This window comes from Microcebus murinus, chromosome 19 (genome assembly GCF_040939455.1).
Source record: "Microcebus murinus isolate Inina chromosome 19, M.murinus_Inina_mat1.0, whole genome shotgun sequence".
Classification (NCBI taxonomy): Eukaryota; Metazoa; Chordata; class Mammalia; order Primates; family Cheirogaleidae; genus Microcebus; species Microcebus murinus.
The window spans coordinates 15,526,272-15,670,450 of NC_134122.1; the positions used below are offsets into that span (position 1 = coordinate 15,526,272).

Sequence of the window (144,179 nt, forward strand, 5' to 3'; positions counted from 1 at the left end):
GGGAGGAGATGGTCACTTGCACCTTCCTAGACTTCTGCCACCAGCACACTGAAGGTGACCACAAGGCGGAGCTGTTACCATGGTGAGGCAAGTAGGTGACTGAGGTACACACCTACACACAAAATTTATGGAACCTATTCAGTGCCCAATGCAATATTTAAAAATAATTAAAATTAACGCAAAAAATCTTCAATAGACAGAGTCTAAAAAATTTAAATAGTCAGGATTACAGATTTTTTCCTTTTGCTTTAGACTCCAACATAGCTCCTCATGTGCTTTTATGTTTAAGTTTTACTTTAAAAACTGAAAAAAAAAAATATTGTATTAAAGTGTTTATCTTCACTGCTCAGTTGGCTTCCCCGTAAATGCTGCCGCGGTCAAGGCGAGCGTCTCCCTGTCCTTACTCCCAGTCTCTGTCATTCTGGAGGTGGGGGACTGTGCGGTGCGCCTGGGGTGGGGAGCAAGCGGTGAAATATTTGGGAAGCCCGAGAAGGGTGGGCTGGGGGTGGAGGGCGAGGGTGAGGTCCGGGGGTGTAGGGGACGGGGGCGGTGCTCGCGGGCCCCCCTCACTCCCCTCCACCCCGCCGGGCCGAAGTTCCCCACTTCCCACGCCACCCCCGCGGGGTGCGCGTGCGCGCGAGGCCGGAGCCTCAACCCGCCGCGGGCGGCTGCGCGGAGGGAGGTTGGGGCGTTGGGAGGCGGCGGCGCCCCCGAGCGGCGGAGGCGGTGGCGGTTGCCAGCACTGAGCCGTGAGTGTCCCGGCCCAGCGCCCTTCCAAACAAAGACACAGAACCCCACCCGGTAGAGACTGAGGGCTGAATTTTAACTTTTTTTTTTTTTTTGTAGTTTAGTGCTTAGATGGGAGAGTTTGGGAGGTGTAGTCAATTTTGGTTCTAATCTGGTTTGAGGCACGTGACTTGATTCTCGTCAGTGGCGTGGCAATCACATCCATCTTGTAGAGTTTTCCTTTTGTGAAAAACGGGGGGAAAATTCAAATCACATAAAGTTTCACCATTTTTGCCCCGTCGAAGTGTACAGTTCAGTGGCTTTTACTAAATTCACAGTGTCGTGCAGCCCCCACCATTACCTAATCCCAGAACTTTTTCATCACCCCCCTGTGCTCACTCTCCGTTGCTGTCTCCTCTCTGCCCTTGGCGACCGCTTTCTGCGTCCCGTATTTGTGAGTTCTGGACATTTCATGTAAATAGAAGCATATAATGTGTGTCCTTTTGTGTCCGGCTTTTTTACTTAGCATGATGTTTTCAAGGTGCCTGCTTATTGTAGCATGTACCAGTACCTCATTCCTTTATAAAGCCAAATAATATTCACCTGTATGGGTATATCAGATTTTGTTTATCTATTCATCAGTTGTTGAACTTTTGAGTTTCTACGTTTTAGCTGTTGTGAATAATGCTACAATGAACATTTGTAGTACATGTTTTTGTATGGAGATATGTTTCCTGTTTTCTTGGGTACATAACTAGGAGTAGAACTGGAGGGTCATATAGTAATTCTATCTTTAACTTTCTGAGGAACTGCCAAAATGTTTTCCATGTGGGCTGCACCATTTTACATTCACACTATCAGTGTGTGAGAGTTCTGGTTTACCACAATCTTGCTAATCGCTATTTTCAAACAACAAAAAATATTTTGTTTTGTTTTATTACAGCCATCGTAGTGGGATGCGAAATAGTATCACATTGGGTTTTTAATTTGCATTTCCCTGATAACTAGTGATGTTGAGCATCTTTTCATGTGCTTATTGGCCATTTGTATAATTTCTTTGGAGAAATATCTATTTCGATTCTTTTGCCCATTATTTAATTGTGTTGCCATTTTGTTGTTGAGTTGTAAGAGTGCTTTATCTATTCAGGATATAAAATGCTTATCAGATATATGATTTGCGAAAACTTTATTCCATTCTATGGGTTATATTTTCATTGCCTTGATAGTGTACTTGTTTTTTATTATGAATCCCATGTTATCTAAATTTTCTTTTGGTTTTATATCTAAGAATGCATTACTAAATTCAGATCCTGAAGATTTACACATATGTTTTCTTCCAAGAGTTTGTTTTAGCTGTTACATTTGGATCATTGATTCATTTTGAGTTAATTTTTGTATATGGTGTGAAGTAGGAGTTCAACTTCATTTTTTTGCATATGGCTATTTAGTTGTTTAAAACACTTTTCTTATTGAATGAGCATGGCAAAAGTCAACTGGTCATAGCTGTATGAGTTTATTTCTGGACTCTCGATTCTATTCTATTGATTTATATGTCTGTGCTTATATCAGTACCATATTGTTTTGATTACTGTCACTTTGTAGAAGGTGTTGAGATTGGGAAGTGTGAGACCTCCAACTTTCTCTTCTTTTTCAAGATTGTTTGGTTATTCAATGTTCCTTATAATTCCACATGAATTTTAGGATCAATATATCCATTTCTGCAAAAAAAAAAAAGAAAAGGATTGCTCGACTCCATAGATCAATTTGGAGAATATTGCTGTCTTAACAATATTAGGTCTTTCAGTCTGTGAACATGGGATGCCTTTACATTTATTTAGGTCTTTGTTACTTTCTTTTAAATAGTGTTTCATATTTTTTAGTGCAGAAGTATTGTAGCTCCTTAAATTTATCCCTAAGGTCTTATACTCTTTTTGATGCTACTGTAAGTGGAATTGTTTTCCTAATTTTCTTTAAAGTTTGTTCATTGCTAGTGATTAGAAATATAACTAATTTTTATTTCTTGACCTTATTTCCTGAAACTTTGCTGAATTTATTAGCTCTTGTAGCTCCTTTGTGGGTTCTTTAGGATTTTGTATATATAAGATTTTGTCATCTGCAATAGAGATAGTTTTGCTTCTTGCGTTACAATTTGGGTGACTTTATTATTTTTTTTTCTAATTGTTCTGACTGGGACTTCTAGTACAATATTGAATAGAAGTGAGACTAGACACCCTTGTTTCTGATTTTAGGAGGATATCTTTCAGTCTTTCACTATTGAGTACAATGTTATTTGTGAGTTTTTCATAGATGCCCTTTATCATGTTGAGAAAGTACCCTTCTATTCCTAGTTTGTTTAGTGTTTTTATCATGAAAAGTTATTGGATTTTGTCAAATGCTTTTTCTGCATCAATTGAGATCATCATGTTGGTTTTTTTTTCCACAATAGAAAACTCTTTTGTAAAGCAAGCTGCCCACATGTATTTAAAAGAGCTGGGAGTTAGAGAAACTGTATTAAGTACCTAAATGTCTAGGAGCACATCTATAAAAGTCAATTACAACATCCCACATGTCCAGGAGGGACGAACCACTTTCACAAAATCAAACAATTCAGCAACTGAATCTCTCAGGGTTGGAGAAGCATGGATTCCAAGCTGTGATTCAAGAGTATAATTCTGACATTTTAAAATTTTCTGATTTTTTTTCATATTAATTCAACTGATTGTCTACTTTGCTAGGCATCATGTTGGTTTTTTTCCCTTAATTAATATGTATGTTAAACTGTATTGATTTCCTTTTTTCCTTCCTTCCTTCCTTCCTTCCTTCCTTCCTTCCTTCCTTCCTTCCTTCCTTCCTTCCTTCCTTCCTTCCTTCCTTCCTTCCTTTCTTCCTTCCATTTAGGGTCTCACTCTGTCTCCCAGGCTGGAGCAAATTGTCACTGTCATAGCTCACTGTAATCTTGAATCCTCCCACCTCAGCTTCCATAGTAGGTAGGACTACAGGCAAATACTACCAGGCCTGGCTAATTTTTTTTTTTTTTTTTTTTTTGTAGACACAGGGAGGTCTCACCATGTTGCCCAGCCTGGTCTTGAACTCCTGGCCTCAAGCAATACTTTTGCTTTGGTCCCCCAAAATGCTGGTATTTCAATGTGTGAACATAGGATGAGATTATAGGCATGAGCCACTTGCACCTGGCCATGATTGATTTTCATGTCTTGAATCAGTCTTGCATTCCTGAAAGAAATTCCACTTGGTCATGCGGTATAATCCTGCTGACCTAAAAGGAAGAAGCTGTGGCAAAATTAATGTCAGTAGAGTTTATTGCAACTAGGGAGGATTGCAAGTTGGGAGCGTAAATTCAAGTTGTCAGTTGTCCTGAATTCACATTCTGATTAGCAGCAGTTACAAGTGGATTTTTAAAGAAAAAAGGACAGGCTGTGGCCTGATACAAAGTTGTTTGCCAGTAATTCTCCTTTGTTTAAGAAATAACATTGATTAGTGATTGGCTATCCATTTTTAAGCTCTAGGGTGTAGGTTATAGTGTGGTGCAGCACTATTAAGTTAATTTGTAGCTACTTGTGGCAATAGCAAGCAGTTTCAAGACATTACTATATAGCTAAAGGGAGAAGTAGGATGTGATTGCTGTCTCATTTTAATATCTCTTTGGGCCTAGAATCTGACTCACACTTTTTGAATAAAAGTTCTTTTCTTTTCTCAATACTTTTAATATTCTGGTGGATTTAGTTAGCTATTATTTTATTGAGGTTTTGCATTTATATTCATAAAGGATATTGGTCTGTAGTTCTTTTCCTGTGATGACTTTCTTTGGCTTTGATGTAAAGGTGGTTCAGGTCTAGATTAAGTTAGGAAGCGTTCCCTCCTTTTTTTTTTTTTTTTTTTTTTTTTTGAGACAGAGTCTCACTTTGTTACCCAGGCTAGAGTGAGTGCGGTGCCATCAGCCTAGCTCACAGCAACCTCAATCTCCTGGGCTCAAGCGATCCTTCTGCCTCAGCCTTCCGAGTAGCTGGTACTACAGGCATGTGCCACCATACCCGGCTAATTTTTTGTATATATATTTTTAGTTGGTCCATTAATTTCTTTCTATTTTTAGTAGAGACGGGGTCTCACTCAGGCTAGTTTCAAACTCACGACCTCGAGCAATCCACCCACCTCAGCCTCCCAGAGTGCTAGGATTACAGGCATGAGCCACCACACCCAGCCGTTCCCTCCTTTTATATTTTTTGATAGACTTTGAGATGGTATGATATAATAAAAATATATATGTTTGGGTTTTTTTGTCCATTGTTCCTGAAACAGAGCTCCCCAAACCCTTAGGATTTCTGGAATGGGGGGAGTGTCTTTTGTTATTCAAAACTAGCCTATTTTGACCACACCTGAATTTATACTAATGAGGTGACTCTTGGTGACTCTTGGCAGACCCTAGACAGCTTCCAGATGGGAGCTGATTGCCAGAGGAATCAACCAGGTGATAAGGGTTGAAACTTACAGCCCTGAGACCACCCCTGATCTCCAGGAAGGGAAAAGACTGGAGATTGAGTTGCCACCAATGGTTACTGATTTAACCAATCATGGTTACATAATAAAGGCTCGATAAAAACTCTTGGACAGTGTGATTTGGAGAGCTTCTGGGTAGATGAACACAACAATGTGCTGCAAGGGTGGCACACCAGAGAAGGCATGGAAGCTCTGTGTCCTGTATATCTCTTCCCTTGGTTGTTCATTTGTGATAAACTGTAATTGCAAGTATTGCACTTTCCTCAGTTCTGTGAGTTGTTTTATTGCATTCTCAAAGCAGAGGAGGGTTCGTGGTAACCCTGTAATTTGTAGTTAGCAAGGCAGAAGTGCAGGTTCCCTGTGGACCACATTTGTAGCTATATTTGTTTTTTTTTTTTTATTTTTTTTATACAAATAAGCAATGACTGAGGGATGTAGCTATATTTGAAGTAGGGTCAATCTTGTGGGACACTAGGCCTTTAACCTGTGGGATCTGTGCTAACGCCAGATAATTAGTGCCAGAATGAATTCAGCTGGAGTCAGAGAATTGGAGAATTGGTTGTTGTTTGGAAAATCAAACACAAGGACTGGTGTAAATTATTCTTTCGATGTTTGGTAGAATTTACCATTGAAGCCATTTGATCCCAGCTATTTTTGGCTAGGAGGTTTTTGATTACTGATTCAATCTCTTATTATAGGTCTCTATTTAGATATTCTACTTGTTCTTGAGTTAGTTTGGTAGTATGTATACTTCCAGGAATTTGTCCATTTCATCTAGGTTATCAAATCTGTTGGCCTACAATTTTTCATAGTATTCGCTTATAATCCTTTTTCTTTCTGTAAGGTTGGTAGTAGTGTCTCCTTTTTGTTTCCTGATTTTAATAATTTATGTCTTTGCTCTTCTTATCTTGGTCAATCAAGATAAAAGTCTGTAACTTTTGTTGATCTTTTAAAGGGATCATATGCTTTCCTTGGTCTATTGTTTTTATATTGTTTATTTCTTTTGTCTGTTTTAATCTTTGTAATTCCCTGCCTTCTGCTTACTAGCTCTGGGTGTAGTTTGCTCTTCTTTTTCTAGTTCTTTAAGGTAGAAGGCTATATTATTGATTTGAAATAGTTTTTATAATAAGAGTTTACAGCTGACCTGCTGTTACTGTATCCCATAAGTTTTGGTATGTTGTATTTTTGCTTTCCTTTATCTCAAAGTATTTCTAATTTCCTTTATGATTTCTTCTTTGACTCATTTCTTGCTTAAACTTGTATTGTTTAATTTATACATACTTGTGAATTTTCCAGATTTCCTTCTGCTGCTTATTTCTAACTTTGTTCCATTATAGTCATATAAGAGTCTTTGTATTATTTCTGTCTTTTTAAATTTATTGAGATTCGTTCTGTGCCCTAACATATGCCACATGGGCACTTGAGAAAAAAAATGCATGTTCTGTTATTTTGGGTAGAGTATTTTATATATATCTGTCAGGTCTGGTGGCTTATTGTATTGTTTGTAATCTTATATTTTCATTGTTGATCTTCTCTTTAGTTGTTCATCTATTATTGAAAGTAGGGTATTGACATCTCCAACTATTATTGTTGAAATGTTGATTTCTCCCTTTATTCTGTCAGTTTTTGCTTCATATATTTTGGGACTGTATTGGTGGGGAATAAATAATTGTTATATCTTCTTGATGATTTGACCCATTTATCAGTATATAATATCTTTCGTTGTTTCTTGTAATAGATTTTATCTTAAATTATTTTGTCTGACTAATGTCCAGCTCTTTTTTGGTTACTGTTTGCATTGAATATATATATGTGTGTGTATTTTAATTTATTTGTGCCTTTAGATTTAAATTGAGTCTCTTGTAGATAGCAAATGGTTGGATCATACTTTTTAAAATCCATTCTGCCAATTTCTCTTTAATTGGGGCAGTAATTTATTTATATTTAAATAATTATTGATAAGGAAAGACTTCTATCATTTTGCTATTTGTTTTCTTTATGTCTTATATTGTTTTTGTTACTCAATTTCTCTATTATAGTTTTCCTTTTTTGTAAGATAGGTATTTTCTAGGCTACAATTTTTATTCCCTTCTTGTTTCTTTTTTTTTTTTTTTTTTTTAAACTGATGCAATTGAAATATCCCTTCTTGTTTCTTAGGCAATATATTTTTACTAATTTTCTTAGTGATTGCCTTGTGAATTATAATTAATACTTTATAATAATCTTGTTTGAATTAACCCCAAATTAATTTCTATAATATACAAAAACTTGGCTTCTGTCTACCTCTCTTCCTCCTCTATGTTGTTATTCTCACAAATTACATCTTTATATATTGTTTGCCAAATCTGCATGGATTTATAATTTTTATATAGTCTTTTAAATAATATAGGAAAAGTGAGCTACAGACCATTACTACTTTTTTATTTACATATATAACCTTTGCCAATATTCTTTATTTCTCTATCTTTATTTGATTTACTATCTAGTATCTTTTCTATTGTAATTTATCCATTATGATTTTGTGTAATTTTTTAGTTGCTGCACTAGGGATTACAAAATACAATTTTCACTTGCTTCAGTCTATTTAGAATCAATATTTTATCACTTCAATTGGAATATAGAAATTTTATCAACATATAGGTGCTTTTAGACTGTAGTTGTCTCATATATTATATCTTCATTTGTTGAAAACTTCATCAGACCGTGTTATACTCTTTGCTTTCAACCATCAAAATATTGTAAAGAACTCAGGAAGATAAGAGCAGTCTGTTATGCTTGACTGCTTACCTAGATGTTTACTTCTGTTGTTCTTTCCTCATTCCTGATGTTCCAAGTTTTCTTCCAGTATCATTTCTCTTCTCTCTGAAGAACTTCTTATAATTCATAGACCTGCTGTCTATGAAGTCTCTTAGTTTTCCTTAGTCTGTGAATGTTATTTCAAATCTTCATTTCTGAAGGATTTCTTTGCTGAATATTCAATTCTGGGTTAATAATTCTTTTCTTTCAACACTTTAGAAAATGTCACTTCCTTCTGGCCTCCCTGGTTTCTGATGACAACTCTGCTGTTTTTCAAATCTTGTTTTCCTTATAGATAATGTGTTGTTTTACTCTGGCTTTTTTTCAAGAGTTTTGTTTGTAGTTTTTATTGGTTTGATTATGGTGTGTCTAGACATAAATTTCTTTGGGGTTATTTTTGTTTGGAGTTTGCTCAACTTCTTGTATCTGTGTCTCTTACAGCATTTGGGAAGGTTTCAGTTATTATTTCTTAAAATATTTTTTCAGCATTACACTCTTACTCCTCTTTTCTTGGATTCTAATGACCTGAATGCTAGAATTTTTGTTATCTTACATATTCCTGAGGCTCTGTTCATTTTTCACCATCTTCCCCCTATCACCCATTTTGTTTATATTTGGTAATTTATATTGATCTGCCTTCCCATTCACTGACTCTTTCCTCTGTTATCTGAATTCTGCTAGTGAGTCCATCTTGTGAGTTGGTTTCTTTTTTTGGTTATTCTAGAATTTTCATTAGATTTTTATTTCTATTTCTTTGCTGATACTTTCTATTTTAAATTTTGTTTCAAAACTATTTGTGATTGTTCTTTTGAGCATTTTCGTAGTAGCTGCTTTAAAATCTTTTACAGATAATTCCAACATCTGTGTCATAACATCATTAGTATCTATTGATTGTCTTTTCCTATGCAAGCTGAGATTTTGTGATTTCTTATATGCCAAATAATATTGGATGGTATTCTGGACATTGTGTGCATTAAGTTATGAGATTCTGGGTCTTGTTTAAAATCCTATGGAGAATGTTGATACTTTTGTTTTTAGCAGGAAATTGACCTGATTACAGGGTTGCCAGATTTAGAAAATAAAATACAAAATACCTAGTTAAATTTGAATTTCATATAATGAATTATATTTCAGTATAAATATGTCACAAACAAAAGTATTCATTTTTTATTGGAAATTTAACTGGCCCTCTGATGTATTATCTGGCAACACTACTTTATGAGTTTAAAGCCACAAGTTCTAACTCACCTTTGTGGTGTCAGTTCGGTTTTTAAAGACTTTGCTTTCTATCTAGATCCTTCTGGGATCTGGGCAGAAGTTTACTTGCTCAGTAATTAAAGTGTTTGCCTTGTTAATTAGGATGAGATCGATTTATGCTCAAGTCAAGGCTGAGCTCCTCCTGCTCCTCTGTCTCTCCAGTACTTTTAGGTTCTCCAAGGTGCTTCTCTTTTTGGTCTCATGGTCAGAAATCACTCACTTCCTTGATTGCTTGCTCCTTCAAGTTCAGAAGGACTTCAATTCTGGTGTTCTCTCTTGTTGCATTACCTGTTTACTCTTTCCGGTTCGCTCAAAGGATGCAGCACATTTTAGTCCTAGTGCAATACATAGCATCTTCTCTCTCACCTTGATATATTTTGAACTTCCATCTTGATTTTGACAGCTCTATGAGCTTGTTAAAATGGTGTATGGAAAGGAAATGCTGACACATGCTATGACGTGGATGAACCTTGAAGACATTTTATACTAAGTGAAATAAGCCAGTCACAAAAGGGCAAATGCTGTATGATTCCACCTATATATGAGGTGCCTGGAGTAGCCACATTCAGAGACAGAAAGTAAGATGGCGGTTGCCAGAAGGCACGGTGGGAGGAGGAACGGGTGGATATTGTTAAATTGGTACAGAGTTTTAGTTTGGGAAGATGAAAAAAATTGTGGGTGATGGTGCTGGTTGCACAACAATATGAATGTGATTGATGCCACTGACCTGTACACTTAAAAATAGTTAAAATGGCAAATTTTATGTATATTTTATCACACTTATAAAAACTGATTGATGCAAAGCCTTTCAGCCACTCCCTCCATAGCAGCACATGATCCCTGGGGGAAAAAACCTATAAGGTAAGTGCTATAAACTTTACCAATTTTACAGAAAATAAACAGCCATAGTTTAATTATTTCTCTAAAAATTATACAGCTTGTTAAAGAGTTAGGATTTGAATTTAGACAGCCTGTGTTCATATCCTGGGTTTTTAATTACTGTTTCATACTATCCACAGCAATGAGGAAAGGATCATGACTGTTTTGAATTGACCTAATGTTTAGCACAGAATATGGCATTAAGTAAGTTAGTAAATATTCAGCATTGTAATTTGTGACAGAGTTTCTGTCAGAGCCCATCCAAATAATTGATATTCTTCAATTATACTTTAGATCTTTCTTTGTGAAAGTGGAGCAACAATGTATTGCTCTTTGCATCTCTACTGCCTAATGTTTTTATACATAGTAGAAGCCCATTGGATGTGAATTTAATGAATTAATATAAAAAATATATATGAGCAGATAAATCCTTATTTCAAGTTTTTTTTTTTTTTGTAATTATCTTTTAAGTTTGATGGAAGAAAAGAGTAGAACAATGAAGTAATCCTTTTACTTATCCAAATTTAATATTTTGGCAGGTGACCTAAATTATTTTTCATCTTTACTTCCTTTTGAAGAGTTAAACTTCCATTCTTTGTGATAAAATGGATTCGTTGTGGTTCAGGCAATTTGTAGTCCTCATCTGGAAAAATCTTCTTTTAAAGGTAGGTTGAGGTATCTGTCAGAAATGATTATAAAGGCTAATGAAGCCAATAGGGAATTATTAAAAAGCTCCTTCATTTTACTTTATGGTATTTTTTTTCAAGGCTGAGGGTAGCACTAAATCTGAAGAATATTGATAGGGTGAATTAATAGAATGAGTAATGAAATGTAGAAAAGGGTGAGAAAGACAAGCTAGGGGACCACTCTTATAAAATGAAGCAGAGTAATGTCAGTTTATATTGTGTGTGTTTGTGCACACAGGAGTATAAGTACACATGTACATATACACACACTCTCTTAGGTAAATTAACACAATCCTTTTTTTTCTCTTGCAGAGGCGGAATACAGCGGGTTTACTTGTGGATATTGGCCTGGTATTTGTAGTTTCGGCATTGCTTTTGATAGGACGTAGAGTAATTAAAAAGGAATTTCGTCATGCTTCCACTTTTGATCCTCTTCCTTTGACACTACCTGCTTTCCTCATTAATACGTCAGTTGTATATGAGTTGGTTTATGTGCCTTCTGAAAGTGATGTGGCAAAAAATATTACTGAGATGGTAAAAAGGGATTTAAATGCCAATTTTAAAGGTTAGAAAACAAACCTTTAATATCTAAAATCTTTCTGTAGACTCTATTATTAACTTTTTTTAGAAGAGCCATACTTCAGTGACTTTCATAATTTAGGCATTAATCTCCTAAATATACATTATGGATTTTGTCAAGTAATTTAAAATATATTTGTGGTATAATCCTTATTGAAATATAATATTTAAAATTCAGTGATTGAGTTACTATCCAATTTTCTAATTCTCAATCTTCTTTGTCTTGGATTATGCAACTTCAACTAGAGTAAAGTACCTAATAGTGTGCCAAGGGGATACCAAGTGTCTGGATGAATCAGGTATTTTTTTCCTGGGTGCATAAATTGGACTTGAGGTCATTAATTTTCAGCATTTTATAAAGATATTAAGTGTGATATATATGAATACATTTGAAAAGAAGATTAAAAAATGTAGAAGTATTCCAAAAAAATGCTTTATCTCCTTACCCCTCTCCTTACTCTACCCCCAATTTCTCCTCTTTCTCTCTTGCAGCTAAAAACACTGTCAGGAATTTGGAGGGAGGGATCAAAATGGCTAACTAGATATAGGTAGTGTGTGCCTCCTCCACAGAGAGGAACCAGAATAGTAAGTAGACACATTTTGAACAGATCATCTGAGAGAGAACACTAAGAGTCACCAGAAAAGTGACAGGAAGTATCAAAAGTAAGTAAGGTGAGGGTTCAAGGCAGCTTGCCTGGCTGGTGCCTGGCTGAAAGGCAGGAGAACTCCTAGATGCAAGGAAACAGTAAGACAAAACCCCATGGGGCCCCACAATCTGAAGTGAGTTTTTATGGTCTCTGGCTCTGGGAGAGCGCCTCAACCCGTGCGGCACTTGAGCCTGTAACAGGGAGCTTGTGAGAGATCGTGCATGGACATTGCTCCAGAAAGGGGACCCACGTGGAATCCTAGGACATGTGAGCCTAGAGCAGCTTCAGCTGGTTGTGGTTCTGAGCGCCTAGATACTGGGGATCTACAGATGCGGCTGCTGCCACTGTGCTGCTCCAAGGAGGTAGAGGGGAGGTCAGGTGCTGCCATGCCCCCGGGAAGGTCCCCACCGCCCTGTCTTAGGCTGCTATTGAGACTGAGACATGAGTGGACCACATTTCCCACAGCTTCTGGCCCTCAGTGCTTGTCGGGGAGGCTCCTCATCCTCTCTGCTCACAGGCCCAAGGCACGATTTTGAGAGTTTAATGCTGGGCTGCACCCTGCCCCCAAGCCAAATTTAGGCTGCTGTGGCTACAGTTGTCCTCTAGCTGAGGAGGGACAGGGAAATCAGGCTCTATTATGGATACCTAGGACAATACCCACCACCATGCAACAGGCTGCTGTGAGACTAGGACGTGAGCATATGGCGTTCCCCACAGCTTCTTGGCCATGCTGCTTGTCTGGAAGGTGCCCCACCCACTCTGGGTGCAGGCTCATGGCCCAATTTTGAGAGTTTAGAAGTGGGCTTCACCCAACCCCTGGGCTCAGTTTTGGCTGATGTGGCTGCAGGACCTGGCTGAGGAGGGACATGGAAACCAAACTTCCCTGTGCACACCTAGATTAATACCCACTGCCCTGCTAAGGGCTGCTGTGAGACCAAGCTGTCAGCAGACCACACTCCCAACAGCTTCTTGCCCATGCTGCTTGCCTGGGAGGGACCCTGTCCTCTCTGGTTGTGGGCCCACAGCTGGCACCTTTTTGAGAGCTTAACACTGGGCTGCACCCTGCCCTTGGGCCAGGCATGGGCTGATGTTGCTGCAACTGCCTCCATGCTAAGGAGGGAGAGGGAAGACTGGGCACTCCCCCAAACCCCTAGGACGATATCCACAGCCCTGTTGTGGGCAGCTGTGGGTCTTGGGGGGTAGCTCAATAGCCCATCACAAAGCTACCAACACCACCCAAATGGACTGTTTGGTTGCCAGTGGGTTGCTCCAGCACTGCTACTGCTAGACCAAGCAGAAGAAAGAACCTCAGAACTTGGTGACAGGTCTTTTGAAATAATCCAGCCACATATACACACATCACACAAGATTTAACATCATTTCACATTAGAAAAACCTGAAAACTAATGTGGAGAAATCAGAAAATCAATTCAGGATATGAATGAGAAATTTACCAAGGAGATAAGATATCTTAATTAAAATACCAACAGAAATTCTGTAACTGAAAAATTCATTGGAAGAAATACAAAATACATTCAAAACCTTTAATAATAGACTAGACCAAACAGAACAAAAAATCTTAGAACTTGATAACAAGCCTTTTGAAATAATCCATTCACACACACATACACAAGAATAAAAAAGAATCAACAAAGCCTTCTAGACATCTGAGACTACATAAAGTGACCAGACCTATGAATTATCAGTATTACCAAGGGGAAGGAGATACAAAAAGTTTAGAAAACCTATTTAAGGAAATAATCAATGAAAACTTCCCATCTAGCAAGAGAGTTAGACATCTAGATACAGGAGGCTAGGCAATCCCCAGGAAAATACATTGCAAAAAATAATTCACCATGGCATTTTATAATCAGAATGACTAAAGTCAAAATGAAAGAGAGAATTTTAAAATTAGCAAGAGAAAAGTGCCTAGTTACCTACAAAGGAAACTCAAATCACACAAACAGCAGACTTCTCTGCAGAAACCTTACAGGCCAGAAGAGAATGAGATGGCATTATCAAAGTACTGAAATAATAATAATAAATGAAAACCTCTCAGCCAAGAATTTTACATTCTTCCAGAATTAATTTCATAAATGAAGGAGACATACGTAGTCTTTCTCAGACAATCAAACACTGAGGGAATTTGTCACCACCATGATGGGTCTACAGTAAACACTCAAAGAAGTCTTTAGCATGGAAACAAAAGGTTCATATTCATTATTATGAAAACAGATGGAAATATAAAACTCATAAGTCTTATAAAACAATCGCATGAAGGAGGAAGATAAAGGAATTAAATGGCAACATGACAGAATTTCATTGAACACAGATAAAAAGACAAAAAGGAAGAAACTAAGAATTTATAAATCAGCTAGAAAGCAATAATGTGACAGGAACAAAGCCTCAGATATTAATATTAACCTTGCATGTAAGTGAATTAAATGTTCCACTGAAAAGATACAGGTATTGGCAGAATGAATATAAAGACATAATCCAACTGTAAGCTACTTAAATGAAACTCACCTTGCTGTAAAGGCTGTAAAGACACATATAGACTGGAAGTAAAGGTGTGGAAAAAGTATTCCATGCTAACGGAAAACAAAAATGAACAGGAGTAGCTATACTTTTATGATAAAACAGACTTTAAATCAAAAGCAGTAAGAAAAGAAAAAGGTCAATTGTCTCTCTCAGGAAGTGGGGGAGGGGAAGGGGAGGATAAGCGTCTAGGTGGAGGAAAGTCCAAGCTCTTGTCATCTCTGATCCTACCTCTGAGAATGACCCGGCTATGGAGCCATGCAGGTTGCCAGGGACCCGCTAGACCCTGTGATTCCTGCAGTCTGGGCCGGAGATGGGAAATGACGGTGTGGGGATGAGTAAGATGGAACCTGAGGGGTTCAGGCCCCCTGAGGATGACAAAGGCAACCAGTTGGGAGAGAAGCAATATAGTGCCCACTGGTTGGCTGTGGTCTGTTGGGTGGGAGGTGCTCCAGGGGGCCTGGGAGCCTAGTGTCCTGTCCACACGAAGCTCACTGGTGGCAGCAGTCTCTTGGCTTATGTCCGCAGAAGGTTTCTCCAGCAGCTCAGGTGCCCACCCCAATGGTCCAACATGTATGGGAGAGGGATTTTAACTGCACCATCTACCTTTCTTGCTGGTCTCCAAGCCTCTCGGGGTTTAATCCCTGCTGATGCCTTTCTCCTTCCAGTTCTGCGCTGCAATCTCTTCCTGTGGAATGTTCTGCAGGTTTAGGCACCCTTCCTTCAGACCCACATCTGATCTTTGTCTGTCTGTCTGTTTTTTCTATTTTATTTAAAATGACTCTTTCTCACAGAGACCTCTGGCTGGTGGTGTCTCTGGTCCAGCATCTTGCTCTGACCACCTTGGCTTTGTTTTTATTATTATGTATTGTATTAAATTGTATCCAGCATTTTTATTAGTTTGAAGCAGATGGAGTTTGTTTTAGCTCAGGTCCTTTGTGTTTGGAACTGGAAGAAAACTCCTGCCTTTATAACATCAGTTATAAACATGGTCGAACCAGTTCACTAGATTCTATTAAGAGGCAGAGAGAGAGAAAACAGCATTAATCATTTAAAATATTGGTGAAAGGTCATATGTTTCTACAGAAAAAGGAAAATTCTAACTAATATTTTTAATTTAGTGAATGAAATATATAACTTTTTAAAATTTTAGCCATTTTGAGAAGTGTGCAGTGGAATCATAGTTTTAATTTGCTTTTCCCTGATTACTAATCTCATTGTACAGTTTCATATTATTATTGGCCATTTAGATATTTTTTCTTGTTGTTCTGTGACAAGCCTATTCAAATATTTTGTTCATTTTTCTATTGAGTTGGCAATTTTTTTCTTGTTGATTTGTATGTAGCAATTATTTTTATATTTAGTTGTTGATTACAGGTATTGCATATCAGCTCTCTCAGTTTGTGTCGTTTGTGTCTTGCCTTGGTGGTATATTTTGGAGTAGAGTTGTTCTTAATTTAAATAAAGCCTAATTTATCAATCTCTTCTTTTTTTTTTTTGAGACAGAGTCTCACTTTGTTGCCTAGGCTAGAGTGAGTGCCGTGGCATCAGCCTAGCTCACAGTAACCTCAAACTCCTGGGCTCAAGCAATCCTCCTGCCTCAGCCTCCCAAGTAGCTGGGACTACAGGCATGCACCACCATGCCTGGCTAATTTTTTCTATATATATATTAATTGGCCAATTAATTTCTATTTATAGTAGAGACGGGGTCTCGCTCTTGCTCAGGCTGGTCTCAAACTCCTGACCTCAAGCAATCTGCCTGCCTCAGCCTCCCAGAGAGCTAGGATTACAGGCGTGAACCACCGCACCCGGCCCAATCTCTTCTATTATGTTCATTGTGCTTTGTGTTCTTTTTAAATAACTTTCCCAATTCCAGAATCATTCTCCATTATGTTGAAGGGGGATTTTTTTGTATTATGTTGTACATACATATCTACAATTCACCAGGAATTGATTTTCTTAAATAGTGTGAGGTTTCATTTATTTTCACATTGATATGCATTTGACCTATTACTGTTTATGGAAACTATCACTTCCTACTACTATGAATTATCATTTTATCATATAAATCTATAGCTGAGAAGAAATTGATTTTCCTAATGTTGTGAGGTTTCATTTATTCCCATATGGATATTTATTTGACTTATTACTGTTTATGGAAAAGACCATTATTCTGTCTTACCATTTTATCACAAATCAATGGTTCATATATTCATAAGTATTTATGGGCTGTCTATTATGATAAATTGGTCCATTTGTATATCGTTCTGTTGTTCTGATGCTGTCTTAACTACTATAGTTTTATCATATTCTGGTAAGCCTATAAAGGAAGTTTAGTTGTCATGGTTGTTCTTCACCTATTTTTTTCTGTATAAATTTTAGAATCAGCTTGTAAATTCACATAAAAATTCTGTTTAGATTTTTATTAGGATTGTATTATCAATGCAACCTTATATGTCACTTTTTACAGCAAAGATGCCTTTACAGGATGGATTTCTTTAAACCCTTGAATATGGTACCTCATTTCATTTTTAAAAATTATATTTATTTCTCTCAATAATTATTTATGTTACTTTATATAGTGGCTGTCAAAGACTTTAATATCCTACTTATGTTATAAATATTTTAATTCCTAAGGAAAAATTTTAGTTATATATCTGTATGTGTGTGTGAGAATGTTTTTGTGAGTGTTTATTTCTAAATTTCATAGAGATTAATTCGTGAATGAGAAAAGTAGATATGAATGTACAATATTTTTTATTGTATAACTTCAGTTTATTTTCTAAACTCATATTTTCCATAGAGATCAATTTGTCACTTGTCAATTATCTTAAAATACTCTTTTCAAAAAATCACTAGATTTCAAAACACAGTTGAAATTTCCCCTGTTCTATTTACCTCAATATACAATTATGGTAATAATTAGATATTCATAATGTGATGTAGCTTTTATTGTACACTTCAGAATTTTTATGTACCCCAAATATCTATTACATGGTTTGTGATGTCAATTTTTAAGTAATAATGTTTTGAAATTTATAATATCTCAAGATTATGGTATTCATAATACAGATATCAATGATTATTAGACATTTCACATTTATGCAGATAATTTACCTAAATTATTTCTCTACAGTTCGAGGCTTTTCATCAGAAGAAGCTTTTGAGAAGTACATTAAGTACAAATATAAGAATGTTCATGTGCTGGCTGCTATTGTTTTTGATCATAACTTCAAAAACAGCAATGATAGATTGCCGCTGAAGGTAAGAAAGTTTTATCTAAAGACCTGATAATTTTATTTTTAGATTTCAGAGATTTAATGAGATATTGGTAACATCCCCATTTTATAAATGGGAAAAATTGTAACTTGCCCAAGCTTATAACTGGTAGTTTATAACAGCAAGAATTTAAATCCATCCCCAACTAATTTTGATACCTGTGCTTTTAACCATTACCTTACATAGATGAGAAGAAAACTCATCTTATCACACAGTGCCGGCTGAGTCCCTATCTCAACAGGAACTTTAACTAGTAAGGCTATTAACTTTGCCAATCTACCTGACCAGGAAGATGCTTCGATCCCTGCATATGGTGCTTAAGTAAATAAGAATATAGCCACATACAAAAGACTTGGGGTAAAAGCAGATACACATGCACTAGCAGAGATTCCTATATGAAAAGCTTCTTTCTTTCGAGTGAATTACTTAATTTCTCCCCTAAATCTCTGGGAACACCTATTTGGCTCAGCCGTGTTGCATCAGAATTAGAACATCTACAGACACTTAAAAAGATTGTGGAGGATAGAAAAGAACAGTGCTTTGAATTTGGTAAGTTGGTGTGTCTCTTTACCAGATCTTATAGATGTACTGCCCACTGTTGAGGGAAATGATCAAATTATAATATCTATACATAGAGCCAAATCCTGCCTTTAGGATACAAATGTTTGACAATGAAATTGGAGAGAAATGAAAATAACTAGCAAGGCAATAAGTGTTCTTTCTATCCCATTTCCTCCTCACTCTTTCCGCATGTGCCTCCTTTATTCAATAACTGGTGCTGGGAAAATTGGATAGCCACATGTAGAAGACAAAAACAGGATCTGTGCCTCTCACCTCTCACAAAAATCAAGTGTAGATTTATTCTTTCTAGATCTGCACAAAATTATTTTGGTACTTTAATGGGGATCACATTGAATCTGTAAATCAGTTTGGGTAGTATAGACAATGTTGACTCTGCTGATCCATGAGCATATGAGCATGATATGTTTTTCCATTTGTTTACATCCTCTGTGATTTCTTTCCTCAGTGTTTTGTAATGAACTCCTCTTTTTGAATTGAATTTGGCTGGAGTCCTGCACACTTCCTATACCTGAATGTTGGCTGCTTTCTCCAAACTAGGGAAGTTTTCATCCATTATATATTTCTGGCCCTTTTTCTCTTTTATAAATTCCTATTACGTATAAGTGATTTCTCTCGATAGTTTCCCATAATTCCTACAGAATTTCTTCATTCTTTTTTATTCTTTTTACTTTTTGCTCTTCTGGATAAGTTCAAATGTTCTGTCTTTGAGTTCGTTTACTCTTTTTTCTGCTTGATTGAAACTGCTATTAAAGCTTTCTATTGTAGTTTTCAGGTTAGTCATTGTATTCTTCATATCTAGGATTTCTATTTTATTATTGTTTTTATTTCTTTGTCAAACCTCTCATTTTGTTAATGTATCATTTTATATTGTGTTATAAATTTAATTTGTATCCATATATTCATGTAGTTCCCTGAACTTCTTTAAGAGGCTTATTCTGAATAGTTTTTCTGTTATTTCGTAGATCTCCCTTTCTGTAGGGTGCTTTGTTCGATTTCTACTAGTTTCTTGTAGAAGTGTCATGATTTCCTGAGTCTTTGTAATCTTTGTGACCTTGCATTGATGTCTGCACACTTGAGGAAACAGCCACCTTTTCTAGCTTTTACAGGTGTTCTTTAGCAGGGATAGGACTTTACTATTTATTCTAGCATGTAATTCTGGATAGGCAGTTTGTAAAGTCCCTGCACAGGCAGGGCTTGCTTTCTTGTTTTCCAAATGGCTGGGGCTGCTGCCTTTGCTCTGAATTCAGGTTGGCCACCTTGCTGGGCTCTGCTGTCCAGGAAGACCACTGCATGAGCTCTGCAATCAGGCTGAGCTGCTGGGTAGGCACGACAATTGCCTATTATTTGGCTTGGCTATAGGGTGTGTTCCCTGGCCAGAGAGTACTGCTATTTGAGTTCAGCATTCAGACCCTGTTGCAGGAGGGGCCTCAAGGTTAGGTAGAGACACTGATTGGAATGAACAGGAGTAGCTGCTATGCTCAATTGAAATATGTGGTTGGCATTTGCCTCCCGACCTCAGTGGGGCCTTAAGATGGGCTTTGAGGCTGGGTTGAACACTAATTAAACTCCTGTGTGTGGCAAGTATAGCAACTACTCTTTACTAAAATTTGCTGTGCAGTCCTTTCCCTCCATGGATGGAGTCTAGGGGTAGGCTCTGAGATGAAACCAAGCACTGATTAAATTCCTTAGGCATGGCAGATCTGTCTGTCTTTGGATAGGACCCATGGCAGAGTCTGAGGCTGGTCTTGGAGGCTGACTGTCTTGACATTCAAGCCAGGTAGAACTTTCCACCATTTCTGGGAGCAACCAGCTCAGCTTTGTGAATGGGCTGTGTTGTTAACTGGTGCCTCTGATCAAGCGCTACTGCTGGCAGGTATACAGAGTTACCACCAAATCTGCGTGCTGGTCACTATGGCCTCTATATCCTTGCTTTGTTTCTTTTTGACCCCAAGTGGTCTAGCTATGCCATTTTTCCTTATGTGATCTGTGAGGTGAGACTTGAGTGTGCTTCCTAGAAGCATCTTGGATGCTAGGAAAGCTGGATGTCTGCCTTTGGTTCTCTTTCCTTACTGTAGAAATTGTGAGCCCTGGTTGGGGGGGAGGTCCTCCCTGTGTGGAGCTGTGCTGACTTGCAGGAGGGGAGGGCAATGCAATAAAAGTAAGACTGTTTCTCTTACCCTTTTAATGTACTTTTTATTCAGTTCTGTGGACCCATGCAGGTGACTAAGACTTATTCCCAAGTTTGGGGGTTTTCATTCAGGTATGCTTATCTGTGGATCATAGCTAATTGAGCTTGCTCTGGGAGGTAGTGAAGTCTAGGGTCTCTTACTCTGCCATCTTGCTGATCTCACCTTAATAGACTTTTTGATGTTTCTTTCCCTCAGTAGGCAGGGCAATTATGGGTCTAGAAAAATATACTCAAATTATACTGTTGTGTCTTTGAAATTCAGAAGCAAAATGCCATAAGATGAAAGAAGACAGATATAAGTTCAGCCACTTTCAAATTTTGACTGTGATTATATCACATGGAGGTTTACTACTTGTCCCTTGTGACAGTTACATCATAGTTTCTCAGCATTTAGAACCCTGAGTTGCTCACTCTGTCCTCAATACACAATTTTAAAATTTGTATTTCATTTTATTTTCACTGCTAATATTTGCTTTTCAATGTTCATTAGTTTAAAATATTTGTTTTCTATTGTTCATTCTAGGTAAAATATCGCCTGCGTTTTAGTAATTTTAGTGATCCCTCTAATCATCCATATAAATTATTCCAAAGAAAGACAGAGTGGCATACATCTATTCTCTTTCCAAGAGTACCTACTCTAGGACCCAGAAACCCAGATGAAGCAGATGGGGGACATCCTGGTGAGCAGATCCTTAAGCATACTTATATTGTTATTTTTGTTGCATGCTAGCTGTCATTACATGTATACCTCAGTTTTTTTTCAACATATAAGACAGTTGTTCATTCACTGTGGCAGCAAATTTTTTAATTTAATTTTTATTGTAAAAACAATCATGTAGAAAACCTTATATATTGGAAAAGCATCTTTATACTATTTTAAATAATATGCTGTACTTTATATAGCCATGCATTTATATAATCTTAGTTGGTAAATTTTGGCTTCTCTGGCTTACATTTTCCTATATTAACATGGCCTGTATACTTATGGTTCCATATTATTCTTTTGAGTTGATTAATGACTTTTAATTATGCAATGGTAATTAAAATATATATATGTGTGTGTGTGTGTGTTTATACCACATTTTGTTTATCCATTTATTCTTTGATGGACATTTAGGTTACTTCCACCTCTTTACTGTGAATAATGGTACAGTGAACATGGATATGAAATATCTCTTTGAGATCCTTTTAAATTATTCTAGATATATATCAGGAAGTGGAATAGCTGGATTCTATGTAATTCTATTTTTAATATTTTGAGGAACCTCTATCATTTTTTCCATAATAGCCACACAATTGTACATTCCTATCAGTAGTGCACAAGGGATCAGTTTCTCCACATCCTTACCAACATTTGTTATTTAATGGGTGTGAGGTAACATCTCATTTTAGTTTTGATTTTCATTTACCTGATGATTAATGATATTGAGCACCATGCTTGTCGGCCACTTGTATATTTTCTTTGGAGAAATGTCTGTTCAAGTCCTGTGTCTGTTTTTTAATGAGTATTTGTGTTTTGATTGTTGAGTTGTAGGAGTTCTTTATATATTCTGGATATTAACCCATTATCAGATATATGATATGGAAATATTTTCTTTCAAATCCATAAGCTGCCCTTTTACTCTGTTGATTGTTTCCTTTGCTGCACAGAAGTTTTTAAGTTTGATGTAGTCCATTTGTCGATTTTTAATTTTGTTGCCTGTGTTTTTGCTGTCATATGCAAGAAATCATTGCCAAATCCTATGTCATAAAGCTTTTCTTCTATATTTTCTTCTAAGAGTTTTTTTTTTTTTTCATTTTTTGGTCTTATGTTTAGGGCTTTAATTCCTTTTGATTTAATTTTTGTATATGGTATGAGGTAAGGATCCAATTTCATTTTTTTGCATGTGGATATCCAGTTTTCCCAATACCACTTATAGAAGAGACTATCCTTTCTCCATTGTGTAGTTTTGGCACCTTTCTTGATCATATGGCCTTATATGTGAGGGTTTATTTTGGGCTCTCTATTCTGTTCCATTGATCTATATGCCTTACTTTATGCCAGTACCATACTCTTTTTGGTTAAAGTATCTCTGTAATATGTTTTGAAATCAGAAAGTATGAAGCCTCCAGCTTTGTTCTTTCTCAAGATTGTTTTGGCTACTTAGGGTTCTTTGAGCTTCCACATGTATTTTAGGATGTTATTTTCTATTTTTGCAAAAAAAAAATGCCATTGGAATTTTCTTAGGGATTTCACTGAATCTGTCAGTCTCTTTGGGCAGTATGGACTTAATAATTAAGTCTTTCAATCCCCAAATATAGGATGTGTTTCTATTTATTTGTATCTTTTAAAATTTCTTTTAGCAGTGTTTTTTTATCTTGTATAACATTTCAGTCATGTCCATTTTGTTGAGCATTGTACCATAATGAATTTGTTTGTATCAGGCTTTCTGAGTTACTTATATGTATAAGATTTCTTTCCCATGGGAGTATTAACATAACTTTTGAAATGGTTAAAACTGAAAACTTTCCTGTATTGTGCAAACTAGAGTTTCAATCCAGTGTGCATTCTTTTGTTTATAAGGTCCATCTCCAATGTATGTTACCCTGTATTTTTGGCTGTATGTGAGAGAAACAGTGTTCTAACAGTCTGTACATTTATAGAGCTTTTCTCAGAAATGAGTTCTTTCATGACTTCAGTTGGAACTGGAACAGCTGAAGGCCTTACCACATGTTATACTTTTCTCTACTGTGAGATCTTCCATGTTTTCAAAAATAAGTGGAAGAACTGAAGGCTTTATCACATGTCTTACACCCTATAGTCAAAGGGTATTTCTCCATTGTCAATCATTTTATGTCCTTAAAAGCACTAGGAAATTTTAATCCTTTACTACCTTTCTCACATTAAAAGGGTTTCTCTCAGAAAAGTATGAGTTCTTTTATGTTTCCATATATTACTGCACATGCCTTCTGGGAACAGCCAGTACTGAGTGAAGTGTGATTGGCAAAGATGATTCAGGCAATTCTCGTTTTCAGCGACCATGTGAATAGCCATGGCTGGTCCACTTCCACCAGCATTTCCCAGAAGATATTCAACAGCAGATCATTCTAGAGACTTTCCATCTAGTTTTCAAGTGGAATGACAACATTTGTAACTTCTTTGAGGGTGGAAGCTTGATTGGTGGCTCTAACTACAAACTGATTTACCAACACTAGGCTACCCTCTACTTTGTGTTTTTTGTGGATTCATCAGAGAGTGAAGCTGGGATCATGGACATCATCCGGGTTTTTGTGGAGACTCTGGATAAGTGTTTCAAAAGTGTGCGTGAATAGGATTTGATCTTCCATGTGGATAAGGTGCACTACATCTTCTAGGAAGTGGTGATGGGTGGGATGGTGTTGGAAACCAACATGCATGAAATCATGGCTCAGAGTGAAGCTTAAAACAGGTCAGAGAAATCCAAGGATGGCCTTTCAGCAGCCCCTGCGTGGGTTGTATCTGCTATGAAACAACAACAATCTGCCTGAGATTCCTTGGAACATCAGTATTGGTGATCTCAACATTAAAGTCCCCAGCCTGCAAACATGAAAAAAAAAATGCTCAACATCTCTAGTGATCAGGGCAATGCAAATCAAAACCACAATGAGATATCACCTAACTCCGGTGAGAATGGCTTTTATGAAAAAGTCCCAAAACAATAAATGTTGGCATGGATGTGGAGAAATAGGAACACTCATGCACTGCTGGTGGGACTGCAAACTAGTTCAACCTCTAGGAAAGTAGTATAGAGATTCCTCAAAGAACTAAAAGTAGAGTTATCATTTGATCCAGAAGTTCCATTACTGGGTATTTACTTAAAGGAAAAAAAGACATTCTGTAAAAGAGACACCTGCCCTTGAATGCATATAGCAGCACAATTCACAATTGCAAAGATGTGGAAACAACCCAAGTGTCCATCAATATATGTGTGGATTAATAAAATGCATACCCTGGAGTACTACTTGGCCATAAAAAATGGTAAACTAATACCTCTTATATTAACCTGGGTGGAGCTGGAGACTATTCTTCCAAGTGAAGTATCATAAGAATGGAAAAACAAACACCACATGTACTCCATTAAATTGAAACTAATTGGTCAACACCTATGTGCATATATGGAAATAACATTCATTGGGTGTCAAGCAGGTGGAAATGGGGAGGAGGGAATGGGTAAAATCACACCTAATGGGTACAATGCACACTATCTGGGGTATGGGCATGGTACCAAAGCAATTTATGTAACCAAATAATTTGTACGCCTGTATTCTGAAATTAAAGAAAAAGAAAAAGAAGAATAATAAAGTCCCCAACCTGTGCCAGTTTTTTGGAGGGTTGAGGATTGGGCTGAACTCAAGTCCTTAAAACAAGCAAAGCCAATCAAATCTTATAACAGAACCCATTTTGAGCTTTAGAAGAGACAAGCCTCAGGACCCTGAATCTTTCTGTCTGAGGAAGACTGTTTGGCATGGAATGGGGAAGGGATTCATATGGACATTGCTTGGGTGTATTCAGTTCTCACATGTGCAGCCATGCCACTCTCTGATGCACATGGCCACTGCAGATATGAGAGGACCTGTCTTTCTCAGGGGAAGTCAACATGCCTAAGCCACTCGCACCTTTACCTCTCACACATAGCCACTTCCCAGGGATTGGGGACTGTATTGAGCAGGCCCACATGTGTCCCAGAACCCCACCGTGGGGACTGAGCACATTCTCTGACTAGAGTCTTTATCCTTAGCATCACAGGCTTCTGAGGTCCTGTAGCATTTACTTGCTGGTGAGGTACCCTAGGTAGCAAAGGGCTGGCTCTTCTGATTTGGAGATGTGGCGAGTGGCAAGTAAGGGCAGGATTTTATGGAAGCTGAGTCACCTGAAGGCTCTGCTAAGATTGTTATACCCAGAATCCTTTTGTAGAGCCAAGGCTTTTGGTTACCTCCTCCTGGAGAATATGTTTCCCACCGTTATAGTCCCTGTTCTGTTCTCACAGGTGTTTGTGTGCAGGGCACAATCCTGCATGTATTCCTGGTGCATGCCCACCACATTTCAGCTGATTGGGAGAGCAACCCTCCCCCACCCCACACCCGCCGCGCACACACCAGTGAGGTCCCTCCTCACAGAGAAGGCCCTGTGTCTGTAGAAGGTTAAAGCCGACAAGATGTGGAATATCCCAGAATTATCACTCTTCCCAATTTCAAAATACATTCTCCTCCTGGGAGCAGAAGGTTCAGTTGCCATGTTATGAATGCTGAGTTGCCGCCATAGGAAACCCACTGCCACCTGTACCAGCTCCTGGAGCATGAGAAGCTGAGCTGCAGTCACCCATTTGTGGGCTGGATACATATAGGCCTTTCATCTCCTTGGTTAAGTTTATCCCTAAGTATTTTATTCTTTTTTGGTGCTATTGTTTTTAGTGCAATCACAATGTGATTGTTTTTAGTGCTTTTTAGTGCTATTGTAAATGTGCTTGTTTTAGAATTCATTTTTATTCCATATGTCCAATGTGTAGAGGTGTTTGAGTCCATTCTGGGCTGCTATAACAACATACCACAGACTGGGTAATTTAAAAGTGATAGGAATTTATTTCTCATAGTTTGGAGGCTGGTAAGTCCAAGATCAAGATGCTGGCAGATTCAGTGTCTGGTAAGGGCTTTCTCTCTGCTTGTAAGATGGCATCCATTGCTTTGTCCTCTGGAGGTGACTAACGCTGTGTCCTCTCATGGCAAAAGGGGAAAAAAGAAAAGAGACTTGGACACTCCCTTCAACTCTTATAAGAATATTAATCCTATTCGTGAGGGTTTGGTGGTCATGACTTAATCACTTCCCAAAAGGCCCCACCTCTTAACACTATGACACTGGGTATTAGTTTCCAACATATAAATTCTTGAGAGACAGATACATTCAAGCTATAGCAATTGGTCAGTTTAATATTTTCTTGAATTCTCATTTAATTTGGCTGATAAAGTTATATAAAGCAAATGGTATCACTTTCATGTCATATTTTAGTTTGTATATTTATTATATGTTTTATCACAAATCACAGTCAGTGTTGGTGAAATTGTTTTGTTCTCTGAGATAAAAGCTTTAAATTACCTGGATTGTCTCCTTTGTTTGCCTGGCTGTTTCTCAGTAAAATAATCTTTACAATCTCTTTTCCCATTTAGGTTACATCAAAGAAGGGTTCCTGGTTATACAGCATTCCTTAGATAAGGCCATCATGATATATCACAATGGCAGAGATGCAGAAAGGATGTTTAATAATGCCAGCATTTTGGCTCAGAGATTTCCATACCCTGCTTATTATCATGATAATCATATGTGGTTAATTTTGAATATCCTATCCATGATGGTTTTACTTGCATTTTCTCAAAATGAACTTACCCTCATCAGGATCATCACATTAGAAAAAGAAAGGGGATTAAAGGTAACTTATTTCCTTTTTAACATTATGGGCCTATGGGACAGATTTGTGTGGAAGGTTGGATTATTCCCACACTTTTGGCACTGGTGAATAGTTATGTTGCAGTAGCAATATACAAACATGGACTGGCTAGAGTGTACACTACATCATCTTCTGATTTTTTTTTTTTTTTTTTTTTTTTGAGACAGAGTCTCACTTTGTTGCCCAGGCTAGAGTGAGTGCCGTGGTGTCAGCCTGGCTCACAGCAACCTCAATCTCCGGGGCTCAGCGATCCTACTGCCTCAGCCTCCCGAGTAGCTGGGACTACAGGCATGCGCCACCATGCCCGGCTAATTTTTTTTTGTATATATATTTTTAGTTGGTCAATTAATTTATTTCTATTTTTGGTAGAGATGGGGGGTCTCGCTCAGGCTGGTTTCGAACTCCTGACCTTGAGCAATCCGCCCGCCTCGGCCTCCCAAAGTGCTAGGATTACAGGCGTGAGCCACCACGCCCGGCCCAATCTTCTGATTTTTTTGTTTATTTGTTTTGTTTTGTTTTTTTAGACAGAGTCTCGCTTTGTTGCCCAGGCTAGAGTGCTGTGGCATCAGTTTAGCTCACTGCAACCTCAAACTCCTGGGCTTAAACAATCCTCCTGCCTTAGCCTCCCGAGTAGTTGGGACTACAGCCATGTGCCACCATGCCCAGCTAATTTTTTCTGTATATTTTTAGTTGGCCAATTAATATGTTTCTATTTTTAGTAGAGAAGGGATCTCACTCCTGCTCAGGTTGGTTTCGAACTCCTGACCTCGAGCAATCCTCCTGCCTTGGCCTCCCAGAGGGCTAGGATTACAGTTGTGAGCCACCTCATCTGGCCTGATGTTTTGTTTGTATCTCAATTTTTGATTTGGCTTGTAGGTTTTATTTTTTCTTTTTTACACAGTTGATTGGACTGAATGGCTTATAGTTTTATTGACTAAATGACTATTTGACAAAAACACTGTGGAAAGAGGTCAAATATTAAATGCCCTGAGTGTTCTTAGGAATAAAATTAGCAACAAAGACATAATCACATGAGATCTTAAATTAGATGGATTTAAGCTATAGTTCAATTCCAACATTCTATGATTCTGTGAATCTTTGCCAAGTTTTATTCCTTCAAATCTCATTTGAGATGACTTTCAATATTAAGTCAAATCAGTACTACATTATAAAGAATAGTGGCTGTAAAGTCAGAGAGAAAGCCATTGATTCCTCTGGGTCACCATTAATTTGTGCAACATTTATTTATTAATTACCTAGTTTGTTCCAGGGATTCTGATAGTTCTTAGGTTCAAATCCTGGCTTCACAAATGTTTAACTCTTTGATCATAGCCTGTTTCCTCAGATAAAAGTTGAAGATAATAATGCCTACTTTTTAGGGTTATATGGAGGAATTAAATGAGATATTATTTTTAAAAGTATGTAGATCCATCTCTAACCTGTTGTAAGCATTCAACAAATGGTAGAGAAGACAGAATTCCTACTCACAGATTGTTAAAGGTTTAATTGAGATAATAGTCAAATGAGTTAATTTATAATAGATAAGTACCCTAAGGGGTGCAAAAGTTGTTCTTGACATACAGAGGAGGGCTGATGCTTGTTCTAAGCAATGAAGGATAAATAGGAGTTCACCGGGCAGATAGCACTGGGGGTGGGGAGTAGGCTAGGCCTCCTTCCTGTCAGTGTTGCCTTCAGAAAAATGGCTCTGAAAAGGGATATGGAGGATGGCTTAGATCAAGGATTGACAGGCTTCTTTTGGAAAGCACAAGATAGTATTTTAAGTCTTGTGAGCCACATACTTCTCTGTTCAATATTTTTTCTGTTGGTTTTTTTTTTTTTTAACTATTTAAAAATGTAAAAACCATTCTTAGCTTGCAGAACACACAAAGATAGTCTGTGGGCTGGATTTGGCCCTCAGGCCATAGTTTGTTGACAAAGTTTGACAATGAAGGCAAGACTAAAGGTGAGGAACCAATCATGGGCAATAATCACAGACCAGAAGAAAAGCAGAGAGGGCTTGAGCTAAGGTGGTTTAGTATATGGGAATAGAGAGGGAAAAGTTTCAGAAATACCTGGGAGGTAAAGATCAGTGGAAATGGATACATGCATTATTAACTTCAAATTTTGGAATTTTGCACACACTTTTCAATGATTTTCTTTGTTGTTAAGGTGTTCGGGGAGCTATTTATCATATTAGATGCCCTGTACAATGTTAAATAGAGGTGAAATGAACAGACATCCTTGCTTGTTCCTGATATTAGGTGGAAAGCATTCAGTCTTTTATCATTAAGTATAACATTTTCTGTAAATTTTTGGTAGATGTCCTTTATTGGGTTCTGCTTAAGAGCAGAATAAACTAAGGTTTATTTAGCATTTTTATCAGGAATACATATTGGGTGTTGTGAAGTGCTTTTGATGCATTTATTGGAATGATCACATGGTTATGCTTTTTTTTTATCCTTCAGTTTTCTGGAAGAGTCTTTATAGAAATTGTGCTATTATATTTGTCTTCAATGATAAATTTAGAATTTATCAATGAAGCCACGTAGACCACAAGTTTTCTTTGTGGGAAGATTTTTAAAATACAAAGTTAATTTCTCAAATACATATGGGGCTATTTAGGTTTCATTCTAGTTTTTCTTTTTAAAAATTTTTTTTATTTTGAAATAAGTTTAATCTCACATTGAAATTGCTAAAATAATGCAGAGAATTCCCACATACCATTCACTTAACCTTCCCCAATGTTAATATCTTACATAACCCCATAACTATCAGAACTGGCAAATTGTCACTAGTATAACATTCTACTTAGCACATTACAGCCCTTTTTAGAATTTCATCAGTTTTTACATGCACTCAACTTTTTGGGGTTGGTGGGGAGAGAGAGTGGCACACAGTTCTGTAAATTTGTCACAATTATAGACTTATGTAGTCACCTTCATAATTAGTACAGTATAGCTTTATCACTCCCCCAAATCATTTGTTTTACCTCTTTTTAGTTACATCTGTTCCCTGGCAGCCTCTGATCAATCTTTTATTAGTGTAATTTTGTCATTTCTAGAATGTTGTTTAAATGGAATCATACAGTATGTAACATTTTGTCATTTGCTTATGTCACTTGTCATAATGCAGCTGAGATCCATTCAAATGGTTTGTATCTTTTAAAAACTGCTGAGCAGTATTCTGCTGTATGGATATTTTATAATTTGTTTATCTATGCCCCCACTGTAGAACATTTTGGTTGTTTCCAGTTTTGGGTTAATACAAATAAGCCTGTTAAGAACATATATGTAAGTTTTTTTGTGTATGCTCATATTCCCAGGATGAATAAACAAGGGTGAGATTGTTGGATCACATGTTAAGTGTACTTTATAAGAACCTACCAAACTGTGTTTTAGAATGGTCTTACCATTTTTATTTCCTGCCAGCAATGTCAGAGATCCAGTTGCTCAGCGTCCTTGTCAACACCTGGTATTATTTTATTTTAGCCATTCTAAAAGCATGTAGTGGTATCTCATCAAGCTTTAATTTGCATTTTTCTGGTTGCTAATTATGTTGAATATCATTTTACGTTCTTATTGGCAGTTAATATCTCTTCTTTGGTGAAAGGTCTGTTCAAGTCTTTTGTCCCTTATTAGATTGTTTTCTTATTACTGAGTTTAGAGAATTCTTTATATATTCTGAGTTCAAGTGCTTTGTCAGATACATGATTTGAAATTTTTAAAATCCAATGTATACCTTGTCTTTTCATTCTCTTAACAGTATCTTTTACAGGGCAAATGTTTATAATTTCGATTAATTCCAATTTATCAAGTTTTTTCTTTAATGGACCACGCATTTCATGTTGTTTCTAAAAAATCTCTTTACATAATCCTAGATCACAAATATTTTCTCAAAAAATTTATGGTTACATGTTTTTTTTTCTTTTAGATTCATGATCCACTTTGAGTTGATTTTTATAAGGTCTGAAGTTTAAGTTGAAGCTCAATTTTTCAGTCTGTGGATGTCCAATTTTAATGGACATCATGCGTTCTACAAAGTCTATGAGGGAACAACATCAAGAAGTTTGAGGAAAAAAGATTCCTGTTGTTATTGATTTCTAGTTTTATTCCATTGTGATCAGAAAAAATACTTGATTTGGTTTCAACTTTTTTGCATTTGTTGAGACTTGTTTTGGGGCTAAAATATGGTCTGTTCTGGAGAATGTTCCATGTGCTTATGAAAAGGCTATCTGCAGCAGTTGGCTGAAATGTTCTTTAATATCATATTATTTAGTCTAGTATGTAGTTTAACTCTAATGTTTCTTTGTTGATTTTCTGTTTCCATTATCTCTCTATTACTCAGAGTGGGGTGTTGAAATTCCCTACTATTAATGTATTGCGGTCTCTCTCTCCCTTTAGATTTATTAACTTTTGTTAAACCTAAGCCTAAGGAGTCTGTCTCCAGACTGTGCAGGTAACCATGGAAAAGTGGCCTCAGAAATATGCAGAGGCAGCATGATAGAGCAGGAAGAACAGGCAACAGGAAGTTCTGCTGCTGTGCAACTTTGTAGAAGTGATTCACACTCTCTGGATCTGTAAAATTATAAGGATTTGGTTTAGATCAACCATAGGATGAAAGCAGCCATAGACAATATGGAAACAAATGAGCATGGCTGGTTGCCAATAAAGCTTTATTTACAAAAGAAAGCTTTATTTACAAAAGTATGAGGTAGGCTGGATTGGCTCATGGGCTATAGTTTTCTTATCCCTGTTCTAACCTATATTTAATGAAAGCTTATTTACCTTCCTAGCTTATTACTTCCTGGAGGTAGAACATAATATAAAGAAAGGTGATGTTGCTTTTTGAATTTTAAATTTTTATTTAAATCTTTCTTGTGTCAAAACTGTAACTGGTGGATTATTGGAGAAAAGAATTCTGGATTCAAAATTTTGAGATGGAATCACAGTACTGCCACCGACCAGGTGGATGACTTTGATGAGGTTACTTGACTATTCTGAGCCTTGATTTCTTCCTATGTAAAATGGGGATAATAATATTAAACTTACATAGACTGTTGTGGGAATTACATCAGATAATACTTGTGGATGCATTTCAAAAATAACAATTTTTTTCCCCATGATATTTGATTTGTGTTAACTCTCCCACAGGAGTACCAACTTGTGGCAGGACTCAAGAATTGGATGCTCTGGGCTACATATTTTGTTACAGCCTTATTACTGTGTATATGTATCACCTCTGTACTGCACATGGCTTTATTTCTCAAGGCGAGTATCTACCTGAATGCAACATACTGCAGCTAAACTTTGAGAGGGATAAAGTAAATGTCGTGGGGGCTTAGTGAATTTTATATTGCAAAAGAGTAAATGTGTTTCATGTTGATTCTACTGTGGAAATTCAGAAGTCACTTCATCTATCAGCAAACAAAAGAATAGCCTTAGATTGGTGGCTCTCTGGGAGAAAGGAGTTATTTAGTTCACTTTGCATCTCACTGAGCAGTGTGATCTGTTTTACTTGAGACACTCAAATATTTGATGTTTTCCATCACCTCCGTTGTTTTTCTGTGGCACCACTTCGAACGAGACTAAACTAGTTCCTGATTGTTTTGCTAGATTACACAGGAGAGAGTCATCCAACACAGCGACCCAACAGTCACTGCCATCTTTTTCCTGTGTTTTATCATCGCCTCAATACTCTTCGCCTTTATGATTAGCACATTCTTCAATAGAGGTCAGTCTAAGTAACCCCTTCTCTGTGGAAGATTCTCAGTGTTTTAATTGACTAAAGGAGGATTTCATTTGGTAACTCCTTCTACAGTTTAGTTGACACTTCCTATGAGACTGCTTACATTCTAACTAAAAAGAAATATAGCACACACATGTGAAATGATTCAAGGGACAGTACAGAGATCTGTTAAAATTATGATAGCATAGAATGCATTTGCAAGAGGATAAAAACCAATATAGGGTCATATGTGACTTAAGGATATAGACTGAAAGAGGGTCGTATGGAATATTTATTTATTCATTTAATCAAGTCATGGGATTTACCACACTTGCCTGGAATAGTGTCAAATATACAAAAAATAAATGAGAATTGTTTTTCCTGCCCTTGATGTCTCACGTGCAAGGAGGGTATGCGACTGGGTAAATTCAGACTGGACAAGTTATAGAATTTGTAGAAATACTTCTCCAGTAGTCATTTCCTGTTATCAGTTAGTGAAAAACACAAGTAAATTTTTCTTTTCAGACCACACACTTTCACTATTTTTTCACTTTTATCTTCCTTGTATGCAGAACAATTAGAATATTTCCTTATCTCGGTCTTTCATAGGTATCCTTATTGTCTTCAACAATAACACTGTTAATTGATTGGTTCTTAGAAATTTGAGAGTCATGCCTGCCACCTCCTGTACAACACAGTAAAACAATGGGTTGAGAGAATTGTTATGCCAAAGTAATGTGCTGGTGATATGCTGAAAAGCGTTGTAAAGTAGGTGAATATCAATGACTCAGCTGGCTAAAACAACTATGACACTGATTAAATACTTTTTAAAATTCCTTCTGTTTATAAAAATTACTAAGGGAGCACAAGTCAAACACCTAAGTGGGAAATAATTGAAAGCCAATGCTAGTTTTTGCCTTGGGATTTTTCTGCTGAACACCAGACATTTTGGGGTTTTCATCTGATAGAATTCAGGGATCTAAGATAAGCCTAGAGCCTGCCAAAGGTGGGATATTTAAGAAGACACCACATATAAAGGTTGGACCTCAGGAGCTACTTCTATTTTAACAGTGAATGAGAAATAAAGATGCTACATAGAAGGAATAGCAAGTTCTTACCTTACTTTAAATTCACCTAAATATTAAGAGGGTGGTGTGTGTGAGGAGGACATGAGTGAATACAACCAACAGATATAAATTTCAAGTTTTTCTTAAATAAGATTTTTAAATTTTTTAAATTATACATATGATAATTATATATATTTATGGGATACAATTTGATGTTTAATACATGTATATGCTGAGTAATGACCAAATCAGGGTAATAAGAATATCCATCACCTCAAACATTTATCCTTTCTTTGTAGTTAGAACATTCAAAATCCTCTTGCTATTTTAAAATATGTAATATATTATTGTTAACTATAGTCACCCAACTATGCAATAGGATACCAGAACTTATTCCTCCTATTTAATTGTAACTTTATACATGTTTATCAATCTCTTCCTATTTCCCCTGCAACCCTCCCAAGTCAGATCTTTATAGCACATTCCACCCAATAGCTGCAGAATATACATTCTTCTCAATAGCACATGGAACATTCTAGAGGATAAATCATATCTTAGGCCACAAAACAAGCCTTAACAAATTTAAGAAGATCAAAATCATTTCAAGAATGTTTTCTGAACAAAATAGTATAAAACTAGAAATAAATAACAAAAAGAACTGTCAATGGAAAAGAAGGCAAACTCTGTAAAATAATTTAAAGAGGTTTCTTTTGAGCCAAATTTGAGAACCATAACCCAGAGCCATGCCCAAGAAGGCTTCAGCAAGTGGACTCACTGTGCTTGGGTTACAGTTTGGGTTTTATACATTTCAAGGTGATAGGGGTTATAGGTAAAGTCATAAAGCAATAAATGGAAGGCATACATTGGTATGGCCTGAAAAGGTGGGATACTTCAAAGTGGGGGCTTACAGGTTATAGGTGGGTTTAAAGATTTTTTGATTGGTGAAAGACATCAAGCTTTGTCTAATGGCTTGGGATGTTTTAAGATAATGAGGTCTATTAATCAGAGAAAAGTCACCCAGACATACATTTGTTGTGTAAATCGAGGACCTGCAGGTTTGTCTTGCATACCCTTAGGCCTGTTAATGAGTTACAAAGGATGTCTCCAAGAAGGGAGAGGGACATGATGAGGCATGCCTGACCTCGCTCTGTTGGCCTACTGCTCAGTTTTGGGGTATCCTGTTGGCCAGGAGGGCGTCTATTCAGTCAGCTGGGTAGAGGGGGCAAGACTTAAGATTTTATTTTATCTCACAGAACTTGGAAACTACACAAAGACATGAAATTAAACAACATACTCCTGTAAATCAACAGGTCAATGAGGAAATCAAAAGAGAATTTAAAAAATATCTTGAGACAAATGAAAATGAAAATATAACTTACCAAAACTTATGGAATGTAGCAAAAGCTGTCCTGCAAGGGAAGTTTATAGCAACAAGTGGCTATGTTAAAAAAGAGGAAGGATCTCAAATAAACAACCTAAGTAGGCACTAGAAAAACAAGAACAAAATAAATCCAAAATTAGTAGAAGGAAAGAAATAGTAATTATCAGAGCAGGAATAAATGAAATAGAGACTAAAAAAACAAAAAAAAATCAATAAAATGAAGAATTTGTCTTTTGAAAAGGTAAATAAAATTGACAAAACTTTAGCAAGACTAACCAAGAAAAAAAAGAAGACTCAAAAAAGGAGACTTTACAAGTGATATCACAGAAATAAGATGGATAATAAGACAGTATTGTGAATAATTATATCTCAACAAATTGGATAACCTGGAAGAAATGGATAAATCCCCTGGATGCATACAACCTTGCAAGGTAGAATACTGAGGAAATAGGAGGTCTGAACAGAATAGAGAGGAAATTTGAATTGGTATTGAAAGTCTCCTATCAAAGAAAAGCCTAGAACCTAATGGTCACTGCTAAATTCTACCAAATATTTAAAGAATATTAATTCTCCTCAAGCTATTCAGGAAAATTGAAGAGGAGGGAATACTTCCAAATTCATCCTACGAGGCCAGAATTACCCTGATATCAAACCTGAACAAAGACATAAGAATGAAAAAAAAGAAAGAAAGAAAGAAAAGAAAACAGAAAACCACAGGCCAATATCCCTGATGAACATAGATGCAAAAATCCTCAACAAAATTCTCTCAAAGTGAATTCAACAGCACGTTAAAAAGATTATCCACGATGATTAAGACAAATTCCAAGTTTAATAGCAGAATACTGACAAATTAATGTAAAATTTTATATTTGATAAGTAATTATATATATATGTGTTTCTTTATCCTTCTAGCCATCTAGTTACATATCTAAAGTGTTTTGTTTTGTGTGTATGTGATTCTTGTTTTAATTGCTGTTATTTACTGATACATAGTAGTTGTACATATTTTGGGGGCACACATGTTATTGTGATACATGTATACAATATGTAACGGTTAAATCAGGGTAATTGGGAGATCCAGCTCCTCAAACATTTCTCTTTCTATTGTGTTCAGAACATTCCAATTCTTTTCTTCTAGCAATGTTTAGATACACAATAAATTATTGTTAACTATGGTTTCCCTACTGTCCTATAAATACTAGAACTTACTCCTTCTATGTAACTGTCTTTTTGTACCTCTTTACCCAACTTCTTTTTATCCTCTTCTCCCCTTTCCCTTCCCAGGCTCTGGTATCGACAATCCTACTCATTTATTTATTTATTTATTTATTTTTGAGGCAGAGCCTGCACTCTGTTGCGCAGGCTAGAGTGCCTTGGTGTCAGCCTAGCTCACAACAACCTCAAACTCCTGGGCTCAAACAATCCTTCTGCCTCATCCTCCCGTGTAGCTGGGACTACAGGCATGCGCCACCATGCCCGGCTAATTTTTTCTATATATTTTTAGTTGGCCAATTAATTTCTTTCTATTTTTAGTAGAGACGGGGTCTCGCTCTTGCTCAGGCTGGTTTCGAACTCCTGACCTTGAGCTATCCGCTGGCCTCAGCCTCCCAGAGTGCTAGGATTATAGGCATGAGCCACTGTGCCTGGCCCTACAATCTTCCTCTTTACCTCCATAAGATCTACTGTTTTAGCTCCCAAATGTGAGTGAGAATATGTGATTTTGTCTTTCTCCATGGCAGAAATGTTAACTCTCCCCAGGGGATGATAAAATTAACTATGATCTTTTCAATTTTTCCTTTATAATGTCCATCAAAGTAAAATTACAAGGAATGCACATATAGAAAGGACTTACTAACTTAATACCAGGGAAAATATGTGCCATAGAAATCCACAAATAATTCAGATATTGGATTTGTTAGACAAGAACTTTGTAAGAAACATGATTTATAAATTTGGAAAAAATATCAAAGAGGAAGAATTTCATCTGATGTCTGGAATATATGAATAAAAATCTCAAATGGACATATTAGACCTAAAAAAGAAACAATTGAAATTGAGACATTGATAGGAATAATAGCAGACAGACACATTTGAATGGAGTCCGAATTAATTGGAAGGCTTGTGAGTAGAAAATATACAGATTTAAACATTATCAGGTTTTTCATATTTTGTCAACCACAATTCCAAAATAAATGGAAACAGTGTACCTATATTCATTGCTTTTTTTAAATGAGTAGATAGACACAATAATTGCATAAAAGGGAGAAGAATAAATTCCAAGAAATTTCTTCCTCATATCATTCATTCATTCATCTAAGCACAAATGCTTACTGAGCACCTACTCTGTATTAGACACTGTGCTACTAGCTAGTGATAAAGTGGGGAAGAAAATAATTTCCCCTCTTTTTTAGTTTACACTCTATAAATTGTACTACTAATACGTAATAAAATGAGGGTATTTTTATTTGAAGCATTTGCAGCTTTTGTAAACTGACTCTGTATTTTCCTTCTTACTTTTCAGCTGCTTTTGCTGTTGCTTTTGGCGGTTTCCTCTATTTTCTCAACTTGCCATATGTGATCATCAGTGGAGAATACATACATGCGATGAGCCTCAGGAAGAAGCTCTTTCCTTGTCTCTTTTTAAATACTGCTTTACGTATGGGGATTGATTTACTAATCAAGATGGAAATGAAGGGTGAGTCTTTCCTTTGTAAAAATGCCTTTGATGATTTTATTCCCAATAAGAAAAGACAGGTGAAGTGGTGTTGGGGTAGGGTAGTTAGTGAGGGGTGATTTTAGTGTTTCTTAGATATAGTACTAGGACTATACTATTTATCACAGAAGTTATATATGTATACTAAATATAAATATACACACATTTATGCATGCAAATATATATATAAATATGGAAATGTAAGTAAATAAATGTTTATATTATATATAAAATTATATATTTGTAGGCATATGTATGTTCAAATTTTATCTATAATAGTGGTCTCATCTGGGGGTCAATTTTGCCACCCAGAGTACAATAGCCATGTCTGGAGATATTTTTGGTCTTTGATTGTCATGACTAAAGAGTGCTACCTATTGTGGGTAGAGGCCACAAATGCTATTAAATATTCTACAAAGTACAGGAGAGTCCCCACAACATAGAATTATCCAGCTCCAAATGTTAATAGGGCTGAGGTTGACAGACCCTGGTCAATGTCCATATATTAAAATCTGTGAGGCCGGGTGTGGTGGCTCATACCTGTAATCCTAGCACTCTGGGAGGCCAAGGTGGGTGGATTGCTCGAGGTCAGGAGTTCGAAACCAGCCTGAGCAAGAGCAAGACCCCGTCTCTACCAAAAATAGAAATTAATTGACCAACTAAAAAAAATATATATAGAAAAAATTAGCCGGGCATGGTGGCGCATGCCTGTAGTCCCAGCTACTCGGGAGGCTGAAGCAGAAGGATCGCTTGAGCCCAGGAGATTGAGGTTGCTGTGAGCTAGGCTGATGCCACGGCACTCACTCTAGCCTGGGCAACAAAGTGAGACTCTGTCTCAAAAAAAAAAAAAATCTGTGAGTTCATTCTGTTACACTTAATTCCAATCCAACAAAAAAGTTTCTTCCTAGCTCTCCCTCATTCCATATTTTCATCTCCTTTTCCAACCACGAGATACCTGGCTCCCCCCATTATCATTTATATTTCTTTATTCATTTGCTCAGTTTTATAATACTAAGAAAGTAGTTACAGAATTGCTAATCCATACCCCTGTGAACAAAAAATATACTGGGTATGATACTTGCTTGTAATTATTTTTTAAAATTAAATTTGTTATTGTTTTAAATTGAGAAATAAAATTTTATGTATTCACTGTGTACAACACAAATGTTTTAACCATGGTAGAATGGTTAAACCTAGTTAGTTAATATATGTATTACCTCACATAGTTATCATTTTTGTGGGAGCTTTCAAATCTGGTGTTTCATTATTGATTTTTCTGTCTGGATGAGCTAACCATTATTGAAAATTAGATATTGAAATCCCCTACTATTTTTGTGCTGGTGTCTATTCCTCCTTTCAGATCTGGTAATAATTTTATTATGTATTTAGGTGCTCCTAATGCATATTGGGTACATAGACATTTGTAATTGTCATGTTATCTTGATAAATTGGTTCTTTGGGGGTGTTCTTTCAGCTTCATGAATCTGAATATCCATTTCCCTCCCAAGATTTAAAAAATTTCAGCCATTATTTCTTTCAATAAAATTCTACCTGTTATTCTTTTCTCCTTTGTAATGCATATATTAGTTTACTTGATGATGTCTCGTAAATCCTGTAGTCTTTCTTCACTCATTTTCATTTTTTTCCTTTTTCTCCTCTGACTGAATAATTTCAAATGACATGTCTTTGAATTCACAGACTCTGCTGCTGAGTCAAGCCTGCTGTTGCATTTATTGCATTTTTAAATTTTATTCAGTGCCTATCTTAAAAATCATTTATTTTTTAAGTTGGCAAATAAGTATTATATATATTTAGGGCATACAACATGATGTATTGTAATATGTACAGTAGTATCCCCTCATCCATGTTTTTGCTTTTCATGGTTTCAGTTATCTCTGGTCAACTGTGGTCTGAAAATATTAAATGGAAAACTCCAGAAATAAATAATGTATGAGTTTTATGTTACATGCCACTCTGAGTACCATGATGAAATCTTACATTGTCCTGCTCCATCCCATCCCAGGACATGAATCATTTCTTTGTCCAGAGTATCCATGTTATATATGCTACCTGCCTATCTCATTTAGTAGCTGTCTCATCTGATGTATTGTCAGAAGGTTAATAGTAGCCTAATGCTACATCATAATGCCTATGTCATTCACCTCAATTCATCTCATCACATAAGCATTGTATCATCTCATATCATCATGAGAAGAATAAGGGTGAGTATAGTACAAAATAGCCTATTGTATATAGGATATTTTGAGAGAGAGAGAGACCACATACATATACTTTTTTACAGAATATTGTTATAATTATTTTATTATTAGTTATTATTGTTAATCTCTTACTGTACCTAATTTGTAAATTAAACTTTGTCATAGATATTTAGGAAAAAACATAGTACATAGGGTTCAGTACTACCCATGATTACAGGCATCCACTTGGAGTCCTGGAATATATCCCCTGTGGATAAGGGGGGCTGCTGTATACATTGTGGAATGGCTTAAGAAAGCAAACTAACATATGCATTAGCTCATATACTTACTCTTTGTGGTGAGAACACTCAAAATCTACTCTCAGAAATTTTCAAGTATATACAATATACTGTTATTAACTATAGTCACCATATTGTATAGTATACTTCTTGGAGTAGTATTCTAGACAGGATTCCTCCTGTCTAACTGAATTTTTTTTTCAGCATGTTACAGGGGTACAAATGTTTAGGTTGCATATATTGCCTTTGCCCCACTCAAGTCAGAGCTTCAAGCATGTTCATCCCCCTAGACTGTTTGCACTGCACCCATTAGGTGTTAATATACCTATCTCCTCCTCCCCCCTCCAACCTGCCTGACACACGATGAATGTTACTTCTGTATGTACACATAAGTGTTGATCCCAAAGGCAATCATAGCAACAACAAAAATAAATAAATGGGACCTGATCAAATTAAAAAGTTTCTGCACAGCCAAGGAAACTATCACAAGAGCAAACAACCTACAGAATGGGAGAAAATATTCGCATGCTATACATCTGATAAAGGGCTGATAACTAGAATCTATATAGAACTCAGGAAAATCATCAACAAAAATCAAACAACCTCATTAAAAAGTGGGCAAATGACATGAATAGAAACTAACAGAAATTTTGTATCCCCTGATGAACGTATCTTCAACTCTCCCCACCAGCCCCTGGTAACCACCATTATTCTCTGCTTCTTTGAGTTCAAATTTTTTAGATTCTGCATGTAAGTATGACAATGTAGCATTTTTCTTTTTGTGTTTGGCTTATCTCACTGAACATAATGTCCTCTAGGTTCATCCATGTTATCACAAATGACAGGATTTCCTTGTTTGTTTAAAGATTGAATAGTATTCATTGTGTATACATACCACATTTACTTTATCTATTCATCCACTTACACTTAATTGACTTTATATCTTTATATTATAGATCATGCTGCAATGACTATGAAAGTCCAGGTATCTCTTCAACATACGGTTTTCATTTACTTGGGACATGTATCTTGTAGTGAGATTGCTGGATAAGGTAGTTATATTTTTAATATTTTGAGGAATCTTCATACTGTTGGCTTTAATGCCTGTACTAAGTTACATTCCCACCAACAGTGTAGTGTGCAAGGGTTCCATCTTCTCCACATCCTTACCAACACTTTTTATCTTTTTGATATTAGCCATTCTAGCAGGTGTGAGGTGATATCTCATTGTGGTTTTAATTTGCATTTTCCTGATGGTAAACTTTCTTTTATATACATACTGGCCCTTTGTATGTCTTCTTTGAGAATTTTCTATTCAGGTCCTTTGCTCATTTCTAATTGGATTATTTATTGTTTTGCTATCAAGCTGTTTCACCTCTTAACATATTTTGCATATTAGCCCCTTACATACATGGCTTAAAAATATTTTCTCATATTCCACTTTCTTGATTTTTTACTTTGTTGTCCAAAACTTTTTAAAAAATGTGATCTCATTTGTCTTTTTTGCTTTATTACCTGTGATTTTAGTGCCAAATTAAAAACAAAATTGTCCTGACTAATATCATGGAGTTTTACCCCTATTCTTTTCTTCTAAATTTTATAGTTTCAGGTCTTACATTTAAATATTTAACCCATTTTGAATTGATTTGTGCATATGGTATGAGATTAGGGTCTAATTTCATCTGCATGTAGATATCCATATTCTCTGCACTATTTATTGAAGAATCTAGCCTTTTGCCATTGTGTGTCTGAAATCAATTGACCATAAATTTGTGGATTTATTTCTGGGTTTTCTATTCTATCCCATTGGACTTTAGCTCTAGAGTTTCTGTTTGGTTCTTTTTATAATTTTTATCTTTCTCTTGAACTTCTTATTTGTTCATGTTTTGTTTTCTTGATATCATCCATTTGTCTATCTGTGTTCTCTTATAGCTCTCTGAGCTTCTTTAAAACAATTTTTAAATTCTGTCAGGGATTTCATAGATCTCCATTTCTTTGGGTTTAGTGTCTAGAAAATTATTGTATTCCCTTTTTTGTGTCATGTTTTCTTGATTTTTTATGTCCCTTGTAATCCTGCATTGATGCCTGTCTGTGCCTTCAAAGAAGTAGTTGCCTCTTTTAGGCCTTACAAACTGGCTTCAGTGGGGAGGGACCTTCACTTATGGCTGTTCGTGAGGGCACCAACTGGGTGGGTACAGCAGTGGCTCTGACTTTAGGGGAGGGCAGGGGCTTGGACTCTAAGCAGCTCTATCATTAGAGGCAAGCATTGGGATAGACTTCATGGGTTCTGAATGGCTAAGGCTGCAGGTGTTTGTCATGCCATCAATAGCTACTGGGGTCCTTAGCAGCAAATGCTGCTATGTTCTTACTGTCCTCCTTTTCCCCTATGGAGGTATGCTGTGCTGAGATCTCTTTTGGCACCATAGTCCAGGTCACAGGTGTGTGCACAGTGGGTGGAAATGCCAGAATCTAGGGTGCAGGTAGACATGTATGCAGTAGGGGCAGTATTAGAGTCTAGGGACTGACACACATGTGGTGACACCAGAGTTTGGGGCATAGGTTCAAGTAGAGTGGTGCTGGGGTCAGGGGCAGGGGTGCACACGCAGCAGCTGTCACAGTTGAGTCTGGGGCATGAGCATGCTTGTGGCAGCACCAGGGTCTGGGGTATAGGCATGAGCTAAGGGCCAGTTGGTTCTGCATCACAAGTGTGCACAGTAGTCCTGGAGTGGTGAGGGGTACAGGGGGTTAAGCCCTGGGGATAGGGGATATTGGCTGCTCCAGCTGCACGGGGGTTCAGCAGCATGTGTAGCTCTGTCAGCTTCAGCCAGTATGAGTGAAGATTGTGGGAGCCCTGCCCTCAGAGGCAAAAGCTTCAGGTGTCTACTGTGGCAGTGAAAGCTATTGTGCTCCTTGGTGATGAAGACTGCTGGGTCTTCCTACTCTCCTTTTTGCCAGTGGAAGGAGGTTGTAGCTGAGGAATATCCCTTTGTCACCGGAGTGTTCTTGGTTGGGCTGATGCAGGCAAGATGCTTCCTGTGCTTTTCTATGCTTTCGTACTAAGTATGTGTGCTCTACTGGTTTACTGCAACCTCTTCATTATACACTCACGGTCTACACAAGCTGTTTTCTGGTGGGTGGTTGTTAAATTGTTGATTTTGTTGATGGATGCATGCTGGGACCTCTTAGTTTGCCATCTTGCTCTATTCTTAATTTTTAAAAATTCTTGGTCTGATGATTTCAATATTCCTGCCATATCTGATTCTTTTTGATAGTTGTTCAATGTCTTCAAACTGTGTTTTTTTGCCTTTTGGTATGCCCTGAATTTTTTTTGTTAAAGGATGGGCATGATACACTAGCTAGGAGGAACTGCAGTAAATATGTTTTTGGGTAATGCAGTAGCAAAGTCTAGAGGGAGGGAAAGCATCATATAGTCCTATGATTAGGTCTTAGACTTTTGGTGAGCCTACACCCATGGACTACGAACTTCATCAGTGCTTTTCAGTTTTTTTTCCCCTCTCTTATGTGTGATGGGCTGGCTAGAAGGGGCTGAAAGTATTTCCCTTCCTCCGGGTAGGTTAGACTCTGATAAAACCCCAGAATGTTAGGCTCTGAGAAAATAGTTTCTCTCAGGGAAAGACTACTTAAGAAGAATGGAATTCTCTGATATATATCAAAACAGTTTCTTTTTCCCTACCCCTTGCCAGAAGAATTTGTTTTCTCTGATATTCACATTTTAAGAAGTTGATAGGGCTCCTGGAGATAAAATTCATAAATTTTACGTGACTCGGTCCCCATAGCATTTTAAAGCCTCAATATTTGTTCACACTGAGCCTCTGGAAATGTGTCATACAGCTCAGATTCTCCTGCTCTAGTGCTAGTTCCCTCAAGGTCTCTACTCAGTGATTTCTGCTCCAGTAAATTGTGATTCTGTGTGTCGCCCATCTGCCTTTCCATTTCTGGGGCAGATGGTTTGTGGTGTAACCTTACTTCTCTAATGATTCTAAGAACTGTTGATTTTTCAGTTTGTTCAGCTTTTCTACTTGTTAGGATGGAGTGGTGACTACTAAGCTACTTCCATGCTGGCTTAGAAACCAGAAGTTAAACCTCGTTTTTGTTGTTGATGAATATATCTCAAAATTTATATCTTTCCCTGGCTATTTGAATGAAGATTATCATGAGAGAGAATGGAGGGGGAGGGTTGCCATCACAGCCTATATATCTGTTTACTGCTTTAAGATGTGGACTATGTGTGATTGTTTGTCACTACTGACTTTTAGTTGGGGTTGTCTATGGAAAGAGGCACCTTACATCATTATTAACTTCAATTTTATCTTAGACAACTTAAATTTAAAGGTATTAGCAGATAGCAGATTGACAGTACCTGTCTTCAGAGAATATCAGTGCATTTTTCTCATCCATTGTTTAATTATGAAGCAGCTGGGTAACTTTGTTCTAGTCACAGCTGGGCATCTGAAGTAACCTGTCTCCTATTACATTTCAGGGTATGGTGTTCGGTGGAATAATCTCTTTTCACCAGTGAGCCCAGATGATAACTTAACTTTTGCCCATATTATGGGAATGTTTTTAATTGATGCTTTCTTGTATGGCCTTGTCGCCTGGTATGTAGATTCTGTCTTTCCAGGAAAGTATGGTGTACCCAAGCCATGGTATTTCTTCTTGCAGGTGAGTTCTAATGCTTCCATCATTGGGGCAAACCCCAGCCCTTATGTACTTAGTTTGTAGAAAAGAGAACACCCTTACCTTTAACACCTTCCCCATGGTGCCTTACCATTATTGTACTAACACAGGTTTTGTTTTTTTTCCTTCTCAACTAAAGCCATTATGAGTTAACTTTGTAACATGTATAATAGAATCAAATGGTTTTCTGCAAAAGAAGTCCCATTTGGATGAATATGTGGTGGGGTCCTTAGATCCTAGTGAGTAGAGATAAATTGTCCTATATCTGGCCTAAAACTATCAGCTTTCTTTCCACAATTAGTCTTGGTTGCTCAGAATTAAAATCATATCAAAGTGGGGAGTTGTCGGTATCTTAGCCTCCATTTTCAGTCCTCTTCCTTAGCATTCTGTGGTTCAAAGCAGTGGCCCCCAAACTTTTTGGTCTTGGAACTCCTTTGTAGTCTTATGAATTATTGAGCACCCAAAAGAGCCTTGGTTAATGTAAATTATATGTATCCATATTTGTCATATTAGTAATTAAAACTGATGAAATTTTAAATATTTATCAATTTATTTTAAAATATGACCAATAAACCCAATACATATTGAAGTATATAACATTTTTTGTGTGAAAATAACTATTATTTCAAAACAAAAAAGTGAGAATAGCATGTTTTACATTTTTGTAAATATTTTTCATACCTGTTTAATAGAAGATGACTGTATTCTCATATCTGATTCTACACTCAATATGTTGTGTTATTTTGTTCTGGTTAAAATGTATGAAGAAAATATGGCCTCACATGGATAATATAGTTGAAATAAGGAGGAGTATTTAGAAAGCCTTTTCAGTAAATGTGGATGTTCTTCTTTGAGACATCACCAAAACTCAACTAATATTAGTTTACTAACAGCTGAAGTTTAGAATCTGAAAACATATTAGTGAACATTTCTTACTCTGTTAGAATAATCTTCACGTATATCTTGGAAGCTGAATAGATTTTTAAGTATGCATAATTTTACAACATAACATGTTAGTCATTTGGAAAATATTGGTTTATTGAGTTATGTATACCTTACAAGTGATAACACATTTTATTATACAGTATCAAAACATCACACTTATTAATATCAATGTGATATCATTACAATGGTTTTTAAGAATTGGAACTCTGTCACACTCACAAAAGTGGATACAAATTTTTCAAAATTCTAATTTTCACTTGAAAGCTTGATATTATTGGCAATTGATACTGTCAGCTGAAATGACAGTATGAAACTTTATTAATTTTCAGGAAAATGTCTGCTAGATATCCAAGTCTGAGTAACCATAATTTTTATGTCTGTCATTCTTTTGGGCACACAACAGTATTCCATGAGAAAAGTGGCTATTTAACAATTTGGCTCAAGCAATGACAAAAGTAATTTTCCTCTTGGTTTCCATTATCTTTCCAAGTGCTGCAGAAGTGCTTTATGTGTGCTTCTCATTTCATCACATGGAATTTTTGTTTTAAAAAAAAACACTTGCATTCAAGGACTAAAACCTAATAAATTACTTTTACTTCTTCATCAAAGATATTATTAGGTGAAACAGGCTTTTTTCCCCCGTAAGTATCTTGTGGTAAGAAGACGATGACTGCTTTGTACAGTTTTATTCTACTCCTTTGATTTGTATCAAGGCACTAGCAGTTTTACATACCATTGCTTTTATACCATCAATGAAAATGTCAACACAGTAAAAAATGGCAAACAATATATTTTTAAAAATATTATTATGAAAATAATTTTGACCTCACAGACCCATTGAAAGGATCTTGGCATCTCCAGGGTGCTGCTGACCACACATCCACATAAAGAAACCTGAGTTACAGTACTACCATGCTTTTCACCATGCCATTTTGAGGCAATACTATTTTGCCTCTCTTCTTAGACCACGACATTTTAAATAGTGTGTTTGTTCTGTGGTTATTCTGTAGGAATTCATATTTTAGGCAACTTGCTTCCAAATTTAGATTCAGGTTATTTGCTGTCACTTATCTTTACAACCAGAGTGAAACAAGCTAAAGAGTTCTCAGGCTAAGAGTGTTTTGTTTTTCAGAGACATCATAATGATTATGTTTTTGTTCTTTTAGGAATCCTATTGGTGTGGGAAACCAAATAAAAAGGAAGAATCCTATCCATCTGATATGTTGGAAAATGATTGCTTTGAAGCTGAACCTCTTGGTTTGGTGGCTGGTATTAGAATCCAGCGTTTGAACAAGGTATTGTTTTACAGGTCTCTGTTCCTTGGTAAGACTAAAAGTTAATTTACAATATATATTAAATGTTTGTCACTGACCATAACCGTACCTTTATGTTAATTAAAGGTTGTAGTCAGCATGTTTACCTTGTTTGACAAGATAAAAATGAAATATATGCAAATAAAACACAAATCAATGTGTTTTCTCTCTCCTTTCTCCAGAACAGAATCTAGATTGGATAGATCTTAGTGTCTTATACAGTACTACCAGTATAAGAGGTATAGTTGGAACTGCGATGATTAGATATGTAATTATTAATTTCTAGTCATAGCTGTGGTTTTATTTGTTCTACAAGCTAGGCATTGTGCTGTTGGACTGAACTATCCTTTGTTCAAGTATTTGGTGAAAAGATAGGCTTAGATATTTCATTTTATCTGGATCAGTTGCATGAATGTATTATTCAGGTAACCCATATATCTGCTGGCATCCTCTTACCATACAAGAAGCTGTTTAAGCATACCTAGAATCTTTAATCTCACAACTCACGGAAATTAAAATACCTTTTTTTTTTTTTTTTTTTACATCTGTCAACCTGTAGGAGTAAAATACCTTTTTAAAATCACTACAAATTGTCTGTATGTGTCAAGGAAGAAAAGTCCCTTATGTTCTTGTGGTTTTCTCTATCTCCAACATACTGCATGTATATTCTGGTGTGATCACATCAACCAAGACGTAAAACTTAGCCTTTTCACTGGTTTTCCTCCGGAAATCCATTCACGTCAATAATTTTCTGAATATTTTTAAGGTTTAATACAGATTTGGGCTTGATGGGGTTATATTAAGGAACACATGAGCTATGGCCATTTCTCTTTCTTTCTTTTTTTTTTTTTTTTTTGAGACAGAGTCTCACTTTGTTGCCCAGGCTAGAGTGGGTGCCGTGGCATCAGCCTAGCTCACAGCAACCTCAATCTCCTGGGCTCAAGCAATCCTGCTGCCTCAGCCTCCCCAGTAGCTGGGACTACAGGCATGTGCCACCATGCCCAGCTAAGTTTTTCTATATATATTAGTTGGCCAATTAATTTCTTTCTATTTATAGTAGAAACGGGGTCTTGCTCTTGCTCAGGCTGGTTTCAAACTCCTGACCTCGAGCAATCCGCCCGCCCCAGCCTCCCAGAGTGCTAGGATTACAGGTGTGAGCCACTGCGCCCAGCCCATTTTCCTTTCTTTACTCACCTATGTCTCCTCTTATCTCTCTGATGTTTAGAATTTATTTCCAAGATCACCCTGAGATTTTCCTCTAATGTTTAGAGCATTTATCTCTCCCCAGATCTTTCCCCCAGACCTGCTTGTCAAGACTCATGAGTGCTCAGAAGAACCAAGGACCTTCCATGTACCAGTTTTTATTTATTAATTCAAGAAATTCAACAATTAGTTTCTGAAAAGCTATCGTTTTCCAGAAACTGATTCATGCTTGGTATATAGTTGTGGACAAAGCAGATAAAATTCTTATTTCAAAGGGTATGTGTCCAAACATAAGATAGGGTTACTTCTTCTAAATAGGATGGAGAAGATCATGGCAGCCCAGCACTAAAAATGAAAAACACTAGAAGATGATGGATGAATTATATTTATCAGACAGCTGTAGAAACAATGTTCTTTTCTCTTTTTTATTTCAAAATATTAAGGGGTACAAATGTTTTTGTTACATGGATGAATTGTATTATATAATGATGAAGTTGGGGCTTTTAGTGTACTTATCACTAAAGTAGGGTACATTGTACCCAATAGGTACATTTTTATCCCTTACTCCCTGACACCCTCCCCCTTCTTAGTTTTTCCAGTATTCTTTACACTGCTATATTCTTCCAGTATTCTTTACACTATATAATTCTTCCAGTATTCTTTACACTGCTATATGACCATGTATACCCATAATTTAGCTCCCACTTATTAGTGACAACATGTGGTGTTTTTTCAATTCCTGAGATACTACACTTAGGATAGTCATCTCCAGTTCCATCCAAGTTGCTGCAAAAGACAGTCTTTCATTCCTTTTTATGCCTGAGTAGTACTCCATGGTATATACATACCACATTTTGTTAATCCAGTCATGAATTGATGGGCGCTTAGATTGATGCCATATCTTCGCAATTGTGAATTGTGCTGTGATAAACATTTAGGTGCAGTTGTCTTTTTGATACAATCAGGGAGCCAGGGCTCTCCTCCTGCCTGGGACCTATTGAGGCAGTCACTGCCAGGCTTCTCCCATGGCACCTGTGGTGCCTGTTCTCCTTGCCTCCTCCCTGAGGGAGAGGGGTGCTTGGCTCCCAGTCACAGGCATGCAAGAACATTTTCTCTTCCTGCTCCCTCCCCAGCCTGGCTGGGGCAGTGCAGAGGTGGCTGCAGCAAAGCCAAGCCCTGTGCAGACCAGATACTCTGTACCTGAGAGCTCATAATGGTGTCAGCTGCAGTAGTCACTGGGTTCCTGCTGTGCCCACTCTCTGCTGCAATGTCACAAGCATCTCTCTGATAAGTTCAAAGGTCTGCATCAGTGTTGGGGTTCCCCTCATAGCTTGGGCCACAGTGTCTGTATGGGGATCATTTAGTCCTGAGTTTTTCTCCTCCTTTCCTTCCCCACATGTGGATGCTTCCCCAAGTACTTTCCAATCTTGCCAAGTGGATCACCCTGTCACCTTCTCCTTCACTCTGATTTTCCCCCATTACTTCTCCAATGTGTCACAGTGCTCTCTCCAAGAAGGCCCATCCATAGCTGGACCTATAACTTCTCCCTTGAGAGTAGCACACATGGGAAGCTACCATCTTGTCTCACTCTCCCAGACTGTGTTTTTATCAGTTCCATAAGCATGTTGCCTTTTGGTTAGTAGTTTAAAAAATAAATGACTTCAGAGTATCTTCTTTGGCTATCTTATATAAAGGAGCATTCTTGATTGATGTTTCATACAGTGTCTAATCATTTATATTATATGCTTTTGTTTTGTGTTGGTTTCTTCTACTAGCATTTTTCTTTCATGACAGTAGGAGCCATGTCTCTCTTGTTTGTAATGTATTCACTGTACCTTACACAGTGTGTGTATACCAAATAGTGGGCACTCAGCAATTATTTTTTGAATGAATGAATTGATTAGTTGTGCTCATTAGCTGATTATGAGATAGAGAGAGATATCTAAGGTAAGTCCCAAGTTTCTAGCTTGTACATCTAGGTAATGAATGGTGCAACTCATGGAGATAAAGAATATGCAAGAGCAATACATTTTTAGGTGTGATAATGAGTGAAATTTGAAGTGCCTGTAGGACAACCAAGTACAGTGGGTTTCCAGAAGATAATTCTGCAATGTAGAGAAAGATGTTGACTGGAGCATTCTTGTGGCATTATCACCTTCAAGACAGTAATTGGGACAAAGGGGGATTAGATAAGATTGTTCAGGGGGACTTTGTAGACCTACTTTGCAAGTTCACCCATATATTGCTTCTAAGTATTATTTATTTTTTACTTTATAGTTTGATTTCCCACCCTCTTAAGATTAATGATCTTTTTTCTTCTCTAGATAATTAATATGAGTGCTTGTCCTTTATAAGTAATAGAAATGAAGTTAGTATTTTTTCTTTTTACAGGAATTTATATCATATAATACTACCATAAGAGCAATAAAAGATTTATCTTTGAATTTATATGAGGGACAAATCACTGTTCTTTTGGGACCTAATGGAGCAGGAAAGACAACAGCCTTATCCATTCTCACAGGTATGTATTCAGGGTCACTGTGAATGGAGACACTGTTGACTAAGCTATAAGGCTTCTGTGTACACTCTTTTAAATTTTTTAAATTGACACATGTAATTATACATATTTATGGGGTACAATGTGATGTTTTGATACATGTATACATTATATAATTATCAAATCAGGGTAATTAACATATCCATCACCTACAACATTTATCATTTCTTTGTGGTGGGAACATACAAAATCCTCTCTTCAGCTATCTTGTCATACAATACCTTTTGTTGAATGTAGTCACCCTACTGCTATCTACTGATCTAAATAGCTGCTGATAATCTAATGGATATTTTCTTACATATAACTTGACACTTTTCTTTTCTGCTTTTAAAACTCTTTATTTCTGATTTTTTACAGTTTGATTATAATGTGTCTCAGAAAAGACCTTTTTAGATTGAATCTATTTGGGAGATCATGAGCCTCCTGAATCTGGATGTACATATTTCTCCCAAGACTTGGGAAGTTTTCAGCTATTATTTCATTAAATATGTTTTGTGTGCTTTCCCCATCTTTTTCTTTCACACACTTCTGGAATACAAAAATTTATTCACTAAATATTGTCCCATGAGGCCTGCAGGGCTTCTTCATTTCATTCTTTTTTAGTCTTATTTCTTTTTTATCCTCTGGCTGGGTTATTGGAAAATACTTACCTTAAAGTTTAGAAATTCTCTCTTCCAGTTGATCTAGTTTGTTGTTGAAGTTCTCAATTGTATTTTTTATTTCATTCATTGAATTTTTCAATTCTAAGATTTCTTTTTTGTTCTTTTTTATGATGTCTATCTCTTTATTGAATTTATCATTCAGATCATGAATTATTTTGATGATTTTGTTAAATAGTTTGTATTCTCCAGTATATCTTTGAGTTTCCTTATGATCATTATTTTGAATGATCTTAGGGCATTTTGTATTTTTTTCTTTTTGGGGGAGACATTTTATATATTTTCTTTTCTTTGGGGTCTATTACTGGGAAATTATTGTCTTCCTTTGCAGGTGTTATGTTTCCATACTTTTTCACATTTCTTTTGTCCTTACATTGATATATGTGCATCTTATGGAACAGTCACTTTTTTCAATTTTATGGAGTAGTTTTTGTAGGAAAAGACTTTTTTTCTTGTAGATGAGTCTTATTGTGTCAATTGGGTATAGTGCATTGTCTTTGGTTCTGGGTGGATGCTGTAGTGTTGTCTCTGTGCAGTTTCTTCAGCTATAATCTATGTCAGTGGTGTCTGCAAGTGCATCAGTAGGAGTTTGTGGTAGCACTAGCTTGATTTTGCTGGAGGTGAGACTATCTGGCTGGTTGTCAGGTGGGCACACAGAGGCGCTACAGATCAGCTGACTTTGCAGTGGACTTGGAAGGGTGTAGGGCCACTGCTAGGCTGATTGTTGGGGCAGGCTAGGCACACATGAGCACAGAAGTTTATCTGGCTCTGGAGTGTGCTTGCTATGAAGGACTGCTTGTTCCATGGGGAGTAGGGCTCAGTGTGGGCTAGGACACTGTGATCATGGCCATTCCACTGGGCATAATCTCTGAGTAGCCAGCGTTGTGATGCTGTAGCCACCTGTGGAATGAAAGTGTTGCCTTGGGAATGGAGAGAAATCATGGCTATTGACCCACAGTAAAGGACACACTCTAGTAGTGGATACAGTTTCAAGGTGGTGTTGTGCTGTAGCAGCCTGGATCATAGAAGGTGAGGTGCGCACAACATGGGCTTCTACTGTAGAGCAATGCATCTGCATGAACTCTAGGCAGCTCTACAAACTGAGTTTAGGGCCTGTGAGGACTGTAACACTCCTCTGTAATAAGCACTGTAGATGTGTATGGAATAGGAACTGCTTGGGGGCCTCGAACTTACCTTTTCTCTGTAAGGAGAAGTCTTTCCTGCCTCAGAGCCAATCCCAGCAGGGAGAAGGGGTAGCAGAGGCAGCATGTTTCACTTACCTCTTGATGCTTCCATCCAGGGTTTCTGTGATCCTTGGTGCTTTCATTACTTTCTTGTGCTACAATGTACTGTTTGTTTTTTTTTTTTTCCGGCATATTATGGGGGTACAGATTTTAAGATTTCAACAAATGCCCATTTCACCCCTCCCCCCACAAGTCTGAGTCTCCAACATGACCATCCCACAGATGGTGCACATCTCACTCATTATATATGTATATACCCGCCCCCTCCCCCCTCTCACCTGCCCAACACCCTATTACTGTAGTACCTATGTGACCACTTAGGCGCTGTTCAGTTAATACCAATTTGCTGGTGAGTATATGTGGTGCTTGTTTTTCCATTCTTGGGAAACTTCACTTAATAGTATGGGTTCCAGCTCTAACCAGGAAAATATAAGATGTGCTATGTCACCATTGTTTCTTAGAGCTGAATAGTACTCCATGGTATACATATACCACATTTTCTTAATCCATTCTTGGATTGATGGGCACTTGGGCTGTTTCCACAGCCTTGCAGTTATGAATTGTGCTGCTATAAACATTTGAGTACAGGTGTCTTTTTTGTAGAGTGTCATTGGATCTTTTGGATAGATGCTCAGCAATGGGATTGCTGGATCAAATGGTAGATTGACTTGTATCACTTTAAGGTATCTCCATAGTGCTTTCCACAGAGGTTGAACTAGTTTGCAGTCCCACCAGCAGTGTAGGAGTGTTCCTCTCTCTCCGCAACCACGCCAGCATTTATTGTTTGGAGACTTTTTGATAAAGGCCATTCTCACAGAAGTTAAGTGATATCTCATTGTGGTTTTGATTTGCATTTCCCTGATGATTAGAGATGTTGAGCATTTTTTCATATGTTTGTTGGCCATTCTTCTGTCTTCTTTAGAAAAGTTTCTGTTCAAGTCCTTTGCCCACTTTTTAATAGGGTTATTTGATTTTGTGGTGCTGATTTTCGAGAGTTCTAAGTATATTCTAGTTATCAGTCCCTTATCGGATGCATAGGATGCAGAAATTTTCTGCCATTCTATAGGTTGTCTGTTTACTTTCATGACTATTTCTTTGGCTGTACAGAAGCTCTGTAGTTTGATCATGTCCCCATTTATTTATTTTTGTTGCTGCTGTGATTGCCTTTGGGGACTTCTTCATAGACTCTTTGCCTAGGCCGATGTCTAGGAGAGTGTTTCCAACATTTTCCTCTAGAATTCTAATAGTTTCATACCTTAGGTTTAAGTCTGTTACCCAGCATGAGTTGATTTTTGTGAGAAGTGAAAGGTATGGGTCCTGTTTTAGCCTTCTACAGGTGGCTATCCAGTTTTCCCAGCACCATTTATTGAAAAGGGATTCTTTTCCCCAGCGTATGTTTTTGTCTGCTTTGTCAAAGATTAGATGGCTATATGAGGATGGTTTTATATCAGGATTCTCAGATCTGTTCCACTGGTCAATATTCCTATTTTTGTGCCAATACCAGATTGTTTTAATTACTACAGCTTTGTAGTATAGTTTGATATCTGGCATATTAATGCCTCCCATTTTGTTTTTGTTGCCTAGAATTGCTTTTGATGTTCGGGGTCTTCTTTGGTTCCATACGAAGCGTAAAATTATTTTTTCTATATCTGTAAAGAATGCTCATGGGATTTTAATAGGTATTGCATTGAATCTGTAAATCAGTTTGTGTAGTATAGACATTTTGATGATGTTGAGTCTGCCGATCCACGAGCATGGAATGGATTTCCATCTGTTTACATCCTCTGCTATTTCCTTCCTCAGTGTTTCATAGTTCTCCATGTAGAGGTCTTTTATGTCCTTGGTTAAGTGTATTTCTAGGTACTTTAATTTCTTTGTTGTTATTGTGAAAGGAATTGAGTCTTTGATTTGATTCTCAATTAGATTGTTGTTCGTGTATATGAATGCCTCTGATTTCTGTGTATTGATTTTGTATCCTGAGACTTTACTCAATTCATTAATCAGTTCCAGGAGTTTCTTGGTTGAATCCTTGGGGTTTTCTAGATATAATATCATATCATCATCAAACAGTGAAAGTTTGATCTCTTCTGCCTCTATTTGGATACCTTTAATTCCATTTTCCTGTCTGATTGCTGTAGCCAAGACTTCCAGCACTATATTGAACAGAAGTGGAGATAGTGGGCAGCCTTGTCTGGTTCCAGTTCTAAGTGGGAATGATTTCAATTTTTCCTCATTCAGTATGATGTTGGCTATGGGTCTGTCATATATGGCTTGTATCATTTTTAGATATGTCCCTTCTATGCCTATTTTCTTAAGTGTTCGTATCATGAAAGGGTGTTGAATTTTGTCAAAAGCTTTTTCTGCATCTATTGAGAGAATCATGTGATCTTTGTTTTTGCTTCTGTTTATGTGGTGAATTGCATTTATAGATTTACATATGTTGAACCATCCCTGCATCCCTGGGATGAACCCCACTTGGTCGTGATGGAATATTTTCTTGATAAGCGTCTGGATTCGGTTAGCTAAGATTTTGTTGAAAATTTCTGCATCTATATTCATTAGGGATATTGGTTTATAGTTTTCTTTTTTTGTTGCATCCTTTCCTGGTTTCGGTATCAGAGTAATATTCGCTTCATAAAAGGTGTCCGGGAGGTTTCCGTTCTTCTCGATGTTGTGGAATAGTTTCTGCAAGATAGGTTCTAGTTCTTCTTTGTAAGTGTGGTAAAATACGAGTGTGAAACCATCTAGACCGGGTCTTTTCTTTTTAGGGAGATTTTTAATTGCTGTTTCTATTTCAGCTCTTGAGATTGGTCTGTTCAGGGAATCTATTTCTTCCTGGTTGAGCCTAGGGAGGCTGTGTGTTTCTAGAAATTTGTCCGTTTCCTCCACATTTTCCAGTTTGTGTGCGTAAAGATTTTTGTAGTATTCATAAATTATATTTTGTATCTCTTTGGGATCAGTTGTGATATCTCCTTTTTTGTTCCTGATGGAGCTTATTAGAGATTTCTCTTTTCTGCTTTTTGTTAGCTTAGCCAATGGTGTGTCAATTTTGTTTATTTTTTCAAAGAACCAACTTTTTGTTTTATTAATCTCCTGAATAGCTTCCCTGTTTTCAATTTCGTTTAGTTCTGATTTGATCTTGTTAATTTCACTTCTTCTGCTGGGTTTGGAGTTGGTCTGTTCTTCTTTTTCCAGCTCTTTCAGTTGTTTCGTTAGATTGTCTATTTGTGATCTTTTTGTCTTTTGGTTATAGGCATTTATGGAGATAAACTTTCCTCTCAGAACTGCTTTAGCTGTGTCCCAGAGGAGTTGATAACTTGTGTCTCCTTTGTCATTTTCTTCATAGAATCTGCTCTCTTTTTAAAGTACAAAATGCTTAATATAAAATTTTAAAATTAGTACTTATATTTCTTAGTACATCAAAATTCTTACTTCATAGTGCACCATCCCCATTGATCAACATATGGTGCCTCTTCTTTTTTTTTTTTATTTATTCCCTCATTTATTTATTTTTTCCTCTTATCTCACTTTCACATCTATTCCCTTCTCCCCTTAATAGAAAACCATTATAATTTGGTTGATGTGTACTGTTCTCATTGTGAAAAGTATATTCTTATGAATGTATGTTTATATTTGTTAAGAAAATTTCAAACGTATAGCTAAGTTGAAAGAATTTTTCAGTGAACACTCTTGTGCCCACCAACTAGATTCTACCATTTTTTTCCCTTTATTTTTTTATTTTTAGAGACAAGATCTCACTCTGTCACCCAGGCTGGAGTGCAGTGGTGTGATCATAGCTCACTGTAGCGTCAAACTCCTAGGCTCAAGCGATCTTCCTACCTCAGCCTCCCAAGTAGCTGGGACTACAGGTGCACACCAGCGTGCTCAGATAATTTTTCTTATTTTTTGGAGACAGTCTCACTGTGTTGCCCAGCCTGGTCTTGAACTCCTTCCTTAGCCTTCCAAGGTGCTGAGATTACAAGCAAAAGCCACTATGCCTGGCCAATGCTACCATTTTAATATTTTACTATCCTTAATTGTCATATCTATCAATCTAGTGTTAGATATTTCAAAGGTAATTTTAGACATTATTATGCTTTCTTCTAAATAAGTTAGCATGCATATTAACTAGAGTTTTTTAAATATAAAATTTTATTATAATTAAATGCTTAAATTTTAAGTGTTCATGTGCTGAATTTTGACATATGTATAAATCTGTGTAATTCCATCACCTGTTAAGATTGAGAACTTCAGTATAATCTCAGAAAATTTTCGTGCTACTCCTGTGAATCACTTGTAATTCGTTTCAACCAACACCTTTCCATTAGAAACCTCTATTTGTTATCTGAGAACACACGTTATTCAGTTTCTTATGTGCATGTTCTCATGCCCTTCCCATCACTGGGGATTCCTAAACTGCCTTTTGAAATACTGCATTCATCTATGAAGAAACATCCCAAAAGCACACTCCTGTTACCCTCAGTGAGAATTAATCACTCTTACCTCTATTTAGTAATTGATATGTTCCATGTGACTAAATAGATCCTCACAAATAGTAAGTGCTTAATAAATACATGTGGATTGAAATACATGTTAATTGTTCATGCATTACACTTGTTGAGTCATCTATTCCCATCATTAGATTTAAATTGTTGGACACAAGGGTCATACCTTGTTAATTTTTCTAAATTTTTTTTATTGAAGTAAAATTCACATAACAAAAATAATCATTTTAACAATTTCAAAATGTCCAATTAAGTGGCTTTGGTACGTTCAGAGTGTTGTGCAATTATTATCTACTATCTAGTTCCAGAATATTTTTATTATCTCAAAAAGAAACCTGTACTCTTTAGCTATTACCCTCCAGTTTTCTTTCCTTCTAGATACTGGTCACCACTAATCTGATTCCAGGCTTTATGTATTCAACTAATCTAGATATTTCATATAAATGAAATCATGCTATATGTGATCTTTTGTGTCTACCTTCTTTCACTTAGCATAACTTTTTCAAGTTTCATTGATGTTATAGCATATATCAGTACTTAATTCCTTTTTATGGTTGATTGACATTCTGTTATATATATATATGCCACATTTTGTGTATCGATGGACATTTGGTTTGCTTCACCTTTGGCCATTGTGTTTCTATGATCATTTGTATACAAGTTTTATTTGGATACCTGTTATTAATTCTTTGCGGTATATACCTAGTAGTGTAATGGCTGAGTCATATGATAATTTTGTGTTTAATATTTAAAGAACTTCCAAACTATTGTTTCACAGTGAATGCACCATTTTACAATCCCATTAGAAATGTACAAGTACTCCAATTTCTTCATGCCCTCAATAACACTTCTTGTTTTATTTTTTTAAAAATTCTGGCCATCCTAGTAGTTAGAAGTGGTATGTCATTGTGGTCTTTGATATTAATATTATTTCATGATATATTAACCTTTTTATAATTAATGATTTAAGCATCTTTACAGTGCTTATTCACCATTTATAAATATTTTAATTGAATTGTCTATTCATGTTCTGTGTCCTTTTTTTGGTGTCTTCTTTTTTATTTTTTAATAGCACCGGGAAAACCTAGTCATAGTGTAAAAAATGAGATAATATGGATAAATATAAGTAGAAAATAAAAATCACATTACCTTCAATAATGATCAGCATTTGCTGTTGCTGTTAAAAAATTAACATCTTTTACAACAATTTGAATGGAATGAGAGACCATTCTCCTAAGTGATGTATCTAAAGAATGGACAAACATCACATATACTTGCTATTAAATTGGAACTAATTGATGAGCACACATGTGCACAGAGGGAAGTAAAAGTCATTGGAAATCAAGCAGAGAGGAGCGGGGAGGAGGGCATGGGTGAAAAACTACCTAACAGGTATAGTGAACACTATTTGGGTGATGTACACACTTATAGCCATGACTCAAGCATTACAAAAGTAATCCATGAAACCAAAGTCATTTGTACCCCCTCAATATTTGAAATATGAAAAAAAAACTTTATGTTGAGGAAGTTTCCTTATATTCCAGGTATGATTGTGAAAGCATTTTTATAATGAAAGTGTATTTTTATCATGAAAGTGTGTTGAATTTTGTCAAATGATTTTTTTTTTAAGTCAAATGATTTTTATACATCAATTGAGATGACCAAGTGGGGTTTATTCCTTTGTTGTACTAATGTGATATATCATATTGATTTTATTTAATATGTTCAACCACACTCACATCCTGGGATAAATCCCACTTGGTCATAATGCATGACCATTTTAATATTCTGCTGAATTCAGGTTGCCACTTTTAATATTTGAAGATTTTTGTATATGTATTCATAGAGGATATTGATTTTTTTTATTTTAGTATATTATGGGGGTATAAACATTAAGGTTACATACGTTGCCCTTATCTCCCCTCCCCCCTCGAGTCAGAGCTTCAAGCGTGTCCATCCCCCAGATGGTGCGCATCGCACTCACTATGTATGTTTATGCCCAACCCCTCCTCCCCCCTCCCACCTGCCCCATACCCAACAAATGTTTGTTTTTCTTTTTTTCTTAACATTTTGGTTACATTTTATAACTTTGCCTCTCCCTAGCAAGGGTTAGAGGTATGCCCTTCCCCTCCACAATGCTCACCACATCCCTCAGATGTGGGACTACCCCTCCAACCCCCAAATCCCTGGTGAACACCACCACCCTTTGAGCACCATAGTGTTAATCAGTCAGTACCAATTTGATGGCGAACATATGTGGAGCCCATTAGTCTGATCTTGTGTCACCTCCCTTTGGATAATGGGCTCAATCCAGGATAATATAAGCAGTGCTAGCTTGCTGTCAATTAATTCCATTGTAAACATATACCAATTTTTTTTTTTTTTTGATACAGAGTCTCGCTTTGTTGCCCAGGCTAGAGTGAGTGCCGTGGCGTCAGCCTAGCTCATAGCAACCTCAAACTCCTGGGCTCAAGCAATCCTCCTGCCTCAGCCTCCCGAGTAGCTGGGACTACAGGCATGTGCCACCATGCCCGGCTAATTTTTTCTATATGTATTAGTTGGCCAATTAATTTCTTTCTATTTATAGTAGAGACGGGGTCTTGCTCTTGCTCAGGCTGGTTTCAAACTCCTGACCTCGAGCAATCTGCCTGCCTCGGCCTCCCAGAGTGCTAGGATTACAGGCGTGAGCCACTGCACCCAGCCCATATACCAAATTTTAATAATCCAGTCATAAATTGACAGACACTTGGGTTGTTTCGATGTCCTTGCATAGTGAATTGTGCTGCCATAAACATTCGGGTGCGGATCTCTTTATAATAGAATGTCTTATGCTCTTTTGGGTAGATGCCTAATAATGCTATTGGTAGGTTGAATGGTATTTCTATTTTTAGCTCTTTGAGATATCTCCAAATTTTTTTCCACAAAGGTTGCACTAATTTGCCGTCCCACCAGCAGTGTAAGTGTTCCTGTCTCTCCACATCCTCGCCAGCGTTTGTTGTTTTGGGATTTTTTTGATACAGACCAATCTCACTGGGGTTAGATGATATCTCATTCTGGTTTTGATTTGCATTTCTCTAATGATTAGAGATGTTGAGCATTTTTTTATGTTTGCTGGCCATTATTCTGTCTTCTTTAGAAAAGTTTCTGTTCATTTCCGTTTCCCATTTCTTGATGGGGTTGTTCGATTTTTCTTGTTAATTCTTTTGAGCTCTAAATAGATTCTTGTTATCAGACCTTTATCGGAAGTATAGAGAGCAAATATTTTCTCCCATTCTGTAGGTTGTCTATTTGCTCTAATGATAGTATCCTTGGCTGTTTAGAAGATAACCCAACAGGCTCAAACTCCTCTAAGACATTACAGGTCCAAAGCAGATATCCCCAGATCTGCCAAGGATCGTTGCTCTGGAAAGTATATTGATTTATAGTTTTCTTTCCTTTTAATGTTTTTATGTGACTTTGGTATGAGGGTAATGCTGGCTTTAGAGAATCAATGTTGATTCCTGTTCAATTTTTTGGAAGAATTTGAGATGGATTTATGTTAGCTTTTCTTTAAATGGTTGGGAGAATTCACCTGTAAAGCCATCTGTTCTGGGATTTTCTATTTTGAGAAGTTTTTGATTCCTAATTTAATATCTTTACTTGTTATAAGTTTTTAAAGATTTTCTAGTTCTTCTTGAGTCAGTTTTTCCAATTTGTGTGTTTTTAGGAATTAGCCCATTTCATCTAGGTTATTTAATTTTCTGGCATATAATTGTTCATAGTATTCTCTTACAATCTTTTTTACTTTGTACTTCTGTAAAGCTTGTGGCAATGTCCTCACTTTCATCTGATTTGGGTAATTTGAATCTTCTCTCATTTTTTCTTCATCAAGTTAACAAATGCTTGTCAATTTCATTGATTTTTAAAATATACTCTATTAAAGGTTATATTGATTCTCTCTAATATTTTTATATTCTTTTATTTATCTCTGCTGTAATCTTTATTGTTTCCTTCCTGTGATAGTTTTGAGTTTAGCTTGATTTTTATATTTTTAGTAGCTTAAGATAAAATTGGGTTGTTTATTTTTATGAAGGTGTTTAAAAGTATAAATTCCTTCTGAGCATTGTTTTCCCTGCATCCAATAAGTTATGTAATATTGTGTTTGTTTTTAGTTTTCTCAAAATATTTAAAATTCACTTATAATTTCTTCTTTGAGTGTTATTTAATTTCTTCAGATTTGTAATTTTCCAATTTTTCTTCTATTATTAATTTGTAGCTTCATTCAATGGAGTCTTGCTATGTTGCCCAGGCTGGTCATGAACTCCTGAGGCAGGAAGATTTCCTGAGCTCAGGAATTTGAGGCTGCAGTGAGCTAGGATCATGCTGTACTCTAGCCTGGCCAACAGACTGAGACTCTGTTTCTGAAAAAAAAACAAAGAAAATAAAAAAGAAAGAAAGAAAAAATAATAACTGTTAGATAATAGTCTGTTTCTCAAATGTTGTCAAATGGCTGATAGCAGTACTAGAAATACTATTTCTAGTACTAGAAATAGTATTGAAATACAGCAAATTCTTCAAAACATTTTTATTACTAAAATACTTTATATTGTTTTGTGTTCATTGAAAATTAGAATATATGAGTAAAGCAAAGGGAATATGGTTTCTTTTCTCATCACCAGAAGGTAATCATTGATATTTACCAGACTTTTTCTGTAGACAATATTGCTAATTTTTTTGAGTAATTCATAAGTAGACAATGAAGTTGAGGTGCTAATTAACAGTATATTATTGTCAAATTTTCTCATTGAAGCTTGGCTTCTGTCATGACTTCTGCTTGATTCTAGGTCTCCTTAATTTTACCAGAGGAAATGTCTGTATTAATGGATATAACATCTCAAAGAACATGATGCAAGCTAGGAAAAGCATGGGCTTTTGCCCTCAGGATAACCTATTGTTTGACACATTGTCAGTATCAGAACACCTCTATTTCTACAGTGTGGTGAGCCAGAGATATATATGTTCTCTTTCCCCACTCTTTATATATAATTGAGGCTATGTGACCAAGGATCAATATCCTCTTTATTTAGTAAAAGTTCATTTTTGAGGCTTTTTCTTAATCGAAGGGAAGAAGAAACAACTTATATCTAGATAGCTGTATAAAAAAGTGATGTAAGAATTTTCCAAGGATAAAGTTGGAAGTACCATATACACTCTGGCTTCTCTTTCTAGATAAAAGGAGTACCTCCAGAGAAACGTTCCATAGACATTAACAAAATGCTGACTGCTTTTGGCCTGCTACAAGATCAGGATGAGTTTTCCATGTATCTGAGTGGAGGAACAAAGCGCAAACTCTGTCTTAGCATAGCACTTCTAGGGGACCCCAAGGTAAACAAGAGTTAAAGTGGATCCTTGCTCCAGCTGATCTATAAAAATCAGCTGATTACAGACCTAAAAGCTGACAAGACTCTAGCTCTCTAAAAGAAATTTCCCAAATGATAGAGGGAATTCTCATTCTTGACCCAGCTGATATAATGTGGTCATGGGTTTGAAATTATTAACTTTTTGGAGTTCTTAACTCTGGTGGAGTCTAGATTCTGTATCTTAGCTTAAATTTATCCCTCATGAATAATAAGTTAGCCCATGAGTGTCACCGCATGAGTTTAAATATGGTCTTGAAAGTTTTATTCTGGTCTTTAGGTCATGATACTTGATGAGCCAACATCTGGCATGGACATAGTCTCAAGGAGAAACACCTGGGATATCCTTCAACAGTATAAAGTGGATCGCACAATCATATTGACCACGCATCACATGGATGAAGCTGAGATCCTGGGTGATCGCATTGCCATCTTGGTCAAGGGGACCCTGCAGTGCTATGGCTCTCCAATTTTCCTGAAAAAAAAATATGGTCTCTCATTTTACTCATTCTTTGAATGCTGATGCCTTAATAATATTCTAAAATAATTTTCATTATTGTTTTTGTTTCTCTACACAGACCTTTAATAGCATTCTATGTCCTATTGTATCAGGTCTAAACTATTTTAGTTACTTTTATGGCTGTTTGAAATTTAAACATATCTTGTCTATTCATTTCCTTTTTACTATGACCCAGTAAATTCTTGGAAAATTCTCCTTACCAACCCCACAAAAGTCATGTTTATTTCTCCCACGTGGAAGTGTTAATTTGTCACAAAATAAACTCATGCCTCCAAAAGATGGTAGAGAGGTAGATTAATGGCTTGTATGGGAGAAAGTTAATGACCAGATATTTCTGACCTTTTTTTCTGGCTTTTGCCAAATCAATATCAAATCCCCAGTGTAATGAGTTAAATGCTTTCTTGCTTATTTTTGTAAAACATTCATGAAATGTGACAGTTAGTCAATAATAATTTAAATGGATAGTGGAATAAAAGTAAATGGATAGTGGAATAAAATAGTCTTAACATGGAAGAGTATAGAGACTGCTTAGTTAATAAGACTAATAAAAATGAACAATGTAAAATTATATATTATTCAAATCTGAAATTACATATTACAGACCAGTAAGTATATTAGGCCTTCAAAATTGGAGGATACAAATCAATAAGAATAGGTAAAGATGACTTTATTCCATTCATCATTAAGTTGGTATTTGAATTCATTCATTCAACTCACATTTATTGAATATCTTCTATGAGTGATAGTCACACTTTACATACATTATCTCATCTAATCTTCATAACACCACCAGTTTATAGAGGAGAAAACTGGGGCCTGTATTAATGTAACATTCAAACCATGCATGCAGTAAGTGGCAGAAATTTGGACCTGGGTCCCTCCGACACCAAAGCCTATGTTTTCCAGTTTAATGTGCTAACTCTTCTCCTTTACCCTGCTATTCCCTCTCCCAAAGAGAATGTTGGGTTTTAATAGTAAATTTGCTAAATGTCAGAAGTGGAGGCAATAACACTGTTGGTTGCCTTTGCACTTATTGATGAGTATATAGAAACTGACATTCTTAAAGTAGGTTAATTGGGGACACAAAATTAGTACCCAAGTGTATTGATTATCCATAGAGTGCTTTCAGTTACAAAGAGAGCTTTAAAAGTCAATGGAGAAAAGAACATTTTCTTTGGAGGATGGATAAGTAAGTCCATAAAAGCATGAGGATAAAAATGGCCTTTTTTCGCCCTGGGAGGATGAAAAGGCCAACCTGGATGAGAAAGTTTTTTTGTTTTGTTTTTTTTGGAGACACAGTCTCGCTTTGTTGCCCAGCTAGAGTGAGTGCCATGGCGTCAGCCTAGCTCACAGCAACCTCAATCTCCTGGGCTCAAGCAATCCTTCTGCCTCAGCCTCCCAAGCAGCTGGGACTACAGGCATGCGCCACCATGCCTGGCTAATTTTTTCTATATATATATTAGTTGGCCAATTAATTTCTTTCTGTTTATAGTAGAGACAGGGTCTTGCTCTTGCTCAGGCTGGTTTCAAACTCCTGACCTCGAGCAATCCGCCCACCTTGTCCTCCCAGTGCTAGGATTACAGGCGTGAGCCACCACGCCCGGCCGGTTTTTAGTTTTTTTGAGGGTTGATTAGTTAAGTAGAAATGGAAGGGAATTGAAATCAGCAAGAGTGGTTTTCATTGGAGGTACACATGTGCATGTATTAATAGGATGAATTTAGAAATATGGAATTCAGAAGTGCTAATAGATGTAACAGTAATCAGTCTTAAAGTGATACATGCTAAAACAATAAGGGCAACAAGACTGGAAAAAATGGGTATGTGCACATGCACATGCACTCCTATGCACACATGCATCTGTTGTGTGTGATCCCTAAAGGATCAGAAAAACTTGGTGACAGAAGGCCATGTGGTTCATTGTCACATGAACAAAGAAAGAATTCCTAGTACAATGAGATGAAATTTGCAGTTCACATTCGTTAATATAGTAAGTTAAAAGTTTACACTTTAATTATATGTCCCTGAAATGTGGCTAACGAGTATTAACTATGTAAAGAGTTATGAAAGGGAGGAAATACAATAAGATATAAAACAATAAAATGTGAACAAGTTTGAATTCTGGTAGGAATAAAAACCTAGCACACCCCAAAGTTGAAAGAGTCAGAAACTAATTAAGAGGAATGAGTTGAAGGTAATTTGAAGATCTTTTGCTCTTAAGCACAATCATGATGCTTCTTAAAGATTAATTTTTTAAAAGAGAGCCTGTTTTTTTTTATGGCAGGGGAAAGGATGAATTATGTGTTTAATTTGGGCAGATTGCATTTAAAAATTTTTTTTAATTAAAAACATCTTCATTGGGCAGGTTTGTGGCATATTTGAGTGAAGCAACCAGGGGGAATTTATACCTATGAAACCAAAACTTAGATGACCAGCTAGGCCTAAAGATAATCATTTTGGTATTCAGTGTTTACTATTACTTTCTGTGTTAATTGTATTCATTAATATTAATACCTATTAATGAAAAGGTAATACCATTTTATATGTTATATCTCTTCTCACACATGCTAAACTCTAACTCTGCTAACTGGGATCTCCCCAGTTATTCTAACCTTGAACTTTTCCTTTCTTTAATCATTCTTTAGGCACAAAAAGCTTACTGCATTTTACTCTATGATATGTAAATTTACATGGTGTCAGAAAACATCCAGATCTCAGTGATTGCCTAGACTCTCTGCACAAAGAAGCCATTTTAAAAAATTTTAAATATTAAATAGTAAGAAAATTAAATGACTATGTCTTAATGCAAAGAATAAAGAGAAATTTTTACTTTGCACAACATTGTGTAGGCACACCAAATAGAGCATTGATTTCAATAGCTAGCAATGACAGATAAGCCGCCCAACTTTGGACCTCAGTTTTTTTGTTTGCAAAATAGAATAATGATGTCTTTCTTGCTATAAGCCCGTGACTGAGACAGCGCATCTCTTGAGGCCACTTCTAATGCTTAAGATCTAAGATTTGGCTTTTTGTTTTCATAATCAGAAACAGAAAAGTGAGAGGTATTTTCTGCTGGACTTTCCAATGACTTTTTTCCAATCTGAGGAATTTTTCTATACTTGCAAAATGCAGCATAACCCTGATAGCTGCCTCACTTCATTCAGATTTTTCTCAATATCACTTTTTCAGTCAGAACTTCTCTGGGCCATACCTAAAATTTTAATACCTCATCCTCATCATTTTATTTTGCCCTTTCCTTGACAACCTATTCTCTCCTTAGCACTGATACTAATGCACTCCATGTTTTGCTAATGAATTTTACTTATCTACCTCCTCCACTGGACATTTTAAAATCATGACACTTTTAGCCTTTTGGCTAACTGCTGTATCCTTAGGATCTAAAATAGTGTTTGTCTCATATTAGGTGTACAATAAATATGTATTGAATGAGTTGATGTTTACCACTGTCCTCTCAGATCCCAGACTGTAGTTCAGGAGGAAAGGAGATTATATAACAGAGGACTTTTTCTGTAGTTCTGTAAATCTGATTATATTAATATAACCTATATCATTATCATCCCTGGACTCTTAGAGCAACGTTTGGAAGCCTTTGGGTTGTATCTCCTTAGAGTCATAGCCAAATTGCTTGTGACAGACAATGTCTTCTTCCCTATGCACTTACAGAACCTGAACCATGGAGATGAAGTATTGTTTCGAAAGAATATTAAAAAATTAAAAAAAAATTCAGAATTGCTTCATTTGGTCTTCCAAATGGGTCTTTTCAGGTGCGGGATACCATGTTATCATGATGAAAAATCCTGATTGTGATGTTGAAAATATCACCCAACTGATTAATTATCATATACCAACTGCCACTTTGGAGAACAATGCTCGAGCTGAATTATCATTTATCCTACCCAGAGAATACACACACAGGTATGGATCCAGGGAATGGTAGATGAATGGTTTTGCCAGAAATCACTAGTTCTTTTTGAACTTTCCCCCAAGCTTGTCAAATAGTTTCTTTCTGGTTGCCAGTTCATGTAATAGAAATATACTTCCTATAGATTTCACTAATTGTACCCAGAGATATAAATTTCCCTCCTGGTGAGTAAAGTGAACATTTTTTTACCTTAAGAGAGTTTATTTTTTATGTTTTTCAACTTTTATTTTTAATTGAAAAATAATTATATATTTTTATGGGGTACAATGTAACGTTTTCATATATGTTTACATTGTGGAATGATTAAATCAATCGAATTAACAAATCCATCACCTCAAATACTTATGATATTTTAGTGGTGAAACATTTAAATTTACTCTTTCACCAATTTTGAAATATACAATGCATTATCATTTATTGGAGTCATCATTCGGTGCCATAGATCACTAAAGATTATTCTTCCCATCTAACTAAAACTTTGTGCCTTTTGATCAATTCACCCCCACTCCCACAGCTTCTGGTAAACACCATTCTACTCTCTACTTCTATGAGTTTTACTTTTTTAGATTCCATATATAAGTGAGATCATAAAGTATTTGTCTTTCTGTGCCCGTCTTATTTAACTCAGCATAATGTGCTCTAATTCCATCTATATTGTTGCAAATGATAGAATTTTCTTCCTTCTTAAGGTGACTAGTATTTCATTGTCCGTAAATATAGCACATATTCTTCATCCATTCATCTAATGGTGAACATCCAGATCACTTCCATATTTTAGCCATTGTGAATAATGCTGCAATGAACATAGATATCTATGCAGATATCTCTTCAGGCTACTGATTCCAATTCCTTTGGTTATATACCCAGAAATTGGATTGCTGGATCACATGATAATTCTATTTTTAGTTTTCTCAAGAACCTCAAGACTATTTTCCATAATGACTGTATTAATTTTTATTCCCACCAACAGTGCGCAAGGATTCCCTTTGCTCCACACCATCACCAATGCTTTTTTTTTTTTGAGTAATAGCCATTATAACAGATGTGAGGCGATATCTCATTATAGTTTTAATTTGCATTTCCCTGATTATTAGTGATAACGAACATTCTTTTTCTGTATCTGTTGACCATTCGTAAGTTCTTTTGAGAAGTGTCTATAGCCATACCTCGTTTTATGGTGCTCTGTTTTATTGTGCTTCATGATATTGAATATTTTACAAATTGAAAGTTTGTGGCAACCCTGCACTAAGCAAGCCTGTAGTTAACCGTTTTTCTAACAGCATGTGCTTATATGTATGTCTGTATCACATTTCGGTAATTCTTGCAAAATTTCAAACTTTTTCCTTACTATTATATATCTTATGGTGATCTGTGATCTTTGATTTTACTATTGAAATTGTTTTTAGAGCTCATATAATTGTTATGCTCATGTAAGACAGTGAACTTAATTGGTAAATGTTATGCTTGTTTTGACTGTTCCACCAATTGGCCATTCCCCTATCTTGCTTCATCTCCTTAGGCCTCCATATTCCCTGAGGTGCAATAATATTGAAATATTGAAGTTATATACCCAACTTCTGGGTATATAACCAAAGGAATTGAAATCCGTATCCTGAAGAGATATCTGCATAGGCTAGTTAATAACCCTTCTGTAGGCTCTAAGTGTTCAAGTGAAAGGAAGAGTCTCACATCTCTCACTTTGAATCAAAAGCTGGAAGTAACTTCAGTGGAGAAGGCATGTCTAAAGCCAAGATGGGCAGAAAGCTAAGCCTCTTGCACCAAATAGTCAAGTTCATGAATGCAAAAAAAAAAAAAAAAAAAAAGTTCTTAAAGGAAATTAAAAGTGCTATTCCAGTGAACACATAAATGATAAGAAAGTGAAACAGTCTTATTACTGATATGGAGGCAGTTTTAGTGGTCTGGGCAGAAGATCAAATCTGCCACAGCATTCCCTTAAGCCAAAGCCTAACCTAGAGCAAATCCCTAACCATCTTCAATTCACTGAAAGCTGAGAGAAAAAATAAGCTGCAGATGATAATTTTGAAGCTAGCAGAGGTTGGTTTATGAGGTTTAAGGAGAGAAGCCAGATGTCTCTTAACATAAAAAGTGCAAGGTGAAGGAGCAAGTGCTGATGTAGAAGCTGCAGCGAGTTAACCAGAAGATCTAGCTAAGGTAATTAATGAAGGTGGCTACACTTAAAAACAGATTTTTAATGTAGATGAAACAGTTTTATATTGGAAGAAGATGCCATCTTGGACTTTCCTACTAGAAAGGAGTCAAAGCCTGGCTGCAAAGCTTCAAAGGAGAGGTCTACTCTCTTGTTAGGGGATACTGTAGTTGCTGACATTAAGTTGGAGCCAATTCTTATTTACCATTTTGAAAATCCCAGGACCTTTCAGAATTATGCCAAATCTACTCTGCCTGTATGCTATTACTGAATCAAAAGCCTGGATGACAGCACATATGTTTTATAGCATGGTTTATTGAATATTATAAGCCCACTGTTGTGAACTAGTCAGAATAAAAGATTCCTTTCAAAATCAGTCACTACAAAAAAGTTTTTCATTACTATAATGAATGAATTAAAAAGCAAAAGGATCCCATAATCTTATCCACAGAGGTATTCACTTTGCAGAGTTTAGTTTTGTATTATTTAAGATCTTGCCCTGTATGTACTGAGACATACACACACACATTTGTTATTATCTTGATAAATATATCAGAATAATGTTCTGAAATTTGCCTCTCTCTCTTATCATGAGGTATAGAGGGTTGGATCCAATTTTGGCTCAAAATACAGAGAAAATTTTGATAGAGCTTTTTAAAATGGAGAGTTTCTGGCCCGCTTCTGTGGTCTCTTACAGAGAATGTAGTAAAGGTAGGTTCAAGAATTGTGTTTCTGGAGTAGATAATCTTCTAAATCTGAGATACTAAGAAATCTCAGAAAAACTATTCTTCAAAAGACTTCATCCTACAATATCACATCTGTGTAATATTACACAAAACTTCCCTGGTCATGTGAGTGTACAGTTTTCTCCCAGACCCTAACTATAATTGTTCAGCTTAATTTTATGCTTTGAGTGTCTTCTGTTTCTTATTAACTCAAAGAATTTTCCTATTTTATTTACTTTTCATAGGAACCAGGCATTTATTGTATAAATTAATTCTTTTTTTTCTTTTTTCTTTTTTTATTTATTTCGACATATTATGCGGGGACAGATTTTAAAGTTTCAATAAATGCCCTTTCCCTCCCTTCCCCCAGAAGTCTGAGTTTCCAGCATGACCATCCCCCAGATGGTGCACATCTCACTCATTATATATGTATATACCCGCCCCCCACTCCCCTGCCCAATACCCTATTACTGTAGTACCTATGTGTCCACTTAGGTGCTGCTCAGTTAATACCAGTTTGCTGGTGAGTATATGTGGTGCTTGTTTTTCCATGCTTGGGAAACTTCACTTAATAGTATGGGTTCCAGTACTAACCAGGAAACTATAAGATGTGCTATATCACCATTGTTTCTTAGAGCTGAATAGTACTCCATGGTATACATATGCCACATTTTCTTAATCCATCCTTGGATTGATGGGCACTTGGGCTATTACCACAGCCTTGCAATTATGAATGGTGCTGCTATAAACATTCGAGTGCAGGTGTCTTTTTTGTAGAGTGTCATTCGATCTTTTGGATAGATGCCCAGTAATGGGATTGCTGGATCAAATGGTAGATTCATTGTATCACTTTAAGGTATCTCCATATTACTTTACATAGAGGTTGAACTAGTTTGCAGACCCACCAGCAGTGTAGGAGTGTTCCTCTCTCTCTGCATCCACGCCAGCATTTATGGTTTGGAGACTTTTTGATAAAGGCCATTCTCACAGAAGTTAAGTGATATCTCATTGTGGTTTTGATTTGCATTTCCCTGATGATTAGAGATGTTGAGCATTTTTTCATATGTTTGTTGGCCATTCTTCTGTCTTCTTTAGAAAAGTTTCTGTTCAAGTCCTTTGCCCACTTTTTAATAGGGTTATTTGATTTTGTGGTGCTGATTTTCGAGAGTTCTAAGTATATTCTAGTTATCAGCCCCTATTCGGATGCGTAGGATGCAAAAATTTCCTCCCATTCTGTAGGTTGTCTGTTTACTTTCATGACTATTTCTTTTGCTGTGCAGAAGCTTTTTAGTTTGATCATGTCCCATTTATTTATTTTTGTTGCTGCTGTAATTGCCTTTGGGGACTTCTTCATAAACTCTTTGCCTAGGCCGATGTCTAGGAGAGTGTTTCCAACTTTTTCTTCTAGAATTCTAATAGTTTCATACCTTAGGTTTAAGTCTGTTACCCAGCGTGAGTTGATTTTTGTGAGAGGTGAAAGGTGTGGGTCCCGCTTTAGCCTTCTACAAGTGGCTATCCAGTTTTCCCAGCACCATTTATTGAAAAGGGATTCTTTTCCCCAGCATATGTTTTTGTCTGCTTTGTCAAAGATTAGATGGCTATATGAGGATGGTTTTATATCAAGATTCTCATATCTGTTCCACTGGTCAATATTCCTATTTTTGTGCCAATACCAGATTGTTTTAATTACTACAGCTTTGTGGTATAGTTTGATATCTGGCATATTAATACCTCCCATTTTATTTTTGTTGCCTAGAATTGCTCTTGATATTCAGGGTCTTCTTTGGTTCCATATAAAGCGTAAAATTATTTTTTCTATATCTTTAAAGAATGCTGATGGGATTTTAATAGGCATTGCATTGAATCTGTAGATCAGTTGGGTAGTATAGACATTTTAATGATGTTGAGTCTGCCGATCCACGAGCGGGGAATGGATTTCCATCTGTTTACATCCTCTGCTATTTCCTTCCTCAGTGTTTCATAGTTCTCCATGTAGAGATCTTTTAACTCCTTGGTTAAGTATATTCCTAGGTACTTTAATTTCTTTGTTGCTATTGTGAAGGGAATTGAGTCTTTAATTTGGTTCTCAATTAGATTGTTGTTGGCGTATATGAATGCCTCTGATTTCTGTGTATAGATTTTGTATCCTGAAACTTTACTAAATTCATTTATCAGTTCCAGCAGTTTCTTGGTTGAATCTTTGGGGTTTTCTAAATATAATATATCATCATCAAACAGTGAAAGTTTGATCTCTTCTGCCTTTATTTGGATACCTTTTATTCTACTTTCCTGTCTGATGGCTGTAGCCAGGACTTCCAGCACTATGTTGAATAGAAGTGGAGATAGTGGGCAGCCTTGTCTGGTTCCAGTTCTAAGTGGGAATGCTTTCAATATTTCTCCATTCAGCATGATGTTGGCTATGGGTCTGTCATATATGGCTTGTATCATTTTTAGGTATGTCCCTTCTATGCCTATTTTCTTAAGTGTTCGTATCATGAAAGGGTGTTGAAGTTTGTCAAAAGCTTTTTCTTCATCTATTGAAAGAATCATGTGGTCTTTGTTTTTGCTTCTGTTTATGTGGTGAATTGCATTTATAGATTTAAATATGTTGAACCATCCCTGCATCCCTGGGATGAAGCCCACTTGGTGGTGAGGGATTATTTTTTTGATAAGCGTCTGGATTCGGTTAGCTAAGATTTTGTTGAAAATTTCTGCATCTATATTCGTTAGGGATATTGGTCTGTAGTTTTCTTTTTTTGTTGCATCCTTTCCTGGTTTCGGTATCAGAGTAATATTCACTTCATAAAAGGTGTCGAGGAGGTTTCCTTTCTTCTCGATGTTGTGGAATAGTTTCTGCATATAGGTACTAGTTCTTTAGTGTAAGTGTGGTAAAATACGGGTGTGAAACCATCTAGACCGGGTCTTTTCTTTTTAGGGAGATTTTTAATTGCTGTTTCTATTTTAGCTCTTGAGATTGGTCTGTTCAGGGAATCTATTTCTTCCTGATTGAGCCTAGGGAGGCTGTGTGTTTCTAGAAATTTGTCCATTTCCTCCACATTTTCCTTTTTGCGTGACTAAAGATTTTTGTAGTACTCATAAATTATATCTTGTATGTCTTTGGGATCAGTTGTGATATCTCCTTTTTTGTTCCTGATGGATCTTATTAGAGATTTCTCTTTTCTGCTTTTCGTTAGCTTAGCCAGTGGCGTGTCAATTTTGTTTATTTTTTCAAAGAACCAGCTTTTTGTTTTATTAATATCCTGAATAGCTTCTCTGTTTTCAATCTCATTTAGTTCTGATTTGATCTTGTTGATTTCACTTCTTCTGGTGGGTTTGGGGCTGTTCTGTTCTTCTTTTTCCAGCTCTTTGAGTCATTTCGTTAGATTGTCTATTTGTGATCTTTTTGACTTTTGGTTATAGGCATTTATGGAGATAAACTTTCCTCTCAGAACTGCTTTAGCTGTGTCCCAGAGGATTTGATAACCTGTCTCTCCATTGTTGTTTTCTTCAAAGAAGTTTTTTATTTCCGTCTTGATTTCTTCATTTATGAAGTAACCATTTAGTAGGAGGTTGTTTAATTTCCACGTTTTTGTGTAGAAATGTGAGTTTCTGTTAGGGTTGATTTCTAGTTTTATTCCACTGTGATCTGAGAAGGTACATGGTATGATTTCTATTTTTTAAAATTTCTTGAGGTTTACTTTGTGTCCTAGGATATGGTCAATCTTAGAGAATGTCCCGTGAGCTGATGAGAAGAACGTATATTTAGTGGATTTTGGATAGAATGTTCTGTAAACGTCAGTCAGACACAATTGTTCTAGAGTTTTGTTTAAGTCCATTATTTCTTTATTAATTTTCTGTTTGGAGGATGTGTCTTGTGGCGTCAGTGGGGTGTTGAAATCTCCAGTGATTATGGAGTTGCTATTAATCCATTTGCTTAGATCCAGTAAGGTTTGCTTTATGAATCTGGGTGCACCTAAGTTGGGTGCATATATATTTAAAATTGTTATCTCTTCTTGTTGAAGTGTGCTCTTCACCATTATATAATGACCCTCTTTGTCTTTCAATACTTTTGTTGGTTTAAAAACTAAATCATCTGAAATTAGAACTGCCACGCCAGCCTTCTTTTGGCTTCCACTTGCTTGGAATACTGATCTCCACCCTTGTACTTTTAGTCTATATGCATCCTTGCAGGTTAGATGTGTTTCCTGAAGATAGCATATACTTGGCTTGTATTTTCTTATCCATTCAGCAAGCCTATGTCTCTTGAGTGGAGAGTTTAAGCCATTCACATTTATTGAGAGAACTGATAGGTAAGGTAGATTACTGTTCATTCTGTTGGGTTGGATGTTGTTGCTTTGATTTCTCTCTTGAGCCATTGTAATATCTGCCCTTTAATCCTAGGGTTTTGGTGGTTTTTATATTCATGAGTTTTTATTATCGTTTTCCGTGGCTAACACTGTTTTAAGTACTTCTTGTAGGGCTGGTCTTGTCTTGGTGAATTCTCTGAGACTTTGCTTGTCTGAGAATGTCTTTATTTCTCCTTCACATATGAAGCTTAGTTTTGCAGGGAATAAGATTCTAGGCTGGGCATTGTTTTGTTTCAGAAGAGTGAGAATGGGGCCCAGTTTCTCCTTTCTTATAAAGTCTCATTAGAGAAGTCTGGTGTTATTCAAATTGGCTTTCCCTTGTATGTCACTTGCTTCTTTCATCTTACAGCTCTTAGAAGGGCCTCTTTAGTTGATATTTTGGTCAGTCTGATGACTGCATGTCGTGACGTCTTCCTGTTTGCATTGAAACTCCCAGGGGTCCTCTGGGCTTCTTGAACTTGTATATAGAGATTTTAAGCAAGGCCTGGGAAATTTTCCTCTATTATATCTTCAAATAGCTTGTCCAACCCTTGAGTGTTGTCTTCTTCCCCTTCTGGTAACTCTATGACCCTCACATTAGGTTTCTTCACATAATCCCACATCTCTTGTAGGCTTTGCTCTTTTCTCTTGTTTCTCTGCTCTATCTCTGTGACAGTTTTATTTAGTTGGAGGGTGTTATCTTCAATCTCTGAGATTCTTTCTTCTGTTTGATCTACCCTGTTCTTGAGACTTTCCACTGTATTTTGTAGTTCCCTGAATTGATTCTTCATTTCCAGGAGTTCGGTTAAACTTTTCTTCATTGTGTCAATTTCTTTAGTGAACTTTTTTTCCAGATCCTGTAGGCTTTTTGTGGTTTCTTTGTATTGGTTATTGAGTTGTTGTTGCAGATCGGTGAGTGTTCCTATGATCCACATACAAAATTCCTCTTCTGTCATTTTGGTTTCCTGATTTTGGTTGGTGTCTGTTTCTAGGGGGCTGGTGCTCGTCTTTGAGGGTGTGTTTTCCATTTGGTTCTTCATATTTCCAGAGTTTCTTCGCTGATTTCTTCCCATGTTGATCAGTTGTTGTTTCTTTCCTTTAGATTTTCATTTGGGTATTCACACGCCTTGTTTAGTTTCTGAGCCCTTAGGTGGTGTCTGTGTGTGAGATTCGACCACTCCCTATATAATCAGTCAGTAGGTGCCATGAAAAGGGTGTGCAGGATATCTTCTCTGTTAGTAGGTGGAACTTGCTTGGAGGAACAGGCTATGCTGTTGTTTTTGTGTCCTGTTATTAGCTCTTGTTCCTATAGAGCGGCACTCTAGCCCCTCAGGTGGTGGGTGGGGCCCTGGGTCTTCCAGGTGTGTCCTTTTTTCCCCCTCAGTGAAGGCTGGTCTAGGAGTGAGTCTTGGTGGAGCTGGGTTGGGTAAGCCTCCCCTCAGGCACCACCAATGTTGTTAGCAGGGGTCAAAGTTCTGTTCTCTGCTTCCAGGCAAAGCTGTCAGGGAGGGGCTGGAATGGCCCCGCTCAGCCAGAAAGTCTGCATGTGGGGGTGGGGCTGTCTGAGACCCACAGTCTGGAGCAGGCCTGCCTTCTTTCCACAGTCCTCAACTCTGGAGCTACTCCTGGGCCTCTGCCACCAGGACAAACCACATGCCTCCAGGCCTCCCCTGCCTGTGATGCCAGCCAGGAGGTTCCCTGCACAGGAACGCCACCTAGGCTGGGTGCACAGCCTCCCTTTGCGGGGAGGGTTCCCATCTAGGATGCTGATCTGCCCCTGAAGCCACACACACCTCAGTAGGCTGTTCATGTGTATCCTTTCTGTGCCCCAGGCAATGCTAGACCTTGGTGCAGGAGATCTGGTCTGCAGGTCTGCAGGTCTAACATCTGGGTCCCAGAGTTCAAACTATATCCCCACCAGGGAGAGGAGTGCCAGTCCCAATTCACCCACAGGGAGCCCAGGCTGGGTCTATGTCTCTCAGCCTCAGGGTCTGCCCCGTTCTCTTGTGATCACCGTGTCAACAGCACCTGGGAGGGCTGGCGGGTAGGGAGCTCATAGTCTGAGTTCCCCTTAGTCAGCTGTAGGGCCCCCAAAGGGAAGGTCCCGTTCCCTGGAGGTGCCTCCGGCTGGTGGCTGTATTGTCTCTCTGGGCAGCCATGGGTAGGGTCAGTGGAGAGGAGAAGGAGGCAATATGGTGCCTGCCATGTGGCTCGGGTCTGTGCACACGGAGGTGCACAGAGGGAGTTGGGAGCTTGGTACAGTGTCTGCTACTGGCTTACCACTCACTGGTGGTGGCTGTCGCTGGACTGGTGTCCGCAGGTCTCTCCACCCGCTGGGAAGCCCACCAACTGTCCGAGATGCAGGGGAGGGGAAACAGCTGACCCACCTACCCTTCCTGGTGGTCTCCAGGCTGCTCTGGCAGTCCCAGCTTCCAGTTCTCCTCTGTGACCTCCTCCTGTGGAGTCTCCCGTGGTCTCAGGTACCCCTCCTTCCGACCTTCGTCTGATGTAGGCTCGTCTTCCTGTTTCTTTCTTCTAATATCTGCTAGAACCTGTCTTTTCTGCAGAGACACTCTGTCTGGCGGTGTTTCTCGTCTGCCATCTTGATTCTCTCCTCTGTATAAATTAATTCTTAACTAGCCATGAATGTTAACGTGTGTAGAAAGTCAATTTGTAATTTTATCAGAAAACCAGGAAGCAGTTTGCTTTAGCAATATGCTAGTTTTTTCTTTTCATATGTTCCAAATTTCTGATTTCTCAGGGGTATGGAAGCTATACCAAGAATTACAGTGAGGAACGAGCTAAATTTTCTCCCACTGCAGAGGAGAACTTAATTGGGAACAAAAATTTTAAATATGAAAATAATCTGTTTTGCTGCTAACTCTTTCTCCTCTTCTTATTTTTCTAGGTTTGAAGCCCTGTTTACTGAACTAGAAAAAAGAGGGAAAGAGCTGGGAATTGCTGGCTTTGGTGTGTCTCTCCCTAACCTGGAAGAAGTTTTCCTTAAGTAAGTGATAATGTGTGAGAATGAAGAGCAAGGAGAAACTCATCCTCTAAAATTATATTTGATTTTGAAAGCAATTCCCACCCCATATGTAATGAAGAAATAGTATTATATTGTTAGATATGCTAATGTATGAATCCCAGACAAATCGCTTTGTGCACCTTGCTCCCTGGTGGGCTGATGATGCTGTGAGTTGTGGGACTAGAGTGAGAGCAGCAATGCAGCAAGCTGGTGAGACAGGATGTTCAGTGCCATCCCTGGGGCTCTGGAAACTGTAGAAAACAGCTAAGACCAGGTACTGACTACAAGGGGAATATCGGACAAGAAGATTATATGTGAAGCTTTTGGATTCAGACGTGGATACCTGTGCCTTTCAAAGGTAGAAGTTTTGGGATTGGCCTAGAGCACAAAGTATGTGGTTGTAGAAAAAGCCCTGTGTTTAAATTGGAGGTTTTAGTGGGCGTAACTTTAAAATTTTGATCTAATCATGGCATTGTAACCTTTTTAACTCGTCTATGCTTCGTATTCTAAGATTACCTTGCACTGTGTGAAAGTTCAAGGAGAAGTTACCCAAGAAATTCAGGATATTGCTAAAGGAAGTTGGTTAATTGTCAAAAGTCTTTACAAAGTATTCACTATGGTCTGCACTTAATTCTCTCAGTCTTAGGAACAATTTTGTCGGTCTCAGTGCCTATGTAGAGTAATGACTCTCAGGCTAACGATGTAAATCTAACATATGCTGTATGTATCTTTATACATATAATCAGAGTACCACGTGATTGACTTGCAGTAAGAAGTCGGAATAGCCAAGGGAAGCTGATACTCATTTCCCCTGCAACTGGTTTGTCAATTATCTCAAGTGCTATTTGTTTGAAATGCTTTCTTTATGATTCTTAGATAAACTGATGTCTCTTTCCAGAATTTCTAATGCAGCCGATAGATACATGCTTTCTATTCCTATGGAAATTCTACACTAGCTAAAATACACCCCATCTTGATATTTCTTTTCCAAAAGTATACAACAGTTCTCTCTTGTTATGTATGAATATTTGCACTACCTTGTAATTAATGTTTTATTGACAGTTATTTAGCTTATTTGACTCCGGAGTTTTCCTCAGAGGTTATCATCATATTCACCTGAAAAAACTGTGTTTTATTAGTCTTATTATCTTTATTTATTTTTCTTTTTAGAAAATTGTTATATAAATATGATTTGAGGTGAAAATTTTATATAGTTAAAATGAAGTTGTAAGACTTTTACAACTTATTTCTAAGTAAATAAAGCAAAAATTTATGGCATTCCAAGAAAAAAATCTGTAAATTCACAGTGGTGTGAGAATCTTTAATTCAATTCTCACAGAAACTGCAGATGAGGTAGACAAAATTTTAATAAGCAAACAGAGTACTTGAATGATATAATTTACCAAGTTAATTTTTTCTCTCTTATTCTCTTTTTACACATGTACATGTGCACACACACAAACACACACTGACCCCCCACACATTCATACACGTCTTTGTCCTTACTAAATAGTAAGAACATTTTAGAGAATGAGTCCACCAAGATGACAAACTAGGAGATCATTCTTCTGCCATATGCTCATTCTTCTCCCATAAAAGCAACAAAAATAATGAGTAAACATATACATACCAATGAAAATAGCTGTGGGAGAGCTCTAGAGTACTTACTACATTTTGGAGAACGAGTTTAGCAAGATGACAAAGTAGGAGATCATTCTTCTCCCTAATGCTCATTCTTCTCCCATAAAAGCAACAAAAATAATGAGTAAACATATACATACCAATTAAAATAGCTATGGGAGAGCTCTAGAGTACAATGAAGAAACTGCAGTAATCCAGAGAAGCACATAAACATAACTGCATCAAAAAGTATAGGAAGTATGTTACCTACAACAACCATCCCCTAGTATGGCACAGCTTGGTGCCAAGTGGGATCTCCTCGTGTCACCTCCCACCGTGTGGAAAAGAACAGGAGGATCCCAGCAGCCCTTTTGACTGTTGCAAACAATCACAGCTTTTGCCACCAAGGCTCCTCTGCAGTTGATGCTGATGCTGATAGATCTGCCCAAAGGTCACACTACTGTGTTCTACCGCCCAGAGAAGAGCTGCCACTGTGCCTCCTTAGAGAAGGAGCAACCAATGTACCACCTCAGAGCCACAGCTGCCATTTCCCACTCCTGTAACCCAAAGCATGCCCCAGATTCTGGCTACATAGGGACTCTGCATGTACCCCCACCCTGGGCACCAGTGCCACTACTGCATGGGGCACATGTGTGCATCAGACACTGGTTCTACTGCCACTGTGGGCATGCTGATATCCTGGACTCCAGAACCAAGGGAGTCCCTTCAGCTATAACTTAACCTTGTGTGTGGGGGAAAGAAAATAGGAGGACTTCAACAGCTTCATCCAGTTAGGACTCTAACACCCTGTGTCACCACCACAAACACCTGAAGACTTGAGAGCTATGAACTCTCACAGTCTTTGATGATGCTTGTGTCAGCCAAAGGAGCTGCACAAAAATTATGCTGCTGCACCCTCCCAGGAGCCAGACCACCATACCCTACATAGCTATCATCATGATAGCTATGGTGAGTACCTACATGGTACTCACCTGTAGGTGGAGGTATTTCATCACCAAAGCCAGTCCATAAAGTCTGGAAGAGGTAAATGTTTTTTCAAACACACAGACATTAATGCAAATCTACAAGAAATATGAAAAATCAAAGAAACAGGATACCACCAAAAGAACATACTTTTCTAATAACTAACCTCAATGAATGGAAATGTATAATTTTCCTGACAAAGAATTCAAAATAATTGTTTTAAGAATGCCGGTGGGAGGATCAAGATGGCGGACGAGAAACACCGGAAGACAGAGTGTCTCTGCAGAAAAGACAGATTCTAGCAGAAATTAGAAAAAAGAAGCAAGAAGATGAGCATACAGGGGACGAGGGCCAGAAGGCGGGGTACCTGAGACCCTGGGAGACACCACGGGAGGAGGCTGCGGAGGAGAACTGGAAGCTGAGACCGCCGGAGCAGCCCGGAGATCAGCGGGAAGGGTAGGTGGGTTAGCCGTTTCCCCTCCCCTGCATTAGGGACTGCTGGTGGGCTCCCCAGCAGGTGGAGAGACCTGCGGACACCAGCCCAGAGACGGCCACCGCCAGCTAGTGGTGAGACTGTAGCGGACGTGGCACCAGGCTCCCAACTCCCTCCGGGCACCTCTGTGTGCACAGACCAGAGCCGCACGGCAGGCACCATATTGCCTCCTCCTCCCCTCCGCCGACCCTACCCCCGGCTACCCAGAGAGATAATACAGCCACCAGTGTGAGGAACCTCCAGGGAACGGGACCTTCCCTTTTGGGACCCTACAGCTGACTAAGGGGAACTCAGACTATGAGCTCCCTACCCGCCAGCCCTCCCTGGTGCCGCTGGCACGGTGTTCCCAGGAGAATGGTGCAGGCTCAGAGGCTGAGACACATAGACCCAGGGCTCCCTGTGGGTGAATTGGGACCGGCACTCCTTTCCCTGGTGGGGATACAGTTTGAACTCTGGAACCCAGAGGTCGGACCTACACCCAGATCCCGTCCACCGAGGTGTCGCATTGCCCGGGGCACAGAAAGGATATACGTGAACAGCTTACTGAGGTGTGTGTGCCTTCAGGGGCAGATCAGCATCCTAGAGGGCAACCCTCCTCCCAAAAGGAGGCCGTACGCCCAACCCAGGTGCGTTCCTGCGCAGGGAACCTCCCCGCCGGTTTCACAATCCGGGGAGGCCTGGTGGCGTGTGGTCTGGCCTGCTGGCAGAGGCCCAGGAGTAGCTGCGGAGTTGGGGAGGGTGGAAAGAGGGCAGGCCCGCTCCAGACTGCGGGTCTCAGACAGCCTCACCCCCACATGCAGACTTTCTGGCTGAGCGGGGCCATTCCAGCCCCTCCCTGACAGCTTTTCATGGAAGCAGAGAACAGATCATTGACCCCTGTTAACTGCATTGGTGGTGCCTGAGGGGAACTTACCCAACCCAGCTCTGCCCAGAACAAGAGCTGATAACAGGACATAAAAACAACAGCATAGCCTGTTCCTCCTAGCAAGCGCCACCTACTGACATGGATGGCATCCTGCACAGCTTTTTCACGGCACCCACTGACTCATTATACAGGGAGTGATTGAATCTCACCCACAGACACCACCTACCGGCTCATAAACTAAACAAGGCATGCAAATACCCAAACAAAAACCTAAATGAAAGAAACAACAACTGATCAACATGGGAAGGAATCAGCGAAGGAACTCTGAAAATATGAAGAACCAAATGGAAAACACACCCCCAAAGACGAGCACCAGCCCCCTAGAAACAGACACCAACCAAAATCAGGAAACCAAAATGACAGAAGAGGAATTTCGTATGTGGATCATAAGAACACTCACTGACCTGCAACAACAACTCAATAACCAATACAAAGAAACCACAAAAAGCCTACAGGATCTGGAAAAAAAGTTCACTAAAGAAATTGACACAATGAAGAAAAGTTTAACCGAACTCCTGGAAATGAAGAATCAATTCAGGGAACTACAAAATACAGTGGAAAGTCTCAAGAACAGGGTAGATCAAACAGAAGAAAGAATCTCAGAGATTGAAGATAACACCCTCCAACTAAATAAAACTGTCACAGAGATAGAGCAGAGAAACAAGAGAAAAGAGCAAAGCCTACAAGAGATGTGGGATTATGTGAAGAAACCTAATGTGAGGGTCATAGAGTTACCAGAAGGGGAAGAAGACAACACTCAAGGGTTGGACAAGCTATTTGAAGATATAATAGAGGAAAATTTCCCAGGCCTTGCTTAAAATCTCTATATACAAGTTCAAGAAGCCCAGAGGACCCCTGGGAGTTTCAATGCAAACAGGAAGACGTCACGACATGCAGTCATCAGACTGACCAAAATATCAACTAAAGAGGCCCTTCTAAGAGCTGTAAGATGAAAGAAGCAAGTGACATACAAGGGAAAGCCAATTTGAATAACACCAGACTTCTCTAATGAGACTTTTTAAGAAAGGAGAGACTAGGCCCCATTCTCACTCTTCTGAAACAAAACAATGCCCAGCCTAGAATCTTATTCCCTGCAAAACTAAGCTTCATATGTGAAGGAGAAATAAAGACATTCTCAGACAAGCAAAGTCTCAGAGAATTCACCAAGACAAGACCAGCCCTACAAGAAGTACTCAAAACAGTGTTACGCACGAACACCATAATAAAAACTCACGAATATAAAAACAACCAAAACCAAAAGATTAAAGGGCAGATATTACAATGGCTCAAGAGAGAAATCAAAGCAACAACATCCAACCCAACAGAATGAACAGTAATCTACCTTACCTATCAGTTCTCTCAATAAACGTGAATGGCTTAAACTCTCCACTCAAGAGACATAGGCTTGCTGAATGGATAAGAAAATACAAGCCAAGTATATGCTATCTTCAGGAAACACATCTAACCTGCAAGGATGCATATAGACTAAAAGTACAAGGGTGGAGATCAGTATTCCAGGCAAGTGGAAGCCAAAAGAAGGCTGGCGTGGCAGTTCTAATTTCAGACGATTTAGTTTTTAAACCAACAAAAGTATTGAAAGACAAAGAGGGTCATTATATAATGGTGAAGGGCACAGTTCAACAAGAAGAGATAACAATTTAAATATATATGCGCCCAACTTAGGTGCACCCAGATTCATAAAGCAAAACTTACTGGATCTAAGCAAATGGATTAATAGCAACTCCATAATCACCGGAGATTTCAACACCCCACTGACAGAACAGGATAGATCCTCCAAACAGAAAATTAATAAAGAAATAATGAACTTAAAGAAAACCCTGGAACAATTGGGTCTTACTGACATCTACAGGACATTTTACCCAAAATCCACTGAATATACATTCTTCTAATCAGGTCACAGGACATTCTCTAAGATTGACCATATCCTAGGACACAAAGTAAATCTCAAAAAATTTACAAATATAGAAAACTTACCATGGACCTTCTCAGATCACAGTGGAATAAAAGTAGAAATCAACCCTAACAGAAACTCACATCTCTACACAAAAACGTGGAAATTGAACAACCTCCTACTAAATGATTACTTCATAAATGAAGAAATCAAGATGGAAATAAAAAAATTCTTTGAAGAAAACGACATTGAGAGACAGGTTATCAAATCCTCTGGGACACAGCTAAAGCAGTTCTGAGAGGAAAGTTTATCTCCATAAATGCCTATAACCAAAAGTCAAAAAGATCACAAATAGACAATCTAACGAAATGACTCAAAGAGCTGGAAAAAGAAGAACGGACCAACTCCAAACCCAGCAGAAGAAGTGAAAGCAACAAGATCAAATCAGAACTAAACGAGATTGAAAACAGGGAAGCTATTCAGGAGATTAATAAAACAAAAATCTGGTTCTTTGAAAAAATAAACAAAATTGACACGCCACTGGCTAAGCTAACGAAAAGCAGAAAAGAGAAATCTCTAATAAGCTCCATCAGGAACAAAAAAGGAGATATCACAACTGATCCCAAAGACATACAAGATATAATTTATGAGTACTACAAAAATCTTTAGTCACGCAAAAAGGAAAATGTGGAGGAAATGGACAAATTTCTAGAAACACACAGCCTCCCTAGGCTCAACCAGGAAGAAATAGATTCCCTGAACAGACCAATCTCAAGAGCTAAAATAGAAACAGCAATTAAAAATCTCCCTAAAAAGAAAAGACCCGGTCTAGATGGTTTCACACCCGTATTTTACCACACTTACACTAAAGAACTAGTACCTATCTTGCAGAAACTATTCCACAACATCGAGAAGAACGGAAACCTCCTGGACACCTTTTATGAAGTGAATATTACTCTGATACCAAAACCAGGAAAGGATGCAACAAAAAAAGAAAACTACGGACCAATATCCCTAATGAATATAGATGCAAAAATTTTCAACAAAATCTTAGCTAACCGAATCCAGACACTTATCAAAAAAATAATCCCTCACCACCAAGTGGGCTTCATCCCAGGGATGCAGGGATGGTAAAATATACGTAAATCTATAAATGCAATTCACCACATAAACAGAAGCAAAAACAAAGACCACATGATTCTTTCAATAGATGAAGAAAAAGCTTTTGACAAACTTCAACACCCTTTCATGATACGAACACTTAAGAAAATAGGCATAGAAGGGACATATCTAAAAATGATACAAGCCATATATGACAGACCCATAGCCAACATCATACTGAATGGGGAAAAATTGAAATCATTCTCACTTAGTACTGTTACCAGACAAGGGTCCCCACTATCTCCACATCTGTTCAATTTAGTGCTGGAAGTCCTGGCTACAGCAATTAGACAGGAAAATGGAATTAAAGGTATCCAAATAGGGGCAGAAGAGATCAAACTTTCACTGTTTGATGATGATATGATACTATATCTAGAAAACCCCAAAGATCCAACCAAGAAACTCCTGGAACTGATTAATGAATTTATAAAGTCTCGGGATACAAAATCAATACACAGAAATCAAAGGCATTCATATACGCCGACAACAATCTAATTGAGAACCAAATCAAAGACTCAATTCCCTTCACAACAGCAACAAAGAAATTAAAGTACCTAGGAATATACTTAACCAAGGAGGTAAAAGACCTCTACATGGAGAACTATGAAACACTGAGGAAGGAAATAGCAGAGGATGTAAACAGATGGAAATCCATACCATGCTCATGGATCGGGAGACTCAACATCATCAAAATGTCTATACTACCCCAACTGATCTACAGATTCAATGCAATACCTATTAAAATCCCATCGGCATTCTTCACATATATAGAAAAAATAATTTTATGCTTCGTATGGAACCAAAGAAGACCCCGAACATCAAAAGCAATTCTAGGCAACAACAACAACAAAAAAATGGGAGGCATTAATATGCCAGATATCAAACTATACTACAAAGCTGTAGTAATTAAAACAATCTGGTATTGGCACAAAAATAGGAATATTGACCAGTGGAACAGATCTGAGAATCCTGATATAAAACCATCCTCATATAGCCATCTAATCTTTGACAAAGCAGACAAAAACATAGGCTGGGGAAAAGAATCCCTTTTCAATAAATGGTGCTGGGAAAACTGGATAGCCACCCGTAGAAGGCTAAAGCAGGACCCACACCTTTCACCTCTCACAAAAATCAACTCATACTGGGTAACAGACTTAAACCTAAGGTATGAAACTATTAGAATTCTAGAAGAAAAAGTTGGAAACACTCTCCTAGACATCGGCCTAGGCAAAGAGTTTATGAAGAAGTCCCCAAAGGCAATCACAGCAGCAACAAAAATAAATAAATGGGACATGATCAAACTACAAAGCTTCTGCACAGCCAAAGAAATAGTCGTGAAAGTAAATAGACAACCAACAGAATGGGATTAAATGTTTGCATCCTATGTATCTGATAAGGGACTGATAACTAGAATATATTTAGAACTCATGAAAATCAGGAAGAAAAAATCAAATAACCCTATTAAAAAGTGGGCAAAGGACTTGAACAGAAACTTTTCTAAAGAAGACAGAAGAATGGCCAACAAACATATGAAAAAATGCTTAACATCTCTAATCATCAGGGAAATGCAAATCAAAACCACAATGAGATATCACTTAACTACAGTGAGAATGGCCTTTATCAAAAAGTCTCCAAACCATAAATGCTGGTATGGATATGGAGCGAGAGGAACACTCCTACACTGCTGGTGGGACTGCAAACTAGTTCAACCTCTGTGGAAAGCAATATGGAGATACCTTAAAGCAATGCAAGTGAATCTACCATTTGATCCAGCAATCCTATTACTGGGCATCTATCCAAAAGATCGAATGACACTCTACAAAAAAGACAGCTGCACTCGAATGTTTATAGCAGCACAATTCATAATTGCAAGGCTGTGGAAACAGCCCAAGTGCCCATCAATCCAAGAATGGATTAAGAAAATGTGGTATATGTATACCATGGAGTACTATTCAGCTCTAAGAAACAATGGTGATATAGCACATCTTATATTTTCCTAGTTAGATCTGGAACTCATACTATTAAGTGAAGTTTCCCAAGAATGGAAAAACAAGCACCATATATACTCACCAGCAAATTGGTATTAACTGAACAGCACCTAAGTGGTCACATAGGTACTACAGTAATAGGGTATTGGGCAGGTGGGAGGGGGGAGGGGGGCGGGTATATACATATATAATGAGTGAGATGTGCACCATCTGGGGGATGGTCATGTTGGAGACTCAGACTTTTTGGGGGAGGGGGGGAAATGGGCATTTATTGAAACCTTAAAATCTGTTCCTCCATAATATGCCGAAAAAAAAAAAAAAAAAAAAGAATGCTCCACATGCTGTAAGAAAACTCAGGTAAACAACTCAGGAAAAATAATGTGTGATCAAAATACGAAGTTCAAAAAAGATATAGAGATCATGAAAAAGAACCAAACAGAAATTCTGGAGCTAAAGTATACAATAAGTGAAATTTAAAAAAGCAGTAGAGAGCTGCAATAAGCAGACTTGATCATGCAGAAGAGACAATCTGCAAACTCAAAGGAAAGTCATTTAAACTTATCTAGTCAGAGGGGAAAAAAAAGAAAGTGAACCAATATATGAAATCCAAAAAGGAAAAGAGAGAGAAATAGGCAGAAAGTTTATTTAAATAAATAATTGTGGAAAACTTCCTAAGTATTGGGAAAGGAACACACATTCAAATTTATAAAGCTCAAAAAGCTCCTAAAGTATCAACCCAAAGAAGACTACTCCAGAACACACTATAATCAAATATTCAAAATTCAAAAACGAAAATATTTTGAAAGCAACAAGAGCAAAACTACACATCACATATAAGGGAAGCTTCATAATACCATCACTGGATTTTTCAGTAGAAAGCTTGCAGGCCAGGAGAGAATGAGATGATATAGTCAACATAATACTGAAATTTTTAAAAAGTCATCTAAGAATACTATACATGGGGGGGCAGCAGACTGACCTGCAGCAGGCCTGCTTCGGCCGCTTCTCCGGCCTGGGGTCTCTTGGCGTCTGTTTGCTCAACCAGGCACCATGGGGAAGCGCGACAGTCGGGTGGCCTATATGAACCCAATAGGAATGGCCAGATCAAGGGGTCCAGTCCAGTCTTCAGGGCCAACGATCCAGGATTATCTGAATCGACCAAGGCCTACCTGGGAAGAAGTGAAAGAGCAACTAGAGAAGAAAAAGAAAGGTTCCAAGGCTTTGGCTGAATTTGAAGAAAAAATGAATGAGAACTAGAAGAAAGAACTAGAAAAACACAGGGAGAAACTGTTAAGTGGAAGTGAGAGCTCATCCAAAAAAAGACAGAGAAAGAAAAAAGAAAAGAAGAAATCCGGTAGGTATTCATCATCTTCATCAAGCTCTGATTCTTCCAGCAGTTCTGAAGATTCTGAAGATGAGGATAAGAAACAAGGAAAATGGACAAAGAAAAAGAAGAACCATGCACATAAATCTTCTGAAAGCTCTGTGTCAGCAACTGAATCAGACAGTAAGGATAGTTTAAAAAAGAAAAAGAAGTCAAAGGATGCAACTGAGAAAGAAAACGACATTAAAGGACTCAGCAAAAAAAAAAAAAAAAGATGTATCCTGAACATAAACCTTTATCATCTGAGTCCTTATCAGAATCAGATTATATTGAGGAGATAAGAGCAAAAAAGAAGAAAAGCAGTGAAGAACAAGAAAAGGCAACAGAAAAAACAAAAAAGAAAAAGAAACATGAAACACAGTAAGAAGAAGAAAAAGAAGTCTGCTAGTTGAAGTCCTGATTCACCTTAACATTAAGAAAAAAATCAGGATTCCCTTATAAACGAAAGTGCAATGTCTAAAGAAATTTCAACTGTGAAAATTATGACATTTTTACTAAAATGCATGAATTTTCTTGTTTGTAGAATTATTCCTGGACTATTCAGTAGCCACTCAGATTCTGCTGTGTGAAAAGGCCATAATTACTGCCCGTTGCTTGAACATCTATTTTTTCTCTTCCAGTGCTTGATAACTCTGGGAGATAATATACTGCAGTTGTACTAGTGGTTAAGATATTTGGGAATAAAATTAATATTTTTGACTAGAAACATCTAATGATAAATCAACAGAAATTGAATCTGGGTACATCTTTAAGATGTAATCATAAATGACCAGATAACTCTAGTTAAAATTTTTTAAGTAGGGGTTACATTTATATTTCAAAATCCTTACTCTGTAGATAAGTGTATTTTAATTTTCCCCCTTATATACCTTTTATTTACTTGGGGAAGGAGCTTTAGGGGGGTGGGGTGGTTTGCTATCTCTTGAGCTAGCAGAATAGCGTGCCCTTTGATCCTCACACATCCTGTTTGTGGACACAGTAGCCATGTTTTATGGGGAGGTCAGAGTTGGATACCAGTAGTCTTGCCCTTTACTGGGCTTAGTGACACCTTGGAGTCTATTGTATGCTGCTTTGAGTGAATCAGAGAAACAGCCCTTTGCAGCATGAGAAAGTCCTAGAAGCTCTGGGATTTACCTCCACTTCAATAATACTGAATATTTTTCAGTATTAGAATGTGTTATGTCATTTAAATTCATTTTGATTATACTTTGGCTTTGGAGAGGAATCATTTCAAATAGACACTGGTACTTTTTGAACTTGATAGCTAAAGATTCTAAAATGCATGTTTTATACTGTTAAGTTTTAATCAGTCAGGACAATTTTATGTAACCAGTGATAGTTTATTTTTTTGTATGAATTTTGTTTAGGCTGCAGTGTTTAGCTTTTGTTAACTCCTTACTTTACTCTTTTAAGTTCATTGCTATGTTTAACAGCATACTTACCAAGATATTTAGCATGTAAAACGTAGGGTTTTGATTTTTTTTTTTAATAGCTTCATATTGAAGCTGAGACTTATCATAAACAAGTTGAGTGTCAGGCATGGTATGCTGTATCTTGTTATATAAAACTGTTGCCAGAATCTTAGTAAATACAATGTTTATACGTTTTGTTGTCTTTGTATATTAATAACTATTTATGACAAGTTAAATTTAAGTGAGAATTACATTATTGCTTTTCCTATGTCATATTTTACTAAGATTTTGTGCCTCATATGTCCTACTGAATTGTTTACTAGGAATGTTAAAAAGAATTGATAAGTCATTTTCGTTTTATAATTTTATATAATCAGGTAACATGAAATATAATTTGATATACAAATAAAATGAATACTATACATGGCAAAATTTTCCTTTAAAAATGAATGATAGATAGTCTTTCCCAGACAAACAAAAACTGAAAGAGTTTGTCACCATTAGACCTGTCTCACAAAAAATGCCTAAGGGAGTTATTCATATTGAAATAAAACCATGCTAAAACAGCAATGCAATGGATATGAAAGCATAAGTCCCACTGGTAAAGGTAAATATATAGACATATGTAGATTAATGTTAACATTGTGATAGTGGTACATAAATTACCTTAAGCCTAATAGAAAAATTAAAAGATTAAAATTTGTTAATGGATACACAATATAAAAAGAAGCAAAATCAGACTATAAGAACACAAAGTGTGTGTAGGGAAAATAAGTTTAGAGTTTTTATATGCAGTTGAAGTTGTTTTAAACTTAAAGAATAGGTTGTAACTATAAGATATTTTATACAAACATTGAGCTAACCACAAAGAAAAAGCCTGTAATAGATACAATAAAGATAAAGATGAAATTATTCAAAGCAAATCCCTATTAAAAATAATCACATAACAAAGGAAGACAGCAAGAGAGGAAGAGAAGGATAAACAACTATAAAATAGAAAACAACAAAATGAAAATAGTAAGTACTCACTTATTTGATGAGAGGTTTATTATTTAAAATATATAAGAAACTCTTACAACTCAGTAGTGAAACAAAACAAAACCAAAAATAACCTGAGTAAAATATGAGCAAAGGACCTGAATAGACATCTCTCAAAAAAAAAAAAAAAAAAAAAAGACATATAAATGGCCAACAGGTAAAAATGAAAGGTGCTCAACTCTATTGATCTTTAGGGATATGCCTATCAAAACCACGATGAACTATCATCTCACATTTGTTAGAATTGGCTATTATCAGAAAGACAAAAGATACAACATACTGGCAAGACTGTGAAAAAAAGGAAATCTTTAGAGCCAAGCATGGTGGCTCATGCCTGTAATCCTAGCAGTTTGGGAGGCGGTGGTAAGAGGATTGCTTGAGGCCAGGAATTCAAGGCCAGCCTGGGAAACTTAGCAAGACTTCATCTCTACAAAAAAATTAGGAAATTAACCAGGCATGGTGGAAGGTGCCTGTAGTCCTAGCTACTCAGGAGGCTGAGACAGGAGGATCAGTTGAGCTCAATAGGTTACAGTGACCTATGATCAGGCTACTGCACACTCCTGCCTGGGTAACAGAGCAAGACTCTTATCTCAAAAAAAAAAAAAAATTAACCTTTATTCATGGTTGGTGGGAAGATAAGTTGATACAGCCATTATGGAAAACAGTATGGAGATTCCTCAAAAAATTATAAATAGATCTGCATTATAATCTAGCACTCCTTGTTCTAAATATATGCCCAGAGGAAATTAAATCAGAATCTTGAAGAGATATTTGCTCCTCCATATTCATTACAGCATTATTCATAATAGCCAAGATATGGAAACCACTTAAATGACTATAAATGGTATAAATGGATAAATAGATAAAGAAAACATAGCATATATATACATATGTATATGATGTTTAATATAATAGTTTTCAACCTTAAAAAAGAAAATTTTGCCAATATGAAATAGCCTGACGAACCTGAAGGACATTATGCTAAGTGAAATAAGCCATAAACAGTAAGACAAATACTACATGATCTCACTTACATGTGTTTTTTAAAATAGTCAAACTAACAGGAGAGAATGGAATGGTGGTCCAGGGACTGGAGTAGGGGGAAATTGGGAGATGATATTCAAGAGGTACAAAGTTTCCCTTATTCAAATAAGTTCTGGAGATGTAATACACAACAGTGTGAATGTAATTAACAATATTGTATTTTATATTTGAAATTTCCTAAGAGGATATATCTTAAGTGTTTTCACCCACACAAAAAAAGAAAAGAAAATAGTAAATATGTCAGGTGACGAAAATTTAATTAGCTTCATTGTGGTGGATGTTTCGCAAATTATACATATATCAAATCATCAAGTTGTACACCTTAAATATAAACAATTTTTAATTGTTTTAATATATTTTTACAAATTAGACATTTTTCATCAAATATTACAGAACTCCCATGGCTAGACAATGTTTCAAATCTCTGATTATACTGTGATTTCTATTATTCCGCTTCACATTTTCTCACTTATATTAAAATTAATTGTATATGTCTGTTTCCGTCATGGAATTGGGAACCCCTGGAGGGAAAATTAACCATATGTTCATTTGTTTTGTAAACTACTCCAGATACTTAGACTGCCTGTATCAGAAATTTGAGAAATCCATTTGACTAATAAAGTCTTAGAAATATTATAAAAGTAAAACCCTGCTATTATCACTATCATTTCCTAAAAAAATAGGAGATTTAACAACCATTATCTCCTAAAAAAATTATCTTAGACTTTTGGCTCAAATTGTTTATTTTACCCAACATTAACATTAACTTTGCATAAATCTCTCCTAAAAAAATTTCCCTTCAATTTTTGAAAATGTAATAAGCTGGGTGTCTGGGAGCCACTGTTCTGGTTAAAATTTATTTATGTATTTATTTATTTTGTGTTTTGTTTTTTTTTGTGTATGTGTGTAGGGTCACTAATCAGGCAGAGTACATAGCAGATAAGGAGAATGTCCTGACGATCCCTTCCCTACTGGAGAAAAACATAAGAGAAAGCGAGACCTCGAATATGAAACTGTCCAGTACTCTTGAGAGATTAGCTCTTCACAGCTTGAATGAGCATTCTAGTGCCATGTTTAATACTGGGGTGAGCATCTTCATTAAAACATAGAATGCTGGTATATAATCAATGAGGTACATTTGATTTTCATATTTGAACTCAAAGGAGAGCTTGGAATTCTTTAGTCATAGAAGGCCTAGCCATGTAAGGAGTAGTTTGTAAAGCAATCCAATTAATTTTCAAATTCAAGTGTGAAATATTATAGATAAAAATCAGATTTTTGCACTCAACTATTGTTATTCCTTACACTTATCTGAGCCTTCAAAATGGTTAATTGATTCAGAGTTGAGAAAGGATTCTAGTAAGAATTATTATCACTACTGAGGTACATAAAAGACATTTAAGTTTATGCATGGGAATACATTGTTACTGCCTAGTGGACTATTTCCTAGTCACGCTATAACTTCATTAGCATGGGAAATCTCATCAGATAGCTGAGCATTTCTTTCCTTGTCCTTCTAATTATCTCTTTCCTACGATTTTCCCTAATTTTCTTGACTCTAGGTGATTCTGAGGTGAGGGATATATTTCTCCCAGCTGCTCATAAGCATGCCTTTGCCTCAGTGGTTATCAGCCAGTTGTGAAGCAGGATGCATTTTATACAACTAAAGCGTGGTATTTTGAGCCAGATAGAGCTTTAATCTCTGCTCTATCCTTTACTAGCTATTTGACCTTGGGCAAGTCATTTAACATATCAGTTTTATTCCCTATGAGACTGTTGCAGTGAGTTAGCATTAGTAAAACATGAACTGTGTGAAGTGTGACATAAATCAGGTACTTAAGAGATGTAAGTTCCTCTTCTCTCTGCTTGCTCAGTTCTACTGCTGGATCATGCTTCCCTATTTCTCCCTCTTAAAAAGATGCAGATGAATGAATATTTGGCAGACCAGTCTGAAAAAACTTGTTGATTCTTGTATTAACATATTTTTTCATTCTAGAAATTTATCTAATAACCAATCCTTTAAAGTCCAGGAAGCACTTTTTCCTGCCATTAAGTCAATGTGTCTTATGAGCATATTTTCTCACTACGAATTATGTCCAAATGTTGGGGAAAATAGAATGAGCATATTTTTAAACTGTTCGTTATATATTCAAATGATATGCTCAATCTGTTTTTCCTCAACTTTCAGATACGTTTTCAGATGAAGTCTTTACATTTAAAGTAATGAGTTCCATTGTTAATGTGAAAAAATTATATAATCAATTCCAGATTGGCCATAAAACTGACAAAACAGACAATTATATATTTCATATTCATTTTCAAAATTAACAATTGGACCCATTGGCTTACATTTAGAGGTTGAAGAAAAACAGATTGAGCATATTATTGCAGTTTGAAAATAAATTTCTCTCCTGTTTTCTGACTTTCCTCAATCCTGTAGGTCACTTGAATTAAAACCTAGCAGGAATGGAAACTTGTTATATATGCACATTTTATGTGAATGTTTCTTTATTGAAATGGAGATAGTATTAAATGATAGTGATTTAATAGTAAAAGTATGGAGGTGATATTCTGTACATAGATGTTATGAGTATGTTAATGATAAAAAATATCCTTTTGAGATTTTCTTTATACTTAGATTAGAAGTCAAGCTTTAATCATTTCAGTCAACACATTGCCCAATAAAATTTTGCTTGTTACCTAGTCTACTAACTATGCCTATGTTCTTTTCAAAGATATATATATGTATATATGTATATATATGTATAAACACACATACATATACACAAGTATGTGTATTTTTTATAAGATTCAAAACATTCATGTTAATGAATTTTATTAAAGTTTGAGGCCATTGTAATTCCATCTTTCTCTCCTTTTATCAGTGTACACTTTACATCCAGCAGTTCTATGCCATGCTTACAAAGAGGGCAATTTTCACTAGTCGCAACTGGATTTTGGTGTCAGTACAGATACTGGGATTTCTGGGTGTCTTTTACGTTGTGAGGAATACTAACAAAGTGAAATTTTTTGATATGAAATATGAGGACCCTGACAGGAAAATGGATTTGGGACAATATGGTCAAACCATTGTTCCTTTCTCAATTTCTGGAAATTCTGATTTGACTCTGAATTTCACCAAAAATCTTGAGATCATGCTAAAGGCTACGGAACAAAAACTTCAAGAAGTACAAGGTAAGGCTTTTTTTAAAAAGAAAAAAGACATTTTAATGATACTGATTCTACCAATCCATGAACAAGGTAGATTTTTCCATCTGTTTACATCTTCTACAATTTATTTTTTTAGCGTTTCATAGTTCTCCCTGTATAAGTCTTTCATATCTTTCATTAGATATATTCCTAGATATTTAATTTTCTTTGGGGCTATAGTGAAAGGAATTGCATTTTTGATTTGAGCTTCGGCTTGACGGTTCTTGGCATATATGAATGCCTCTGATTTGTGTATATTGATTTTGTAACCTGGGACTTTACTGAATTCATTTATCAAGTCTAGGAGTCTCTTGGAAGAATCCATGGGGTTTTCTAGGTATAATATCATATCATCTGCAAAAAGTGAGAGTTTGATCTCATCTGCCCCCACTTGGATGCCCTTAATATCCCTCTCTTGCCTGATTGCTATTTCTAAGACTTCAAGCACTATGTTGAATAGAACAGGAGATAGTGGGCATCCTTGTCTAGTTCCAGTTTGAAGTGGGTATGGTTTCAATTTCTCCCCGTTCAGTATGATATTGGCCGTGAGTTTGTCATATATGGATTTGATAATTTTAAGGTAAGAGCGCCTATGCCTATTTTGTTAAGAGTTTTTATCATAAAGGTGTGTTGGACTTTGTCAAATGCTTTTTCTGCATCTATTGAGAGAATCATATGATCTTTGTTCTTGTTTTCATTTATGAGGCAAATTGCATTTATAGACTTGCATATGTTGAACCAGCCTTGTATTACCTAAAGTCATCTACAGAATTAATGCAATCCTCATCAAAGTACCACCACCATTCTTCACAGATCTAGAAAAAATAATCCTTCGCTTTGAATAGAACCAGAAAAAAACATGTATAGCCAAAGCAATCTTAAGTAAAAAGAACAAACTGGGAGGCATCAATCTTCCTGACTTCAAGCTGTACTATAAAGCAATAATAATTAAATCAGCCTGGTACTGGCACAAGAACAGAAGCATTGATATTTGGAATAGGTCATCTAGAGATGAAACCATCTGTATATGGTAACCTAATCTTTGATAATGCAGAAAAAAATATACATTGGGGAAAAGAATCTGTCTTCAATAAATGGTGCTGGGAAAACTGGATAGCTACATGCAGAAGAATGAATCAGGATCCCTACCTCTCACCTCATACAAAAATCCACTCAAGATGGATAACAGACTTAAACCTAAGGCATGAAATCCTAAGAATCCTGGAAGAAGATATTGGGAAAACCCTTTCTGACATTAGCCTAGGCCAGGGGTCCTCAAACTTTTTAAACAAGGGGCCAGTTCACTGTTCCTCAGACGGTCAGAGGGCCAGATTATAGTTTTTAAAAAAACTCTGAACAAATTCCTATGCACAGTGCATATATCTTATTTTGAAGTAAAAAAACAAATGGGCAAAAATACCTGCATGTGGCCCACAGGCCGTAGTTTGAGGATGCCTGGCCTAGGCAAAGAATTCTTGACAAAGACCCCCAAAGCAATCACCGCAGCAACAAAAATAAACAAATGGGGTCTGATCAAATTTAAAAGCTCCTGCACAGCCAAGGAAACTATCATTAGAGCAAATATTACAACCTACAGAATGGGAGAAAATATTTGCTCTCTACACTTCCGATAAAGGTCTGATAACAAGAATCTATCTAGAGCTCAAAAGAATTAACAAGGAAAAATCAAACAATCCCATCAAGAAATGGGCAATGGAAATGAACAGAAACTTTTCTAAAGAAGACAGAATAATGACCTGCAAACATATAAAAAAAAATGCTCGCCGGGCGCGGTGGCTCACGCCTGTAATCCTAGCTCTTGGGAGGCCGAGGCGGGCGGATTGCTCGAGGTCGGGAGTTCAAAACCAGCCTGAGCAAGAGCGAGACCCCGTCTCTACTATAAATAGAAAGAAACTAATTGGCCAACTAATATATATAGAAAAAATTAGCCGGGCATGGTGGCGCATGCCTGTAGTCCCAGCTACTTGGGAGGCTGAGACAGAAGGATCGCTTGAGCCCAGGAGTCTGAGGTTGCTGTGAGCTAGGCTGACGCCACGGCACTCACTCTAGCCTAGGCAACAAAGTGAGACTCTGTCTCAAAAAAAAAAAAAAAAAAAAAAAAAAATGCTCAACATCTCTAATCATTAGAGAAATGCAAATCAAAACCACAATGAGATACCACCTAACCCCCAGTGAGAATGGTCCATATCAAGAAATCCCAAAACAACAAACGCTGGTGAGGATGTGGAGAGACAGGAACACTCTTACACTGCTGGTGGGACTGCAAATTAGTGCAAGCTTTGTGGAAAAGAATTTGGAGATACCTCAAAGAGCTAAAAATAGAAATTCCATTCGACCCAGCAATAGCATTATTAGGCATCTACCCCAAAGAGCATAAGACATTCTATTATAAAGACATCTGCACCTGAATGTTTATGGCAGCACAATTCATTATAGCAAGGATGTGGAAACAACCCAAGTGTCTGTCAATTCATGACTGGATTATTAAAATTTGGTATATGTTTACAATAGAATATTACTCAATTCTAAGAAATGACAGCGAGCTTTCACTGCTTATATTATCCTGGATTGAGCTTAACCACTTGGGTATGAGCGTGGGCTATAGTTGATAGCCACAGATGAACGTGCACAGCCACTTTAGCCGACCGCCATGATATGACTTTTCTAATTTTTCATTTATCAAAATAAAATTGTGAACATTTAAAAATAACATAATGAAAACATATATGTATATGTTACCAATTCTGATTTACATTACAAGTAAAGCTTCCTGTAAAGTAAAACAAGCTTTCAGTGCTTTAAAGCTTTCTTCATCACACAAGAGCAAAACCGATTCTTGGTCAATGCACAGCACAAACTATCCTGCGGACTGTGAGTGCTGGCTGTGGGCAAGGTTCAGCGGCTGGTGAGCACTGTACCGAAGTGGTTAAGCCCATTATCCAAAATGAGGTGACACAAGATCAGAAAAATGGGCTACACATGTACTTGCTATCAAATTGGTACTGACGGATTATCAATACGGTGCTCAAAGGGTGGTGGTGTTCACCAGGGATTCAGGGGTAGGGGGGTGGACCTATGTCTGAGGGATGTGGCAAACAGTGTGGAGGGGAAGGGCATACCTCTAACCCTTGCTAGGTAAAGACAAAGTTATAAAATCTAACGAAAATGTTAAAAAAAAAAAACAAAAACATTTATTGGGTGTCCGGCAGGTGGGAGGCGGGAGGAGGGGATGGGTATATATACATACACATTATAAGTGCGATGTGCATTGTCAGGGGGATGGACACACTTGAAGCTCTGACTTGAGGAGGGAGGGAAGGCAAGAGCAATGTATGTAACCTTAACATTTGTACTCCCATATTATGCTGAAATAAAAATAAAAGAAAATAAAAATAAAAGAAGACTACTAGTCAAGACCTGCTTGTGTCACTTTCAAAGAAAGTATTTTAACTGGAATATTTTCCAATTTCTTTCTTTTTGTGATAGTAAGCACTCTCCTAAAGGTAGCCAAATCAGAGGCAAGAATCATCCTCAAAGGATACTGGTCACAAAAGTTAATTATTAGTGGAGGCACTTTGTGCATCATCTATCAGCCTTTAGCTGTACCTTTTAGGGAATGGGTAAAAGTACCAAAATTTCGTTTTGTAAAATTTAGCAGTGAGTTTTTACATAAACCCAGACTTACGGTTTGGTATCATGGTCCTAAATCCTTAAAGGCTGCCCACAAGTCTCATAGACTGACCATATCTAAAACACGTTGAACTTAAGGCTTTGTGCGAAGGCTACTCAGAAATTATTTATTTTGAAGGTAGTAATAACAGTTCATCGCATGTATTGAACACATGCTTTGGCAAGAGCTTGTCTAAATACTTTACCTGAATTACTCACTTAATTTCTAAAAGAAACATATTTGCTAAAGTTGGGGATATTAAAGTTTGAATATGTTAAGTAAGGTTCCCCAAATTATGCATCCAGAATATTTTAGAGCAGGGACTAGATTTAAAGGCTGCCTGACTGGAGTCTGTCATCTTAATCTTATGCTACACTAAATCACATCTGAAAGAAGCAAATCTGTCTTCTTTCAAGATTGATCATTTCCTTCTAGGTACTTTACTTATACTTCCTTCAGGTACTGCCTGGTTGATAGTGTTACTTTAGGTAGTAACTGTGTAGTTTGGCAGGTTGTTTTTATCCTTTGGTTTACATTGTGAGAGATGAATTTGCACTTTAAAATGTTGGATATTATTTATGCCATTATCCTAATTTTACAACATACACATGATTGGTTGGGTGACATAAAACCTGTTAACAAACAAATCAGATTTCTCTCCTTCATCAAAGGAGCAACTAGTTAAACCCTTATTAATTAAATATCACAGTTGTTTAGAAGAGAAGATGGAAGAAAAGAGAGAGAAAATGAATTTCCCTGATTCATAATATGGTTCCTTTTCTGCTACATTATATTGCTCATATAAAAATTAAAAGATTGTGCTTTAAAGATACATCAATCATAATAAGATTATCCAATTAAATCTTCCTCTTTGTTCTTCCCTTGGGCATTTTGCAATTGTCTTCATTAACTGTTACTCAGGCAGTTCTCCTAGAAAGATGGTGGATTAGGAAGATCCAGTCCCTCATGCCTCCATAAAAGTATTAAGTAAAATAAACAACAACAGACTGACTAAAATAGCTTTGTGGGAGCCCCAGAGGTCAGTCAAGGGTCTTCAGCAATCAAGTGGATGCCCAATCAAGAAAAAGCCACACTCAAAATGGTAGGAAATTTTGCAGTCTTTTTGCTCACCCTTGACCCACCTCCTTCCTTAGGCGGAACACTGTTGGGAAGAAACTACACAATTTTTAGTTTCTCCATTGGAACAGAAGGAAAAGATTGGAACTTTAAAAAAAAAATCCTGGACTGTCTGGGGGATTCCTGAGGGACTGGGTTAAGTCTCACTTGACTCAGAGCTCAAATGGGAAGAGAAACATAGTTTGGACATTAGGTTGAAGGTCACTGAAGGTAGCAGTCATTGCTGAGGTGCATGAAAACTGCAAGGCAAACTGCAGATACATAAGTACTTGGGAGCAAAAGATTAAGAGCATCAGAACAGCAGAAGATCTAAGACCTTAATAAGGAACAAGGGTGAGGCTCTTAGGGAAATTCAGACATTTAGAGCAGTTGTATAATACCAGGGAATTGGGGAGGTAACAAAGCACAAGCCCAAGGAAGACACATGCCCAGAAAAGGTCTGAGAAGATATATATTTTTTTTAAGAATTGATGTGGTCTTGCTGTGTTGCTCAGGCCAGACTTGAACTGCTGGGCTCAGGTGATCCTCCTGCCCCAGCCTCCTAAGTAGCTGTGACTACAGGCATATGCCACTGCTTCTAGCATGGGTATAGTTATTCTTAATGTTTTTTGTCTATAACTTCTATGTTAGGGTTAAAAGTAATTTACACACCACCCTTGTTACACCACCCATGTTACATTTCTCTGTATTTGTCCATACATTATATTTACCTTTCTATTTATGTGATTTATAATCTCATATATGATCTCAAAAATATCATATATATTTATGATATACATGGCCTGGCTTGCAAGATTTCTGCTGAGAAATCCACTGATAGTCTTATGAAAGCTCCCTTATGTGTGATGAGTCATTTTTTTTGCTCTGGCTACTTTCAAACTTCTGTCTTTTACTTTTGACAACTTGACTATAATGTGTCTTAGTGTAGATCTTTACGTTCTACCTATTTGGAGCCCTTGGGCTTCTTGAATTTGGATGTCTGTTTCCTTCCCCAGATTTGGAAATATCATTATTTCTTTGAATAAACATTCCCCTTTCCCTCTTTCTCCTCTTACTTTTTGCTCTGCTTGTTAAACTTTCACCTGTGCCTCTTAGGAGATGATTTGCATGGAAAAGCAGTGTAGAGCAAAGTCTTCATTTTTTCTTTTCAACTCTTAAAGCAGGAATCAGGAAAAGTCTCCTGTGATGAGTCTCCTGTGTGATGAGTCACACAGTAAATATTTTAGACTTGGCAGGCCATATACAGTCTGTCATTGTCATCATCATCATCATCTCCTTCTTCTTTGTCTCCCCCTCCTCCTGCTTTTCACCAGTTAAAAATGTAAAAATAAATTTCTACCTCATGAGCCCCAAATCACAGGCCTCAGGTCATAGTTTACCAAAACAGAGTATAAGACTTTACTTCTATGAGTTTTTCTCTCTGTATCTTGAATTTTTACGTTGTGGCTATTTAAATGGACCTATTTTTGTCTCCTCAGCTTCGTGCAGCTTCTGGAAGCTCTCAACTGTAGTTTTCTACTCACCTTTCTGCTATACTTCTCACCCTCTTGACCTGTTCTGCTTAAGTTTCTACAACCATATGAAGGATAAAAGTAGTATAGATTATTAAACTTAATTCTTTGGGTCTTCTTTTTCTCTCAGATTTTTGTTCTTCCAAATCTAGTTGCCTTGGAAATTTTATGATTCCTTTAAACAGGTTTATTTTATGGTTTGTTTTTTTTTTTTCATTTTATTCAGCCTTTATAGTTTTTCCTAGCAAGGTTTGGTTTTCTGTAAACTAATCTGTCAGAGGTGGAAGTGGAAGTCTTTACGAATAAATTTTAAGACTGCAAGTTTTGAGAGGTGAAAGGAAATTTGAGGGAATTAATACTTGGTGGACTATATTTTCTCAGTGAAACTGCTGAAAGGTGTGAGGTTTGTGTGGATTGGTGATAGAATAGAGTTCTTGAGGTGAAAAGTTATGTCAGAACCACTATGAGACATCAGAAAGGGAAAATGTATTCGGCAAGTAAAATTACCGAGTTCCCCCTCTGTAAAATATAGAGTAAGTGAGCCGTATTGCATGCCAAGTTCATGATCATTATCGTTTCTTTATTCCAGGTGACCTGGAGGAATACTTGGTGGAAAATCAAGAATGCATTTACTCATGCATTATTGCACTTTCCATTGAGGTTACTAGAGACAAAAAGACATTTACCTTTTGGTTCAACAACGAGGCATACCATTCACCATCATTATCCCTGGCAGTATTAGACAATATTATCTTTATGTCCCTTTCTGGCCCTGATGCTTCCATTACAGTCTCCAACAAACCTCAGCCTCAATTTATTACTAATGTTACAAATGATGAACGGTATGTATGATTTTTTTTTACTCTGAGTTTTATGCTATAAATACATCTCTTCTTTCCCATCTGAACATGTTCTTAATATAAAAATATTGTTAGCAACTAGTGTTTCACATTTTGTTGTTTTACCAGTATGTCCCCTTTATTCATTCTTTTATAGAAAACCATCAGGATTCACTATAGCCCTAAACTTGTTTCCTGGAGTAAGTATTTTAGTCAGTGGCTTTTGCTTCCTGATGGTGATTGAGAGAATCAGTAAAGTAAAACACATTGAGTTTGTGAGTGGAGTCTATGCTGTGAATTTCTGGCTCTCAGCTCTGTTGTGGGATTTCCTCATCTACTTTGTTGCCTGCTGCTTACTACTGGTGAGTGTTAGACAAAGTGGCTTGGGGGCTTAGTCTCCTGTGCACCCCAAAATATTTCTACTTAACCTAAATCTAAATCTCTCGAGAAAGATGAAAATACATTGGCTCATTATGCCACAGAATACATTGTGTAATAGGCCTTATAGTGAAAATTTTCTCCTGTACATTTCTTCTTTTAAATAAAATATTCACATCTGCTGAAACAGAAATATATCTCTTGAGCTAGCTTCTGACGTGCTTTCTCACCGATATGTACTGGCCCCAAAGCTGTCGTAAATATAGAAGGATCTAGCCTGTCTTAATAGATGACCAATCCCATACTAAACAAAGAAAAGATATTTTACAATTTTTTTCTTTCTCCTATTATTTCCGCACTTTGTTATTTGCTGTGATTCCTTGTTACACAAGAGATACTCGTACTGAGTTTTTACAATTGCCCTCAAGAGATTTTAAAATTTTGTGCTATGGGCCATTCAAATTGTATCCTTGTGTGTGTGTATAATTTTTTTTTTGGAATGAAGATAATAGATTATTGAAGAGATATTGAGTAAATGTTGAATAAGTTCTCTTGAGTAAGCAAAGTCAGGAGACATTTTTTTGGCTTATTTACACTTATTATTTTCTTCTCTTTTTCCACATCTGTTGTCTTCTCACAACCACACCCCTATCCCTTGGAAAAGGTAAGTCAAACACCAGCATTAAAGTTAAACCAAACACATTCATTCCTCTCTAATGGGATGTAAGGCCTAGAAGCCGGTTGTCCTGGCCCCCATGGCCATTAGAAAACTTATGATGCTTGACCATGAGGCTGTAGGGTTGGGTGGTTGGAACTTTTGCTTTTGAGGAAGAGCTAGACTCCTACAAAGTAGAACAGATAGAAGGGACTAGACACTGGAAATGGTGTCAGAAGCGACTCTTGTATACAGAGAGCTCCAGGGTATAGAGAGCAACAGGATGTTCTTTTTCTCTGTTGTAATATGCACCACTGTAGACAAGGAGCTCAATGCTATTCTCTTCTCTCAGCCTACCCAGCTTGCCCTTAGCAGGGCAGGGATAAACTGCTAACCTTAGGAGGGTCACTAATAATTTCTATCATCACAGGAACTGGCTGCAGTAAGCTAGGGCAGGCATTGTCTCGGACTGCATGATCTCACTTGTCTATTCTCCACAAACATCAGCTCCTCACCTTCCACCCCTATGTACTCATAGTGCAGCACTGGGCTCATTTGGTTAAAAAAAACAAACAAACATACCCTAAAGCTTTTTGCATCCTACAGGTTTTATGTGTCATTTATTCATTATTACTCATTTCCAAACCTAATTTCTAAAATATCTTTGAACCTTGGGAGTTCCTAGAAATATATGATTTGCTTTCTAAGCAATTTGAAAATGTATTCCTAGCTTTCCTCAGAGAACATAATGTGAATGATTTCAGTCATTTGAAATACATTGAGTCACATTTTATAATCTAGCATGTGGTCAGTTTTAGTAAATATTCTACATGCATTTGATACAGACATGTATCCTGATGTTATTGGCAACATTGTTTTATAAAAGTCATTAAGTTATTTTTGTTCATCATGCTGTTCAAATCTCTTATTACTGATATTTTGCCTACTTGATTATTTTTCTATTCTGTACGGTGTCAATATAATTTGAAATTTTGCTTTGTATAGTTTGCTTTGTACCATGTATATATTCATGGGCACATACATATTTAGAATTTTATTTTCCTGATGAAGTGACCTTTTTATTACAGTATCATTTCCCCTTTTATATCTGCTGATGCCTCTAGCCTTAAAATATATTTTTTTTCTGGTAATAGTATAGCCACTCTAATTTTCTTTGATTACTGTGTTCTTGATGTTTATTTTTCCATTTCTTTACATTCAGTTTTCTGGGTCATCATATTTAAAGTGTCTCTTGTAGGTAGTATAGTTAACATTAGTTTTGTTTTCCAGGCTGACAATCTTAGCTTTACAATTAAAGAAGTACTTCTATATATAGGGTTATATTATCATCTTATTACTTTTTTATTTGAATGACCTGTTTTATGTTCCTCTTTCTCCATTTTTCTGTTCCCTATTAAGTATGTATTAAGCGTATTTTTGTGATTATCCTAAATATTAGCATGCATTTTTTTTTTTTTTTTTTTTTGAGACAGAGTCTCGCTTTGTTGCCCAGGCTAGAGTGAGTGCCGTGGCGTCAGCCTAGCTCACAGCAACCTCAAACTCCTGGGCTCGAGTGATCTTTCTGCCTCAGCCTCCCAGGTAGCTGGGACTACAGGCATGCGCCACCATGCCCGGCTAATTTTTTTTATATATATATCAGTTGGCCAATTAATTTCTTTCTATTTGTAGTAGAGACGGGGTCTCGCTCTTGCTCAGGCTGGTTTTGAACTCCTGACCTTGAGCAATCCGCCCGCCTCGGCCTCCCAAGAGCTAGGATTACAGGCGTGAGCCACAGCGCCCGGCCTAGCATGCATTTTTGATTAATTACTATCAGTACAAGTAGCTTTTTCAACTTCCCTCATAGTGCTAAGACCTTAGAACCTTATTATTCCTATTACTGCCCTCCATGTTTCACATTACTGTGATCAAGCATTTTAATTTCACATATTTATTTTTCATAAGCTATGATTGTTTTTTTAAAGCCAATATTTACATAGTCTTTTCCATTGCTTTTCATTTTTCTGGGAAATTTTATCTTGGATCATTATACTTCTGCCTAAAGAAGTTCCTGTGACTTTTCTTTTAGATAACATTTCATGGCAAAAATAAAATCTTGTAAATTTTGTTTGTGTGGAAATTTATTTTCTTTTTTTTTTTGAAGAATAATTTTATGGGTATTTTTCCCTGCACTTTAGTGATGTCATTCCACTGTCTCATGGCTTCCATTATTTCTACCGAGAAACTATAGTCAGTCTTTTTATTATTCTTTGGAAAGTTTTATATCTTTTTATTTTCTTTTAATATTCTCCTGTTAACTAAGATTTTCAACATTCTTATTATATTGTGCTTAGATTTCTTTGTATTTACCCTATTTGGTGTATTCGGAGCTTCCCAAATATGAACGTTGGTATCTGTTACCAGCTTTGTAAATATTTTGTCTATTCCTTCTTCGTTTCATCTGTCTCATTTTCCTTCATCTCATGTTCTTTGACTCAATTTACATGTATATTGTTTCCTTTCACTCTGTCACAGTCTCCAATATTATTTTATTTTTCAGGTTTTTTTTTGTATTTCTTTGTATATTTTCTATTGATCGCTTTTCTAATTTATAAACCCTGCCTTATGCTGTGTCTACTGTTAAACCCATCTGATGAATTCTTAATTTTAGATTTGTATTCTTTAGATATAAAATTTCCAGTTAATTATTTCCCATAATATAAATTTTCTTGTGAAATTCTTCATTTGTAAACATATGCTCTTTACCTTTCTATTTAACTATATTAGATATCTAAATACTAATAACTATATTCAACATGGTCATTTTAGTATTCTTATGAGTAAACTTATATCTGGATCACTTCTGGGTGGGTATATCTTTCGTGCCAGTAGTGAGTTTATGTTTCTCTTAATTTTTGGCCATGTGGTCTTTTGACATGTCTTCTGGTTTTTTATTAAGTACCAGACATTGAAATTAAACTATTATACAGTTTCTTGGTAATATTAATATTTTTGTCTTCCAGAGATGCTTAAGCCATTCTTTTGCTAGGTAATAAAGTAGTGGCTGATATCCCTAATCCAATAAGAAATTATGCTGAGTAGAAGTTGTGTTTTGGTCACTATAATTCTCAGTTTTGTCAGAAGCTGCTGTTTCCCTCCCCTAGCCAGCACCATGAGGGAAACTTCCTTAGGATTCTCTCTAACCTTTCCTTTTAAGACCTGATGAGTTTTATATCATACCACATTTTAATAATGGAAATCACACAAAGCATTTCTTTTAAACACAATTTGATTGTTCATAACATAATGACAAAAATTTACCTAGATATCCCAACATATACTTAGAAATTAAGATGTGTGAAAAATTGGAAAAATAAACCCTCAAATAGAAAATATGAACAAATATTCCTACTAATTTTTTCGTGATACTAAATTATAATTACAAACTTCTCAAAAAGAAAATTCTAAGATAAGATAGCTACTTTTGCAAATTCTACTTTTGTAATACTTACGGGACAAATGATACTAATTATACACAAACATTTCCAGAAAATTAAAGAAAAAATTTTCAACTCACTTTTGAGGCAAGCCTAACCTTGATGCTTTTTCTGCATATATATGTAGCAGTAAAAAACGTATATACATATACACATATATACATACATATATAGCATATATATTTAACTTTGTTACATATAATAATTATACATACTTATGGAGTACATGTGATATTTCAATACATGCATCCACTGTGTCATGATCAAATTAAGATATTTAGGATATCACTTCAAAAAGTTATCTTTTTTGTGTTGGGAACATTTCAAATCTTCTCTTACAGTTATTTTGAAATATACAATAAATTATTATTCACTATAGTCAGTCAAAGTTCAGTCAACACTAGAACTTATTCCTTCTATCTAACTGTATGTTTGTACCCATTAACTAAATTCTCTTCATGCCACCCACCCTTCCCAGCCTCTGGTAACTAACACTCTATTCTCTACCTCCATGAGATCAACTTTTGTAGCTTCCACATATAAGTGAGAACACGTGATATTTGTCTTTCTGTGCCTTGCTTATTTCGTTAACATAATGATCTCTGCTACCATCCAGGTTACTGCAAATGGTAGGATTTCATCTTTTATGGTTGAAGAATATTCAATTATACATATATACCACATTTGCTTATCTTTTCATTCATTAATGGACACTTAGGCAGAGTCCATATATTGGCTATTTATTTCCTTTCTATTGGATAAATACCTAGTAGTCGAATTGCTGAATCATTTAGTCTTTTGAGAAACTTCCATAATATTTTCCATAATGGCTGTACTAATTTACATTCTGAACGACAGTATATAAGAGTCCCCTTTTCTCTACCTCTTTGCCAACTTTTTTTTTTGTCTTCTTTTAAATTTCAGAATATTACAGGGATACACACATTTTGGCTACATAATTTGCTTTTGTATAGTTTGAGTCAAAGTTATGAGTGTACCCTTCACTCGGATAGTGTGCATTGTGCCCGTTAGGTGTGAATTTACTCATCCCCTCCTTCCCCCTCCCCCTACTTGATTTCCATTGAGTTTTACTTCCATATGTGCACATAAGAGTTGATCAATTAGTTCAAATTTAGTATTGAGTACATATGGTGCTTATCTTTCCATTCTTGTGACAATTCACTGAGAAGAATGGGCTCCACTTCATCCAGGTTGTTACAAAAGATACTAGATCACCATTTTTTATGGCTGAGTAATACTCCATGTTATACATCTCCATTTTATTAATCCACTCATGTATCTATGGGTATTGGGTCATTTGGGACCGAAGTGCCCATTCAGTATCTTTTGTAACAAAATAAAACCATTCCAAGTAGAAAAAAAACAACAAATAGGCAAGTGGAGTGATTCTGCTTACTGGGAAGGAAGAATTAAAAGTAACTAATGGTCATGTTCATCAACAAAATATTTTTCTTTAAGTTTTCAGATGTTGAGTTCTCAAGTGTTGCATAGTTTTTTTCACTTTGACTTTGCTTTTTTTTTGCTCTCTGTGTCTCAGGTGGTGTTCATATTCACCGGATTGGATGTATTTATCCAGGATTACCACTTTATGGACACATTGTTCATCTTCATGCTATTTGGCTGGTCTGTTATTCCCTTAATATACCTAATAAGTTTCCTGTTTTCTAGTAGTACCATTGCCTTCATCAAGATCTTCGTGATCAACCAATCTGTAGGGCTTTTTTGTATGATTACAGATTCCGTACTACATGATATAAAGGGTGAGTAAGGGCTTTACAAAATTTCCCATTGCCAGGGGATTCTTTTGAATAGATACATAAAAAATGGTTAGAAGATATAAACCTTACAAGGTTGTTTTGTTCTGGGTTTCTGGAAAACAGCAACAACTTATGATAGTTGTAAGTTAACAACCTTTTATTAAGTGCCATTGATAGTGTGGTGTTATGTTGACTGCTGTGCCACTAACATTATTATTAAATCAATCCCCTTAAGGTCTTGTTTGCCTAATATTTGTACAATATTTATCTTTTCATTTCCCTCCTTTGATCATAAGATTCAAGGAGAGATTGACTGGACTGGCAGCAAAAACACAATAGGAATGTTTTAAAATACAGACTGTTGCTACTCCTTTATTAAATCACCCTCTAAATGTTAAGCTCACTTGCGTTAAGTAATTCAGTCATGCTTGATCTTGCAGAGGCTGAGAGGAATAGACTTCTAGCCCTTCTCTGCCATTAGGTCTTGGCCTCCCACACAATAGAATTCCTTCAGTTAGCTGAAGACCTACTTTAAAACTCCTTGCACACCTTTTCAAGGGGGAATATGAAGCCATAAGAATTGAAAAAGAATTGATCTCTGATTATAACAGTAGACTGAAAATATGTAGAAGGAGTTAAACTTTGGTACTCATTCCATGAATTAATCACATTAATCACTGCAATAGTCTCTATATTAGTTTCTATTGCTGTTATAACAAATTATCACAAATTTAGCAGTTTAAGCTGCACAAATCTATTATCTCACAGTGCTGCAGGTCAGAAGTTTGACATGTGGGTTTCAATTCCTTAGTATTATAGGCCTTATATCATAATTTTGTGTAACATTATTTTTTCCTTATTTATTTGATAGAACTCCCCTGCAAAAGCCTCAAGCCCTGGAATTTTCTTTATGTGAAGTTTTGTTGTTAATTCTAAATTTCATTTCTTCAAGGCCTAGGACTATTAAGATTTCTTATGCCTCCTTCTAACACTTTTGATAAGTTGTCTTTTTCAAAGAACATTTGCATTTCATCTAAATATCTAACTCTATAGGCATAAAATTGTTCATAATATTCCCTTATGATCCTTAAAGTCTGTAAGACAAGTATAGATATCTGCTTGTTCATTTCTAATGTCATTACATTTTCTCATATTCTCTCCTCCCCCCACATCTTGCTAGGATTTTTACCAATTTTATTAATCTTTTCAAGGAGCCACCTTTTGCTTTGTTAATATTCTCTATTTTTTGTTTCCTATTTTTATGGATTCCTTTTTTATATTTGTTTTTCTTCTTTCCATTTACTTTGGGTTTAATTTGATCTACTAATTCTGTGTGAGGTCAAATATTACATCATTTTAAGCCTTCTTCTTTGGAATATACAAGCATTAAAAACTACAAAATTCCTTCTAAGTACTGTTCTAGTTGCATCCCACAAATTTTGATATGCTGTATTTTCCTTATCATTCAGGTAGAAGTGTTTTCTAATTTCTCTCGTAATTTCTGCTTTAATTCATGGGTTAGTTAGATATGTAGCTTATCAAATATTTAAAGACTTTATTTTTGTGATTTATTTTTTATTTCTATTGTGGTAGAAAATCAATCTTAATAAATATTTCAGTCTTTTTATATATGGTTTTATGAGGTTTTTTTCTTTTATTTTTTATTTCAGAATAGTACAGGGGTATAAATGTTTGGGTTACATTAATTGCTTTTGTACAGTTTGAGTCAAAGTTTTAAGTATGTCCATCATCCAGATAGCGTGCATTGTACCAATTAGGTGTGAAATTACCATCCACTCCTTCCCCCTCCTACCTGCTTCATTTCCATTGAATTTTACTACCATATGTGCACATGAGTGTTAATCTGTAAGTTTCAATTTAATGTGAGTACATGTGGTTTTTGTTCTTCCATTCTTATGATACTTCACCTAAAAGGGTAGTCTCCAGTGTAATTGGGCTACAGGATACCCTCACCTCTCACTCACACTGGTCTATGTCCTAATCAAAGCAGGCCTAGGTTCTAAGATCCTCTGAAAGATTGGAAACTGACTGAAATGTTCTCATGGAATGTCTAAGAGCTCTTACTCAGCATGCCTACATGTTACATGTCACATAAAACAGTAATGGAATATACATATACATTATGTATATATATCATAAGTCTGACTTCCTCTAGGAATTATGTGTTCTCTAAGAAGTAATTTGAGGATGATTGATTTGAGATGATCTCCGTTCACTGTTATTAAGAAGAACAGCACTAATACTTAATATTGCTAGTAGTTTTTCAAACAGCAAGAGCTTGCTAAACAGTATTCTCAGAGAGGAGAGCTATAGACACAATTTAAAGAGATCCAAAAACACAAAATAATCTTCAGTCACAATAAATCTGGTATCATGATGTTCACAGCCTTTTTATATATTTGCTCAAAATGAGAGGCCTTTGAACAGAAATAAGAGCATTTCTTCCCATTAAAGTTCACAGAGCTCTCCATAAATGTACGTTAGAATAGAAGAGTAATCTGGAAATCTAGATGGCATTATGGAAGCATTTTCTAGAGGCTTTATTTGTTTAATTTTATAATCTCTACAGAAATAATGTAGGTACAGAAAAGCAATAAGAGTATTTTGCCAGGATCTCTCTGTTGGGTTCAATGTTGCTTTTTAAAATCTTCATTTGCTTTGAGAGTGTTTGAAGAGGCCAAAGACCAGTAGATAAAAGGCTTACCCTGGCTAAAGCACTCCTAGTTCTTAGATACTAGACATGACTCCTGATATCGCCAACTAGAGTATCCTCATCTAGAACATGAGAATACTACTACACATTCACAAATTTGTTAAAATTAAATGATTAAGATACATGGAGGAGCTTTAGAAGTTAAAAAAGATAAAAACAATGTCGAGAGTGGTATCAGCAAAATAGCAGAGTAGGCAGTTCATCATTTCCCCACAGAAACACCAAGAAGACAAACAGAAACTGTTAGAACTAACTTTGTCTGAACTCTGGAAAATTGTCAAAAGTTTTCATCAGCCAAGTGAATGGTGAATCAAAGAAAAAGCAACTTAAAACCATAGAAAAGATTTGTGGCATTTTTACATGTCCTTCCCTGCCTCCCTTCCCTGTGGCAGTCTTGATGACATTGTCCATTCTCCTACTATGGCACCCTGCTGATTTGGTTACTGTAACTCTGTAATGTAATTTGAAGTCAGGTTATGTGATTCCTCCAGTTTTCTTCTTTTTCCTCAGGATGGCTTTGGCTATTCCGGGTCTTTTGTTGTTCCACAAGTGTTGATGACCATGTGGAATAAGAATACTTGTGCACAATTCCTATTGGTAGGAATATAAATTAGTACATTCATTGTGGAAAATAGTATGGAGGTGCCTCAAAAAATTATAAATAGAACTACCATATGATCCAGAAATCCCACTATTGGGTTTATATCCAAAGGAAATAAAATCAGTATGTCAAAGAGATATCTGCACTTTCATGCTTATGGTAGCACTAATCACAGTAACCAAGAAGTGGAATCAACCTAAGCATCCAACAATTGATGAATTGATGAAGAAAATGTGGTATATATACACAGTGGAATACTATTCAGTCATAAAAAGAACAAAATCCTGTCATTTGCAATAGCATGGATGAACGTGGAGAATATTAAGTGAAATAAACCATACACAGGAAGAAAAGTAGCACATGCTCTCACTTATATGTGGAATCTAAGAAAGTTGATCTCATATATGTAGTGAATAGAATGATAGTGACCAGTGACTGGGAGGCTACGGAGGAAGAAGGATGGGGAGAGGCTGGTCAACTGGTTCTAAGTTATAATTAGAAAGGAAGAATAAGTTTTGGTTTTGTATTGTACTGTAGGATGACTATACTTAATACAATAAGGTATTGTATATCTCAAAATAGCTATGAGAGAGGATTTTGAATGTTCCTATCACAAAGAAATGGCAAATGTTTGAGGTGGTGGATATCTCAATTACCCAGATTTGATCATTGCATGATGTCTACATGTATTGAAATCACATTGTATTCCATAAATATGCACAATTATTATGTGTCAATTAAAAATAAAAAATTTTTAAAAACTAAGTGATCCAGGAGAGAGTTCACTACTATAAAATATCACTTATTTGTTGTTATATACGTTTAAGGTATACCATATGATGTTTTGATATGCATATAGTGAAATGATTACCATAGTCAAGCAAATTGATATATATATGTACATATATGGCACCTATCATATATGGTCCTTCCTGTAGTAAGAGGACCTAAAACCTACTCTCTTAACAGATTTTCAATATACAATATTATCTATAATACTTATGCTGAACATTATATATCTAGACTTATTCATCCTACATACTTGTAACTTTGTACCATTCAACTTCTCATTTCCTCCCCCATCCCCACCCCTGGTAACTACTGTTCTACTCTCTGTTTCCATGCATTTTACAATTTTCTCACATTTTTTGAGACAGGGTCTTGCTCTGTACCCCAGGTTAGAGTGCAGTGGCATCATCATAGTTCACTGCAACTTCAAACTCCTGGGCTCAAGCCATCCTCTTGCCTCAGCCTCCTGAGTAGCTGGGACTACAGGCGTGCACCACCTTGCCAGGCTAATTTTTCTATTTTTTATAGAGATGGGCTCTTGGTCTTGCTCAGGCTGATCTTGAACTCCTGGCCTCCAGCAATCCTCCTGCTTTGGCCTCCCAAAGTGCTAGGATTATAGGAATGGGCCACCATGCCTGGCCGATTTTTCCACAAGATCTTTAAGTATTTTTGTTCCTTGTCTGTTGTTTATCTGCCCCATCAGCTCCCAGAGGGAGGCTAGTTAGAAACCTGGTCAAGTAGGATTTACTTTATGGATTTGGGTGCACCTGTGTTGGGTATGTAAATATTTAGAATTGTAATGTCTTCTTGTTGAATTTTTCCATTTACCATTATATAATGAGCGTCTTTGCCTTTCATTACTTTAGTTGATCTGAAGACTATGTTATCTGATATGAGAACTGCTACACCAACTTTCTTTTGGTTTCAATTTCCATGGAATATTGTTTTCTATACCTTTGCCTTCAGTCTGAATGAGTCATTGTGGGTTAGATGTGTTTTGTGGAGAGAGCAGTTACTCCAAAGCTGTAATTATCAACACAAACTATGTTTTCAAGACTATGTTTCATGGGTAGTATACTTGGTGGCAAGAAAAGAGAGTTTTGTGAGGATAATAGTTTGGCTTTGTAATTTTCTCAGTTTCATTTGATCAACTTGGGGACATTTTGTTTACTTGAGATAGTTCATTTCATCTAAAGCATGATGATATTATCTTTTCAGTTTTAGATTCATATGAACATTTTAAAAACTCCATACATAATTCATTCCTGCTGTTACCTATATATAACTTTGGGATGTGCATTACTAAATATTATGATATGAAAATGAGAAAGGTGTTGTCTTTCTCCTGGGAACATGGTCCTAAATACATAGATTGTACCATAGCAGGTGAGTATCTGGAGCTCTCCAAGGCTTATCAGAGTATTGGTGTCTATTACTTGTCACATGTGAATAGTTCTACCTACATTATTGTGAATCCTTAGAATAACTCATCAAGTTTTATGTTGTTATCCTCACTTTTAAAAAAAATTAAAGCTTCTACAAATGTAAATAATTTGTTCTGTATCACACAACTTGTACAAGATAAAGCTAAGATTCAAAGGTTATGTACATGATACATTTTCTCTATGGGGAAGAATCTCTATGGTAAGTATCTATATTCTACTGTGTATATGATCTCAATAGAGGCCGAAGAGCATTAAAAAAAAATTAACACACATTTATATTGAAACTTCTCAGTAGATTTTCATGTGTTTATTTGCCATGCATATGTCATCTTTTGATGAGATGCCTAGTCAAGTCTTTTGTCCATTTTTAAATTGGTCTTTTTCTTACTTTGAGTTTAAAGTATTTTTTATATATTATGCATAGCTGTCCTTTGTCTGATATGTGATTTGCAAATATTTTATCCCAGTCTAACATTTTGTCCCAGTCAAAACATTGTGGTACTGTCATAAGAATAGACATATAGACCAATGGAACAGAATTGAGAGTCCAGAAAGAAACATACGTATATGGGAAAATGATTATTGACAAGGTAACCAAGTCCGTTCAATGGTAAAAGAACACAAGAACACTCTCTTCAACAAATGTTGCCAGGAGAACTGAATTTCTACATGCAAAAGAATGAAGCTCTTAATACTGTCCACAAAAATTAACTGAAAGTGGATCAAACAAACACTAATCATAAGAGCTAAAATCATAAAATTCTTAGGAGAAAACAGAGATAAATCTTCATGACCTTGGATTTGGAAATGGATTCTAAGCTATAACATCGAAACCACAAGCATCAAAAGATACAATAGATGAATTGAACTTAAAATACAAACTTAGTTTCAATGGACATTATCAAGAAAGTGAAAAGACAACTTATAGGCCGGGCGCGGTGGCTCACGCCTGTAATCCTAGCTCTCTGGGAGGCCGAGGTGGGCGGATTGCTCGAGGTCAGGAGTTCGAAACCAGCCTGAGCAAGAGCGAGACCCCGTCTCTACTATAAATAGAAAGAAATTAATTGGCCAACTAATATATACAAAAAATTAGCCGGGCATGGTGGCACATGCCTGTAGTCCCAGCTACTTGGGAGGCTGAGGCAGGAGGATCCCTTGAGCCCAGGAGTTTGAGGTTGCTGTGAGCTAGGCTGACGCCACGGCACTCACTCTAGCCTGGGCAACAAAGCGAGACTCTGTCTCAAAAAAAAAAAAAAAAAGACAACTTATAGAATGGGAGAAAATTTGTAAATTACATATCTGATCTGGGTTTAATATTAAGACTATATAAAGAACTCTTACAAGTCAACAATAAAAAGGACAAATAAATGAATTTAAAACTGAGCAAAGGACTTGAATGAACCTTTCTCCAAAGAAGATATACAAATGACCAAGAGGCGCATGAAAAGATCATCAGCATTGTTAGTCATTAGGAAAATTAAGATAAAAATCACTATTAAATACCATTTCACACTACCACGATATATAGGCTATAACAAAAACAATGAAAACAACACATATATGCTAGCATGTGTGGAGAAATTAGCACTCTTGTACATTGTTGGTTGGGATGTAAAATGTTGTATCTGCTGTGGAAAAGAGTTTGACAGTTCCTCAAAAGCTAAAAAGGAAAAGGCCCAATTATGCAAGTACTTGTCAAGCCTCTGTTTGGGTCATTTTTAAACAGCTTTATCGAAGTATAATTTATATACCATGAAATGGGATGAAGAAGGAAAGAGAAAATGTGGAAAAATGTTAGTATCTCTTGAATCTAAGTGAAGATTTTAAATTGTGCTATTCTTTCAAATTATTATATGTCTGAAATTTTTAAATAAAATGTTGAAAAAATAAAATAAAAATGTTTTAGGAAACTACAAACAGCATATAGATTAATGAGTTCCCTGGGTTTTCTTTTTGTCTTACATATCTTGGCCTGGGTGCTGGAGAAGCTGGCAAACTGAAAATGCCAATGGGCACAGATAGCAAAGCCCTAAGAAAAGCTTCTGTGGCCAAAGGTCCGGGAATAGGGCAGCCTAGCGAAACAAAACTTTTAGGCAATAACCATTCTACTCTAACTAAACACTACAAATAAAACCATGTCCCCAGTCCTACCCTTTCTAGAAAAGGCCAAGTGGGAAAACTTGACTTCCACTTTCAGCCCATAGTAGTAGGTCTATCACCCCTTCTTATTTGGGTCATGTCACAGGAGGCCTGGAGGACAGGCAGGATTTTGACCAACACCTAGTGGTAATGAGGTCATGCCCTGCATTGTTAGTGTAAGCCGTGTGGGAACAGTAACAAAGCACCCTTGTCCCTCCAGGTTAGGGTAATATCATCAGAGACCTGGTGGAAAGCACAATTTGTATCACCACCCACTGAAGTACAGGGGGAATCTGGACTTCCGCCCCCATCACATAGTAATAAAGTTGCTATCCTTCTTTTATCAGCATAGCATCACAGATGGCCTATTAAAACTGAAAATTTTAAAGATCCAGAGTCTCATAACACAATACCCTAAATGTCTAGCATTTGATTAAAAGTCATTTATCATAATAAAATCATAGATGTCAATGCCAAGATGACAGAAATGTTAGAACTATCCAATAAGAATTTTAAAGCAGCCATTATAAAAATGCTGAAAATATAGAAAATTATGAATATGCTTCAAACACAAAAAAAAACAGAAGTTAGCAAAGAAATGAAAGAAGAACCGAGTGGAAGGTTTAGAAATGAAAAATACAAAAATCAACATAGGTGGGCTTAGCATAATGGAGAGGTAAGACCAAAAAAAAGAAAGAAAGAAAAATCAGTGAACTGGAAGATACAGCAACTGATCTTAACAGAGAAAATAGACTAGAAAAAATTGAACATGATCTCAGGGAGCTATGGCATCATAATGACAGATCTAACATTTGTGTCATTGTAGTCTCAGAAAAGAGGTGAAAGATAATCAGACTGAAAAAGTATTCTAAGAAGAAATGACTGAAATTCTCCCAAATAAAAGATTTAAACCTACAGGTTCAAGAAACCTGTAAATCCTAAACAGGTTAAAACCAAAGAAATACATGTCAAGAAAAAAACAAAAAACCCACAATGGCACTTCTTAAAACCAAAGGCAAAAACATCTGGAAAGTGGGTACAAAGAAATGACACTTTCCATACATATATGTACAGTAATAATTTCCAATATATATATATATATATACATATATATATATATTAACAATTCCCCTACTTAGGGAAGATTTCTCATTAGAAATTAGGAAGACCAGAAGGAAGCGACACAAGTGCTGAAAGAAAAAAACCTGTCAACCCAAAATTCTATATCCATAGAAATTATCCTTCAGGAATAAAGGGGAAATCAAGATATTTCCTTAGATAAAAGAAGACTACAAGAATTTGTCATAAGTAGATACCCTAAAATAATGGCTAACAGAAGTTCTATAAACAAAGGAAATGATAAAGAATTTTGGAATATCAGGAAGGAAGAAAAAACAAAGGAAAAAGTAAACATATGGAAGAGTACAACATACTTCTTTGATTTTCTTAAGTTTGATGGTTAAAACAAAAAATTATAGACATTGTTCTCAATGTACATGGAGGAAAAATATTTAAGACACTTATAAACAGAGTGTAAAGAGATACAAAGTGTGGAAAGGTTTCTACACTCAAACTGATAAATGATGACAGCATTATACTGTGAGAAGTTATATAGGTACAGTATAAAATGGTTAAGAAACCTCCAGGAACCAAATTAGGATGAATGGGAGGCTTTGAGAGAGACCACTAGAGCAACCACTATAAAAGCTACACAGGTGATAATACAAAAAAAACAAACAAAACAAAAACAAAAAAAAAACCCTGCAGATAAAATTAGTTAAATTTTAAAACAGAACCAAAAAATTACATGGATATTTTTAATGTATAAAAATTCATGAAGTATTTCATGTTGATGCATTTGTATATGTATATTTAATAAAAAGTATTTTAAAAGTAATAATGGAGAGTTAGCCATCTTCACATCTCTATTGACCCTACTGTTTTTCCTATCAGGAATTCAGAACTTTGTAATTATTAATTTTTTTCATAAGTGTTTGGAAAAGTGCCAGCCCTTAGATACTTTCAACTTGGTTTAAATGTTAGTGTGTTCTCTTCCACGAATGTTTGCATATGTAATGTATTTTCAAGTGATTATTTTGCTGCCACTAGACATTTTTCAGAACCACTATCTGTAGAATTTTCAAAGGAAAGAATATTTGGGGATAGGGAGGGGCCTTAATCCTACCCAGTACTAGTGAAAGCAATAATTCACCCAATGGTTCTGACTATATGGTACATGTGGTTATGAATGCTTTGAGCCATAGCAAGACAAAAATTATGGAATAAAAAAGTTTTTTGTCTCTCTTAAAGGATGTTGAAGATATTTTGCATGGCATACAAAGTTATTGAACTTACCAGTAAACATCTTAATTTTCTGCTTATGTGATAACCATTCAATTTGATGTTATATACTTCCTCTGTTTATTTCTTAAAGTTTTTTTATTGTGCTTATTTTTTCTTAAGTAAACTTATACCTTTTGTTGTTGTTCTTTTCATCAGTAACTGAATGTAATATATATAGTCTCCAAGAATATGCGATTGGACGGCATGTAATTGCAATGGCTGCTGAAGGACTTATTTTCATCCTGTTGATTCTTCTTCAGGAGACCAACTTATGGAGAGTGAAAATGTTTGTGTTTCGCTATATTTTCTTTGGAATCTACAAGAAATTTAATAAGGTGAGTAGCTAAGCATGGGCCTTAAAGACAACTCTAAAACCAAAAGCATGTCTCTACACATGTCTAACTCTATTACTAGATATAATAAAACAAATTAATCCATGTTGACTAGGATTTATGATTCTGAGATCTTTATCATAATCTAAGCTTTGTGTTTTCTAAACATTGTGACCTCTATCTGTCCAGACATTATATTTTTTATTGCTTTGTTTTACCTCTTGAGCCATTGTGGTATTTGGGCTTTGACCTTTAGCCATTGCTTGATTTTACACTGGTGGGTGTCTTTTGTGCTGATCTGTGTATAATGTGCTTCTGAGTACTTCCTGCAGGGCAGGTCACTCCCTCATATAAGAAGATTAGCTTTGCAGGATACAAAATTTCTAGGCTGGTAATTGTTCTCTTTGAGAAGGCTGAAAATGGGGCCCCAATCCCTTCTGGCTTGTAAGGTCTTAGTTGAGAAGTCTGCAGTTAGTCTGATGGGTTTTCCTTTGTAAGTTACCTGATACTTTTGCCTTCTGACTCATAGGAGAGCCTCTTTCATGTTTATTTTGTCTGTCTGATGTATATGTGTCATGGTGTTTTCTTCTTTGTGATGAATCTTCCAGGAGTCCTTTGAGCTTCTTGAACCTGGATATATAGATTTCTAGCAAGACTAGGGAAATTTTCCTCAGTTATTTCCTCAAATAGGTTTCCAACCCTTGTGTATTTTCTTCTTCACCCTCAGGGATGTCTATGATTCTTATATTCGACCTCTTGACATAATCTCATATGTCTTGTAGGCTTTACTCATTCCTCTTATTTCTCTGTTCTATCTCTGTGACTGATTTATTTAATTCAGAGTTGTTGTCCTCAAGCTCTAAGATTCTTTCTTCTGCCTGCTCTGACCTATTCTTAAGCCTTTCTGCTGTATTTTGTATTTCTTTGAATGAATTTTTCATTTCTAGAAGTTCCATTTGATTTTTCTTTAGTAATTCAATTTCTTTAGTGAATTTTTCATTCATATCCTGCATTATTTTTGTGGTTTCTTTGTGTTAGGTTTCCATTTTGTCTGCATTTCACTGAGTTTCCTTATAATTCATGTTCAAATTTTTTCATCTGTCATTTCAATATTCTGATTTGGTTGGTATCCCTTGCTAGACATGTCGCTGGTGTTTCCTTTTGGTCATGACCTTTCACTCTGTTTCTTCATACTTCCAGAGTTCTTTTGCTGATTCCTTCTCATCTGGAGCAGCTGTTACTTCTTACCTTTGGATTTTCTTTTTTTGAGATAGTGACACACCTAGTTTAATCTCTGAGCCAATAGTGGCAGCTCAATTGTCTCTCTTGGCAGCTGTAGGTGGGGGATGGGGAGGGGAAGAGGAGCAAAAGAGTCTGGGTGGAAGAAAATTTTCACTCTGGTTGTCTCCAACCCTCTATCCAGGAGGCAGTCTGCCCAGAATGACTAGGCTCTGGAGTCATGCAGAGCACATGGGACCCCTGTGGCTCCTGCAGTCTGGGCTAGAGTTGAGAAATGTTTGTGTGGGGATAAGTAAGATGAAACCTGAGAAGTTGAAGCACCCTGGGGAGGACAAAGGCGCATGATGGGTAGAGAAGCAGTATGGCACCTGCCCTCTGGCTCTGGTCTGTAGGACGGGAGATGCTCTGTTGGGGCTGGGAGCATGGCACCCTGTCCACAAGAAGCTCCCAGCTCACTGACAGCAGATTTTGGGCTCATGTGTGCAGAAGGTCTCTCCAGGAGCTTAGGAGCCCACCATCAATTCCAGATGTGAGGAAGGGATAAACTAACTTCTCCACCTACCCTTTTTGCTGGTCTCCAAGCCTCTCAGGGATGATCTCCACCAATGCCTTTTTCCTTCCAGTTATGCTCTGCAACCTTTTCTCATGGAGTCTCCTATAGGTTTTGACACCCTTCCTTTAGACCCTCATCTAATCTGTTTGTCTATCTGGTTTGTTTTGTTTTGTTTTGTTTTTTTCTCTCTCTCTTTCTTCTAAAACTTCTCCTTCTTACTGAGATGCTTTGGCTGGTGGTATCTCTGGTTTGCCATGTTGCTTCTGTGTCCCTCCTGATGGACTTCTATTTATTTTTTTTATTTCAGCTCAGATATTTTCTACATGAAGTTGTCTGTGGTTTTCTGTCTTTCTTTCAGAAAGAATGAGTTAATCTTTTGTCTACTCTTAACTCTACTGGTTTTGCTTAGAATATACTTTATTATTAACAAATAATATTTTATCATTATTAATGGTATTTGTCATGATTGCAGTTTTTGTGGTATCTATTTTAATAAAAACATGCCGTTTGCTTATGGCTAGGAGCCTAGTTTCTAAACTTTGGAAATGGGAAATAGGTTTGTATATGAGAGCTGAGGTCATATGCACAAAGTCTCTTGGAGGTGATTCAAACCTTCTGTTTGGACATCTTTGAAATTATTCCCCAGTTTGCCCTTCCTGAAGCCACCCAATGTCTAAAGGTCATCTGCCTCTGTGATTCTTATCTTGAAAATGTAGGATAAATTATCCCTGAAATTACGTGGAGTATCTGAAAATGAAGATGTACAAAATGAAAGAGAGAGAGTCCTGGAGCAACCTCGGGAGTTGCTGAATTCCCCAGTGCTTATTAATGAACTCACAAAGGTAACATTATTTAATGGCTAACATATGCCAGCTTCATTCCTCCTAAGAGCATGCCATTGATGCCAAGGGCTTATTGTGGTTCTTTGGGATCTATGAGTATTCTCCCAGTAGATTGGGAGAGTTCTTGTGAAACTCTCTGAGGTAGTGTGGTCCATAGGAGTTTGAGGTATTGATTGTATTTACCTATTAGTATTCTTTACTATATACATATATTGTATATGTTTATTGTGTTTTCTTTATTTTTTAAGATATATTTTACAGTTCCAGCCATTGTGGCCGTAAGAAATATCTCCCTTGCAATCCAAAGGGAGGAGTGCTTTGGATTGCTTGGATTAAATGGAGCTGGAAAAACTACTACCTTCCAAATTTTGACCGGAGAGGAGACTGCTACATCAGGGGATGTGTTCACTGATGGCTGTAGCGTCACTAAAAATATGCTAAAGGTAGGACACTATTACTGCCTGAGATGTGAGAAGCATGATGACTTGGGGGTGGAGGGAAAGAGGCAAGTAGTGGAGATCATAGATAGGAATCATGCTGTAGGCATTGATACTGATACTGTCAATTCAGCCAGTGAAATCTAGACAGAGAAATAAATTGTTAAGGAAAAGTGATAAGGCGATAAAAGCAGCTATACTCTAAGAATCTAAGTCAAGAATATATTTTGTGTTCTTTGAAACTATTGGAGTGAAAGGCAAGTTTTCTCAACCATGCTTCTAAAATATGCCAGATAAGATGCTGGGGCTACTAAAAATGAATTAGACTTGCAGTTTCTGGGCCAGTATTTAAGAAGCTTGGAAGTCATCACTCCATCCTAATAACAAGTAAAAACCTGAACAAACTCAAAAACAACCCTTTTTAGATCCATAAGATACGTGAAGTCACAGCGCAAACCACTGTCTCCAAATTGGAGAGATTGAAAAATTGTAAGCAGAAATTTCAGAGGAAAGCAGTATCTGGGTAGGAAAACCTAAACTGTGATTGATGAATTGCTAGATGCTTGGTGCAAACAAGTGTTAAAAATCCACGGGGACTCAGTCATTTTGGAGCTCCCATACTTCTGTGAGTTTTACGTCCTGGAGCTCTACAGGTTCTCACAGAGATTATCAGAGAAAAATATTCTCATACCACCTGCAGGACAGGTAAAGGAACCATTTTGAACTATTCTGTTCTTCTTAACAAGTATGCCTTTAGGAGGAATTATTTAGCTGGAATCTAACCGGATGAGAGTTTACCATAGCCTAAATGACCTGGGGGGAAAAATGCCCAACACCAGCCAACTGTAGCCATCCTGTCCCGCTTAAGGGGAAGAGGGAAAAATGAGAAAGCTTTAGGTAAATCAAGCTGATGAACAAATGCATTACCTCATATACTTGTCATTTTTTGTTGGGAGAACACTGAAAATATTCTCTAAGCAATTTTCAAGTATATAATACACTTGTTATTAACTATAGTCATCATATTGTACAATAGATAGCTTGAAATTATTCCTCCTTCCTAACTAAATTTTGTATCCTTTGACCAATAGCTTCTGCTGGTAACTACCGTTCTACTTTCTGCTCCTATGACTGTGACTCTTTTAGAGTCCAAATATAAGTAAGACCATGCAGTATTTGTCTTTCTGTGACTGGCTATTATTTCATTTAGCATACTGTCCTCTAGGTCCACCTGTATTATTGCAAGCGAAAACGTCTCCTTCTTTTGTAAGGCTAAATAGTATTCCATTGTGTGTATTTATTTATATAATATGTGTATATGTTTATGTGTATACATATCGCATTTTCTATTTTTGTTATTCATTTATAAGTTGATGGACACAGGTTGATTCCATATCTTTGCTATTGTGACTAGTGCTTCAATAAAAATGGTAGTGCAGACATCTCTTTGAGAAACTGATTTATTTCCTTTGGGATCGCTCAGTCATATGGTAGTTTCTATTTCTAATTTTTCATGGAAACTTCATCCTGTTTTTCATGATGGCTGTACTAATTTACATTCCCCCAACATTGTACATGGGTTCCCCTTACTCCATATCATTACCAACAACTTGTTATCTTTTGTCTTTTTCATAGCTATTCTAACAGATGTGTGATTTTAATTGTGGCTTTAATTTGCATTTTCCTAATGATTAGTGATGTTAAATATTTTTCATATACCTATCGGTCATTTGTATGTCTGCTTTTGAGAAATGTTTACTCAGATCATTTGCCCATTTTTAAAATCAGGTTATTTGTTTTTTTACTATTGAAGAGTTTACATTCCATGTATTTTGGACATTAATGCCTTATCAGATGTATGATTTGCCAATGTTTTCTCCCATTCTAGAGGTTATATCTTCATTCTGTTGATTCTTTCCTTTGTGGAGTAAAGGAAAGAATGTACAAATTGGATGTACAAGTTGTTTGTGTAGCAGAGGAAAGAATGTACAAGTTGGATGTAAACACACTTGTCTATTTTTGCTTTTGTTTCCTGTGCTTTGGGGGTCATATCTAAAAAATTATTGCCAAGACTGTCTTGAAGATTTCACCCAGGTTTTCTTTTAGGAGTTCTATAGTTTCAGGTTTTACATTTAAGTCTTTATTTTTAGTTAATTTTTGTATATGGTGTGAGATGAGGGTCTCATTTCATTCCTATGCATGTAGATAGCCAGTTTTTCTAGAGCTGTTTATTGAAGAGACTTTCCTTTCCTGATTGTTTATGGTGTCTTTGTCAAAAATCAAGTGATCATAAGTACACAGATTTATTTCTTGGTTCTCTATTCTGTTCCATTGTTCTATGTATCTTTCTTTATTCCAGTACTATGCTGTTTTTATTAGTGTAGCTATGTAGTAGATTTTAAAATAAGGTAATGTGATGCTTCCTGTTTAGTTCTTTTTACTTGAAATTGCTGTGGCTATTTAGGGTTTTTTGTGGTTCCATACAAATTATAGATTTTTTTTCTATTTCTGTGAAAAATGTCATTGGGATTTTCATAGGGATTGCATCAAATCTGTAAATTGCTTTGGGTAGTATGGACATTTTAACAGTACTAATTGTTTTAATCCATGAACTCAAGAGACATCTTTCCATTTATCTATGTGGTCTCGATTTCTTCCATCAATGTTTTGTACTTTTCATTGTATAGATCTTTCACCTCCCTGGTCAAATTTATTCTTAAGTATTTTAATTTTTTATATCTATTGTAAATGGAATTTTTAAAATTTCTTTTTCATATTCATTGTTATTGTATAGAAATGTTAGTGATCTTTATACGTTGATTTTGTATCCTGCAACAATGTGGAATTAATTCATTGGTTCTAATAGTTTCGAGTGGAGTCTTTAGTGTTTTCTATATGAAATGTCATGTTCTCTGCAAAGAGAGACAATTTAACTTCTTCCTTTCTGATTTGGATGCCTTTCATTTCTTTCTCTTAATTGCTTTGGCAGTGACTTCCAGTACTCTGTTTCATAGAATTATAAGAATGGTCATCCTTGTTCCTGATCTTAGATGAAAAGCTTTCAACTTTTCACCATTGAGTATGAGTTAGCTGTAGGGTTTTCATATATGGCCTTTATTGTGTTGATGTACATTCCTTCTATATCTAATTTGCTGATAGCTTTTTATCTTGAATGTTGAATTTTGTCAAATGCTTTTTCTGCATCTATTGAGATGATAATGTGTTTTTGTGCTTTATTCTGTCCATGTGTTGTATAACATTTATTATTTGCATGTGTTGCACCATCCTTGGATAAATCCCAGGGATAAATCCCACTTGATCATGGCAAATGATCCTTTTAATGTGGTTTTGAATTCAGGTTGTTAGTATTTTGTTCATGATTTTTACATCTATGTTCATCAGGATATTGGCCTGTAATTTTATTTTCCTGTAGTGCTCTTGTCTGGCTTTGGTATCAGGAGAATGCTGTCCTCACAAAATGTAAGCTAGGATCCCACCTCCACTACCTGCATCTTAGATGATGCTCATTAAGCCATATTGTACATAATAGAGAGATGGGGGACCCCACTTATAGCCCATCCATCTATCATCACTACCAAGAAGTAGGATGTGATTGAACTTAACATAGGTATTGCTATCCAGCCTCTCCATGTATGATAGTCTTTGATTTTGATACCCTGGTGTCCTTTGGGACTGAACTATACAGGCTTATTAGAGAAAATAAGGTTACAAGCTTCAAAATATTCATCCAGTTATTGGCACTGGATACCACACTACCAATTTATATCTCTTTTACTTTTTTAGAATCATCAGAGCTTTCTTTAGTCTTAAAAGGAATAAAGCTTAAGTCAATAGTAGACTAACTTCTTCCTATTCGGTCCCCTTCTTTGGGTAAATATACTTCTGTAAATGGATGCACTGCTTTAATTTTTAAATTATTTTTCATTTATTTCATAGATTGACTATTGCCCTATAATAGGGAGATAGCTTCATTTTCTACAAATCTATCTTGGACACATACCTTATGCATACATGGAGTTCTAATACATGGTAATTGCCTTCAGATGAAGCATTTCTCTAACCTCTGGAGGATAAGAAATCCTTTGCAAGAACTCTGTGGGGGATCAAACCTTTTTAGAAGCATCAGCTGGAGAACTTTAGGTCTTCTCTGTCACCTATATCTACTGTATGTTCACTGGGATAGTTGACTAATGTCTGTTACTATATTCTTATTTTAGGTAAGGTCAAAAATGGGCTATTGTCCACAGTTTGATGCCTTGCTAAATTACATGACCGCCCAGGAAATAATGATCATGTATGCCAGGTTGCGGGGGATTTCTGAGACCGTGATTAACTTTTATGTGAACAATTTGTTGAAAATGATGAATCTGCAAGCCCATGCTGATAAGATTATCTACACTTACAGGTGAGATAATTATACTGGTGTTCTCCTTGCAGCTAATATTGTGGAGCCTCTATGTTTTTCTGCTCTTTGGAATGAATGCTTACATCTTAACCTGACAGACAGTGAAATAATCTAATTCCCTGCCAGGTTTTACAAGCTAGTAATAAAGCAGACCTAGGTGGTATTACATCTTCTCTCTACAGAGATGGAAACTCACATCCTGATTCTATTTGAATTGTAGAAGAGAACTTCTCTCCCTTGTGTCCCTGTGGTTCTTTGTATCAAATAAGGACAGATGTGAGGTTCATTATATTGGCCTGACTGCCATGTATTGTATATATATCTGGAAATTCTAAGAGACTCCAAGAATAAGAATATAAATTTCACTGATAATATGGCTAAAATCAATTATATAAACAAAAGTCATCTTTCTACATTTCAATTGAAAATGAATTGAATTATATATCTGGATTTGGGTCTTGTGTCCTTGTAGAGTCACACATAATTAGCATTTTTAATGTCATTACTGTTTCCTGTGACTCAGCATTTTGGAGACCTTGGCAAATTGTTCCCTGTAAATAACAGATGTGTATTAAATAGATGTATTATATCTTAAATTAACTGTATAGCCATATATACTTATTGCACTTTCTCTCTCCTTCTTTGACCATGAAGTAAAGGAAGCAAACGTAGGCTGTGTGCTGCTATTGCCCTAATGGGAAATCCCTCAGTTGTCATCTTGGATGAGCCATCAACTGGCATGGACCCAATAGGCCGGCGCCTGCTCTGGAATGCAGTGACACAGGCACGTAAAAGTGGCAAAGCCATCATCATAAGCTCCCACAGGTGTGGCTCATTGGGAAGTTTGGTTGAGGGTTGGCAGGAGTTGTAGTGGCCATAGGTGGGAATTATTTGGGGCCAGCAATATTGGACAGTATATTTTCCTGAGTATATGAGTTCTTTATTAATCCTAATGATTGGAATGGCCAAGAATCCTCATTGAGTTAAACTACCAAGAATAGAAAAAAGGTAGGAAGTTCAGGAACTTCCTATTTGAGGATTTGGTTCTCTGTGAATTTGAAAATATCTCTGTTTCCCATGGTCTTAATGATGGGCAAATGCATCTTCCCATTTTCAAAGACAGTCACAAAATATTGGGTGTTTGAATTGCAGAATATTCTCAAAAATATTTTTAGCCTTGTATCATTCTGATATCTTGTTTTTCTAGTATGGAGGAATGTGACGTCCTCTGTACCAGGCTGGCCATTATGGTACAGGGAAAGTTTGTGTACCTGGGTAGCCCTCAATGCCTCAAGAACAAGTTTGGCAACATTTACATTCTGAACGTCAAGTTCAGGACTGATACAGTTGGGAATATAATAGAAGATTTTAAAACATTTATTGACAAGGTTTTCCCAGGTAAATTAGGTTGGACTAACTTTGTTAATATGATGTGTTAAATCATATTTGTTGTTCTTACCATCCATATGTTGTGTATCTCCAATAACTGTTTCCTGTGAGTTATTGATAATTTTTTGATTTTCCGTAATGAGTTCCTTTAGGGATGTTTGTTCCTATAAACTTGTATCTGGTTATGCTAAGAAGTTTTCGCAAAAAACAGTACTCACCAGTCTCTTGTATCAGCTAGTCAGGCAGTTGTAGATTCGGGCTATCTATATAATTTATTATCTCAAGTTATAAAATTTAAAATTATAAATTTGAGCATGAAGTAAATCCTTACTTAATGTCATTGATAAGTTCTTGGAAACTGTGACTTTAAGCCAAAAAACATATAACGAAACCAATTTTACCTTACGCTACTTGATATAAACAAGAGTTAAGTTCCTATGCTGTACTTTAGGTTGTAGAAACATCATCAAACTTCTAAAGACCAAAACACTTCTAGTATTAAACATTGAAATAAACGTGAGCTACATGTATACTTCAGAAAGATTAATAAAAACAAAATATTATTGCCCCAACTTTGGGTGAATCAGTGAGTGACAGCAGTGTTCGTGGTGGTGGGTCAAATCCAGCAATAAATGTTTGTAAAGCAAACATGAGTACCTCCTGTCACCACACGGTTCAAAAACAATCACAAATATGGTGACCTCACTCGGTTCCTTTGTATTGCATTGTCTTGTATCTGCGTAATTATCATATACTTTACAAATTTTTATTTCACAATAATCTGTATTTATTCATTCATTTATTTTCAGGGTCTTGGTGGCTAGAGCCTATGCCATCAGCTCAGGGCTCAAGGCAGGAACCCATCCTAGAAAGGACATCATTCCAGCATAGGGTCCACACACACACTCTTTCTCTCTCTCTCTCTCTTTCTCTCTCTCACACACTCATCCTGGGACGATATGGACATGCTGATTAACCTAATGTGCACATCTCTGGGATGTGGGAGGAAGCCAGAATACCCAGAGAAAACCCACACAGGCCAGGGAGAACATGCAAACTCTACGCAGACAGTGGCCCTGGGTGAGAGACAGCTTGCCGACAGCAGCCTTCTTACCATGGGCTTTTCCCCTGTGTGGGTGCATCCCTGGTGTCTCTTCCTTTTCTTATAAGGAAACCAGTCATAGTGGATCAGGGCTCCACACTTATGATCTCATTTAAACTTAATTAACATTCTTAAAGGTCGTATCTCCAAATATAGTGACACTGGAGGTTAGAGCTTTTACATATAAATTGGGGCAGGAGGGAGGGTTAAAAAAATCAGTCCATAAAATCCATAAAATGTCTTAAGGTTTCTTTTACTTGTACTAAAAACGTAGCTCTGGTCTTTTGCTGTCTCATCCAGGTTATGATTTTGAAATGCAAGCAAGAACCACTAAACTTCTTCTTCCCCTTTCAAGAGTAGTTCTGTTTGTCCACACTAAATTCAGTAAGCACATCCCTGCCTCTGTGGCACAGTACAAGAAAAAGCAACTATTTCTTAGTGTCCCTTAGCTCTCTCTCCCAAATGTGGAGCATGGGTATGACAAGGCTTTTAATAATTGTGGTTTTACAACATAGTTTCCACTTTGCTAGGCTGTACAAAATATCACAGAAGTTCCTGCTGTGTTTAGGCTAAGGAGTTGGAATTTTATCATCTAGGCAATGGAAAATAGCATAATTGATTACACAGTAAGAATGAAGATCATAGAGTAGGTAAGAAATAGTCAAGAAGATGTGGAGAACAGGATATGTGGAAAAGATAATCACCTCAGTGTTGGTCACAGTGATTATGATGTGCCTAAGACACAGGCAAATGGCTATGTCCCTTAAGAAGTTGAATATTTGCTTATGCATTCATTTGGCAAATATGTTTGGGTACTTATTGTATCAGAATTCTTTTTGACTTGGTGACTAAATTACCACAGAAAGAAGCTAAGACCAGAAAACCTCATTTAATGTGAGTTCTCCTAGCAACTTGCTCTACCCAAAGGAGGGACACTAAACACTGGTCTGTCCTCAAAGATATGGACCCAAGTGCCTTAATGGAATGTGGGGTTGAGACACATTTTTAACTGTAAAGGTGGTTGTTACCCAGTCCTTCATTCTATTATTCTTGAGCAAATAGCTATTCAAATATCACAGAATAAAAAAGGAACTAATATACGATCTATATATAAATATTAATTTTTTAGAAGAAGAAATAAATATCACCAGCAAAAGGCAGGTAGAATATATACTTCTAATAAGCTTCTCACGGGGATCAGAGAATAGTTATGGTAAATGCTTCTACAAAATCTCAAGGAAATTTAAGTGACCATATATACTTTTTGTAAAAAATCACAAGATTATTCCATTTCTGTAGTATAGAAGATTTTATCTCTGAAAAGCACTCTTGGTAAAGCAGAACTAAAATGAAAGCAAAAATAGTTTTAGTCCAATAATTGACTCAAAAACTGAAAGTGAGAAAATTCTTTAATAACCAAAAAAAGGAAAGATTAATGACAGGAAGAAAAAAATAAAAGAAACAGCTGAAACATGAGAGTGAGCGGTAAGAAAATGCAAATCCTAGAAGTAGATGACATTGTTAGCTCTGGGATCAGAGATGAAGCTCTGGACCCTGTTGCAGGGTTGGACAGCTCACACTGAGACCTACAGATAAATGAAGAACCCTCAGAGTAGACTAAAGTGGGTGGGCAGTAGCATCTTCTAACTCCAAGCAGAAGCAAGCACAGATACTCTCTAGAGGAAAGTATCCCTAATTTAGGGCTGGAATAGAGAGAGAACCACAGAAAGCAGATGCCATAATGTACCAAAGGAGTGTGTACATTGAGAGCCATATTATTTAATACATCCCAGAAGACTTGGGGGAAGGAACCCTATGGCTGCAATGCTAAGGAAATTATTTTGTCCCACCCCACCTCCTACCTTGGAAACTCCTTCCAAAACTATAAGAAAATTCATCACCCTTAAACATGAACAACTGAAAAGATGATAATTGAACCCCATAGAAAAATATAAGTAAAAGAGAATAAGAGAACAGACAACAAAAGCACAGCAGGTATATAATTCCATAAAACAGATGAAAACTATTATGTTTCATTATGAGGCTTAACAAATTACAAATGGGATGCTGAAAGAAAACGTCACAGGTGGAAGGGCTAAGAAATTAGATGACTAGACAACATAGGGATATACAAAGGCACCCAACTTCACTGGAGAGAATTTTTTTTTAAACATTTTAGAAATAGGTACCTACCAAGAGATTGGAAAGGAGAACAATAGAAAAACATCAAACAGAAATACAGATAAACATTTGAGAGAAAGTTTGGGAGAAGCAAGGCAATAACAATCCAAAACAACTACAAAAGTAGTTCACAAAGAACAAAAGTAAACCTATGGAATAGGAGAAATACTAAAAACTATCATACAAGAAAATTTCCTGAACTAAAAGAAGACAAATCTATTTACTGAAATGGCAATGAACACACCTGAAAAAAATTTACCCCCTTATCATTAACACCAAAGAATATTCTAATATAACTATTGCAACTTTGATAATAAAGTGGGGAAGGGACATTTAGTTATGTAGACAGAAAGACAAATCATTTATAATGGAAAGAAAATAATATTGAGTGCAGACTTTGCAACAAGAAAGTTTTGTGCTGGGAGGGCATGTAATATATTTAAGATACTCAATAAAAGAAAAATGCAAGCAAGGTTTTTACCTCCAGCCAAAATGACCTTCAAGGTTAAAAGTTACAAAGTCATGAACACATAGAACTCAGAGAATATTGTTCTCATTCCTAAGGAATTATAAATGAAAAAAATTCAGATCAACTGAAAAATGATTGCCAGAGTTTCTACATAAGAACTAATAATGAGCATTGAATATATGTTCCTCTAGAACTAGGGCTAAATGAAGGGTGTTGGTGTGATAAAATATCACATAATTAATATATATTTTAAAATTGTATAAAACTTTCCTTTATCACAAATATAACAATAAATAGAACCAACCACAAAGTGGGGATGTGTGTGTTTATACTTTTGCCATGTATATTAATATATGCATATTCATTTATATGTGATTATAGAACAGTATAGAAGAACTTTTATAGAACATATTGGTACTATCAATAAATGTAAGAAGGTTTAACTCTCTGACGAGGCTTAACTCTCTAATATTTTTTTCAGATTGGCTAACAAGCAAACTCTAACACTGTGCTGTATGTAAGAAACACTACTAAAACAAACTGAACCAAAGAGGTTCTTTGCACTTTTATGCTAGTGCAATACTTGGCCTTTAGCAATATGCTAAAAAAAAGTTTAGTAAGTCTTCTGACCAGCTTACATGGTACCCAGAAGCGTCTGCCTTGTATAAGCAAAGCTCTTGTCCTGTGTCTTCCTGCAGGTGCCTGTCTCTTCCCAGATATTGGGTTAGTTGTTTGTCTAGTGTTTGCCCAATCAGAGAACTGATGGATTCAATAAAAGCGATTAATTTGCTGTTTGTCCAGCCTTTCCTTATTGTAAGGTTGGGAGTGACACTCTTTCCAGTCCTCTTTTTCTCCAACGGGAAGCTGAAGTTGGCATAACCCATTTTTTAGAAAGCAATGATCCAAAACTTCTAGATATATTCCTGAGATAGTTGAATCTACTTGTGGCAAGAGATAAGTAAAATAATATTTAAATCAGTGATATTCATAATAGTCAGACACTAGAAGCAACTCATGTGTTTATTAGTAGCCAACTGGAAAATAAATTATGGAATATTCACATACCAGATTACTGCAAAAAAAAGGAAAACAATGAATTATAACTATATGCAGCAACATGAATGAAGCGTGCAGACATAATATTGAGTAAAATAAACAGAAAAGAACAAACACTGGATGATTCTAGTCATATAAAATTCAAAAATAGGAAAATCTAAATCATAATTTTAAGAGTACATATGTAGACAAAAAGATAATAAAAAAGGAAATTCTTACAGTAACAAGGGCATTGGCTACTTTTTATAGGGGACAGAGGTTAGGAAGTGACACATGGGAAAGTATGGGCTATTATTACTTGACCTGGATGGGGTGGTTTCATGTGTTTGCTTTAAAAAAATGATTAGCCTCTATGTTTGAAATACTTCATAATAAAAGAGATTTTTGTGATCATGAAGATAATAATAATGCTTATGACTAATAAGAAGAATAACAGATCATTACAAACATATTTTTCAAACATTTTTAATTTCAGTTAATTTGCAATAATCTAAAAATATGCAATAAAAACTGGAAATACATACATTTGTTCTAAATTAGGAAATACCAACCTCTTTCCTTTCATTCCATGAGTAGATTCTTACTCATCTGTGAAAGAGAGTAAGACTCAATGACTTATATGTGATTTCCTCTTTCACATGACATGGAATTCGCATAACCATGAGAATAGCGAGGAAGTCTTGTCCTGTTATGCCCACCAAACATGCTACACGTGCACACACACAGCCAGGAGGAAAACCCTCCCAGTTCATATGCTCAGCACTATGTTTAGAAATAAAGTCTTTTAGTAACAGTGGAATTTTAGAAAGCACAGGATTTTTACATTGGGCACATGAGCTGACATTTTATTTTACCTAAAAGCCTGCCCTCAATAATTGCTATGAACTCCACATAATAAGATTATTTCATGAGGATTAAATCTGATAAAAGCATTAACCATGTTATGCATACCCAAGAGAGTGGGTCATTGGGTCACATCCTCTTTTGTATTAACCCCATCTATTCACCCGTCCATGGTGTATAATTAAGTAGATATAGCAGTCTTTTGGAAATTTCAAATGAAATCTGTAAGATTGTTCACCTGTCCCATTTTCCTCTCCTAGATAGTGTCTTAAAGCAACAGAATCAAGGGATCCTTAACTACTCCGTTCCCAAGAAGGACAATGGCTGGGGAAAGGTGACGGTAGAAGCCATGCCCTTCTAACATTACATGTTAAGAGAGTACTAACGATGGGGAGTATTTGGGATTCGGGCATGTCCAATGGACACCTGGCACTGTGACAGAAGCAGTTCCTTTAGGTTACTTTTCAGACACCCCTAGAGTTTAATTGCCTTGATTTCTGCCCCTAAATCCCATTATCAGTACATGTCCATCAAGAGAATGGGAACAGAGAAGTGCCTCCTCTCAGTTTCTTAATTATCTGTTTCTTTTACTTTCTTATCTCTGTGCCTTTTGGCCTTTTGTCCTCCAACATAAACATGACAGGGATTGGGGGGAGTGGAGAAGAGGCCTATCTGGGTTGGAGGCTGAAGGGGAGATTGCAATAGTAACTGCATTTTTGTTGTTGTTAAAGGTGTTTGGCATTTTGGAGAAAGCTAAAGAGCAATTTGATGTAGAAGACTATTCCATCAGTCAGGTAACACTGGACCAAGTCTTCCTGACCTTTGCTGACCCAGATAAAACAGCAGAAGATAGTAACAAACAGCTGCCATGATATTCAGCTGCAAACAGTGACCTTAGGTCTTTCATAGACTACAACTGGATGCATAGAGGGACGTTCCTGTGTGTGTGTATCTTGGTGCAAATATATTTATGCAATAAAGATTTCCCCAAAGGAGAAAGTTTGTCCCCTTCTTTTCAGATTTAGATTGGCATGTAGACTCAGCATGTGCAATTCTAAAGACATTTGGTGAAATCCCTATTTTCTAAAGATATGAAAGAACAGCATTCAGGGTGGGGACAAGGACCTGTTTCTGAGGATTCTGATTAAACAGAAACATCCAGAAATGATGGTGCTGTCAGATGGGACAGCCCAAAGAACAAGAGCTATATGTTTTAGTAGCTGAGTTATGGATAAGAAGAGTAGAAAGCCTAGAGCAAATCACCTTTCCCATGGGTACGCATACATGCACATGCACGTACAGAGATATACACACACATACACACATAAGCACATGCACATACACACAGACACACCAATTTTATACTAAAATGTCTAAAATCAATAACCAAGTTTAAAGGGTAAGTTGGATAATTATTTTCAAAACTCAAACCAATAGTCTATTAATACCTAAGAGAATCTTTTAAAGTCCAAGAACAGAAAGCAAAAACATTCTTTAAAAATATTGTTTTATTTCCTACTCTTGGCCCACCACTAATTAAGAAGGAAATTGGGAGAAATGAATGCAGAGGGGAGGAGACAGAAAGCTCTTATAATTCTTGACTGGGCAGATGGAGTCCCCCAGAATCAACATGAGAAATTCAGATTCATGGGCAGATGCACAGACAAATAGGATGAGACTCATTGAACTGCAGAATGAAAAAAGCCCATGAATCCCCTCTATTTTGGGGTGTCTTGTTCAAGGTTTTGATATCCCCAATTGGATATTGTAATAAATAGAGCAATATGTAGAAGTTATTCTCTGTTCTGTTGCTTTTAGCTGCAGTATAACTTTCTGCGGATTCCATTCCCGTACTTGCCATAGATTTCCAGCAACTGATTTCAGTAATTACAAAATTTGTTTCCAAGGTTGGCCATTTATAAAAAGGGAAAAGGAATTCATTTTATTAAGCTTTATTAAGCCCTTCATTATCCCTCATCCCTCATCCCTCCTCCTTCCTCTTCATCTTCCAGCAAGAAACAAAAAAATATTATGAGTCAGGTCTTCTACAAACCTCTCTCCATATAGTGCATCATTTAATCACACTACAATTCAACTCTCTGAGGTAGGTAGGTGCTGCTATTATTTTAATGAAAATTGTCCATGGCAAACTCAGAGGGGTTAAGAGATTTGGCTAAGGTCTGATTCTGTAAGATCAGCAAGTTAGCAGACATATCCTCATCAGGAAATAGGAAAACACACAGCAATTTGAACACAAAAAGTTTATTTTTTTTTATTTCAGCATATTATGGGGGTACAGACATTAAGGTTACGTATGTTGCCCATGCCCCCCTCCCTCTTCAAGTCAGAGCTTCAAGCGTGACCATCCCCCAAACGTTGCACATATCACTCATTATGTTTGTATATACCCATCCCCTCCTCCCCCCCCACCTGCCCAACACCCGATAAATGTTATTCCTATACATCCAATTAGGTGTTGATCCGTTAATACCAATTTGCTAGTGAGTACATGTGGTGCTTGTTTTTCCATTCTTGAGATACTTCACTTAGTACAATGGGTTCCAGCTCTATCCAGGAAAATACAAGAGGTGCTATATCACCGTTGTTTCTTAAAGCTGAATAGTACTCCATGGTATACATATACCACATTTTATTAATCCACTCATGTATTGATGGGCACTTGGGTTGTTTCCACAACTTTGCAATTGTGAATTGTGCTGCTATAAACATTTGAGTGCAGGTGTCTTTTTTATAGAAGAACACAGAAAGTTTAAATAATTATTAACCATCACAAGGGATTATCCGTAAGGAGGTAAAGAGAACTCTAAAGAATACTCTACCCTATGGTTTAGGGAAAATGCCCAAGGACAAAACAAACTTGGAAAAGGGTTCCTTTCCCATGGCTAGGATTCAGATCTTCTTGGAGAAAGTGAAGTTGTAGCATCCTTGACGACAGGGAAGTTCATCAGCCCTGGGCCAGTCCTTGCACAGCTGCTGAACAAATGAGAATATTCCTTAGGGATTAAGCTGCCTAGCTGGCCCACCGGGAGATGTCCCCAGGTCTGGTAGCAGGAAACCCTTCTGTAGGGTTGCTGGCAGGCTGGCACTAAGAAGTGGACAACTAGGGCACCCAATGTCCTCCACATCTGCTGCTGGCAGCCCCAAAAGTAACAGCCAGAACAATCCAACAGAAAATAGCTTAACTAAAAAGAGAAGCTTTTCAATTTGATCAGGTCCTGTTTGTTTATTTTCGTTGCCGCTCTGGTTGTTTTGCGGGATCTTCTTCAAAAATTCTTTGCCTAGGCTGTTGTCTATAAGAGTTTTACCAACATTTTCTTCTAGAATTCTTAAGGTTTCATGCCTTAGGTTTAAGTCTGTTATCCATTGTGAATTGATTTTTGTGAGAGATGTGGATCCAGTTTCAATCTTCTGCATGTTGTTATCTAATTTTCCCCGCACTGTTTATTGAATAGAGATTCTTTTCGCCAGTGTATATTTTTGTCTGCTTTGTCAAAGATCAGATGACAATATGAGGATGGTTTTATATCTGGCTTCTCAGTCCTGTTCCAAAGGTTTATATCTCTGTTTTTGTGTCAGTATCATGCTTTTTTGGTTACTCTAGACTTGTAGACTGATGCCCTCCCAATTTACTTAGGATTGCTTTCCCTATATGAGGTCTTCTCTGGTTCCATATGAATTGCAGAATCATTTTTTTCTAGATCTGCAAAGCATGGTGATGGTATTTTGGTAGGAATTGCATTAATTCTGTAGATCATTTTAGGTAGTATGGACATTTTAACAATATTGATTCTGCCAATCTATGAGCGTGGTAGGGTTTTCCATCTGTTTACGTCTTCTACAATTTCTTTTCTCAGTGTTTCATAGTTCTCCTTATATAGGTGTCTCGTGTCCTTAGTTAAATATATTCCTAAATATTTAATTTTTTGATGCTATTGTGAAAGGTGTTGTGTCTTTGATTTTTGGCTTGACTGTTATTGGCATATATGAATGCCACTGATTTTTGTGCATTGATTTTGTATCCTGAGACTTTACTGAATTCATTTATCAATTCCAGGAGTCTCCTGGTTGAATCTTTGGGATTTTCTAGATATAATATCATATCATCATCAGAGAATGAGAGTTGAAAAGCTTCTGCACAGCCAAGGAAACTATCATTACAGCAAATAACCTACAGAATGGGAGAAAATATTTGCATGCTACACATCTGATAAAGGGCTGATAACTATAATCTATAAAGAACTCAAGCAAATCAGCAAGAAGAAATCAAACAACCCCATGAAAAAGTGGGCAAAAGACATGAACAGAAACTTTTCAAAAGCAGACAGAATAATGGTCAGCAAACATATAAAAAAAAGTGCTCCACATCTCTAATGATCAGGAAAATGCAAATCAAAGCCACAATGAGATATCACCTAACTCCAGTGAGAATGGCTTTTATCGAAAAGTCCCAAAACGACAAATGTTGGCATGGATGCAGAGAGATAGGAACACTCTTACATTGCTGGTGGGACTGCAAATTAGTACAACCCCTGTGGAAAGTAATTTGGACATATCTCAACGAACTAAAAATAGAAATACCATTTGATCCAGCAATCCCACGACTAGGCATCTACTCAAAGGAAAAAAAGTCATTTTACATAAAGACATCTGCACTCGAATGCTTATGGCAGCACAATTCACAGTTGCAAAGATGTGAAAACAACCTAAGTGCCCATCAATACATGAGTGGATTAATAAAATGTGGTATAAGTATACCATGGACTACTGCTCAACTACAAAAAAACAATGGTGATCTAGAACCCCTTATATTATCCTGGATGGAGCTAGAGCCCATCCTTCAAAGTGAAGTATGGCAAGAATGGAAAAACAAGCACCACGTGTACTCGCCACCAAGTTGGTATTAACTGATCAACACTTAGGTGCTCACATGAAGTATAGTCATCTGGTGCTGGGCCGATGGTGGGGGTGGGTAAGCTCACCACTAATGGGTGTGGAGCACAGTGTATAGGTGATGGGCAAGCTTGCAGCTCTGGCTTGGGTGAGGCAAAAGCATTATATGTAAACAAAATGTGTGTACCCCTATAATATTCTGAAATTTTAAAAAATTAATTAATTGGCGGGAAAAGACTAGAAAGAGAAGCCCTTGTCCTGCAGTGTTCCTCCAGCGCCCTCTCCTGGCAAAGCTTAACCACCTGTCAGTTCAAGACTCCAGCTCTGGCGCTGAGAGTCGCATAGCAGGAGACAGTGAACTTGCCCTCTTGATGTAATCACCAGAACCTGTGATTCTAACCATTCAACTACACTCGACCTGAGTATCCGAGTGGCGTCCGCCCGCCGAGAGGAGCAAGCATCATAGGATTGGGGGAAGCCTAAGAAATATAGGGAGGCGGAGTCAACGGAGGGGCGGGCGAGGGCAGACGAAGTTGCTGGGGTGTCGCTAGGGTGTCGCACGCGCGAGGGGCGAGGCTGGGGGCGGGGGCCGTGCAGACTGGGAAAAGGGACTCCAGGACGGCGCACGGTGCGCTGGGTCTGCCCAGGGTGGGGGCCTTTGGATGTTCCGCGTGAGAGGTTTGTAAGACCCTGGTGCCTCTGGAAGTTCTCTGCTAAACCCCAATAAACCCTGGAGGGGGGAAGCCTGTGACTTTTCTCAAACTTCCTGCGATGGAAGTCTGGGCGCGCTGAGGCGACCGTGACACCTCAGGGCCATCGAGAGGAGAGCCCCCGCAGGCGAAAAACCTGAGGAGCGCCTTCAGGGGTGGCGCCCTCGCAGGCACTTGGCGCGTGGGGCCCCGCCCTCCGTCGGCGTCCCGGGCGAGGGGTCCGGTTAGGTTGAAAGGGAAGGAGGTTAAGAAGTGGCGCGTGCTGCGTGAACCTGCGAGCAGGTGGGGGCGCTGGGGATGCGGGACGGGGTGCGACACGCTGGTGCCCGGGGCTGGGGCGCACGCGCCGGGGGAAGGACCGAGCCGGCGCCTCGGGCGCGTCTCCCGCGCGCCGCCGGCTCCGGGTCCGCGCGAGGCCGCGGCGGTTGGGGGCGTTGGGAGGCGGCGCCGCGCGGGGTTGGACGCTGGCACCTGAGCGGAGGAGACGGTGGCGGTTTCTAGGACTCGGCGGTGAGTGTGCCGGCCTTTCCGCCTTCCCCGGTCCCCCTGCCCTGCCCGCCGCTCCCCGACGGCCCGGGAGGCCGCCCCGCGGCCCGCAGTCAGTGCGCAGCGCCCGAAAGCGCGCCCGGCCCGCGACAAACCCGCAGACAGAGCACTGGAGGCTCACTTCCTCAAACCCCAACACACACACAACTAATCGGAATAAATCAGACAGACAGACACTCTTAGGAAGTTTATGGTGGCTGTGCAAAGTGATTGAACGCAATGGCTCTGGAGGCAAGGGTCGTGGTTCTAGACCTGACTAGCCCAGAATTTATTTGCTGGAGACCTATGTCAAATTGCTTAATTTCGCTAAGCCTCGGTTTCTTCATAAAAGGATACTGTTTGTATACCCATCGCAGAGGGTGGTTATGATATTTAAATTGCTGGAACATAGTAAATGTTCAGTTAATGGTGGAATGGGGAGGGGGTATGTGGAAGTTCAAGTGCTACAGGTAGTTCAATTTGCCTTAGTTCTCCTCTGCCAAAGCAAAAATTGCGCAGAAACAGTTAAACAGCCAAGGAATACTTTATGCAAAGCTTTTGCCAAGGGGAAAGAGACCAGAATTCAGTGAGAACTAAACTCTTCTGAAACAAAGTGGAGGAGGGTTTTTAAGGGCCGGGATGAAATCCTGGAGGATCTTGGAGGCTGGGGAGGTGATCCAAGGAGCACAGGAAGTTATTTCCTGAGTTTACAAAAAAAAAAAAAAAATTTTTTTTTTCTATGTTTACGCCATCTGAGTTTGGTGGGTCCCACGGAAGTTAGGCTTCTGCGCTCCCACAAAGATAGGGGGCGCTGTTATTGTGGATGACTCTTTTTCAAAGGGAGGGCTCCCAGGCCCTTGAGAAAGCCATTTCTGGTTTGTAAACCTGGTAAGAGGCTTTTGAAAAGAGTTATGTATATTTCAAAGAGACAAAGAAGTTACAATTGAGTTTTCTAAAGAAAAGACCCTAAGGGAGGTGGAGGCTAGAGTCACGAAGAAGCCTATCTAAAGTTTAGTCAAGCTGAGGGGAGTTTTAAGGCTGCCTTGCCCACCTCATCTTGTACAAGGTGGGCAGAAAACTTAAACCTGTATTTTAGCAGTTCAGTGCTTTTTAGAAAAGGAGCTGAAGTTAAACAGTATAAGTCCTATCCCAATAATTTAGGACTGTACGCAATGCAATTGCTTGATTCTCAGTAACTGTATTTAATTGTTCCCTTGGGACCACAGTTTCTGCAGCTTGCTCTACAAATTTTCAGGCACTTTAGGCCCATGCCCGTAACAGCCCTCCCTTCTCCCAACAAGGGCTGCATCCAAGTCACTGGGGTAGGGGCAAGGGAGTATTTAGAGCCAGAATGTTGAGGGTACAATAGGTACACCGAGTCCCTTTGGAGTCAGACCTCTTCTGCCATGTGACCGCCCCCCCCAAAAAAAAAAAATCTCTCCTAGGAATAGTGAAGTGGGTGGGATGAAAGGACACCGAGAAGCTTTGCTTTTCCTCATTGTGCATTTTTTCAAACTTGTTGTTTTACCCTAGAAAGGGCAAATGGAAGGATCCAGCTACTATCTTTTTAGGCTTGGTTATCGCTCTCTCTTCCCCGAGACAAAAAAAAAAAAAAGATGTAATGAGAGATGGTACACAGGCTGGTACTGAATTGAAAACTTGGGATTAATATTTCAAAATAGTACCCGCCACATGAGCAAGAGAAAAAAGTTCTCTGTCTCAGGAGGGTGCTTCAGACAATTCATCACAGTCATCCCTCCCCTATCTGAAGAAGCAGTTAGAAAAACAGTACAGGTGCGTTATATAAAATTTCAAACCTTGTAGACACACCAATTGTAGAATGTGTGAGTCCCCCCATTTTTCTGCCTTCTGAGAGAGGTACTGTCAGCAAATTGGTGTACATTCTGCCATTTTTCTTCTCTATACATATATATCTTCCCAAAAAATGTGTTTATATCACGTCTAATGTTTTGCAATTTACTTTTCCACCTTAACAATATGTCATCCTCCCATGACAGTATAGCTGTATCTATTCCCTTCTTTTAACAAATGAATAGGATTTTATTGAAGGAATAAATAATCACCCTACCTGTTTCCATTGTATCTTACTGCTTCTGGTGTTGTGAGGAACATCTTTCTGTATGAATCTTTGTTTTGCTGTGGTTTTGCTTTATGAACTTTGTTGCCATGTTTGTTTTATCTTTAAGACTTTGCTGTATAAACTCCTTTATTATTAAGCTAGCAGACATGTATTGAGTGTCTTTTATCAACTACAGTGAGGGGTAAGGCCCTGATGTGAATCACCACCCCCCCCACACACACTCCAGTGAAAAATCCTTGAAGAATGGCATAATTGCAAAGTTGGAAGGCTGTGTGAATTGCAAATTGATTTTATCTCACTCCCACATTTTATGTTTTTCTAAATGACTATCCATTTGTTACAACACCATTTATTAAAAAGTATGTCTTTTGCCAAGTGAGTTGGGATGTTTCCTGTGTTATATAATACATTTTTATATATCCTTTAGTTTATTTCTTGCCTTTCTATTCTTTTCCACTTGTCTGTCAATGTACTAGTACCACACATTTTTAACTATTTTAATATTTGGTAGAGCTAGTCTCATCTCATTAATCTTATTTTTGAGTGTTTTCCTAGCTATTCTTTTATCTTTCCACATAAACTTTAGAATTAAAAGAAAACATGTCATTATTTTTACTGGGATAATATTAAACATTTGCTAACTTGGGAGAAAAATGATGTCTTTGTCATGTTAGGTCATCATATTCAAGAACAAGAAAAGTTTTTCCATTTGTTCAAATCTATTTCTAAATCTTATAAGAGGACTTTTAAAGTTTTCCTCATATAAATTTTGCATGTTTCTGATTAAATCTATTCCAAATATTTTCTTTTTGTTGCTATTATAAATGGCATATCTTCTTGCCTTTATATCTTCTAACAGATTATTGTTTATATATTTATATTAATTTTATGTCCTGCTATCTTGAATTTTTTTGTTGTCTGTTTTAGTTTTAACATTGGTTCTCTTGGACTAAGCATTTATATCTGTGAACAGATAATTTTACCTTTCTTTTCTCTTATCTAATTCCATTGGCTAATACCTCCAATACAGTGTAATGGATATACTGGCCATCATTATTTCATCCTAAAATAAGGCATATACATTTTATTGTTATGGCATATTCATTAATTCCTATTAGATTTTTAGCGTTTTAACCAGGAAAAGAAGTTACATTTTGTCAGAGTCCTGAATACACAGAAATGGGATTGTTTGATCATATGGTAGTTCTAATTTTAATATTTTGAGGAGCTTTCATACGATTTTCCATAGCAGCAACACCTTTTTGCATTTCCACCAACAGCGGACAGGGTTCCAGTTTCTGCAGACCTGGGCAATACTAGTTATCTGTTTGTTTGTTTTTGATAATAGCCATCGTAACAGGTGTGAGGTAATATCTCATGTTTCTTAATGCGAATTTCCCTGACTTGTGAAATTGAGCATCTTTTCATATATCTGTTGGCCATTCGTATGTTTAAAGAAACATCTGTTCAATCCCTTTGCCCATTTTTTAATTGGGTTATTTGTTTTACTACCGTTGAGTTGTAGGAATTCCTTATATATATTTTAGGGATTAACCTCCTATATGTATGGTTTATAAATATCTTCTCCCATTCCATAGGCTATCTCTTTACTCTGTTATTTCTTTTGCTGTTCAGAAGCTTTTTGTAATCCCAATTTGGATGCAATCCCCATTTTCTATTTTTGCCTTTGTTGCCTGTGCTTTTAGGGACACAGCCCAAAATTATCACTCAGACCAAAGTTATACAGTCTTTCCCCTATGTTTATTTCTAGTAGTTTTAAAGTTTCAGGTCTTACATTTAAGTCTTTAATCCATTTTGAGTTGATTTTGTATATGGTGTGAGTTAAGCATCTAATTTCACTCTTCTGCATGTTCATATCCAGATTTCCCAACACTGTTTATTGAAGAGACTGTTCTTTCCCCCATTGCGTGTTCTTGGCACCTTTGTCAAAAATCAATTGATGGTAGTAAATGTGTGGTTTTATTCCTGGTCTGTCTATTCTTTTCCATTGGACTATGTGTCTGTTTTTATACAGTACCATGCTATTTTGATTACTCTAGATTTGTAGTATATTTTGAAGTCAGAAAGTGTGATGCCTCCAGCCTTGTTCATTTTCCTCAAATTTGCTTTGGCTATTTAGGGTCTTTGTGGTTCCATACAAATTTTAGGATTTTTATTCTATTTCTACGAAAAATGTCATTGGGATTTTGATAGGGGTGCATTGAATTTGTAGATTGCATTGGGTGTATGGATATCTTAACAATATTCTTTCAATGCATGGAATATCTTTTCCTTTTCTTTTTGCATTCTTTAATTTCTTTCACCAGTGTTTTATAGTTTTCAGTGTACAGATCTTTCACTACTTGGTTAATTTATTTGTAAGTACTTTTTGTAACTATCATAAATAAAATTGTCTTCTTTATTTCTTTTCCCATAGTTCATTGTTAATGTATAGAAACTGTTCATTTTATATGTTGATTTTATATGTTATATGACATGATTTTATATCATGCAACTATATTAAATTTGTTTATTAGTTCTAAATACTTTTTTCATGGATATGTTAGGGGTTTCTAGATATAATGGCATATTGTCTGCATACAGG

At 36.9% G+C, this 144,179-nt stretch overlaps 1 protein-coding gene and 2 pseudogenes across 2 annotated transcripts; all 3 read left to right on the forward strand.

The window, feature by feature from the left end:
• The first annotated feature begins 678 nt into the window (after positions 1-678).
• Positions 679-63,715, forward strand: LOC105885304 (phospholipid-transporting ATPase ABCA3-like). Of its 2 annotated transcripts, none has more exons than XM_012790140.3 (15): positions 679-749; positions 10,710-10,835; positions 11,169-11,421; positions 17,757-17,884; positions 21,193-21,349; positions 26,850-27,109; positions 32,278-32,394; positions 32,740-32,857; positions 37,821-37,994; positions 45,011-45,192; positions 47,319-47,447; positions 51,060-51,189; positions 62,457-62,611; positions 62,842-62,997; positions 63,310-63,715. In XM_012790140.3, exons 2-15 carry the CDS (start codon positions 10,776-10,778, stop codon positions 63,550-63,552), a joined length of 2,262 nt encoding a protein of 753 aa, XP_012645594.2. In that variant the 5' UTR covers positions 679-749; positions 10,710-10,775; the 3' UTR covers positions 63,553-63,715. The 2 variants fall into 2 exon arrangements, with proteins under 2 accessions (XP_012645594.2, XP_012645595.2); XM_012790141.3 differs by having other exon boundaries at positions 686-749; positions 10,749-10,835.
• On the forward strand, positions 23,659-24,538 carry LOC142862387 (AP-3 complex subunit sigma-2 pseudogene; annotated as a pseudogene).
• A 24,156-nt stretch (positions 63,716-87,871) lies between the features above and the next one.
• Positions 87,872-88,630, forward strand: LOC142862388 (protein FAM133B pseudogene; annotated as a pseudogene).
• Positions 88,631-144,179: the final 55,549 nt, after the last annotated feature.

Coding starts and splice junctions, on each gene's coding strand:
- LOC105885304 (XM_012790140.3), top strand. CDS start 10,776: ATGGATTCGTTGTGGTTCAGGCAATTTGTAGTCCTCATCTGGAAAAAT. Junction 10,836..11,168: donor GGAAAAATCTTCTTTTAAAG/GTAGGTTGAGGT, acceptor TTTCTCTTGCAG/AGGCGGAATACAGCGGGTTT. Junction 27,110..32,277: donor AAAAAGAAAGGGGATTAAAG/GTAACTTATTTC, acceptor ACTCTCCCACAG/GAGTACCAACTTGTGGCAGG.